General features: G+C 42.4%; 2 protein-coding genes across 3 annotated transcripts; one reads left to right on the top strand and one right to left on the bottom strand.

Moving 5' to 3' along the window:
- Positions 1-32,718: 32,718 nt before the first annotated feature.
- LOC110508319 (uncharacterized) lies at positions 32,719-38,904 on the top strand. 2 transcript variants are annotated; one of them, XM_021588753.3, is made up of 4 exons: positions 32,719-33,176; positions 35,179-35,916; positions 36,162-36,929; positions 37,235-38,904. In XM_021588753.3, the coding sequence occupies exons 1-4, from the start codon at positions 32,909-32,911 to the stop codon at positions 38,173-38,175; spliced, it is 2,715 nt and encodes a 904-aa protein (XP_021444428.3). In that variant the 5' UTR covers positions 32,719-32,908; the 3' UTR covers positions 38,176-38,904. The 2 variants fall into 2 exon arrangements, with proteins under 2 accessions (XP_021444428.3, XP_021444427.3); XM_021588752.3 differs by having other exon boundaries at positions 32,724-33,176; positions 37,232-38,904.
- A 30,480-nt stretch (positions 38,905-69,384) lies between these two features.
- On the bottom strand, positions 69,385-143,880 carry LOC110509189 (excitatory amino acid transporter 5). Its single transcript, XM_036966849.2, has 11 exons — positions 143,361-143,880; positions 135,270-135,349; positions 106,881-107,096; positions 98,062-98,104; positions 96,834-97,068; positions 96,367-96,466; positions 95,606-95,839; positions 91,201-91,395; positions 80,391-80,525; positions 79,929-80,028; positions 69,385-72,360 (listed from the first exon to the last, which is right to left on the bottom strand). The coding sequence occupies exons 1-11, from the start codon at positions 143,499-143,501 to the stop codon at positions 72,115-72,117; spliced, it is 1,725 nt and encodes a 574-aa protein (XP_036822744.1). The 5' UTR covers positions 143,502-143,880; the 3' UTR covers positions 69,385-72,114.
- Positions 143,881-144,179: the final 299 nt, after the last annotated feature.

Here is a 144,179-nt window from a genome sequence, read left to right as displayed (position 1 = left end):
AGAATGCCCACTCAGAATGCCCACTTAGATCACACCCTGACCAAACAAAACCTATAAACATAGAAAGCAAACCAAGGTCAGGGCGTGACAGTACCCCCCACCCCCCAAGGTGCGGACTTCGGCCGCAAAACCTGAACCTGTAGGGGAGGGTCTGGGTGGGCATCTGTCCGCGGTGGCGGCTCTGGCGCTGGACGTGGACCCCACTCCACCATAGTCTTAGTCCGCTTCTGTGGCCTCCTAGGAACGGCGACCCTCGCCACCGACCTTGGACTGGCAACCCTACTAAAGGGCCCCACTGGACTGAGGGGCAGCTCGGGACTGAGGGGCAGCTCGGGACTAAAGGGCAGCTCCTGGCTGGCGGGCGGCTCTGGCAGCTCCTGGCTGGCGGGCGGCTCTGGCAGCTCCTGGCTGGCGGGCGACTCTGGCAGGTCCTGGCTGGTGGGAGACTCTGGCAGGTCCTGGCTGGCGGGAGACTCTGGCAGCTCCTGGCTGGCGGGAGACTCTGGCAGCCCCTGGCTGGCGGGAGACTGGCAGCTCCGGACAGGCGGGAGACTCTGGAAGCTCCGGACAGGCGGGAGACTCTGGCAGCTCCGGACAGGCGGGAGACTCTGGCAGCTCCGGAAAGGCGGGAGACTCTGGCAGCTCCGGACAGGCGGGAGACTCTGGCAGCTCCGGAGAGGCGGGAGACTCTGGCAGCTCTGGAAAGGCGGGAGACTCTGGCAGCTCCGGACAGGCGGGAGACTCTGGCAGCGCTGGACAGGCGGGAGACTCTGGCAGAGCTGGACAGGCGGGAGACTCTGGCAGCGCTGGACAGGCGGGAGACTCTGGCAGCGCTGGACAGGCGGGAGACTCTGGCAGGGTCCGGACAGGCGGGAGACTCTGGCAGGCGCTGGACAGGCGGGAGACTCTGGCAGCGCTGGACAGGCGGGAGACTCTGGCAGCGCTGGACAGGCGGGAGACTCTGGCAGCGCTGGACAGGCGGGAGACTCTGTCCGCGGTGGCGGCTCTGGCGCTGGACGTGGACCCCACTCCACCATAGTCTTAGTCCGCTTCTGTGGCCTCCTAGGAACGGCGACCCTCGCCACCAACCTTGGACTGGCAACCCTACTAAAGGGCCCCACTGGACTGAGGGGCAGCTCGGGACTGAAGGGCAGCTCCTGGCTGGTGGGAGACTCTGGCAGCTCCTGGCTGGCGGGAGACTCTGGCAGCTCCTGGCTGGCGGGAGACTCTGGCAGCTCCTGGCTGGCGGGAGACTCTGGCAGCTCCTGGCTGGCGGGAGACTCTGGCAGCCCCTGGCTGGCGGGAGACTCTGGCAGCTCCGGACAGGCGGGAGACTCTGGAAGCTCCGGACAGGCGGGAGACTCTGGCAGCTCCGGACAGGTGGGAGACTCTGGCAGCTCCGGAAAGGCGGGAGACTCTGGCAGCTCCGGACAGGCGGGAGACTCTGGCAGCTCCGGAGAGGCGGGAGACTCTGGCAGCTCTGGAAAGGCGGGAGACTCTGGCAGCTCCGGACAGGCGGGAGACTCTGGCAGCTCCGGACAGGCGGGAGACTCTGGCAGCTCCGGACAGGCGGGAGACTCTGGCAGCTCCGGACAGGCGGGAGACTCTGGCAGCTCCGGACAGGCGGGAGAGTCTGGCAGTGCTGGACAGGCGGTAGACTCTGGCAGCGCTGGACAGGCGGGAGACTCTGGCAGCGCTGGACAGGCGGGAGACTCTAGCAGCACTTTTTTGGAAAGTATTCATACCCCTTGACTTATTCCACATTTTGTTGTGTTACAGCCTGATGTCAGAATTGATTATGTTGAAATACAGAAACATCTCATTTACGTAAGTATTCACACCACTGAGTCAATACATGTAAGAATCACCTTTGGCAGTGATTTCAGTTGTGAGTGTTTCTGGGTAAGTCTCAAAGAGCTTTGCACACCTGGATTGCACAATATTTGCACTTTTTTTTTTAACTCTTCAAGCTCTGTCAAGTTGGTTAGTGATCATTGCTGGACAGCCATTTTCAAGTTTTGCCATACATTTTTTAAGCAGATTTAAGTCCAAACATGTAACTAGGCCACTCAGGAACATTCAATGTCATCTTGGTAAGCAACTCCAGTGTGTGTTTGGCCTTGTGTTATAGGTCATTATCCTGCTGAAAGGTGAATTTGTCTCCCGGTGTCTGTTGGAATGCAGACTGAACCAGGTTTTCCTTTAGGATTTTGCCTGTGCTTAGCCCCATTCCGTAGTCCTTGCCGATGACAAGCATACCCATTACATGATGCAGCCACCACCATGCTTAAAAATATGAAGAGTGGTACTCAGTGATGTGTTGTGTTGGATTTGCTCCAAACATACCACTTTGTATTCAGGACATAAAGTTAACTTCTTTGCCAAATGTTTAAATAAAATCAAATAAAATTTTATTTGATCGGTTTTATCAGTTTACTTTAATGCCTTGTTGCAAACATGGTGTAGGTATTGGAATATTTTTTATTCTGTACAGGCTTCCTTCTTTTTACTCTATAATTTAGGTTAGTATTGTGGAGTAACTACAATGTTGTTGATCCATCCTCAGTTTTCTCCTATCACAGTCATTAAACTCTGTAACTATTTTAAAGTCACCATTGGTCTCTTGGTGAAACCCCTGAGCGGTTTCCTTCCTCTCCGACAACTGAGTTAGGAAGGATGTCTGTATCTTTGTAGTGACTGGGTGTATTGATGCACCATCCAAAGTGTAATTATTAACTTCACCATGTTCAAAGGGCTATTCAATGTCTGTTTTGTTTTACTTTTTACCCATCTACCAATAGGTGCCATTCTTTGTGAGGCATTAGAAAACCTGCTCGACTGAGGGACCTTACAGATAATTGTATGTGTGGGCTACAGAGATGAGGTAGTCATTCAAAAATCATGTTACTCCTGCACATATTTAGGCTTGCCATAACAACAGGATTGAATACATATTGACTCGAGAAATACATTTGTGTTCATTTGTAAACATTTCTAAAAATAGAATTCCATTTTGACATTATGGGGTGTTGTGTGTAGGCCAGTGATATACAATCACAGTAATCATACAGTAATTCATTTGAAATTCAGGCTGTAACACAGCAAAATGTGGAAAAAGTCAAGGGGTGTGAATACTTTCTGAAGTCGCTGTACACTTCTGCTACTGCTTATTAACTATCCTGTTGCCTAGTAATTTTACCACTACCCATATAGACATATCTACCTCAACTACCTCATACCCCTGCACATCAATTCAGTACTAGCCAAGTTATCGTTACTCATTGTGTATTTATTCCTCATGTTATTATCTTTCTATTGTTTTTCTATTTTTCTCTCTTCATTTTTGGAAAGAGCCAGTAAGTTAGTCTACACATGTTCTTTACAAATCATGTGACAAATAACATTTGATTTGATTTGGAGCGCAGGGCACCTGGGCACGTGCCCTGCATGCCCAGTCGGTATTGACAACAATTTTAGATAGCTGGGTAGACTACCTACTAAACTGAAAATTCTTAGCTGACATGGCTAAATGAGTAACTATCAGTGACTGCCATAATAAGACAACATTTTGAAATTGCAACTGGCGTATTCTATTAGTCTTACACCTGGCGTATTCTATTATTCTTACACCTGGCGTATTCTACTAATCTTACACCTGGCGTATTCTATTATTCTTACACCTGGCGTATTCTACTATTCTTACACCTGGCGTATTCTACTATTCTTACACCTGGCGTATTCTACTATTCTTACACCTGGCGTATTCTACTATTCTTACACCTGGCGTATTCTACTATTCTTACACCTGGCGTATTCTACTATTCTTACATCTGGCGTATTCTATTATTCTTACACCTGGCGTATTCTACTATTCTTACACCTGGCGTATTCTACCATTCTTACACCTGGCGTATTCTACTATTCTTACACCTGGCGTATTCTACTATTCTTATACCTGGCGTATTCTATTATTCTTACACCTGGCGTATTCTACTATTCTTACACCTGGCGTATTCTACTACTCTTACACCTGCCGTATTCTACTATTCTTACACCTGGCGTATTCTACTATTCTTACACCTGGCGTATTCTACAATTCTTACACCTGGCGTATTCTACTATTCTTACACCTGCCGTATTCTATTATTCTTACACCTGGTGTATTCTATTATTCTTACACCTGGCGTATTCTATTATTCTTACACCTGGCGTATTCTACTATTCTTACACCTGGCGTATTCTATTATTCTTACACCTGGCGTATTCTACTATTCTTACACCAGGCGTATTCTAAAATTCTTACACCTGGCGTATTCTACTATTCTTACACCTGGCGTATTCTACTATTCTTACACCTGGCATATTCTACTATTCTTACACCTGGCGTATTCTACTATTCTTACACCTGGCGTATTCTATTATTCCTACACCTGGCGTATTCTATTATTCTTACACCTAGCATATTCTACTATTCTTACATCTGGCGTATTCTATTATTCTTACACCTGGCGTATTCTACTATTCTTACACCTGGCGTATTCTACTATTCTTACACCTGGCGTATTCTACTATTCTTACACCTGGCGTATTCTACTATTCTTACACCTGGCGTAGTCTACTATTCTTACACCTGGCGTATTCTATTATTCTTACACCTGGCGTATTCTACTATTCTTACACCTGGCGTATTCTACTATTCTTACACCTGGCGTATTCTACTATTCTTACACCTGGCGTAGTCTACTATTCTTACACCTGGCGTATTCTACTATTCTTACACCTGGCATATTCTACTATTCTTACACCTGGCGTATTCTACTATTCTTACACCTGGCGTATTCTACTATTCTTAACCTGGCGTATTCTATTATTCTTACACCTGGCGTATTCTACTATTCTTACATCTGGCGTATTCTATTATTCTTACACCTGGCGTATTCTACTATTCTTACACCTGGCGTATTCTACTATTCTTACACCTGGCGTATTCTACTATTCTTACACCTGGCGTATTCTACTATTCTTACACCTGGCGTAGTCTACTATTCTTACACCTGGCGTATTCTATTATTCTTACACCTGGAGTACTCTACTATTCTTACACCTGGCGTATTCTACTATTCTTACATCTGGCATATTCTATTATTCTTACACCTGGCGTATTCTATTATTCTTACACCTGGCGTATTCTATTATTCTTACACCTGGCGTATTCTACTATTCTTACACCTGGCGTATTCTACTATTCTTACATCTGGCGTATTCTACTATTCTTACATCTGGCATATTCTACTATTCTTATACCTGGCTTATTCTACTATTCTTACACCTGGCGTATTCTACTATTCTTACACCTGGCGTATTCTACTATTCTTACACCTGGCGTATTCTATTATTCTTACACCTGGCGTATTCTATTATTCTTACACCTGGCGTATTCTATTATTCTTACACCTGGCGTATTCTATTATTCTTACACCTGGCGTATTCTACTATTCTTACACCTGGCGTATTCTACTATTCTTACATCTGGCGTATTCTATTATTCTTACACCTGGCGTATTCTACTATTCTTACACCTGGCGTATTCTACTACTCTTACACCTGGCGTATTCTACTATTCTTACACCTGGCGTATTCTACTATTCTTACACCTGGCGTATTCTACAATTCTTACACCTGGCGTATTCTACTATTCTTACACCTGCCGTATTCTACTATTCTTACACCTGGTGTATTCTATTATTCTTACACCTGGCGTATTCTATTATTCTTACACCTGGCGTATTCTACTATTCTTACACCTGGCGTATTCTATTATTCTTACACCTGGCGTATTCTACTATTCTTACACCAGGCGTATTCTAAAATTCTTACACCTGGCGTATTCTACTATTCTTACACCTGGCGTATTCTACTATTCTTACACCTGGCATATTCTACTATTCTTACACCTGGCGTATTCTACTATTCTTACACCTGGCGTATTCTATTATTCCTACACCTGGCGTATTCTATTATTCTTACACCTAGCATATTCTACTATTCTTACATCTGGCGTATTCTATTATTCTTACACCTGGCGTATTCTACTATTCTTACACCTGGCGTATTCTACTATTCTTACACCTGGCGTATTCTACTATTCTTACACCTGGCGTATTCTACTATTCTTACACCTGGCGTAGTCTACTATTCTTACACCTGGCGTATTCTATTATTCTTACACCTGGCGTATTCTACTATTCTTACACCTGGCGTATTCTACTATTCTTACACCTGGCGTATTCTACTATTCTTACACCTGGCGTAGTCTACTATTCTTACACCTGGCGTATTCTACTATTCTTACACCTGGCATATTCTACTATTCTTACACCTGGCGTATTCTACTATTCTTACACCTGGCGTATTCTACTATTCTTAACCTGGCGTATTCTATTATTCTTACACCTGGCGTATTCTACTATTCTTACACCTGGCGTATTCTATTATTCTTACACCTGGCGTATTCTACTATTCTTACACCTGGCGTATTCTACTATTCTTACACCTGGCGTATTCTACTATTCTTACACCTGGCGTATTCTACTATTCTTACACCTGGCGTATTCTACTATTCTTACACCTGGCGTAGTCTACTATTCTTACACCTGGCGTATTCTATTATTCTTACACCTGGAGTACTCTACTATTCTTACACCTGGCGTATTCTACTATTCTTACATCTGGCATATTCTATTATTCTTACACCTGGCGTATTCTATTATTCTTACACCTGGCGTATTCTATTATTCTTACACCTGGCGTATTCTACTATTCTTACACCTGGCGTATTCTACTATTCTTACATCTGGCGTATTCTACTATTCTTACATCTGGCATATTCTACTATTCTTATACCTGGCTTATTCTACTATTCTTACACCTGGCGTATTCTACTATTCTTACACCTGGCGTATTCTACTATTCTTACACCTGGCGTATTCTATTATTCTTACACCTGGCGTATTCTATTATTCTTACACCTGGCGTATTCTATTATTCTTACACCTGGCGTATTCTATTATTCTTACACCTGGCGTATTCTACTATTCTTACACCTGGCGTATTCTACTATTCTTACATCTGGCGTATTCTATTATTCTTACACCTGGCGTATTCTACTATTCTTACACCTGGCGTATTCTACTACTCTTACACCTGGCGTATTCTACTATTCTTACACCTGGCGTATTCTACTATTCTTACACCTGGCGTATTCTACAATTCTTACACCTGGCGTATTCTACTATTCTTACACCTGCCGTATTCTACTATTCTTACACCTGGTGTATTCTATTATTCTTACACCTGGCGTATTCTATTATTCTTACACCTGGCGTATTCTACTATTCTTACACCTGGCGTATTCTATTATTCTTACACCTGGCGTATTCTACTATTCTTACACCAGGCGTATTCTAAAATTCTTACACCTGGCGTATTCTACTATTCTTACACCTGGCGTATTCTACTATTCTTACACCTGGCATATTCTACTATTCTTACACCTGGCGTATTCTACTATTCTTACACCTGGCGTATTCTATTATTCCTACACCTGGCGTATTCTATTATTCTTACACCTAGCATATTCTACTATTCTTACATCTGGCGTATTCTATTATTCTTACACCTGGCGTATTCTACTATTCTTACACCTGGCGTATTCTACTATTCTTACACCTGGCGTATTCTACTATTCTTACACCTGGCGTATTCTACTATTCTTACACCTGGCGTAGTCTACTATTCTTACACCTGGCGTATTCTATTATTCTTACACCTGGCGTATTCTACTATTCTTACACCTGGCGTATTCTACTATTCTTACACCTGGCGTATTCTACTATTCTTACACCTGGCGTAGTCTACTATTCTTACACCTGGCGTATTCTACTATTCTTACACCTGGCATATTCTACTATTCTTACACCTGGCGTATTCTACTATTCTTACACCTGGCGTATTCTACTATTCTTAACCTGGCGTATTCTATTATTCTTACACCTGGCGTATTCTACTATTCTTACACCTGGCGTATTCTATTATTCTTACACCTGGCGTATTCTACTATTCTTACACCTGGCGTATTCTACTATTCTTACACCTGGCGTATTCTACTATTCTTACACCTGGCGTATTCTACTATTCTTACACCTGGCGTAGTCTACTATTCTTACACCTGGCGTATTCTATTATTCTTACACCTGGAGTACTCTACTATTCTTACACCTGGCGTATTCTACTATTCTTACATCTGGCATATTCTATTATTCTTACACCTGGCGTATTCTATTATTCTTACACCTGGCGTATTCTATTATTCTTACACCTGGCGTATTCTACTATTCTTACACCTGGCGTATTCTACTATTCTTACATCTGGCGTATTCTACTATTCTTACATCTGGCATATTCTACTATTCTTATACCTGGCTTATTCTACTATTCTTACACCTGGCGTATTCTACTATTCTTACACCTGGCGTATTCTACTATTCTTACACCTGGCGTATTCTATTATTCTTACACCTGGCGTATTCTATTATTCTTACACCTGGCGTATTCTATTATTCTTACACCTGGCGTATTCTATTATTCTTACACCTGGCGTATTCTACTATTCTTACACCTGGCGTATTCTACTATTCTTACATCTGGCGTATTCTACTATTCTTACATCTGGCATATTCTACTATTCTTACATCTGGCATATTCTACTATTCTTACACCTGGCGTATTCTACTATTCTTACACCTGGCGTATTCTACTATTCTTACACCTGGCGTATTCTATTATTCTTACACCTGGCGTATTCTACTATTCTTACACCTGGCGTATTCTACTATTCTTACACCTGGTGTATTCTATTATTCTTACACCTGGCGTATTCTATTATTCTTACACCTGGCGTATTCTACTATTCTTACACCTGGTTGAGTTGTATTTTTTTTTTTTGGGGGGGGGGGGGGGGGGGGGGGGTTGGCCCAAACTATATTTGACCACTATCTCTACTCTCCTTCTTTTCCTTCACTATCAATGCCTATTAAGGTTTAATGACGGGAACCAGGTTAACAAGATTTACCGTGATTTCCCACCTAAACTCACTCCCCTTTCCCTGGATACATACAGTGCATTTGGAAAGTGTTCAGACCCCTTGACTTTTTCCACATCTTGTTACGTTACAGCCTTATTCTAAAATGTATTAAATCGTTTTTTCTCTCATCAATCTACACACAATACCCCATAACGACAAAGCCAAAAACAGGTTTATATACATTTTTGCTCATTTATAAAAAATACAAAATAAAAATACATTGATTTACATAAGTATGTATTCAGACTCTTTACTCAGTACTTTGTTGAAGCACCTTTGGCAGGGAATACAGCATCAAGTCTTCTTGGGTATGACACTACAAGCTTGGCACACCTGTATTTGGGGAGTTTCTCCCATTCTTCTCTGCCAATCCTCTCAAGCTCTGTCAGGTTGGATGGGATGCGTCGCTTCATAGGTATTTTCAGTTCTCTCCAGAGGTATGTTCAGGTCTCTCCAGAAATGTTTGATCAGGATCCAGTCCAGGCTCTGGCTGGGCCACTCAAGGACATGTGCTTAGGGTCGAAGGTGAATCTTTGCAACAGTCCAAGTTCCTGAGTGCTCCAGTGCAGGTTTTCATCAAGGATCTCTCTGTACTTTGCTTCGTTCATCTTTCCCTCGATACTGACTTGTCTCCCAGTCCCTGCCGTTGAAAAACATCCCCACAGCATTCTTCCACCACCACGCCTCTCTGTGGGGATGGTGCCAGGTTTCCTCCAGACGTGATGCTTGGCATTCAGGCCAAAAAGTTCAATCTTGGTTTCATCAGATAAGAGAATCTTGTTTCTCATCTTTATGTGCCTTTTGGCAAACTCCAAGTGGGCTGTGATGTGCCTTTTACTGACAAGTGGCTTCCGTCTGGCCACTCTACCATAAAGGTCTGATTGGAGTGTTGCAGAGATGGTTGCACTTCTGGAAGGTTCTCCCATCTCAACAGAGGAACTCTGGAGCTCTGTCAGAGTGACCATCGGGTTCTTGGTCACCTCCCTGACCAAAGCCCTTCTCTCCCCAATTGCTCAGTTTGGCCGGGCTACCAGCTCTAGGAAGGGTCTTGTTGGTTCCAAACTTCTTCCATTTAAGAATGATGGAGGCCACTGTGTTCTTGGGAACCTTCAATGCTGCAGAAATGTTTTGGTACTCTTCCCCAGATCTGTGCCTCAACACAATCCTGTCTCGGGGCTCTACGAACAATTCCTTCGACTTCATGGCTTAGTTTTTGCTCTGACATTCCCTGTCAACTGTGGGATCTTATATAGACAGGTGTGTGCCTCATGTCCAATCAATTGAATTTACAACAGGTGGACTCCAATCAAGTTCTAGAAACATTTCAAGGATGATCCATGGAAACAGGATGCACCTGAACTCAATTTCGAGTCTCATAGCAAAGAGTCTGAATACTTATGTAAATAATAAATTTTTTCATTTTTCATAAATGTGCTAAAGTGTCTAAAAACCCGTTTTTGCTTTGTCATTATGGGGTGTTGTGTATAACGTAACAAAATGTGGAGAAAGTGAAGGCGTCTGAATACCTTTCAAATACTCTGTAAGTGTGACAAACCGGCAAATTATAAGACACTATTTCTACTGTATTAACACCATGACGTGAAATGGAACTGTTAAATTATATGCAATGTCTAAATCTGTCATTATATGGCCATTTCTGAGCTGCTATCTTTATTAGCAATAATCAATGCTCTTGTAGCCTACCATATATACTTACACAAAGTCTCCATAAATTCAAAGCTCACGCATTGTTTATGCTGAAACTATACACAACCTTGAATTGCAGTTAATAGGTAACAAAATTGGCTCCAGCTTTTGAGCGACTGTTTGGCCTAACTGCTTTTATTAACTAAAAAAGGTTGTCTGTGTGGCAAATCTTTATTCAAACTAATGCCAATGAGGCCTACTACAAAACCAACCTGTTAAAAATCCTATCTAAGGGAATTCTGCCTGATTTAAGCAACAAAAAAACAGGTTAAAAACATGCATCATCTCTTGCCAAGATCCAGGCTACCTCTATGGAGGTCAAGAGAGCCTTCTCAGTCCGTGGCCAATTTGTGGCGAATATCAGTAACCGCCTGAGTCCGGCAACAATTGATGCACATGCTTTTTGGAGCCCACTTCAGCATAAAAGAGAAAAGTTAAACAGATAGGCCTATAGCCTAAGCAAATACTTTGTTTGTTTGCTACAGGGTAGGCCTACCAGGTTATTTGATGTAGCCTATAACCTTATTTTGTGTGTAGAATGTTATTCTACATGTGTTTGGCCAGTGGTGGGAAAAGTACCAAACTATCTTACTTGAGTAAAAGTAAAGATACCTTAATAGAAAATGACTCAAGTAGAAGTAAAAGTCACCCAGTAAAATTCAACTTGAGTAAAAGTACAAAAGTATTTGGTTTAAAATACACTTAAGTATTAAAAGTAAAATTATAAGTAATTTCAAATTCCTTATATTTAGCAAACCAGACGGCACCATTTTATTTTTATTTTTTTTCCAGAAAGACACGGGCACACTCCAACATTCAGACATCTTTTACAAACAAAGCATGTGTGTTTAGTGAGTCCCCCAGATGAGAGGCAGTAGGGATGACCAGAGATGTTCGGTTGATAAGTGTGTAAATTTGACTATTTTCATGTCCTGCTAAGCATTCAAAATGTAACTACTCTTGGGTGACAAGGAATATGTATGGTGTAAAAAGTATATTTTCTTAAGGAATGTAGTGAAGTAAAAGTAGTAAAAAATATAAATAGTAAGTAAAGTACAGATACCCCAAAAAACTACTTAAGTAGTACTTTAAAGTATTTTTACTTAAGTACTGTACTTTACACCACTGTGCTTGGCTGGGTCTTAAGAATCAGTCAGCTACAATTACAGTTAGGCCTATCTAAAATTATAGTTACTGTTTCTGACTAAGACTGTTTTTCATGTTTTTCACGTTCATGTCATTTTTTAAAATATTTTAATAAACTCGAATTGAACTGCTTTATGAACATTTCGTTTTTCTGTCTTGAATAAAAGTAATAATGGAAAATGATAATTGCTGGGTCTTGACTTGTTTATTTAATTAGATTATACAGAGAGTGAACAAAACATTAGGAACACCATCCTAAAATTGAGTTGTATCCCTTTTGCCCTCAGAACTGCCTCAATTCGCAGGGGCATGGACTCTACAAGGTGTCGAAAGCTTCCCACAGTGATGCTGGCCCATATTGACTCCAATGCTTCCCACAGTTGGGTCAAGTTGGCTGGATATTTTTTTGAAGGGTGGACCATTCTTGATACACACGGGAAACTGTAGAGCGTGAAAAACCCAGCAATGTTGCAGTTCTTGACACAATCAAACCGGTGCCACTCGCACCTACTACCATACCCCATCCAAAGGCACTCGCATCTTTTGTCTTCCTCATTCACCCTCTGAATGGCACACATACGCAATCGATGTCTCAATTGTCTCAAGGCTTCACAACCCTTCTTTAAACCTGTTTTCTCCCTTTCATCTACACTGATTGAAGTGGATTTAACATCAATACGGTGACATCAATAAGGGATCATTGCTTTCACCTGGATTCACATTGTCAGTCTATGTCATGGAAAGAGCAGGAGTTCCTAATGTTTTGTACCCCCTTTGTATAGTCCACGATTGTGTAGACAGAAGGCTCACGGTTCATTTATTTTATGCTGTGACAAAATAAACATTTTGAAACAAAACCTTGAGAGATGATCATTTACTTTATTGCTAGAAATGGGCCAACCATAGATTTTTAGGCTAAAGAATGCAATAAGTAAATGTTAGCTTTTAGCACATGATTCACAGTGGGTTTAGATTTGCAGGCGATTGATCAACCCCAGCACTATCCATGGTTCTGAATAGAAAACCACAATAAGTGAAGTTAAAACAGCCACAACCTTCCCAAATTCCCCCGACGGTGTCACACCAGTCCTCTAGCTTCTGCCGAAACGAATGCTGGCAAACGCCCTTCACTCATCAACCCTGGACTTGTCTCGTCATCATTAAATCTAAATCAAATCAAATCAAATGTATTTATATAGCCCTTCGTACATCAGCTGATATCTCAAAGTGCTGTACAGAAACCCAGCCTAAAACCCCAAACAGCAAGCAATGCAGGTGTAGAAGCACGGTGGCTAGGAAAAACTCCCTAGAAAGGCCAAAACCTAGGAAGAAACCTAGAGAGGAACCAGGATATGTGGGGTGGCCAGTCCTCTTCTGGCTGTGCCGGGTGGAGATTATAACAGAACATGGCCAAGATGTTCAAATGTTCGTAAATGACCAGCATGGTCGAATAATAATAAGGCAGAACAGTTGAAACTGGAGCAGCAGCACGGCCAGGTGGACTGGGGACAGCAAGGAGTCATCATGTCAGGTAGTCCTGGGACATGGTCCTAGGGCTCAGGTCCTCCGAGAGAGAGAAAGAAAGAGAGAAGGAGAGAATTAGAGAACGCACACTTAGATTCACACAGGACACCGAATAGGACAGGAGAAGTACTCCAGATATAACAAACTGACCCTAGCCCCCCGACACATAAACTACTGCAGCATAAATACTGGAGGCTGAGACAGGAGGGGTCAGGAGACACTGTGGCCCCATCCGAGGACACCCCCGGACAGGGCCAAAAAGGAAGGATATAACCCCACCCACTTTGCCAAAGCACAGCCCCCACACCACTAGAGGGATATCATTAACACCTGGTTCCAATTCCCACTCTATCACTGTATATATACTCCCTCTGCCATTTGTCTTTGTCGGTCATTGTAAATGTTACTTGTTTCCCTGAGAGGACTCTCTCCTACTATTTCCTGAGTATATTTTGCACTTTGGGTCCGCCCTGTGCCTTTTTGTTAATGAAGATATATTTTGAGCACAGCAGTTTTGGGGGTTTTCCTGCTTTGATCTATAGTGCTTAAATAAATTCAGTAGTTCTAAACCTGCGACTGCTTACACCAGTGACAGAATGACCGACCCAAGAAAACAGGAAGCAGCAGGACATCCCGACCTCTCCGCTGTAGGAGCGAAGCTCCGCCACCACGACTCGTGCCTGGAGCGCCTCGGGACTACCATGAACGAGGTGCTCCAGGCCGTACACCAACTGCAGGCTACACCACCACCTTCCCAGCTCCCCGCGGTCATTCAAGCCACCCCACCACCATCTACATCACCCGATCTGATCAGCAACATTCACCTGCCCCTCCCGGAGTGGTTTGATGGCACCCCGGCTCAGTGTAGGAGGTTTCTCTTGCAGTGTGATCGCCACCTGGCCTGCCATGCTGGGACGGCTTCCGAGAGGGACAAGGTGGCCTTCGTGATCTAGGTGCTGACAGGCTGGGCTCTGGCTGGAAGAGGGATGGACCAGAAGTGCAGTCCTATGAGTGCTTCACCCAACCTTTCCGTGCCGTCTTCGACCACCCTAAAGAGGGTCGAGAGGGAGGTGAGCATCTCCTCCATCTACGCCAGGGGTCTAGGACAGCGTTGGAGTAAGCTCTCTAGGTTTCCGGACCGTGGCGGCGTCCACTGGCTGGAACAACCAGGCCCTGTTGACGGTTTTCTGCAGGGGTCTACAGGCGGACATCCAGACCAAGCTAGCCTGTTACAATGAGGACCTCACGCTGGACCAGCTCATCGCCATGGCCATCTGCCTGGATAATCTCCTGCGTGTCAATCCTCACCCTCTCCCAGGAACCTCCAGCGAGACTGAGCCCATGGAGGTGGGCATGACGTACCTTCTCCCCTGGAACACCTGTCCCAGAAGGAGAACCAGGCGAGGAAGCGACAGCCTGAGGAGCGCTCCTGCACCTTCCCAGGTAGGCGTGGACGTGCCTTGCTCCTCTCTGTCCACCCAGCCCATCCTCCTCCCTGTCACCTTCCCTGACTATCCTGGCACCCCACTGAGTCCTGCCCTAGTCGACTCAGGTGCTTCAGGCAATTTTCTAGACCTGTCAGTGGCTTTATCATTACGCATGCCTCTAGTCCCTTTACAGCCCCCTATCCTACTCCTTGCATTAGACAACCGTCCCCTAGGAACACGACTGGTGTGCCAGACCACGATTCCAATTTCCCTCACAGTTACTCACAACCACCATGAACGCATCACTTTCCTCATCTTAGATTCTCCTGGACACCCCGTAGTTTTATGTTTCCCCTGGCTACAGTTGCATAATCCCAGGATATCATGGACAGAGAGGAGGCTGTTGGGTTGGTCACAGGAGTGTCAAATCAAAGTTTATTTGTTACATGTGCTGAATACATCAGGTGAAATTAAATGCTTAATTACAAGCCCTAACCAACAGTGCAATTTTTAAGTAAAAAAATAGGTATTAGGTAAACAATCAATAAGTAAAGAAATACAAAATAAGAAGAAACAGTCAAATGACAGTGAAAATGACAGTAGTGAGGCTATATACTGGTGGTACTGGTACAGAGTCAATGTGAGCGGACACCGGTTAGTCGGGCTAATTGAGATATGTACATGTAAGTATAGCTAAAGTGACTATGCATAGATGATGTCAGGGGAGGTGTCTCTCTGGGTCAATCTGTGCCAACTCCGTGGAAAGTTTGAACCAGGCCACCCACGTCCCTTTCCCGGAGGAGTCCTGGGACCTACAGGTGGCCTTTTCGAAGACTCGTGCCACGTGCCTGCCCCCAATCATCGCCAATGGGACTGCACTGCCCTCCTGCGGGGGCACATCAACCCTCTCTCGCATGTAGAGAACGAAGCCATGGAGGCCTACGTCCAGGAGGCACTGGCCCAAGGATTCATCCGTCTGTCCACCTCCAGCTTCTTTTTCGTGAAGAAGGGGGAGGTCTCCCTGTATCGATAACCGGACACTGAATTTGGCTACTGTTAAAATACCCACAGTGATCTAACAGATACACGATGCTAAGTACTTTACTAAATTGGATTTACGCAGTGCCTACAACCTGCTGCGTGTTAGAGGGGGGATGAATGGAAGACCGCCTTCAACACCAGCTACACTACAAATACAGGGTAATGACCTATGGCCTGACAAATGCACCCTCTGTGTTTCAATCATTCAATAATGAGGTGTTTAGAGATATGTTGGGTCACTGTGTAGTGGTGTCCATAGATGACATCTTGGTGTACTACACGTGAGCAATATGTCTCTCATGTCAGGTCCGTTTTGAAGAGGCTGATAGGGCATCACCTGTATGCCAAGGCGGAGAAGTGCCTTTTCTTTCAGCAAGCGTTCTCCTTCCTGAGCTAGCGGATATCCACCGCGGGATGGAAGAGCAGAGGGTCAGTGCAGTATGGTTGTGGCCTGTTCCATCCAACATCAAGGCGGTGCAGCGCTTCCTTGGTTTTTCCAACTATTTCAGACATTTGATTAGGGGTTTCAGCACAGTGGTGGCCCCTCTCAAGGGAGATCCTCGACAGCTGCGCTGGACTGGGAAGACCAGTGCAGGAACATTTTACTAACGCACCTGTTCTGGCTCACCCTGACCCGTCTGTGCACTTCATCGTGGAGGTGGACGCCTCCGAGGATGGAGTAGGGACTGTTCTCTCCCAACACACTGGATCGTTGCCCAAACTCCATCCAGGCGCCTTCTGTCTCCCGCGGAGCGGAATTACGCCGTGGGGGATCATGAGTTGTTGGCCGTCAAGAAGGCGCTGAAAGCATGATGGGACATTGTCTGGACGGACCACAGGAACTCTGAGTAATTTCGAGCAGCGAAAAGGCTTAACCCACGTAGGTCTCACGGTCTTCCTCCTCTTCATCTGAAGAGGAGAGGCGAGAAGGATCGGAGGACCAATATGCGGCGTGGTAAGTGTTCATCTTGAATTTTAATAAAGAAAACACTGAACACTGAAACACACTATACAAAAACAATAAACTAAATAACGACAGTGAAGCTAATGAGAACTGTGCTGACACAAGCAAACAACATAGACAATCACCCACCAACAAACAGTGAAACCCAGGCTACCTAAGTATGATTCTCAATCAGAAACAACTAATGACACCTGCCTCTGATTGAGAGCCATACTAGGCCGAAACATACAAATCCCAAAATCCTAGATAAACAAACATAGACTGCCCACCCCAACTCACGCCCTAACCATACTAAATAATGACAAAACAACGGAAATAAAGGTCAGAACGTGACAGTACCTCCCCCCCCTAAGGTGCGGACTCCGGTCGCAAAACCTTAACCTATAGGGGAGGGTCTGGGTGGGCGTCTGTCCGTGGTGGCGGCTCTGGCGCGAGACGTGGACTCCACTTCACCACAGTCTTTCTCCACCTCACTGTCTGCCTCCGTGGCCTCCTGAACACGGCGACCCCTCTAAATGGCCCCACTGGACTGGGGGGCAGCTCGGGACAGAGGGGCGGAAGCTCTGGCGCCTCTGGACTGAGGGGCTCTGGCGCCTCTGGACTGAGGGGCTCTGGCGCCTCTGGACTGAGGGGCTCTGGCGCCTCTGGAGCGGGAGACTCCGGCAGCGCCGGACAGGCGGGAACACCTGTAGGGAGGAGGGAGGAGACAGAGAGACAGCCTGGTGCGTGGGGCTGCCACACGACCCACCAGGCTGGGGAGACCTCCAGGAGGCTTGGTGTTAGGAGGAGGCACCTGAAGGACCGGGCTGTGGGGGAGCACTGAAGCTCTGGTGCGCAGCTTTGGCACCACTCCCCCAGGCTGGATCACTACTCTAGCCCGGACCCTCCAGAGTGCAGGCACAGGTTGAACCGGGCTGTGGGTAAGCACAGGACATCTAGTGCCTACTACGCGCACCTCTCCCTTAGGCTCCACTCCCACATTTGCCCAGCACGAGCGGAGCGCAGGCATAGGACGCACTGCACCCTCCCAGCTCCCCGGAGACACAGTATGCAGTGCCGGCGTAGGATACCCTGGACCAAAACTGCGTACCGGCGACCAGACACGCTGAGCAGGCACCATACGCCCTGGCTCGATGCCCACACATCTGATGACGCTTTCGGGGGGCTGCCCTATAGCGCATCGGGCTATGGGCATGTACTGGCGACACCGTGCGCTTAACCGCATAACACGGTGCCTGACCAGTAACGCGCTGCTTATAATAAGCACGAGGAGTGAGCTCAGGTCTGCTACCTGGCTTAGCCCCACACCTCGTGTGCCCCCCCCAAAAAGTTTTTGGGGCTGCCTCTCGTACCTGTCGCGGTGCCGTGCTGCCTCCTCATATCGCCGCCGCTCAGCTTTCGCTGCCTCCAGCTCTGCTTTGGGGCGGCGATATTCCCCAGCCTGTGCCCAGGGTCCCTCTCCGTTCAATATCTCCTCCCATGTGCAGGAGTCCTGTGATGCTGGCCGTTGTCCCTACTGCCGCTCACCACGCCGCTTGGTCCTGTTGTGGTGGGTGATTCTCTCACGGTCTTCCTCCTCTTCATCTGAAGAGGAGAGGTGAGAAGGATCGGAGGACCAATATGCGGCGTGGTAAGTGTTCATCTTGAATTTTAATAAAGAAAACACTGAACACTGAAACACACTATACAGAAACAATAAAAATAAATAACGACAGTGAAGCTAATGAGAATTGTGCTGACACAAGCAATCAACATAGACAATCACCCATCAACAAACAGTGAAACCCAGGCTACCTAAGTATGATTCTCAATCAGAGTCAACTAATGACACCTGCCTCTGATTGAGAACCATACTAGGCCGAAACATAACATAACAACAAGTCCCAAAATCATAGAAAAACAAACATAGACTGCCCACCCCAACTCACACACTGACCATACTAAATAATGACAAACAACGGAAATAAAGGTCAGAACGTGACAGTAGGGGCCAGTTGGGCCCTATTCTGGCCATCAAGAAGGGGCTGAAAGCATAATGTTAATGTCTGGAGGGTGCTAAACACCCATTCATTGTCTGGACGGACCACAGGAACTCGGAGTGTATTTGAGCAGCGAAGAGGCTGAACCCGCGTCGGGCCAGGTGGGGTCTATTCTTCGCCAGGTTTGACTTTATCCTCTCCTACTGTCCGGGATCAAAGATCGTTAAGGCCGATGCATTGTCCCGGGTGCATGACACAGAGGATCAGAGGGAGAAAGTGACACCCATTATTCCCCTCTGTCGCATTGTGGCTCCTGTCGTGTGGAATGTGGACGCGAACATCCATCGAGCCCTGCGTCAGGAGCCCTCACCTGCCCACTGTCCCGAGGGTCGTATCTACATGCTCTCCGATGTTCGGAATCGTCTCTTTGCCTGGGCAAACACAGCACCTGTGTCGGGGCACCCGGGTATAGCCCATACTATCGACTTTCTCTCCGCAAAGTACTGGTGGCCCACCTTGTCCCAGGACGTCCGGGTTTAAATCTCATTCTGCTCCAACTGCGCACAGAACAAGACACCTAGACACCTCCCCTATGGCAAACTCCACCCATCTCTCCGTGGACTTTGTCACAGACCTTCACTCATCGGAGGGGCACACCACCATCCTGGTCATTGTGGACTGGTATTTTACCAAAGCCTGTCGTTTGATTCCTCTGCCTGGTCTCCCTATGGCCCTGCAGACAGCGGAGGCTCTCTTCTCTCACGTCTTCTGGCACTATGGGATCCAGGAGGACATCGTGTCGGACCGTGGTCCTCCGTTCACCACCTGTGTCTGGTAGGCCTTCATGGAACGACTGGGGGTCACGGTCCCCATTCAAATGGGAAGATGGAAAGGGTAACTCAGGAACTGGGTAGGTACCTTCGTAGTTACTGTTAGGACCGGCCAGGGGAGTGGGCTGCATTGCTGCCTTGGGCAGAATACGCACAAAAACCCCTCTGTCACTCCTCCACTAACCTCACACAATTTCATTGTGTTCTAGGCTATCAGCTGACCCTGGCACCATGGCACCTGAGTCAGATTGAGGCTCCTGCGGTGGACGATTGGTTCCAGTACGTCGAGGTGGTAGGGAACAGCGCACACCATTCTCCAGCATGTCACCCACCGGCAAAAGACGCAGGCCAATCATCACAGCAGTGTGGCCCCGGTCTTTCACCCCGTGACAGGGTCTGGCTTTCTACAAAGGACCTGCCCCTTCGCCTGAACTGCAGGAAGCTGAGCCAGTCCTGAGGAGAGTCAATGAGGTGACGTACAGATTACTGCTCCCCGTCAATTACCGTATCTCACTCTTCATTTCATGTATCTCTCCTCAGGCCAATGGCAGCTGGTCCCTTGGCTAGTGCTAGACCCCACGACGCACCTCCGCCTCCCTTGGACGTCGAAGGGGCCCCGGCGTACTCCGTCCGCAGCCTGTTGGACTCACTGCTTCATGGTGAGCTTCTCCAGTACCTGGGGGCCGTCCCCAAGATCGGTGGCGGGGTACCTAAGCGTTTGGCTCCCCCTCCCCTCGTCATCATTACACACACCTGGTTCCAATCCGCACTCTATCACTGTATATATACTCCCTCTGTCATTTGTCTTTGTCAGTCATTGTAAATGTTACTTGTTTTCCAGAAAGGAATCTCTCCTACTATTTTCTGAGTACTTTATATTTTGCACTTTGGGTTTGCCCTGTGCCTTTTGATTATGAAGATACAGTGCCTTGCGAAAGTATTCGGCCCCCTTGAACTTTGCGACCTTTTGCCACATTTCAGGCTTCAAACATAAAGATATAAAACTGTATTTTTTTGTGAAGAATCAACAACAAGTGGGACACAATCATGAAATGGAACGACATTTATTGGATATTTCAAACTTTTTTAACAAATCAAAAACTGAAAAATTGGGCGTGCAAAATTATTCAGCCCCCTTAAGGTAATACTTTGTAGCGCCACCTTTTGCTGCGATTTCAGCTGTAAGTCGCTTGGGGTATGTCTCTATCAGTTTTGCACATCGAGAGACTGAAATTTTTTCCCATTCCTCCTTGCAAAACAGCTCGAGCTCAGTGAGGTTGGATGGAGAGCATTTGTGAACAGCAGTTTTCAGTTCTTTCCACAGATTCTCGATTGGATTCAGGTCTGGACTTTGACTTGGCCATTCTAACACCTGGATATGTTTATTTTTGAACCATTCCATTGTAGATTTTGCCTTATGTTTTGGATCATTGTCTTGTTGGAAGACAAATCTCCGTCCCAGTCTCAGGTCTTTTGCAGACTCCATCAGGTTTTCTTCCAGAATGGTCCTGTATTTGGCTCCATCCATCTTCCCATCAATTTTAACCATCTTCCCTGTCCCTGCTGAAGAAAAGCAGGCCCAAACCATGATGCTGCCACCACCATGTTTGACAGTGGGGATGGTGTGTTCAGCTGTGTTGCTTTTACGCCAAACATAACGTTTTGCATTGTTGCCAAAAAGTTCCATTTTGGTTTCATCTGACCAGAGCACCTTCTTCCACATGTTTGGTGTGTCTCCCAGGTGGCTTGTGGCAAACTTTAAACAACACTTTTTATGGATATCTTTAAGAAATGGCTTTCTTCTTGCCACTCTTCCATAAAGGCCAGATTTGTGCAATATACGACTGATTGTTGTCCTATGGACAGAGTCTCCCACCTCAGCTGTAGATCTCTGCAGTTCATCCAGAGTGATCATGGGCCTCTTGGCTGCATCTCTGATCAGTCTTCTCCTTGTATGAGCTGAAAGTTTAGAGGGACGGCCAGGTCTTGGTAGATTTGCAGTGGTCTGATACTCCTTCCATTTCAATATTATCGCTTGCACAGTGCTCCTTGGGATGTTTAAAGCTTGGGAAATCTTGTTGTATCCAAATCCGGCTTTGAACTTCTTCACAACCGTATCTCGGACCTGCCTGGTGTGTTCCTTGTTCTTCATGATGCTCTCTGCGCTTTTAACAGACCTCTGAGACTATCACAGTGCGGGTGCATTTATACCTAGATTTGATTACACACAGGTGGATTGTATTTATCATCATTAGTCATTTAGGTCAACATTGGATCATTCAGAGATCCTCACTGGACTTCTGGAGAGAGTTTGCTGCACTGAAAGTAAAGGGGCTGAATAATTTTGCACGCCCAATTTTTCTGTTTTTGATTTGTTAAAAAAGTTTGAAATATCCAATAAATGTCGTTCCACTTCATGATTGTGTCCCACTTGTTGTTGATTCTTCACAAAAAAATACAGTTTTATATCTTTATGTTTGAAGCCTGAAATATGGCAAAAGGTCGCAAAGTTCAAGGGGGCCGAATACTTTCGCAAGGCACTGTATGTTTTGAGCACAACAGTGTTTGGGTTTTTTCCCGCTTTGTTCTATGGTGCTTAAATAAATTCAGTAGTTCTAAACCTGCGACTGCCTCCTGTCTACACCAGTGAATTACGGCTAGGTGCAAGGGGAAGACACCTTTCCGTAGTTCGCTGTAACTAATAGCAAATAAAGTTGTGTTGTATTGAAAAGCTCTTACTTCTTGGAAAAGCATCATAGCTTTCTCTATTTCTGGCATATGACAACCCCTCCAGAGTTGACAACCCCTCCATTACAGTTTTATTTTTTATTTTAAAGGACCCAACAGTAAAGGACAACTTTAAATTTGGGTTAGTTCTTGTTCCCTCAGCAAAACCACACTAGAGTGACTGTGACCATGTGCTATTTTTTGAATGAAGTGTTACACTGCCCTCTGGTGTGTAGCAATGAACACAATTATTTAGTTTCAGATCCAAAACAAAAGGTCAGGACTCTGGTCAAAAGTAGTGCACTAAATAGGGAATATAGGGTGCCATTTGGATAGTACCTGAGCATCGGTGCAATCTGAAAAACTGTTGAATACTGCAACAAGAGAAATTAGGAAAGTCAGTGTCTATGACTATGTCAGGGTCATTCCCTTGAATGCCAGCTGCTCCTCTAGGAGGGTTAGTGGGGCATGATTCTCCTCTTCTTCCAAGTGCTGATTATTCTCAATGGGGAGATTCTGGATGGCATTATCACTGTATCTGGTGTTTCCTGCAGAGACATCACTCAGTTATAATTGCAACGCCAAAAAAAAGACATACAGTTGAAGTCGGAAGTTTACATACACATTTAAACTCAGTTTTTCACAATTTCCGACATTTAATCCAAGTAAAAATTCCCTGTCTTAGGTCAGTTAGGATCACCACTTTATTTAAAAAATGTGAAATGTCAGAATAATATTAGAGGGAATGATTAATTTCAGCTTTTATTTCTTTCATCACATTCCCAGTGGGTCAGACGTTTACATACAGTCAATTAGCATTTGGTAACATTGCCTATAATTTTTTTTAACTTGAGTCAAACTTTAGGTAGCCTTCCACAAGCTTCCCACAATAAGTTGGGTGAATTTTGGCCCATTCCTCCTGACAGAACTGGTGTAACTGAGTCAGGTTTCTAGGCCTCCTTGCTCACACACGCTTTTTCAGTTCTGCCCATACATTTTCTATAGGATTGAGGTCAGGGCTTTGTGATGGCCACTCCAATACCTTGACTTTGTTGTCCTTAAGCCATTCTTCCACAACTTTGGAAGTATGCTTGGGGTCATTGTCCATTTGGAAGACCCATTTGCGACCAAGCTTTAACTTAACTGACTGATGTCTTGAGATGTTGCTTCAATATATCCACATAATTTTCCTACCTCATAATGCCATCTATTTTGTGAAGTGCACCAGTCCCTCCTACAGCAAAGCACCCCCACAACATGATGCTGCCACCCCCATGCTTCACAGTTGGGATGGTGTTCTTCGGTTTGCAAGCCTCCCCTTTTCCCTCCAAAAATAACAATGGTCATTATGGGCAAACAGTTCTATTTTTGTTTCATCAGACCAGAGGATATTTCTCCAAAAAGTTCAATCTTTGTCCCCATGTGCAAACCGTAGTCTGGCTTTTTTATGGCGGTCTTGGAGCAGTGGCTTCTTCCTTGCTGAGCGACCTTTCAGGTTATGTCGATATAGGACTCGCTTTACTGTGGACATAGATACTTGTGTATCTGTTTCCTCCAGCATCTTCTCAAGGTCCTTTGCTGCTGTTCTGGGATTGATTTGCACTTTTCACACCAAAGTACGTTCTCTAGGAGACAGAACGCGTCTCCTTCCTGAGTGGTAAGATGGCTGTGTGGCTCCATGATGTTCATACTTGAGCACTATTGTTTGTACAGATGAACGTGGTATCTTCAGGCGTTTGGAAATTGCTCCCAAGGATGAACCAGACTTGTGGAGGTCTACAATTTTTTTCTGAGGTCTTGGCTGATTTATTTCGATTTTCCCATAATGTCAAGCAAAGAAGCACTGAGTACACAGGTACACCTCCAATTGACTCAAATTATTTCAATTAGCCTATCAGAAGCTTCTAAAGCCATTACGTAATCCAAGCTGTTTAAAGGCACAGTCAACTTAGTGTATGTAAACTTCTGACCCACTGGATTTGTGATACAGTGAAATAAACAATTGTTGGAACATTGAATTGTGTAATGCACAAAGTAGATGTCCTTAACTATAAATGTGTGGAAAGGTTGAAAAATTGTTTTTGTCACATACACATGGTTAGCAGATGTTAATGCAAGTGTAGCAAAGTGCTTCTAGTTCCAACAGTGCAGTAATATCTAACAAGTTATCTAACAATTCCCCAACAACTACCTAATACACACAAATCTAAAGGGGTGAATGAGAATATGTACATATGGATGAGCGATGGCCGAGCAGCAAAGGCAAGGTGCAATAGAGGGTATAAAATACAGTATGTACATGTGATATGAGTAATATAAGATATGTAAACATGATTAAAGTGGCATTATTTAGAGTGCATTGTATAAAGTGACTAGCGATCCATTTATTTAAGTGGCCAGTGATTGGGTCTCAGCAGCCTCTCTGAGCAGCAGGCAGCAGCCTCTCTGAGTTAGTGATTGCTGTTTCGCAGTCTGATGGCCTTGATATAGAAGCTGTTTTTCAGTCTCTCGGTCCCAGCTTTGATGCACCTGTACTGACCTCGCCTTCTGGATGGTAGTGATGTGAACAGGCTCGGGTGGTTGATGTCCTTGATGATCTTTTTGGCCTTTCTGTTACACCGGGTGCTGTATGTGTCATGGAGGGCAGGTAGTTTGCCCCCAGTGATGAGTTGTGCAGACAGCAAAATCCTCCGGAGAGCCTTGCAGTTGAGGGCGGTGCAGTTGCCGTACCAGGCTGCGATACAGTCCGACAGGAAGCTCTCGCTTTGCATCTGTAGAAGTTTGTCAGGGTTTTAGGTGACAAGCCAAATTTCTTCAGACTCCTAAGGTTGAAGAGGTGCTGTTGCGCCTTCTTCACCACACTGTTTGTGTGAGTGGACCATTTCAGTTTGTCTGTGATGTCTATGCTGAGGAACTTAAAACTTTCCACCTTCTCCACTGCTGTCCCTTCGATGCTGATAGGGGGGTGCTCCCTCTTCTGTTTCCTGAAGTTCACAATCATCTCCTTTGTTTTGTTGATGTTGAGTGAGAGGTTGTTTTCCTGACACCACACTCCGAGTGCCCTCGCCTCCTCCCTGTAGACTGTCTCGTCATTGTTGATCATCAAGCTCACTACTGTTGTGTCGTCTGCAAACTTGATGATGGAGTTGGAGGCGTGCATGGCCACGCAGTCGTTGGTGAACAGGGAGTACAGGAGGGGGCTGAGCATACACCCTTGTGGGGCCCCAGTGTTGAGGGTCAGTGAAGTGGAGATGTTGTTTCCTACATTCACCACCTGGGGGCGGCCCATCAGAAAGTCCAGGACCCAATTGCACAGGGAGGGGTTGAGACCCAGGGCCTCCAGCTTGATGATGAGCTTGGAGGGTACTATGGTGTTGAATGCTGAGCTGTAGTCAGTGCACAGCATTCTTACATAATATTCCTTTTGTCTAGATGGGATAGGGCAGTGTGCAGTCGTCTGTGGACCTGTTGGGGAGGTATGCAAACTGAAGTGGGTCTAGGGTGGCCGGTAAGGTGGAGGCGATATGATCCTTGACTGGTCTCTCAAAGCACTTCATGATGACAGAAGTGAGTGCTACGGGGCAGTAGTCATTTAGTTAATTTATCTTTGCCTTCATGGGTACAGGAACAATTGGAACCATCTTGAAGCATGTGGAGACAACAGACTGGGATCAGCAGATATCACAAAGTGCTGTACAGAAACCCAGCCTAAAACCCCAAACAGCAAGCAATGCAGATGTAGAAGCCAGGTGGCTAGGAAAAACTCCCTAGAAAGGCAGGAACCTAGGAAGAAACCTAGAGAGGAACCAGACTCTGAGTGGTGGCCAGTCCTCTTCTGGCTGTGCCGAGTGGAGATTATAAGAGTACAGGGCCAGTAAGACCAGATGTTCAAACGTTCATAGATGACCAGCAGGGTCAAATAATAATCACAGTGGTTGTAGAGGGTGCAACAGGTCAGTACTTCAGGAGTAAATGTCAGTTGGCTTTTCATTCAGAGGTTGAGACAGCAAGTGCGGTAGAGAGAGAGTGAGTCGAAAACAGCAGGTCCGGGACAAGGTTGCACATCCGGTGAACAGACTGACCCTAGCCCCCGGCACATAGACTATTGCAGCATAGATACTGGAGGCTGAGACGGGGGGGGGGGGGTCCGGCCCCCGCCTGACGATACCCCTGGACATTACACAGGTGTACCTTGTGCTGGGGACAATAAAAGGCCACTAAAATGTGCAGTTATAAATAGCTCTCTAAGGTATGCAATGACTGACATGACGATGAAAACTGATGATGCACTACCCAATTTCGAAATTGCATCTTGTGCATTCCACTATTACAACTTTCAAGAGTAAGTTTGAAAGTCGGACTGAGTTTCCAAAAAATAATTGTGTTTGTTGTTTTTTTCAGTTTGGGAACCACTGGCCTAATAAACCGCCAGCTTTCCAGATGAGATGTAGTGGGGGGGAAACACAACATCTCATCGCATGACGTTTACTTCGATGTGATAGTTATTAGATCAATATTTGCACATAAAAGCCTTTCCACCGACATTTGTTGCAGAATTCCTTTTACCTACACAAAAAGATCCCACATTGTCTAGCGTATTTTGTTGTCAACATTTGGAAAGTTTACCAGGCCTGCCATGATATTTTTGATCTGATAATTAGGCAACTTTACTCGAGCTCGAGAACACCACCAAGATTTGTTCACAATCTAGTCCGGTTGTGGCCAAAACTACACCTTGTTTGAAATGTATCAAAAAATGTACATTGTTTAAAGCACACTTTCCACGTCTCAGTAACAAATGACAGCTCCAATAAGCCCCCTATAGTGAAAGAGAGGCTTGCAGAATCATGAGTATTTAGAGTTGAGTTCATCGTACGCCGGTAGGGGGGTCTTGTGGTTTCCAGTAGTTACCACAGCCACAAGGTCAAAATTGGCTATATCATAAAAATTAATGACAACAAAAATATGCGTTCAGATCTTAATTTAAGGTTAGGGTTAGGCATAAGTTTAGCAGTGTCATTAAGGCTAGGGTTAAGGTTTAAAATCACATTTGAAAAAGATCAATTGTAGAAATGGGCAGGGCTTATTATTGGGTGTGGTAACTAGTGACGACCGAGTCATGCGTGCCACTTATAGTGAAGTGTCCAATAGATGACACAGCCATAAAAAAAAATTAAAATCCAAATTGGTAGATACAGTCTTCTCCCATTGCTGCAACTCCAGTACGGACTCGGGAGAGGCGAAGGTTCGAGAGCCGTGCATCCTCCGAAACACAACCCCGCCAAGCCGCACTGCTTCTTGACACAATGCACGCCTAACCCAGAAGCCAGCCGCACCAATGTGTCGGAGGAAACACCGTACACCTGGCGACCTTGTCAGTGTGCATGCACCCGGCCCGCCACAGGAGTCGCTAGAGCGCGATGGCACAAGGACATCCCGGCCGGCCAAACCCTCCCCTAACCCGGACAACGCTGGGCCAATTGTGCGTCTCCTCATGGGTCTTCCGGTCACAGCCTGGTATTGAACCAGGATCTGTAGTAACGCAGCCTTAGATCGCTGCGCCACTCGGGGGGCCCACAACAACAAAGTTAACATCAAAATTAATGGGGGAGAAATAGCATTTTGGCGTGAGGTCATGTGTGTTTGCGAGGCAGAGGTCATAAGTTCGAGTCTCGGTGTGAGCTGATCGAGGGAAGAACTCATTAAGCAAGCAACGTGTTGTGCTTTACATGAACTTCCTGAACTTATCCCTATAGGCTTTAGCTAAGTGGGCTAACACAGAGCAGGTAGATACGGACAAAAATCCATGTCGTGATAAATTGCCTGAATTGAAGTGATAACGATAAATAAGATGTGTTTATAATGTTTTTTTATTATCCTTTAAACTGCTACTGCTAGTTCGATGGTTGTAGCCATTAACAATTAGCATATTCATTTTATTTTAAACTTCACATTTCTCTAGTACAGGCTACTTATCGTAATAAACCATACCAGCAAAATGCCTGCAATAAGTGTTGATAATTGACACTGAAATTGCTCCATATACAGTGGGGAGAACAAGTATTTGATACACTGCCGATTTTGCAGGTTTTCCTACTTATAAAGCATGTAGAGGTTTGTCATTTTTATCATAGGTACACTTCAACTGTGAGAGATGGAATCTAAAACAAAAATCCAGAAAATCACATTGTATGATTTTTAAGTAATCAATTTGCATTTTATTGCATGACAGAAGTATTTGATACATCAAAAAAGCAGAACTTAATATTTGGTACAGAAACCTTTGTTTGCAATTACAGAGATCATACGTTTCCTGTAGTTCTTGACCAGGTTTGCACACACTGCAGCAGGGATTTTGGGACAGTGACACATTATCTGTTGTTCTGCCTCTGTACTCCAGCAGATGCATAAATATCATACCCCACGAAAATGCTAACCTCCCCTGTTATGGTGAGAAGTTAGCATTTCTTTGGGGTATGATATTTGTGAGTCTGTTACTTTCTCACTCATCATTATTCACAATTAATTCAGGCCTATCTGTAATCATGGTAGCATCCACATTTATGTAGAAGTGTTAAGAAACATATTATAATTTTATTTATAATAAAAGTGATTCCAAAATGACAATACATTAGTTACCATTCATTTCTATTGGGCACAAAATAATCTGAAACACAACCAAAACACCAAATATATCCAACAAGTTTTTAGAGTCACAAGCTTGATGTTATCATTGCATGCTAGGAATATGAGACCAAATACTAAACTTTTGACTACTTTAATACACATAAGTGAATTTGCCCCAATGCTTTTGGTCCACTAAAATAGGGGGACTATGTCCAAAAAGTGCTGTAATTTCTAAACGGTTCACCCGATATGGATGAAAATGTGATTTGCCGCCCCCTGCTGTCATGGCGGATGCTATTGGTGCTATATCTGAGTTTACATCTTTTCTGTCCTCGGGGTTGGTAATTTTAGAGGATTTGAATCTGGATTGGCTATCCCCAGCCACAGCTCAATTTAAGAGTATATGCATTGATTTTAATCTGACTCAATTGATCTCAAAACCTGCACGGCTAAATGTGAAAAACCTTGTTATCTCTTCAATGATTGATTTGAATTCTTACTAATAACTATTTTGCGTGCATCGGCAGGACAGATGCAGTGTGTGTCTATTTGTCAATAACAGCTGTTGTGTGATGTCTAATATTAAGGAAGTCTTGAGGTATTGCTTGCCTGTGGTAGAGTACCTCATGATAAACTGTAGACCACACTATCTACCAAGAGAGTTTTCATAGATATAGCCGTCTACTTACCACCAAAAACCGATGCTGGCACTAAGACCGCACTCAACAAGTTGTATAAGTCCATAAGCAAACAAAAAAATGCTCATCCAGAAGCGGCACTCCTAATGGACAGGGGCCTTTAATGCAGGCAAACTTAAATCCAATGTACCGAATCTGTACCAGCATGTCACATGTGCAACCCAAAAAATAAAATAATAATAATAATTCGAGACCACCCTCACTCCACACAGAGACGCATACAAAACTCTCCCTCAAACTCCATTTGGCAAATCTGACCATAATTATATCCTCCTGATTCCTGCTCACAAGCAAAGACTAAAGCAGGAAGTACTACTAACTCGCTCATTACAAAAGTGGTCAGATGACGCAGATGCCACGCAACAGGACTGTTTTGCTAGCACAGATTGGAATATCTTTCGGGATTCATCAAATGGCATTGAGGATTATACCACCTCAGTCACCGGCTTCATCAATAAGTGTATCGACGACGTCGTCCCCACAGTGTACATATCCCAACCAGAAGCCATGGATTTACAGGCAACATCCGCACCGAGCTAAAGGCTAGAGCTGCCGCTTTCAAGGAGCGGGACACTAATCCTTTAAACAGGTCAACATTCACAAAGCCATGGGGCCAGACTGATTACCAGGACGTGTACTCAGAGCATGCACGGACCAACTGGCAAGTGTCTTCACTGACATTTTCAACCTATCCCTGACTGAGTCTGTAATACCTACATGTTTCAAGCAGACCACCATAGTCCCTGTGCCGAAGAAAGCGAAGGTAAGCTGTCTAAATGACTTTCGCCCTGTAGCACTCACATCAGTAGCCATGAAGTGCTTTGAAAGGCTGATCATCAACACCATCCTCCCGGAAACCCTAGACCCACTCCAATTTGCATACCGCCCCAACAGATCCACAGATGACGCAATCGCACTCCACACTCTTTCCCACCTGGACAAAAAATTAACACCTATGTAAGAATGATGTTCATTGACTATAGCTCAGGGCCTCAACACCATAGTGCCCACAAAGCTCATCACTAAGCTAAGGACCCTGGGACTAAAACACCTCCCTCTGTAACTGGATCCTGGACTTACTGACAGGCCGCCCCCCAGGTGATAAGGGTAGGCAGCAAAACATCTGCCACGCTGATCCTCAACACGGAGGCCACTCAGAGGTGCGTGCTTAGTCCCCTCCTGTACTCCCTGTTCACCCACGACTGCGTGGCCAAGCACGACTCCAACACCATCATCATTCATTTTGCTGACAACACAACAGTGTTAGGCCTGATCACCGACAACGATGAGACAGTCTATAGGAAGGAGGTCAGAGACCTGGCAGTGTGTTGTCCTGGCACCAACCGCTCCATCAACGTGAGCAAGACAAATACTATTTCTAAACTCTTTCCCAGCTAAAATGTCCTTGATTAATTCTCAGCTACGATCTTATCTTTGAAATGTATATCAATTGGGGTTTGAGTGTGCAAAGCTGTCATCAAGGTAAAGGGTGGCTACTTTGAAGAATATAAAATATTTTTGGATTTGTTTAACAGCTTGTTGGTTACTACATGATTCCATGTGTGCTATTTCATACTTTTGATGTCTTCACATATCTTTCATCTCTCGGTTTCCACATTTTCCTTCAATTCGCAAGAGGCTGAATGTATCTTACATTAGAAATCATCAGTGTAGGCCATTGCTCCAATGCTGTCTGGTCCACGAGTATGACATTGTTGCAGCCCGTAGCATTGAAGGCAAGGGAAGCCAGTGAGCATCTGGCCTCCCTTGACAAAAAAAGTATTTTTTTTAAATCCAATGAGCTAAACTGATCGAGCTCAACCGTGAACCAAAAAAAAAGTGTCAAGGGAAGCCAGCTTGGATTTGGCGTCACTCCTATCAAATCCCATTGAGAGCATACGTCACTGACAGAAAAACTAGAATTGTTACATCTAGTTGTAACTAACGTTGCCCATGAATGGAAGTTAGGCTAGTAAGCAAGCATTTTAGTCAGGTAGCCTAGGACAACAAAAAATAATGGTGTGTACTGCACTGTATGACAGAGTGATAAGACCATTTCATCAACATGAAAGAGAGGAGGGCATTGGCGTTTCTTTACAAGGGTGAGTCAACATGTTTTTCTACTTGCACAAACACGCATCCACACACACACAGAACCATGGACAGCCACATCATATTTAGCTTACATTGATTGGACTAAATTGTTTTTGGTATCTTTTAGTTGTCACTGTATTAGACTAAGCAAAGGCGATTTGATGAAGTTGAAATGGTGCTGGATTAGTGGAGGCAGCCCCTGTTTTCTTTGTGACTTGCCGTAACTCTCTGTGGTTCGAAATCAGTAGATGTTTAGTGGTCCGAAAATTTCAGAAACATTAATTTGCTTGACCAAGCTGTAGATAGGTCATGTAACTGTTACTGGACATGATATGTGCTTTGTGACCTTCACTGGACAGAGGTTGCTATCCGGTTTTGTGATAAAACAAAGGTGTGGTTGAATTTCTTCTGCCACTGTCTTCAGGCCTAAATATCATTGTTGCGAGACATATGAATGAACAAGATAAATCATAGAGCAAACAAAGCAATTATCACAACACATAGGTTGTAGTATGGCTTTTTCTCTGTGGGGGGGGGGGGGGGGGGGTTGGGGGGGGGGGGGTTGGGGGGGGGGCTTGGCTTCCCCATTGATTTTACCCACTCACTGCTACTGCTGGTCATCTGAATAAATAAGTTGATGAGTTAAGAAGCTGAGAATAAAAATGTGCTTCATCTATTGAAATAGGTATTGCCTCTCGCTAAATAGTAGAAAGCAGACTATTCAGTCAACGTTCCTATAGGTCCTAGACTATGGCGACAATATATAGAGGTGACTGACCTCACACTCCAGTACAGTAGATGGCGGTGTATGCGATTCGCAAACCCAATCTCAAAGAAGAAGAAACTAGCAGCGACACAGAACTACACGGGTAACATTGTAGCTAGCATTTTTAAACCTAATGATTAGCCCACTAGTAGCATATTAACGTTACTTTGTAACAAAGTTCCAATCGTTTGCAGGAGCACGACAGAGCTGCGTTAAGATTAATTAAACATTTGAAAATGTTGAGCAGTGTTTCTCTACGGGCGCAGATCGCTTCCATCATAGAGGTACTTTCTAAAGCTGCGGTTGCAGAAATTAGCAAAGTAGTCGACGATGGTATAGTTGTGTTACGTGTGGAAATGTGTCAACGGGAAAATGAAATCAACGTCCTGAAAAATAATGTACAACAACTTGACAGCGAGCTTCGAAGAGCTCGAACTCGTGGGATTCAGGCTCGAAGACGCATTCATCATGGTCGATCAGTCGCTGCTGAGAATCTTGGGAGAGGTGGGTAAGACGACGTACTATTAGCAGCAACTCTACTATCAATCAATAGTTAGCAATACGTAACTGTGCACGTAACATTGGTCAGCTACCAATAGCACGATTTCAGGTAAACAATGTAGGTTTATTTAATCGGCCAACTCACGTTCACATTGAACCAAAATCTGGATTTACATTATCCTTTAACCCAGGACGCAGCCATTCAACTTGCCATTCAATTTGCCATTCACCAGTTTTTCAAGATTAGTAATGTAAAAATACGAACGGTACTTAATAACGAATGTAGTTTAATGTCGTTTACAGGCGGTATGTACTTCTAAAAAAGCTCAAAATAAAAAGTTACATGCACCGAAAAAAATCGTCTTTAAAGAATTGAAGTATTGTTTTTGACCAAGTGCGCATGCACCTCCTGCAATATGTGTAATGGAATTAATATACACTAAATAAAGCCTATCTTTATGTACCATCACTGTAAAAGCGTGCACTATTGTCTACTTACAATACATATTATTGGATTCCGTGTAGCGCCGGTGAAACCGATTGATATGATCATACACTGTTGTAAGGGGATAAAGCAGAGATCTCTATATAATTACGAGATGCGCATATCTCTGCCCTAACAATGGGAGTCGTCCCAAAGGCGGGAAGGCAAGGGACGGGCTTAGGTCAACAAAAAAGCTTAGGTCAAAATAACGCATTGGGTTTATTTTGGGGTGAGTGAAACTTCTTGTTTCGCTGCTGCCTCTCTGGATAAAATCAATTACCTCTTCCTGCAGATGAGTGATAGGGGCGGAAACCTAGCGGTTAAGAGCTCTAGATAAGAGTGTCTGCTAAAATGTAAGTTATTCTGGCTTGGACAAGGCTAGTGATGGTGTGATTGTGAAGTCATGTCGTTATTACATACGTTACACCCTTCTTTGACGCAACTCCTCAGAAACTAGGGTTGATTAAATTGAATGTTGTAATATTTGACATTGACAATATATTGTAAAGTGCAATAGCCTTACATTTACAAATCCAAACTGCAGTTTTACCAATTATGCAGTATCAATATGGTGCAAATCCATTTTTTTTAATACATGTGCCGAATACAACAGGTTTGTAACGTGAAATGCTTACTTACAAGCCCTTAACCAACAATGCAGTTTTCAGAAAATATTTACTAAATAAATTAAAGTAAAAAAAGTAACACAATAAAATAACAATAACGAGGCTATATACAGGGGGTACCGGTACCGAGTCAATGTGTGGGGGTACAGGTTAGTTGAGGTAATTGAGGTAAAGTTAATATTATGTCTGGTAAGCACTGGGCAGGTCGCAGCTGAGTTTCCCTTTGTAGTCTGTAAAAGTTTGCAAGCCATGCCACATCTGACAAGCATCAGAGTCGGTGTAGAAGGATTCAATCTTTGTCCTTTATTGATGCTTTGCCTGTTTGATGGCTCGTCGGAGGGCATAGTGGGATTTCTTATAATCATTCGGGTTAGTGTCCCGAACCTTGAAAGTGGCAGCTCTTGCCTTTAGCTCGGTGCGGATGTTGCCTGTAATCCATGATTTCTGGTTGGGATATGTACGTACGGTCACTGTGGGGACGGTCAACGATGCATTTATTGATGAAGCCGGTGACTGAGGTGGTATACTACTCAATGCCATCGGACGAATCCCAGAACATATCTGTGCCAGTCTGTGCTAGCAAAACTGTCCTGTCAGTAGCATCCACGTCATCTGACCACTTCTTAATGAAAAAACGAAGCCATATTTTTCAGACATAACATTATTTAATGAGAATGCGACTAATATCGTAAACAAATAAGCAAAAAAAATTGTGCAGTCTGGAATTATCTAGTCATTAACTGCACTAAAATGACTATATCGCAATATTTGGAGTAGCATATCATAGAAGAGGTCTCTCATTGCCCAACCCTAACAGACACGGTTCCATTTGGATTATTATTAAAACAAACAATGAAGGATTTTGATGACATGCAATACTTCTTCATTTCCACAGGGCCAGGTAAAAGCGCTACTACTTGTGTAGGGAGGACCTCGCTTGAGAAACTGCAGTCTGGGGAAGATGGTAATGAAAGGGATGAAGAAGACATTCGACGTGCAAATGAGACTCAGGTGAAAACTGAGCCAGGAGTGGAGCTGGAACAAGCAAAGCAAAGTACGGGGAGAAAGGACAAAGGTCGTCTGGATGCTGAACTGTCAATGTATGACAGAGACAGCCAGCAGTGGATGTCCAGTTCACAAGCAGACAATGATATGGAGATGAGCCATTCAGAATATTTGAATAGTTCAGGGCAAAACTCCCAGTGTCTCCCTGATCACTCTTCTGTACCTCCTGGAAAGGCGGAAGCGTCATGCAGCGGTGTTTCGTTTCCAGGTAAACCATATTTTGATGTAAGAGAGGATATGATTTCACAACTCAGACAGCCACAACATTATCGGCAGTCAGACATACTCAAGAGAACAAGTGACGGCACAGTACAGTCAAACCCAGACCCTAGAAGTGTATTGGGCTTTGGCTCAAATTATAATACTGCAAGGAGAGCGAGGACCAAGCGATTTTGCCAGGTTAAGAAACACTTCATTTGCACACTGTGTGGAAAGAGTTTTGAACGTTACGGCCATCTTGAAAGACATCTGCGAATTCATACGGGTGAGAAACCATACAGCTGTGACCTATGTGGAAGATGTTTCAACCAGAAGAGTAGCCTCAAAGGGCATCTGAAGACTCACAGAGGTAAGAGATTAGAGTCACTATGTAAACAGTACATTAATTATAGATCACAGGCAATTCCATGGCTGCGTACCAAATGACACCCTATTGCCTATATCGTGTAGAGCCCATAGGGCTCTGGTCAAAAGTAGTGCATTATATAGGTAATTGGGTACAATTTGGAACACTCACAAGATAATAACACCAATATTGGTTAAGCAATTCCCTGCCTCATTATTTTATTAATCAAATGTAATATTCCCACACAGTATCGATAGACGGAGAAGCTAACAACGAGGAGATGCCTCCCCTGGATAGAAGTCAGTCTGAGGAAGAGCAATGCAACAAAAATAATGAAGTGGTCCAAACTCCTGAGATACCTGTGAAGTCGGAGCCAGAGGAGCAGAAGGATGCATCCCAGACACTGAATCATAAAGGAGAAGAACAGACTGCAGGAAATGCAGAAGAACTGGCTGCTAACTTGTCGTTGTGTGAGAGAGGGAGCCAGTCGTGGATGTCCGATTCACAAGCAGACCATGATATTGAGACAAGTAATTCAGAATATTTCAGCAGTTCTGGTCACAAGTCACAGTGTATCCCTGACCACTCAGCTTTAAATCATGTCCCAGGAAGGGTGGAAGCGTTGTGCAGCAGTGCTTCATTTCCAGGAAAACCATATGTTGATGTCAGAGAGGATATGATTTTGCAGCTCAGACAGCAACATTATGGACCTTCAGACACACTCCTGATAGCAAGTGACGGCACAGTACAGTCAGACTCACAGGGCATGGAAGGGGTTACACTGAACCATAGCCCTATCTTCTCTAGTTTTCCAAGGAAAGTGAGAACCTTCCAAGGAGTCACCAAGGACAAGAAGTGCTTCATCTGTTCATTCTGTGGAAAGGTCTTTGAGCGGGTTGGTCATCTGGAAAGGCACCAGCGAATTCATACGGGTGAGAAACCGTACAGATGTGAAATATGCGGAAGGTGTTTCAACCAGAAGAGCAGCCTTAAAGGACATCTGAAGACTCACAGAGGTAAGAGACAAAAATCATGTTGATGTTTTTCATACATGAGAAATTTAAATATTTTATTTGTTCTAAGGTTCCATCCTAAATGGCACCCTATTCCCTTTATAGTGTACTACTTTTGACCTTGGCCCATGGGGCTCTGATCAAAGTAGTGTACTACATACAGAATAAGGTGTCATTTGGGACAGATACTAAATGTTTGCCTGGTCTCTTTCAGTGGTTTAGGATGAAGTTTAACAGCTAATGTTAGATTGCTATTTTGATGTTATAATCAATGCTAAAATATTTGGTACTCTTGTTTTGTCAAGCAGATGGTGTTGAAATGCTAACGGAACAACCTCAACTTGATAAGAAGCCTGATGTCCATCCTAGACCCTCAGAGAACCCAGAGGAACAGAGGGCTCAGGCCTCACTTGCTGAAGAACAGCCTAGCTCTGGGGACAGTGAAGATGAGGAGGGGGGAAGGGGACAGGGGTTAGTAGTGAAAGCGGAGCGAGAGAAGGAGTTTAAAGCCCAGACAATCAATCTGTCTGGACATCAACACCAACAAAGCACAGAGCGACCAGGTTATCAGGATGACCCAGAGTATGTCATGGATGAGAGGGAGAGTCAGCTGTGTAGATCTTTTACAGCAGAGAGGCACAATGATAACGAGTCTGGATCTGTACATCCAGGTTGCTCCTTCGAAGGTATAAAGCAGCAGAAGTCCCATCCAGATTCGCCCAGTGTCCAATACAATCACCGTCTCTTTGATGGAATGCACCACCACCACGGGTTCTATTCGTCAGCTTCTAGAGAGGTGGAACTTGAACACTTGTCTTTTCAGGATGAGAAAAACAAGTTGGAAATGATTGAGCAAGAGCAGTATGCAGGAATGGCTCCACATGCAAGGAACCGAGAGGATGGCAATGGGACAATACTACCCAGGTTTCAGGACCGAGTATCACTACCTGTGGTGAAGGAAACGGCAATGAGAGAGTACATCACAGAACCAAACAGTAAAGAAGGCATTTTATTTGCCCTTGGTATAGATGGTTTTGACAGCACAGAGGGCAGCAGTGCCACCACAGACAACACAAGAAATAGATGTTTCATATGCTCCATTTGTGGAAAGAGTTTTGATCGCCATAGTCATTTTGAAAGACACCAGCGCACTCATACTGGTGAGAAACCCTACTGCTGTGAGATATGTGGTAAGAGTTTCACTCAGAAGAGCAGCCTGAAAGCTCATCAGAGACTTCATACAGGGTAGTTAACCAAAGGCCAGATGGGCTTAATCAAAATTCAATCAATACTAGTGTTGTAAAATGAGAATTGGACATATGGCTGCTATTGGTAATAACTCGGTGTTGCAACAATTTGGAAGTCCAACTATATTGTGTTGATAAGACTTAATATGTTTGTTTTATATGGTTGTTTCCACTACACTTGATTAAATGGAATATTTGAGTAGTGCTTAGTTTGTTGTCATCAGGTATCTCCAATAATGTGTAAAAAAAGGTTAAAGAAAAACTTTGAATAATGATTTTTTTTTCTCTTTCTACATCAAACGTATGGATAATTTATCCAATGAATAGGGTTACGTAACCATTTTTTCTGAGAAGACCTTGATGGTAAGTTTGTCTACTAAATGAATGAGTTGTTCAAATTTAGTTTTCTTTACTCAAGCTACCAAAAACAGGAAAATCAGCCTAGTTTGAGTAAAATGTGGTTATTTTTCTGCTTGTATATATTTTTTCAAGTAAATGTAAAATTGTGAATGTCTCAATCTTGTGGGTTCACTGTTTTACTTGTCAGTAAAAATAAAATGTTTTATAAGAGGTTTCCCATTCCAACTTTGGTGTTCACTTTTCTAGTATTTTCAGTTACTAAAACTTGATGCGGAAGTAGTTTATTTTGCAGACAGATTTCAATTTTGGTTGATGGGTCCATGGTTGATGTAGCTAGCTTTTAGAATTAAAATTCACATTCATAGACTTAACTTGACTCGTTTTTTTGTTTGTTTGTTTCTTAACAACTCAAATTGTCTACCTGTATCACCCTTCATACACAACTAACCTCGCTCGTGGAGGTTTTAGCCAAAGCAGTGGTGGAAGAAATTGTCAAACTTATCGTTGAAAACTGTATTACATTTTGAAATATCTCGGAACCAAAATGAAATGCTGAGGAGAAAATTGCTACTGATGGAAAATGAGCTGAAGATTGCGAGGATTCCATGACAAACTGGGGAGTACCTTACCAAATCTTGTGTGCACAACGTTAAGAGCGCCAAAGCGCACGGGTAGCTAGGCCTATTGTTCTTTGTAGATAAGGCTATTCTAAATAATACCAAAGTATTTGTGTTCATGTGTGTTAAAGGAAAACACTGCAGTTAACATGAGATATAGCGATATATACTGAACAAAAATGCAACATGCAACAATTTCAAAGATTTTACTGAGTTACAGTTCATTAAGGAAATCAGTCAATTTAAATAAATGAGGCCCTAATCTATGGATTTTACATGAATGGGAATACAGATGCATCGGTTGGTCACAGATACGTCAAAACAAAAAAAAGGTTTTGGCTTGGATCAGAAAACCAGTCGGTATCTGGTGTGACCACCATTTGCCTCATGCACGCAGCACATCTTTGCATAGAGTTGATCAGGCTGTTGATTGTGGAATGTTGTCCCACTCTTCAATGGCTGTGTGAAGTTGCTGGATATTGGCAGGAACTGGAATACGCTGTCGTACACGTCAATCCAGAGCATCCCAAACATGCTTAATGGGCGACATGTCTGAGTATGCAGGCCACTAATGACAAGGAGCAGAAACATTGCTTGGGGGGGTTCTACGAAGATATACAGTTGAAGTTTACATACGCCTTAGCCAAATACATTTAAACTCAGTTTTTCACAATTCCTGACATTTAATCCTAGTAAAACGTCCCTGTCTTAAATCAGTTAGGATCACCACTTTATTTTAAGAATGTGAAATGTCAGAATAATAGTAGAGAGAGTGATTTATTTCCCAGTGGGTCAGAAGTTTACATAATGAATTAGTATTTAGTAACATTGCCTTAAAATTGTTTAACTTGGGTCAAGTGTTTCGGGTAGCCTTCCACAAGCTTCCCACAATAAGTTGGGTGAATTTAGGCCCATTCCTCCTGACAGAGCTGGTGTAAATGAGTCAGGTTTCGAGACCTCCTTGCTCAAACACGCTTTTTCAGTTCTGCCCACACATTTTCTATAGGATTGAGGTCAAGGCTTTGTGATTACCACTCCAATACCTTGACTTCGTTGTCGTTAAGCCATTTTGCCACAACTTTGGAAGTATGCTTGGGGTCATTGTCCATTTGGAAGACCCATTTGCGACCAAGCTTTAACTTCCTGACTGATGTCTTGAGATGTTACTTCAATATATCCACATAATTTTCCTACCTCATAATGCCATCTATTTTGATGCTGCCACCCCCGTGCTTCACGGTTGGGATGGTGTTCTTCGGCTTGCAAGCCTCCCCCTTTTTCCTCCAAACATAATGATGGTCATTATGGCCAAACAGATCTATTTTTGTTTCATCAGACCAGAGGACATTTCTCCAAGAAGTACGATCTTTGTCCCCATGTGCAGTTGCAAACCATAGTCTGGCTTCTTCCTTGCTGAGCGGCCCTTCAGGTTATGTCGATACAGGACTCATTTTACTGTGGATATACAGTGGGGCAAAAAAGTATTTAGTCAGCCACCAATTGTGCAAGTTCTCCCACTTAAAAAGATGAGAGGCCTGTAATTTTCATCATACTGTAGGTACACTTCAACTATGACAGACAAAATGAGATAAAAATCCAGAAAATCACATTGTAGGATTTTTTATGAATTTATTTGCAAATTATGGTGGAAAATAAGTATTTGGTCAATAAACTTTTGTTATCTCAATACTTTGTTATATACCCTTTGTTGGCAATGACAGAGGTCAAATGTTTTCTGTAAGTCTTCACAAGGTTTTCACACACTGTTGCTGGTATTTTGGCCCATTCCTCCATGCAGATATCCTCTAGAGCAGTGATGTTTTGGGGCTGTTGCTGGGCAACACGGACTTTCAACTCCCTCCAAAGATTTTCTATGGGGTTGAGATCTGGAGACTGGCTAGGCCACTCCAGGACCTTGAAATGCTTCTTACGAAGCCACTCCTCCGTTCCCCGGGCGGTGTGTTTGGGATCATTGTCATGCTGAAAGACCAAGCCACGTTTCATCTTCAATGCCCTTGCTGATGGTAGGCTTTGTAACTTTGGTCCCAGCTCTCTGCAGGTCAGTCACTAGGTCCCCACGTGTGGTTCTGGGATTTTTGCTCACTGTTCTTGTGATCATTTTGACCCCATGGGGTGAGATCTTGCGTGGAGCCCCAGATCGAGGGAGATTATCAGTGGTCTTGTATGTCTTCCATTTCCTAATAAATGCTCCCACAGTTGATTTCGTCAAACCAAGCTGCTTACCTATTGCAGATTCAGTCTTCCCGGCTCGGTGCAGGTCTACAATTTTGTTTCTGGTGTCCTTTGACAGCTCTTTGGTCTTGGCCATAGTGGAGTTTGGAGTGTGACTGTTTGAGGTTGTGGACAGGTGTCTTTTATACTGATAACAAGTTTAAACAGGTGCCATTAATACAGGTAACGAGTGGAGGACAGAGGAGCCTCTTAAAGAAGAAGTTACAGGTCTGTGAGAGCCAGAAATCTTGCTTGTTTGTAGGTGACCAAATACTTATTTTCCACCATAATTTGCAAATAAATTCATTAAAAATCCTACAATGTGATTTTTCTGGATTTTTTTTCTCTCATTTTGTCTGTCACACTTGAAGTGTACCTATGATGAAAATTACAGGCCTCATCTTTTTAAGTGGGAGAACTTGCACAATTGGTGGCTGACTAAATATTTTTTTGCCCCACTGTAGATACTTTCGTACCTGTTGCCTCCAGCATCTTCACAAGTTCCTTTGCTGCTGTTCTGGGATTGATTTGCACTTTTCGCACCAAAGTACGTTAGTCTCTATGAGATTGAACATGTCTCCTTCCTGAGCGGTACGACGGCTGTGTGAAGCCAGAAGCCAGCCGCACCAATGTGTAGGAGGAAACACCATGCACTTAGCGACCTGGTCAGCGTGCACTGCGCCCGGTCCGCCACAGCAGTCGCTAGTGCGTGATGAGACAAGGATATCCCTACCGGCCTAACCCGGATGACGCTAGGCCAATTGTGCGTTGAACCCAGGTTGCGCAGCTAGCAGTGCGTTGCAGTGCCTTAGTCCACTGCGCCACCCGGGAGGCCCAATCAGAGACACATTTGATAGAAGTACCAAAAGCAACATAAATTCTAGTACTGAACCGTTTTTCATGTTCTAGTATTTAAAAAGTGTTGGTATACGATGCAACACTTTAAAACAGTAATTTTGCTCATAGATTGTAAGAAGTACACATTGACACACATCAATGCAACAGCAGCTGTGTGTGGTCTGCTTAGTTCATTGACTTCCATTGAACCAGAAAAAAAGGAGTGGGAGACCTCACTTCCTCTTCTGTCTCTGACACAACCACTTGCTGTGGACCCTGTAACCCCCATGACCTTTAACCTCTGACCCCCATGGGAGCAACAGGTAAACACAACCACCATCAGTTGGCCCAGTGACCTAACCCTGAGACTTTTCACCCTTGACCTACATTTTTTAGGCAACAAATTATGGTGAAAAAGCAACATTCAGGTGTACACTTTTTTTTCTCATGGAATATTTTTATTTGATTATTACAGATACATCATAATTGTCATTTATGGATATTTGCAGTTGGAAATGTTGACATTTGATGTGACTGTGTATCAGTCATGGCCACCAGAGGGAACTAGTCTCATTGGAAAGTCAGTAATTCTGACATAAACCTTGTCTATCCCTGCTTTGCTTGTAACAATCCGGCAGGCAGACAGACAAGCAGAGAGACAGGCATGGGCAGGCTGACAGGCTGTGACATTGGCAGGCTTCCCAAGGTAGTCACAGGAGGATATTAAAAGGTTGGTGTGAGATTATGGCAATTAAGCTGTTTTTCTACTTACCCAGAGTCAGATGAACTCGTGGATCACATTTTTATGCCTGCGTTGGAATTAGTTTCATATGATGCTAGCGTACCTGTAGACTTTGTCATTAGGCTAACGCTAGTTAGCATTGTCTCACAAAACTTCTTCCAACTTACTTCAAACTGTACGCAGTGACATATAATGGTATCCATAAATTAATCTAAATCTGGATAACTGCCAGAATCTCGCACTATCCATTTAAACTGGGTGCTGTTCTACTGTTGTCTCTTTCACCTCGTCCTGGTCCTCCTCCACCCCACCCGGTCAGCCCTAGTAGCAACTAGTTCTGAGTGATTCATCAAATTGTGTTTTTTCCCCTGGTTTTTAAATGACTAATTGACTGTCGGTTCAATTAATTGAATTTCATTGAGTTATTTTTTCTGTGAGCTCAGCCGCGAGAAGTAGGGGTGTTGAGTAGGGTTGAATAATTTCCAGGTATTTTACAAATGTTACATCCCAAGAGTAAATCCCTTTTCTTCCGGTTAAGCTGGTATTTCCCGCCAAAACCAGAAGTGTCATTAAAAAGCATTATAAAGCATATCATTAGGCTCATGTCTGGATTTGATTAGAGCTATGATTGAAAATTCAAGCTTGATGCTTCCTTAGCCTGATGAGCCAAAAATGTAAAAGAAAATTATGAGCCCTACATTAAAGACATTTAATGAGCCCAAGCCCCAAAAAAGTCCAAATGATTGTGCCATTATCCAATACATATGATATAGGCTACTGCACATTACGCACGACAGAAAAACATAAAAGCCTATCGATGTAGCTAGCTATATGCTCTCTTTGGTTAATAAATTAAACTAGCTTCAGTTGGCTAATCTTTTTGAGTGTGAATTGTATTACTGTACTGTAGTCAATGGACTGGAATTACGCACAGCGTTCAAACCATGATAAAGCAGGGAGCGAACATTCCATTCTGGTGCACCACATGCTGTCTACAAATTTACAAGTATGAGCTAGCGAATTTGATTTTAATTTGAAATATAATAGGGCCTATTTGTATAATTATTAGACTGACGCATATATACCTTTCATTATGTTTTCCCTAATGTTATTAGCCTACCTCCTCTCTCTCTCTCTATTGTTGCTTCATTCCTTCCTCACTCTCAACAGTTAAATTAAGTTTTGTTGTCCTCCATCTTTCTAGTGACATCCTTGAATAATATAGGACTAGAATTACATGCAGAATGCTTTCACTTCTCTACACGAAGATTGAATGGTTATGGGTCTGAATAGATAACTGCTATTGCCTACCACCATCTGAATGGTTATGTGTCTGAATTAATAACTGCTATAGCCTACCACCATCTGAATGGTTATGGGTCTTAATTAATAACTGCTATAGCCTACCACCATCTGAATGGTTATGGGTCTGAATTAATACCTGCTATAGCCTACCACCATCTGAATGGTTATGGGTCTTAATTAATAACTGCTATAGCCTACCACCATCTGAATGGTTATGGGTCTTAATTAATAACTGCTATAGCCTACCACCATCTGAATGGTTATGGGTCTGAATTAATAACTGCTATAGCCTACCACCATCTGAATGGTTATGGGTCTGAATAGATAACTGCTATAGCCTACCACCATTGTGCGTTCACTCTTCTTTCAAACTACCAGTGAATTCTATTGGCTGCTGTATTTAACATTCAGCAAACAAGAGCTTGCATCCCTCTATGAATGGTCTATTGGTATAAGAAATGCTATAAAAATATATATTTTATGTCCACCAAGCTGTTCTAGTCTAGCTTTTCTTAAATGGGACTCCAAGAACTTAGGAGCATTTTGTTATGGAGAGAGGCCAACAGAGCACAGGTATCATTGCGCAAGAGACCGGGGCTCTAAGGGGCTCTAAACCCATCATTAATTAGCTAAATATAAGGCATTGAATTTATTTCCTGAAAGAGGTAGGCTAGGACATCTATGTGCATTCGGAAAGTATTCAGACCCCTTGACCTTTTCCACATTTTGTTAGGTTACAGCCTTATTCTGAAATGTATCAAATAATCATTTTTAAACATTTCTAAAAACCTGTTTTCGCTATGTCATCATTGGGGTATTTTGTGTAGATTTAATCTATTTTAGAATAAGGCTGTAACGTAACAAAACGTGGAAAAGGTCAAGGGGTCTGAATTGTTTCTGAAGGCACTGTATAGGGCTATACATACCGGTCAAAGTTTTAGAACACCTCATACTCATTCAATGGGTTTCTTTATATTTACTATTTTCTACATTGTAGAATAATAGTGAAGACATCAAAACTAAGAAATAACACAAATGGAATCATGTAGTAACCAAAAAAGTATCAAACAAATCAAAATATATTTTATTTTTGAGATTCTTCTAATAGCCATCCTTTGCCTTGATGACAGATTTGCACACTCTCAACCAGCTCTCAACCAGCTTCACCTGGAATGCTTTTCCAACAGTCTTGAAGGAGTTCCCACATGCTGAGCACTTGCTGGCTGCTTTTTCTTCACTCTGCGGTCCTACTCATCCCAAACTATCTCAATTTGGTTGAGGTCGGGGAATTGTGGAGGCCAGGTCATCTGATGCATCACTCTCCTTCTTGTAAAATATCCTTACAAAGCCTGGTGGTGTGCTGGGTCATTGTCCTGTTGAAAAACAAATGATAGTCCCACTAAGCCCAAACCAGATGGGATGGCGTATCGCTGCAGAATGCTGTGGTAGCCATGCTGGTTAAGTGTGCCTTGAATTCTAAATAGACAGTGTCACCAGCAAAGCACCATCACACCTACTCCTCCATGCTTTACGGTGGGAAATACATCCATTCAGGCACACTTGTTAATTGATTTTTTTAAATGTAAACTTTATTTAACTAGGCAAGTCAAATTCTTATTTACAATGAAAAGCCTCCTGTGTGGACGGGGGGGGGGGGGGGGCTGGGATTAAAAATACAAAATAAATACAAAATAAATATAGGACAAAACACACATCACAACGAGAGAGACAACACAACCCTACATAAAGAGAGACCTAAGACAACAACATAGCAAGGCAGCAACACATGACAACACAGCATTTTAGCAACACAACATGGTACAAACATTGGGCACAGACAACAGCACAAAGGGCAAGAAGGTAGAGACAACAATACATCACACAAAGCAGCCACAACGGTCAGTAAGAATCAAATCAAATCAAATGTTATTTGTCACATACACATGGTTAGCAGATGTTAATGCGAGTGTAGCGAAATGCTTGTGCTTCTAGTTCCGACAATGCAGTAATAACCAACGAGTAATCTAACCTAACAATTTCACAACAACAACAACTACAAGTGTAAAGGAATGAAGAATATGTACATACAAATATATGAATGAGTGATGGTACAGAACGGCATAGGCAAGATGCAGTAGATGGTATCGGGTGCAGTATATACATATGAGATGAGTAATGTAGGGTATGTAAACATATAAAAGTGGCATTGTTGTTTAAAGGGGCTAGTGATAGAGTGTCCATGATTGAGTCTTTGAATGAAGAGATTGAGATAAAACTGTCCAGTTTGAGTGTTTATTGCAGCTTGTTCCAGTCGCTAGCTGCAGCGAACTGAAAAGAGGAGTGACCCAGGAATGTGTGTGTGCTTTGGGGACCTTTAACAGAATGTGACTGGCAGAATGGGTGTTGTATGTGGAGGATGAGGGCTGCAGTAGGTATCTCAGATAGGGGGGAGTGAGGCCTAAGAGGGTTTAATAAATAAGCTTCAACCAGTGGGTCTTGCGACGGGTATACAGAGACGACCAGTTTCCAGAGGCGTAGAGAGTGCAGTGATGTGTCCTATAAGGAGCATTGGTGGCAAATCTGATGGCCGAATGGTAAAGAACATCTAGCCGCACGAGAGCACCCTTACCTGCCAATGTATAAATTATGTCTCCGTAATCTATCATGGGTAGGATGGTCATCTGAATCAGCGTTAGTTTGCCAGATGGGATGAAAGAGGAGCGATTACGATAGAGGAAACTAAGTCTAGATTCAACTTTAGCCTGCAGCTTTGATATGTGCTGAGAGAAGGACAGTGCACCATCTAGCCATACTCCCAAGTTCTTGTATGAGGTGACTACCTCAAGCTTTAAACCCTCAGAGGTAGTAATCACACCAGTGGGGAGAGGGGCATTCTTCTTACCAAACCACATGACCTTTGTGTTGGAGGTGTTCAGAACAAGGTTAAGGGTAAAGAAAGCTTTGTTGTAGAGCTTTTAACACAAAATTCAGGGAGAGGCCAGCTGAGTATAAGACTGTATCATCTGCGTATTATTGGATGAGAGAGCTTCCTACTGCCTGAGCTATCTTGTTGATGTAAATTGAGAAACGCGTGGGGCCTAGGTTCGAGCCTTGGGGTACACCCTTGGTGACAGGCAGTGGCTGAGGCAGCAAATTTTCTGACTTTATACACTGCACTCTTTGAGAGAGGTAGTTAGTACACCAGCCCAAAGACCCTCAGAGACACCAATACTCCTTAGCCGACACACAATAATGAAATGGTCTAACATATCAAAAGCTTTAGCCAAGTCAATAAAAATAGCAGCACAATATTGCTTAGATTCAAGGGCAATGGTGACATCATTGAGGACCTATACGGTTGCAGTGACACATCCATAACCTGAGCGGAAACTAGAATGCATACCCGAGAGAATACTATAGACATCAAGAAAGCCCGTCAGTTGATTATTGACAAGTTTTTCCAACACTTTTGATAAACAGGGCAAAATAGAAATAGGCCTATAGCAGTTAGGATCAGCTTGATCTCCCCCTTTAAATAAAGGACGAACCTTGCCTGCCTTCCAAGCAATGGGAACCTCCCCAGAAAGGAGAAACAGGTTAAAAAGGTTGGAGACAGTTTTGGCGATGATAGGGGCAGCAACCTTAAAGAAGAAAGGGTCTAAACCATCTGAACCAGATGGTTTTTTGGTGTCAAGTTTCAGGAGCTCCTGTAGCACCTTGGACTCAGTGACCGCCTGCAGGAAGAAACTTTGTAGAGGGGCAGGGGAAAAAGAGGGAGGATCATCGGGGATAATCGCATTAGAAAGGGTGGGAGATGAGGAAATGTTGGACTGGCAAGGAGGCATGGCTGAGTCAAATAGGAATCCTGACTTAATGAAGTGGTGATTAAAGAGCTCAGCCATGTGCTTCTTGTCAGTAACAACCACATCATCAACATTAAGGGACATGGGCAGCTGTGAGGAGGAGGGTTTATTCTCCAGGTCTTTAACTGTTTTCCAGAACTTCTTGGGGTTAGACCCACAGAGAGAGAACTGGTCCTTAAAGTAACTAACTTTGGCCTTCCGGATAGGCTTAGTGCACGTATTTCTCATTTGCCTGAACGATAACCAGTCAGTCTGAGTATGTGTGAGCCGAGCCGTTCGCCAAATGCAATTCTTGAGGTGGAGTAACTCTGCAAGATCACAGTCGAACCAGGGGCTGTATCCGTTTTTAATTCTCATTTTCTTTATGGGGGTGTGTTTGTTAACAATAGCACTGAAAATATCAAAAAAGAAGGTGCAAGCGTCTCTGACAGAGATCAAGATGATTCTATACCATTTTACAGAGACCAGTTTATGAAGGAAAGCTTGCTCATTAAAGTTATTTAGCAAGCGTCTATGACACATAAGGACAGGTCGTTTCACTGAGCAGCCATTACGAACACAGGCTGTAAAACAGTGATCACTAAGGTCATTACAGAAAACACCAGACTGATACCTATCAGGATTATTTGTGACAAATGCATTGCAGGTGGTTGAGAGAATGCCAAGTGTGCAAATCTGTCAAAAAGGCACGTTTGAAGAATCTCAAAAATAAAATATATTTTGATTTGTTTAACACTTTTTTTGGTTGCTACATGATTCCATATGTGTTATTTCATAGTTTTGATGTCTTCACTATTATTCTACAATGTAGAAAATAGTAAAAATAATAAAAAAACACTTGAATGGGTAGGTCTTCTAAAACGTTTTACCTATAGTGTATCAAGAATATTTTAGGGACAGCTTTTTCCCCATCTTCGTAACATTGCAAAAATCAGAATACTGCCCCCTTTGGAGGAATTACGTGCCCATAGTAAACTGAAAAAAAACTGTCAAAAATTGCTAATATATGCATATAATAATTATTATTGGATAGAAAACACTCTAAAGCTTCTAAAACCGTTGGAGTTATGTCTGTAAGTATAGCAGAACTCACAGGGCAGGCATTCTTCCAAACTAGTTTTGTGGTCATGAAAGTTGGGGCAACTTTGACGTGATCGCCCCCACCCTTCCCAACCAGCTATGGATCTGGGGACACTTTCTATGTCTTCCACTAGATGTCCTCATTCAGTAGACCGTTTAATCGTTCAAATCCCGCGAGAATTGGCCCTATGGGAGTGAATTGAGTGAGTGCCGCGAGAAAGTACCTGTGCGTTAGGGCGCGAATTGGTCCCAGCCATTCCTTTGTTCCAGCACTCCGGAGGAGAACTAACAATGACCGGTTGAATTGAAAATTGTTTTGTATGTTTACAACATCCTAAAGCTTGATTCTGCACTTAGTTTGACCTGTTTAGTCGACATATAATATGTAATTTTGAAGTTTTGATGCGCAACTTTTCCTGACCAGAGGACAGTTTTGGTGCATTTCAGCTGATATTGTTAGCAGATGCTAATACAAAGACACAAGACTTGAAACCAAACGATGTTTTGGGTAAGTATGAACCCTTCCAGTACATTCTGAACGAAGACCATCAAAGGTAAGGGAATATTTATGCTGAAATTATGTGTTTCTGTTGACTCCAACATAGCGGAGAAATATTGCTTATATCTGAGCGCCGTCTCAGAATATTGAATAGTGAGCGATTTCTGTAACGTTAAAAAGAAATGTAACAAAGCGATTGCATTAAGAAGCAGTGTATCTTTCTAACTATATGTAGAACATGTATGTATATTTAGTCAAAGTTTATGATGTCTATTTACGTTATCTTGCGGCGCTACCTATATTTTCTGCTGACATTTTTGAGTATTTTCTGAACATGAATTCAATGTAAATGGACATGTATGGATATAAATGGCATATTATTGAGAAAAAAAAATGTACTGCGTAACATGTCCTATTACTGTCATCTGATGAAGATTTTCAAAAGGTTAGTGAATTATTTATTTTTTAATCCTGCTTTTATAATTTTATATTTTCTGGGACAAAATGGCTGCCTCTTGTCTTCGTTTCGGTGGTGGTCTAATATAAATATGTGGTGTGTTTTCGCCGTAAAACATTTAACAAATCTGACATGCTGGGTAGATGAACAAGGTGTTTATCTTTCATTTGAGGTATTGGACTTGTTCATGTGTGGAGGTTAAATATTTCTAAGAATATTTTTGCGTTCCATGCGCCACGTTCCAGCTGAACGTGGGAGGGGTCGTTCCCAAAAGGGAACCCAACCCGTCATCAGTTAGTTCAGTTAGTGCTAAACACGGCTGAAGAAATCCTGACTATAACCAATAATTGTGATCATATTACTCCAGTGCTAACCGCTACACCGGCTTCCTGTTAAGGCTAGGGCTGATTTTCAAGGTTTTACTGCTAACCTACAAAGCATTACATGGTCTTGCCTATCGCTCCAATTTGGTCCTGCCGTACATACCAACACGTACGCTACAGTCACAAGACGCAGGCCTCATTATTGTCCCTAGAATTTCTAAGCAAACAGCTGGAGGCAGGGCTTTCTCCTATAGAGCTACATTTTTTATGGAATGATCTGCCTATTCATGTGAGACGCAGACTCAGTCTCGACCTTTAAGTCTTTACTGAAGACTCATCTCTTCAGTAGGTCCTATGATTGAGTGTCCTGGCCCACGGGTGCGAAGGTGAAATGCAAGGCACTGGAGTGCCGAACTGCCCTTGCTGTCTCTCTCCACTAAGATTATCTGCCTCTGACCATATTACGGGGGCTGAGTCACTGGCTTACTAGTGCTCTTCCATGCTGTCCCTAGGAGTGATGCGTCACTTGAGTGGATTGAGTCACATATGTGATCTTCCTGTCCGGTTTTGTGCCCTCTCAGGCTCATGCGATGGAGGAGATCGTCGTGGGCTAAACTCAGCCTTGTCTCAGGGTAGTAAGTTGTTGGTCTGTTGATATCCCTCTAGTGGTGTGGAGACTGTGCTTTGGCAAAGTGGGTGGGGTTATATCCTGCCTGGTTGGCCCTGTCTGGGGTTATTGTCAGACGGGGCCTCAGTGTCCCCCGACCCACCCTTGTATCAGCCTCCAGTCTCGAGTATCTATGCTGCAGTAGTATATGTGCCGGGGGGCTAGGGTCAGTCTGTTATATCTGGTGTAATTCTCCTGTCTTATCTGTGTGAATTTAAGTATGCTCCCTCTAATTCTCACTCCCTCCCTCCCCTCCCGGAGGACCTGAGACCTAGGATCATGCCTGATGACTCCTGGCTGTCCCCAGTCCACCTGGTTGTGCTGCTGCTCCAGTTTCAACTGTATTGCCTGCAGCTAGGGAATCCTGACCTGTTCACCAGACGTGCTACCTTGTCCAGGACCTGCTGTTTTCGACTCTATCTCTACTGCACCTGCTGTCTCGACCTCTGAATGCTCGGCTATGAAAAGCCAACTGTCATTTACTCATTTACTGCTGTAAATGTTGCACCCTCTACAAGCACTGTGATTATTATTTGACCCTGATGGTCCTCTATGAACGTTTGAACATCTTGAAGAACAATCTGGCCTTAAATGGCCATGTACTCTTATAATCTCTACCTGGCACAGCCAGAAGAGGACTGGCCACTCCTCAGAGCCTGGTTCCTTTCTAGCTTTTCTCCTAGGTTCCTGCCTTTCTAGGCAGTTTTTCTACATCTGCATTGCTTGCTGTTTGGCGTTTTAAACTGGGTTTCTGTATGTAAAAAGGGCTTCATAAATACATTTGATTGAGATAATAGGTCGCATATAATTTAACAGTTCCATTTCACGCCATGCTGTTCATATAAATTATTTATTATAATTTTCTGGTTTCTTGCAGTAATTTATCCCGGGAAAGGGAGTGGTTTCTGGGGATTAAATCCCGCCATTCAACCCTAGTGTTGGGGGTGCTGCAGCAGCCCCATCCTCTAAAACACCCCGAAACATCTTCCCGCAGCTGTGGCTCAGCGCGCCATTTCTCTAGAGATAAATAAAAACATGTCAGCTAGCTACTACTATTCTAGCTAAATAGGATGACTCGTACAATGGGGAGCACAGAGATAACATTAGGTGATTGGCTGACTGGCTGCTAATGCCTTTGCAGAGATGAGATGATGACTTTAAGGAATTAAAAATAAAGTCATCAAATAAAACTAAGTAATATACACAACTGAAATATTTTCTAAAAGTACAGTATAAGTAATGTGAAACAATGATGGTTAATAAATTATAAGCAGTAGTGGGCATTTGCTACCATCATGTGGCTCTTTATAAAAAAAAATGTCTACAATTACATTATTATTTTTGACTATATCTCGTATCGCTTCGATCAATATCGCAATATCATTTTTCGCTACTTGGCTGTATCTGCACCAAAACTCCCGTATTTTTCCTTCATAGCTCGTTCTCCATGTTTTTTTTAAATAGGGCTCAAATTTTTATCGCTTTAATTTGCATGACTGATCAAAACTCGTTTTCTCATGACTCTCTCTTGTCCCTCTGCAGAAGACATATGGTGAGCAATATGTTTTGGAACATCAAATCGCAATAAAAGCACAGTATCGAATCGAAATACTTATAGAAACCTGAGAATCACAATGCATATCGTATCAGTACCTAAGTATCGTGATAATGTCGTATCGTGTGGTCCCTGACAATTCACAGCCCTATTATCATCTATCGACGATGACTGACAGTCATCGTCCATGGTGACGACACCATGATGTGACGATGGTTTAGCCTATTTGAACTTGACTGGCATCGCGCAGTTAAGAGCATACGAGTGACATTGAGTAATTTGTCTATTCTTATTTGCTATACCCCATTTCTGTAAATATGTTATATGTAAGAGAGGAATATATGCTGAAAAAGCGAGAGAAAAAAATCCAACCATGCAGCTCAAATTCTTTGTGGGTCTGTGTAATCTGAGGGAAATATTTGTCTCTAATACGGTCATACATTTGGCAGGAGGTTAGGAAGTGCAGTTCAGTTTCCTCCTCATTTGTGGGCCGTGTGCACATAGACCTGGCTCTCGAGAAGAGTGGATGTTTTCGGCAGCCTTTCTCAATAGCAAGGCTATGCTCACTGAGTCTGTACATAGTCAAAGATGTCCTTAAATTTGGGTCAGTCACAGCGGTCATGTATTCTGTCACTGTGTACTCTCTCTTTAGGGCCAAATATCATTCTAGTTTGCTCAGTATGTTGTCATTTCTTTCCAATATGTCAAGTAATTATCTTTTTATCTATGGTTACTGTAGATGTTGCTGTCCTGGGGCTCTGTTTGTGAACAGAGCCCCAGAACCAGCTTGCTTAGGGTGCTCTTCTCCAGGTTAATTTCTCTGTAGGTGATAGCTTTGTTATGGAAGGTTTTGGAATCGCTTCCTTTTAGGTGGTTGTGGAATTTAAAGTCTCTTTTCTGGATTTTGATAATTAGCGGGTATCTGCCTAATTCTGCTCTGCATGCATTATTTGGTGTTTTACATTGTACACTGAGGATATTTTGCCAGAATTCTGCATGCAGAATCGCAATTGGGCGTTTGTCCCATTTTGAGGAATTCTTGGTTGGTGAGCAGACCCCAGTCCTCACAAACATAAAGGGCAATGGGTTTTAAAACTGATTTAAACTATTTTTTAGCCAGATCCTAACTCTATGTCGAATGTTACAGTTGAAGTCGGAAGTTTACATAAACTTAGGTTGGAGTCATTAAAACTAGTTTTTCAACCACTCCACAAATTCCTTGTTAACAAACTATAGTTTTGGCATGTCCGTTAGGACATCTACTTTGTGAATGACACAAGTAATTTTTCCAACAATCGTTTACAGACAGATTATTTCACTTATAATTAATTCACTGTATCACAATTCCAGTGGGTCAGAAGTTTACATACACTAAGTTGACAATGCCTTTAAACAGCTTGTAAAATTACAGAAAATGATTTCATGCTTTTAGAAGCTTCTGATAGGCCAATTGACATCATTTGAGACAATTGTAGGTGTACCTGTGGATGTATTTCAAGGCCTACCTTCAAACTCAGTGCCTCTTAGTTTAACATCATGGGAAAATCAAAGGAAATCAGCCAAGACCTCAGAAAAAGAATTGTAGACCTCCACAAGTCTGGTTCATCCTTGGGAGCAATTTTCAAACGCCTGAAGGTACGACGTTCATCTATACAAACAACAGTACGCAAGTATAAAAAACATGGGACCACGCAGCCATCATACCGCTCAGGAAGGAGACTCGTTCTGTCTCCTAGAGATGAACATACTTTGGTGCAAAAAGTGCTCCCAGAACAACAGCAAATGACATTGTGAAGATGCTGGAGGAAACAGGTACAAAAGTATCTATATCCACAGTAAAACGAGTCCTATATCGACATGACCTGAAAGGCCACTCAGCAAGGAAGAAGCCACTGCTCCAAAACCCCCACATAAAAGCCAGACTACGGATTTGCAACTGCACATGGGGACAAAGATCGTACTTTTTGAAGAAATGTCCTCTGCTCTGAACAAATATAGAACTGTTTGGCAATAATGACCAATGTTGTGTTTGGAGGAAAAAGAGGGAGGCTTGCAAGTCAAAAAACACCATCTCAACCGTAAAGCACGGGGGTGGCAGCATCATGTTGTGGGGGGGCTTTGCTGCAGGAGGGACTGGTGCACTTCACAAAATAGATGGCATCATGAAGGAGGAAAATTATGTGGATATATTGAAGCTACATCTCAAGACATCAGTCAGAAAGTTAATGCTTGGTCGCAAATGGGTCTTCCAAATGGACAATGACCCCAAGCATACTTCCAAAGTTGTGGCAAAATGGCTTAATGACAACAAAGTCAAGGTATTGGAGTGGCCATCACAAAGCCTTGACCTCAATCCTATAGAAAATTTGTGGGCAGAACTGAAAAAGCATGTGCGAGCAAGGAGGCCTAGAAACCAGACTCAGTTACACCAGTTCTGTCTGGAGGAATGGGCCAAAATTCACTCAACTTATTGAGGGAAGCTTGTGGAAGTTTGACCCAAGTTAAAGAATTTAAAGGCAATGCTACCAAATACTAATTGAGTGCATGTAAACTTCTGACCCATTGGGAATGTGATGAAATAAATGAAAGCTGAAATAAATCATTCTCTCTAATTTTATTCTGACATTTCACATTCTTAAAATAAAGTGGTGATCCTAACTGACCTAAGACAGGGAATTTTTACTAGGATTAAATATCAGGAATTGTGAAAAACTGAGTTGAAATGTAGTGTGCTAAGGTGTATGTAAACTTCCGACTTCAACTGTACTGTATAGCTACATCCCAAATGGCACCCTATGGGGCCCTGTCAAAAGTAGTACACTATAAAGGGAACGCAGCCCATATCACTTGTACAGTAGTCATTTCATGCCAGAAGGAAGGTTTTGCAAGGCAAAATAATTGAAATTATTTTTTATTCAGGTAAAAAGGCGGTAAAAAGGCTGTACTATCACCATAGTAGACGAAGACTTACTGAACCTGATGAAAGGCAAGATGAATCCACAGATGGTGAGTCTCTTTAAAACAACAATGACTCAGTGTGCGTCCCAAATGACACCCTAATCTCTCTATAATGCACTACTTTTGACCAGGGGGGTACCCTTTGATATAAAGCCCAATACTATTGTCCTCTTGTTCAGTCCTCAAGAGGTATACAGGTATTACTTGACCTTTTTATAGCACATATGCACATACAAACATGTTATGTTACACTTGAGAATGAAAGGTTCTTCAATGGATTCCTGGACTTAATTCAAATTATGCTTTCAACAGGGAGCCTACTGTACATGTCAGCATCCTATATGTGACCACTTTAAGACAAACTTTAAATACAGTATAGTGGATCCCTATGGCTCTGTAGCTGCGTGACTGTCCAATGATGGAGGTCACAGTCATTTCACAATCTTTCATGTTGAGAACCTTCACTCACGTTTAGCCCAAATAATGTTCCACTGGAGAGACAGATGGTTACATAGATGAGCTTTTATGAATCTTGAAAGTAATTTTTTATTCATTTAGATTTTTCTATTATTTCGATTTTTGGTCAAAATGAGTTAGCGAAGCCTAATCGTTAGTAGGAAGCTAAATCTGATTTGATTGTCTGCTGAAAATTGGCCAGTGTAGTGGGATTAGTCCTCATCCAGACTGCATTCTGATATGTCATGGGGTGGGTCTCTCTCTCTTCTCTCTGTACTCTCTCTCTCTCTCTGTCTCTCTGTCTCTGTCTCTGTCTCTGTCTCTGTCTCTGTCTCTGTCTGTCTCTGTCTCTCTCTCTCTCTCTCTCTCCTTCTCTCTCTCTCTCTCTCTCTCTCTCTCTCTTTTTTACTCTCTACCCCCCCTTCCCCTTCTTTCTCTCTTGTAAATGAATGTCTAGTCAAGGCCTCCAGATGTACTAAGTGCATTCTCCAGCGCTTTGGTTGTTCAAGGACATTGACCCAGGCCATAATGGACACAGTCTGACATTTTTATAACGCCCAAAGAGCAAGGACGAATCACTTAACATGTAACAGACAGAGAGAAAAAGAAATGGAATGAGTTTGTTCACAAACTTCGGTAAACCTCACGCATGTCTGCGCATACACACCACACAGGCTTGCGTACACACAAAGGTAATGAAAGTTTGTTCACAAACTTTCGTAAACATCATATGCGTACGCATATACAGTGCCTTCAGATATTATTCACATTACTCTACTTTTTCCACATTGTTTTGTTATAGCCTGAATTTAAAATTGATTAAATTTAGATGTTGTCACAGCCAAAACAAATACTTTTTAAAAATCTATATATATTTGTAGGGGTTCCCCTAATGACTTAGCCTTTTTTACTCTATGGTAGCCCGCCACAGGATTCTTTAACATGGGGAATGCCCATAGCGTTACACTAGCTGGAGATTTCCATTAATTTCAAGTACTGACAACTATTTGGATTTTGAAGAATGACTGAATGACTTGCAAATACTTCTGCCCCTGAACAGGCAGTTAACCCACTGTTCCTAGGCCGTCATTGAAAATAAGAATTTGTTCTTAACTGACTTGCCTGGTTAAATAAAGGTAAAATAAATAAAATAAAATAAAAACTTCAGTTCCAACTTTCCTACTGTACTCCTTTGCAGTCAGTACATTTGTTTATTGTTGTCATGTAATGGGATGCAAATGCTTCTTGGTGTTTAGAAATGTTTACAAATGAATTTTAAAAAATAAAGTTGAAATGTCTTGAGTCAATAAGTAGTCAACCCTTTTGTTATGGCAAACCTAAAAAAAGTTCAGGAGTAAAAATGTGCTTCATAAGTTGCATGGACTCTGTGGACAATAATAGTCTTTATCATGATTTTTAAATGACTTCCCCATCTCTGTACCTCACACATACAATTATCTGTAAGGTCCCTCGATCAAGCAGTGAATTTCAAGCACAGGTTCAACCACAAAGACCTGGAAGGTTTTCCAATGCTTTGCAAAAAGGGAACCTAAGGGTAGATACAAATAACATGTTTTAAAAAAGCAGACATTCAATATCCCTTTCAGCATGGTGCAGTTATGAGTTACACTTTGGATGGTCTATCAATACACCCAGTCACTACAAAGATACAGGCGCCCTTCCTAACTCAGTTGCCGGAGAGGAAACAGTTGCAGAGTTTAATGGCTGTGAGAGGAGATATTAATGAGGATGGATCAGCAACATTGTAGTTACTCCACAATACTAACAAAAATGAAAGAGTGAAAAGGAAGCAAGCAAAACATGCATTCTGTTTTCAATAAGGCACTAAATTAAACCTGCAAAAATGTGGCAAAGAAATTAACTTTTTGTCCTGAATACAAAGCATAATGCTTGGGGCAAATCCAACACAACACATCACTGACTACCACTCTTCATATTTTCGAGCATGGTGGTGGCTGCATCATGTTATGGGTATGCTTTTCATTGGCAAGGACTAAGTTGTTTTTTAGGACAAAAGAAAACGGAAAACAGTCCTAGAGGAGAACTTGGTTCAGTCTGCTTCCAACAGACACTGGACAATTAACTAAAACACAAGTGCAAATATATGCTGAATGTACAAAACATTAGGAACACAATCCTAATATTGAGTTGCACCCCGTTTTGCCCTCAGAACAGCCTCAATTCGTCGGGGCATGGACTGGTGTCGAAAGTGTTCCACGGGGATGCTGGCCCATGTTGACTCCAATGCTTCCCACAGTTGTGTCAAGTTGGCTGGATGTCCTTTGGGTGGTGGACCATTCTTGATACAAACAGGACATTTTTGAGCGGGAAAAACGTAGCAGCGATTCAGTTCTTGACACATTCTTCAGAGAGGTGATGTCTATGCAGCCCATGACCCGTCTCCTGCTCCTATTGAACTAACCTCATCATCAGGCTGGCTGGTGGAGAAAATTAATTCCCAGGTTTTATTGTCTGACATTGTGGAGTAGAGAGAGGAAGGGAAATTAAACAGTGGGGAAATAACATCTATAACACAGAAGTTTATAACAGGTGGGTGTTTACCAATCCAACTTTTCACCATTGATACAAAAACAACAATATGAAGAGGGTAGAAATTCAACAGGGGAAAAATGTGATTAGTGATGGCGGATGTTTCTGGGCAGATACTGTAAAGTGGGCGATTTTCAGTCTAACCTTTGTACCCAGGCCAGAACTAGGCGATACTACCCCACCCACCCATGCCTGGAGGCATTGTGGAATTTAGTTATTTGGTTTAACTTCTCAGCAACACTTGACTTTGTTTTAAGTGAGTTCTGTTGTCCCCTCGATTTCCCCCGCACCGTATTAATCCTGCAACTGGGTAACCTGAACCCTTTAAACCTCTGAGCCTTGTTGAGAAATCAACCTGTCTCAAGATTCAAACTGCCTTAAGTGTCCTGTAAATTAATGGATAGTGAGATGTTTTATATTTATTTAATGTTTTCCTCATTATTATTATTTGTATTTTGTAAACCTCCCTTTGGGATGTGTCAATGTGTATGTCACACATGCATAATCTAGGAGGATAATTATGGTCTTACATCAATTAGTCACAAAATCTCTAGTTTGAAAGCCACTGTTTTCCTTACATTCCCCCCAGCCTCCTAGCAATTCGAGTTCCAGCCAAAGGGATTCAGCCCCTCGCCATTTGAGTGACAGCTAGCAAGAATCACACATAGCAGAGCGAGAGAGAGCAATAACGTGAAGCACATATCTGTGACGTGGTATGCAATTTTTCGGGGACCACTTTTGGCTAGTGCTTTCAGAACTACTGGCTAAAAACTATACAAAAGTAATGGAGAATTCCTTTTACTGTCAAGTTACAATGTTCTGACCATAGAAATAGAATGAGATATTCTATTTTATAATATTCATTCTAATTCTATGGTTCTGCTACCAGCTGGGATAAACTGGAGAAGAGATATTGTGACAGTTGTGTGAAGCAATTGAGGTCTCTTTGGACTCTTGGATGCCCAGTTTATAAACAACTTATGAAACTGTTTGTGTGTCAAGAAAAGTAAAATATCGTTAAGCACCAACTAATCTGGTTCGATCTCCAGCACTACTGTTGAGTCATTTAATACCACAGTGACCAGGAGTGTCCGTCCCAAATGGCACCCTATTCCCTACATATAGCACTATTTTTAACCAGAACCCGTGGGCACTGGTCAATAGTTGTGCATTTTTATTTTTTTATTTCACCTTTATTTAACCAGGTAGACTAGTTGAGAACAAGTTCTCATTTACAACTGCGATCTGGTCAAGATAAAGCATAGCAGTGTGAACAGACAATAACACAGAGTTACAGATGGAGTAAACAATAAACAAGTCAATAACACAGTATAAAAAATAAAAAAAATTGTCTATATACATTGTGTGCAAAAGAGATGAGGAGGTAGGCGAATAATTACAATTTTGCAGATTAACACTGGAGTGATAAATGATCAGATGGTCATGTGCAGGTAGATATACTGGTGTGCAAAAGAGCAGAAAGGTAAATACATAAAAACAGTATGGGGATGAGGTAGGTAAACTGGGTGGGCTATTTACCGATGGACTATGTACAGCTGCAGCGATCGGTTAGCTGCTCAGATAGCAGATGTTTAAAGTTGGTGAGGGAGATAAAAGTCTCCAACTTCAGTGATTTTTGCAATTCGTTCCAGTCACAGGCAGCAGAGAACTGGAAGGAAAGGCGACCAAATTAGGTGTTGGCTTTAGGGATGATCAGTGAGATACACCCGCTGGAGTGCGTGCTATGGGTGGGTGTTGCCATCGTGACCAGTGAACTGAGATAAGGCGGAGCTTTACCTAGCATGGACTTGTAGATGACCTGGAGCCAGTGGGTCTGGCGACGAATATGTAGCGAGGGCCAGCTGACTAGAGCATACAGGTCGCAGTGGTGGGTGGTATAAGGTGCTTTAATAACAAAACGGGTGGCACTGTGATAAACTGCATCCAGTTTGCTGAGTAGAGTATTGGAAGCTATTTTGTAGATGACATCGCCGAAGTCGAGGATCGGTAGGATAGTCAGTTTTACTAGGGTAAGTTTGGCGGCGTGAGTGAAGGAGGCTTTGTTGCGGAATAGAAAGCCGACTCTAGATTTGATTTTAGATTGGAGATGTTTGATATGAGTCTGGAAGGAGAGTTTACAGTCTAGCCAGACACCTAGGTACTTATAGATGTCCACATATTCTAGTTCGGAACCATCCAGGGTGGTGATGCTAGTCGGGCGTGCGGGTGCAGGCAACGAACGGTTGAAAAGCATGCATTTGGTTTTACTAGCGTTTAAGAGCAGTTGGAGTGTTGTATGGCATTGAAGCTCGTTTGGAGGTTAGATAGCACAGTGTCCAAGGAAGGGCCAGAATTATACAGAATGGTGTCGTCTGCGTAGAGGTGGATCAGGGAATCGCCCGCAGTAAGAGCAACGTCATTGATATAGACAGAGAAAAGAGTCGGCCCGAGAATTGAACCCTGTGGCACCCCCATAGAGACTGGCAGAGGACCGGACAACATGCCCTCCGATTTGACACACTGAACTCTGTCTGCAAAGTAGTTGGTGAACCAGGCAAGGCGGTCATTAGAAAAACCGAGGCTACTGAGTCTGCCGATAAGAATATGGTGATTGACAGAGTCGAAAGCCTTGGCCAGGTCGATGAAGACGGCTGCACAGTACTGTCTTTTATCGATGGCGGTTATGATATCGTTTAGTACCTTGAGCGTGGCTGAGGTGCACCCGTGATCGGCTCGGAAACCAGATTGCACAGCGGAGAAGGTACGGTGGGATTCGAGATGGTCAGTGATCTGTTTTTTGACTTGGCTTTCGAAGACCTTAGATAGGCAGGGCAGGATGGATATAGGTCTGTAACAGTTTGGGTCCAGGGTGTTTCCCCCTTTGAAGAGTGGGATGACTGCAGCAGCTTTCCAATCCTTGGGGATCTCAGACGATATGAAAGAGAGGTTGAACAGGCTGGTAATAGGGGTTGCAACAATGGCGGCAGATAGTTTCAGAAATAGAGGGTCCAGATTGTCAAGCCCAGCTGATTTGTACGGGTCTAGGTTTTGCAGCTCTTTCAGAACATCTGCTATCTGGATTTGGGTAAAGGAGAAGCTGGGGAGGCTTGGTCGAGTAGCTGCGGGGGGGGCGGAGCTGTTGACCGAGGTTGGAGGAGCCAGGAGGAAGGCATGGCCAGCCGTTGAGAAATGCTTGTTGAAGTTTTCGATTATCATGGATTTATCGGTGGTGACCGTGTTACCTAGCCTCAGTGCAGTGGGCAGCTGGGAGGAGGTGCTCTTGTTCTCCATGGACTTTACAGTGTCCCAGAACTTTTTGGAGTTAGAGCTACAGGATGCAAATTTCTGCTTGAAAAAGCTGGCCTTTGCTTTCCTGACTGACTGCGTGTATTGGTTCCTGACTTCCCTGAACAGTTGCATATCGCGGGGACCATTCGATGCTATTACAGTCCGCCACAGGATGTTTTTGTGCTGGTCGAGGGCAGTCAGGTCTGGAGTGACCCAAGGGCTATATCTGTTCTTAGTTCTGCATTTTTTGAACAGAGCATGCTTATCTAAGATGGTGAGGAATTTACTTTTAAAGAATGACCAGGCATCATCAACTGACGGAATGAGGTCAATATCCTTCCAGGATACCCGGGCCAGGTTGATTAGAAAGGCCTGCTCGCAGAAGTGGGAGCATTTGACAGTGATGAGGGGTGGTCGTTTGACTGCGGACCCGTAGCGGATACAGGCAATGAGGCAGTGATCGCTGAGATCCTGGTTGAAGACAGCGGAGGTGTATTTGGAGGGCCAGATGGTCAGGATAACGTCTATGAGGGTGCCCTTGTTTACAGATTTAGGGTTGTACCTGGTGGGTTCCTTAATGATTTGTGTGAGATTGAGGGCATCTAGCTTAAATTGTAGGACTGCCGGGGTGTTAAGCATATCCCAGCTAGGTCACCTAACAGAACAAACTCTGAAGCTAGATGGGGGGCGATCAATTCACAAATGGTGTCCAGGGCACAGCTGGGAGCTGAGGGGGGTCGGTAGTAGGCGGCAACAGTGAGAGACTTATTTCTGGAGAGAGTAATTTTTAAAATTAGTAGTTCGAACTGTTTGGGTATGGACCTGGAAAGTATGACTTTACTTTGCAGGCTATCTCTGCAGTAGACTGCAACTCCTCCCCCTTTGGCAGTTCTATTTTGACGGAAAATGTTATAGTTGGGTATGGAAATCTGAGAATTTTTGGTGGCCTGCCTAAGCCAGGATTCAGACAGGGCAAGGACATCAGGGTTGGCAGAGTGTGCTAAAGCAGTGAGTAAAACAAACCTAGGGAGGAGGCTTCTGATGTTGACATGCATGAAACCAAGGCTTTATCGATCACAGAAGTCAACAAATGAGGGTGCCTGGGGACATACATGGCCTGGGTTTACCTCCACATCACCCGCGGAACAGAGGAGGAGTAGTATGAGGGTGCGGCTAAAGGCTATCAAAACTGGTCGCCTAGAGCGTTGGGGACAAAGAATAAAAGGAGCAGATTTCTGGGCATGGTAGAATATATTCTGGGCATAATGCGCAGACGGGTATGGTGGGTTGCGGGTACAGCGGAGGTAAGCCCAGACACTGGGTTATGATAAGAGAGGTTGTATCTCTGGACATGCTGGTTGTAATGGGTGAGGTCACCGCATGTGTGGGAGGTGGGACAAAGGAGGTATCAGAGGTATGAAGAGTGGAACTAGGGGCTCCATTGTAAACTAAAACAATGATAACTAACCTGAACAACAGTATACAAGGCATATTGACATTTGAGAGAGACATACAGCGAGGCATAAAGTAATTGCAGGTGTTGATTGGGAGAGCTAGCTAAAACAGCAGGTGAGACAACAACAGCTAACAGCTAACACAACAACAGCAGGTACAATGGCGATGACTAGGCAGAGAGGGTCGGATTAACTACACACATAGCCTGAGTTCACGGCTGGGGCCGACAGATAAAAAAAAACAGAATGGAGTACCGTGATTAATGGACAGTCCAGCAGGCATCAGCTATGTAGCTAAGTGATCATAGTGTCCAGGTGGCAGCAGTAGATGGAACAGGGAAGCCGCCACTACTCTAGCGACACGCCGTTTAAAGTTAGTAGCAAGGGGCTAGTAGGAGCGCCTGCGCCGACGGAGGCCGGTTGAAGGCACAGAGGATGGAGTATTCGTCGGCAGACCAGTCGTGGTGGTGCGGCGGGGCGCCGTGTCGACAGAGAATCCAAGCCAGATGGCGAAAGAGGTATTGTAGAATTTAGTGTGCTGGCCGGGAGATTCGCCTGGCTCACGGCTAACTGGTGCTAGCTTCGTGGCAGTGGCGTTAGTCACTATAGCCAATTGGTAGCAGCGGTGATCCGGTGCCAAGGTCCAGAGTTTACAGCAAGGATCCGGTGGAGTATCGGGCTCTAGCCGTGTATGAGTGGGGTTCGGGTGAACAGCTGAGTAGGCCGGGAGGTGGGCCTCAGGGATAGCTTCAGTACTGGGTGCCACGGTGGCCGTGAAGATCAGAAGTAGTGGTCCAGGGATTACGTTGTTGTGGAGAGACAGTCCGATACTAGTAGACTGGTGAGTATTATCCAGGCTAAGAACAGGGCTGGTATCTGTGCAGAAGGTAAAAGCCGCTAGCAGTGACTGAATAGCTAATTAGCTGGTTAGCTTCTGGAGGTTCTTGAATGTGTTCTAAAATTAAAAATAATAGCGATACCGTATCACATTGGGTGATGCAGGTTACCGGAAGGTATAATAGAATTAAAAATCGAAAAGAGATTGAAAATAATTTTTTTATATATATACAAAAAATACGAAAAATACAAAAGTACACGGACAAAACACGTCTTCACTGCTATGCCATCTTGGACACGATGGCGTAGTTCCACATATTTTAATAAATCGAAACTCACCAAACAAAACAATAAAGCACAAATGAAACGTGAAGCTAATAATAGTTCTAATAATGCAACTATCCATAGACAAGATCCCACAAAGCACAATGAGGAAATGGCTGCCTAAATATGATCCCCAATCAGAGACAACGATCAACAGCTGTCTCTGATTGGGAAACATACCAGGCCAACATAAACCATGAATCACCTAGATGACCCACTCTAGTCACTATCACACCCCAACCAACAGAGAATAAACAGTTAGCTCTCTATGGTCAGGGCGTGACAATAGGGAATAGAGTGTCATTTGGGACATAGACCAGGTGTTTGCTGCTACAGCATGGCAGTGTATGACTTGCCTGCTTTCATGCCTGTGTGCCCACATCAATGTTAACACTGCTTTTGTCCCAAGTGGCACCCTATTCCCTTTGTAGTGCACTACTTTAGACCAGGACCCATAGGGCTATAAAGGGCATAGAGTGCCATTTGGGACACACAAACACTGTCATTGCTGTACATTTATACAGTATTTCCTGTTTGTGTAGTAAGTGATGTTTAATAATAATGTTACATCATGGACTATTTGATAATAATGATGTTTGAATACCAGTTTATGTGCCCTGGTGTCTTTCTCTACGAAATGGCATCTCTGATTTCAAAATGACCGTCGGATGTGACCTGATTTTCGATTATAATTATTTTGTATAGAAAGTTTATCTATAAATGACTGAACGAACACAATTGATTTTGACTAAATATATAAACACTATATTGACAAGAAGACTGAGTACATTTGATTAGTTACTTCCAAGACATGAATGAGAAGAAAACAATTATGGTTTGTCTGAGTATATTTGTCTGAGTCTGCATCCTACTCCCAAATGGCAAACTATTCCCTATTCAGTGCACGTCCTTTGACAAGAGACCTCGACGTCTAGTTTCTTTTTTGTATCTAAGGGTAATGTTGATCTCATTTTCAGGAAATTATAGTTTTTTTACAACGAGCTCTCTGAGTCCCAAATGACACCCTATTCCCTAAACTGTGCAATAATTTTGACGTGTGCAAAGAGAGAAGGTGTGTGCTTCGTGCTCAGGCCCTGAACATACATATTAGATTAGTGGTGGGAAGGTTGCAAATTACTGGCCTCTGAATATTATCTTTTGAACGTGTAGGGCTAACATTCCTGGGAGTGTGTAAACTAAAATGTTGTATTACCATATCATTTTTGTATGTTCTCTATAGTTAATTACTTAAATGTATCAATTGACCAATTCGGCACATTTGTGCAGACATACAAAATACTGTGCAGTATTGCAATGCTTCACTGGATCAATCTGAAACGCTGTACACACACTGCTGTCATCTAGTGGCCAAAATCTTTATTGCGTCTAAACTGCAATATTTTATTATGGCCCTTTCTCTAGCATTTCAAAGATGATGTACAAAAACATTTTTGGAAAATACATGTTTTTTTTGTTTGTATTATCTTTTACCAGATCTGTTGTGTTATATTCTCCGACATTAATTTCACATTTCCACAAACAAAAAAGTGTTTCCTTTCAAATGGTACCAATAATATGCATATCCTTGCTTCAAGTCCTGAGCTACTAGCAGTTAGATTTGGGTATGTCATTTTAGGCGAAAATTGAAAAAAAGGCTCTGATCCTTAAGAGGATTTATATCAAGGTTACTTTGTGCATCTGTTGTATACTTTAGCATTGATCCCGGAGGAGGTGTGGTATATAGCCAATATACCACGGCTAAGGTCTGTTCTTGAGCACGACGCAACACGGAGTGCCTTGACACGGCCCCTAGCTGTGGTATATTGGCTATATATCACAAACGCCAGATGTGCCTTATTGCTATTATAAACTGGTTACCAACCTAATTAGAGAAGTAAAAATAAATGATTTGTCATACCCGTGGTATACGATCTGATATACCACTGCTGTCAGCCAATCAGCATTCAGGGCTCGATCAGTTTACATTTGTACTTACACCATTTTGGAGGATTTTTTTTTTTCCCTGAAAAATAAAATGTTTCTCCTCTGTTTCTGGAAACCCACTATCTGTAATTGATTGAATCCCAGCCTAAGCCTTTGAGGCTTTTTGGGAAAACAAAACAAACAGAACAAAACAAAAAGCAATGTTTCCAGATGATCCAAATTATAACAAATTCTACATGCCTTCAGAAGCTTTTGTAATTGTCTTTTTGTACATTCATCTCAACATGACCTACTTTTATTTATTTTTTCTTGTGGATTTTTACATTTGACATTTTTAGCTGATCCAGACCTGTCCCTGTTGGCTCCCAGCCCCACTGGGCTGCACCACCCCCACTGGGCCAGATCCAGCCTGAGCTCTTAATCTTTTCCTACACCCCTCCTTCCATCTCTCCCTCCATCCCTCTCTACATCCAATGGTGCCAACTGGTGGCATTTAGCAGCTGCTGTGGCCGTTCGGCCGGGCTTAGTCACTGTTTAGTCCATCCTCCCAGTCTCGGGCCACCAGACTTATGGCTCCTGAACATTAACGTATAACAGATAAGGGCAACTAGTGGGATCTGATCTTGGAGCAGGGCAGGCTGATGTTAAGACTAAGGGAATCCCTTAAAAACTCCCGAGGACTCTCGTGTGGGTTTGGGCTGTATCTCAAATGGCACCCTATTCTCTATAGTGCACCAGTGATGTAAAGTACTTCAGTAAAAATACTTGAAAGTACTACTTAAGTCGTTTTTTGGGGTATCTGTACTTACCTCTTTATATTTTTGACAACTTTTAATTCACTTTTTACTCCATATGTTTTCCCTGACACCCAAAAGTACTCGTTACATTGAATGCTTAGCAGGAAATAAAATGGTCTAATTCACACGCTTACAGTGCCTTTCGAAATTATTCAGACCCCTTGACATTTTACATATTTTGTTACATTACAGACTTCTTCTAAAATGGATTAAATAAAACAATGAAAATTAAAGCTCAGCAATCTACACACAATACCCCATAATGACAAAGCAAAAACAGTTTTTTTTAAATCTTTGCAAATTTATAATTTTTTTTAAACAGAAATACCTTTTCTACTTAAGTATTCAGACCCTTTGTTATGAGATTCAAAATTGAGCTCAGGTCCATCATGTTTCCATTGATAATCCTTGAGATTGGAGTCCACCTGTGGTAAACTCAATTGATTGGACATGATTTGGAAAGGCACACACCTGTCTATATAAGGTCCCACAGCTGACAGTGCATGTCAGAGCAAAAACCAAACCATGAGGTTGAAGGAATTGTCCATAGAGCTCCGAGACAGGACTGTGTCAAGGTACAGATCTGGAGAAGGGTACCAGAACAGAGCAATCAGAGGAGAAGGGCCTTGGTCAAGTAGGTGACCAAGAACCCCTTGGTCAATCTGACAGAGCTCTAGAGTTTCTCTGTGGAGATGGGAGAACCTTGCAGAAGGACAACCATCTCTGAAGCATTCTAACTATCAGGCCTTTATGGTAGAGTGACCAGACGGAAGTAAAAGGCACATGATAGCCTGCTTGGAGTTTGCCAAAAGGCACCTAAAGACTCTCAGACCATGAGAAACAAGATTTGTTATTATGGGGTATTGTGTGTAGATTGAGGGAAAAAAGTACTTCATACATTTTAGAATACGGCTGTAACGTAACAATGTGGAAAAAGTCAAGGGGTCTGAATACTTTCCGAAGGCACTGTATCAATGGAACATCACTGGTTATCCCTACTGCTTTTTATCTGGGGGACTCACTGAACACGTTTTGTTTGTAAATTATGTCAGTGTTGGAGCGTGCTCCTGGCTATTCATAAATTATAAGGAATTTGAATTGATTTATACATTTACTTTTGACACTTAGGTATTTTTTAGGAATTACATTTACTTTTGACACTTAGGTATGTTTTAGGAATTACATTTACTTTTGATACTTAGGTATGTTTTAGGAATTGCATTTACTTTTGATACTTAGGTATGTTTTAGGAATTACATTTACTTTTGATACTTAGGTATGTTTTAGGAATTACATTTACTTTTGATACTTAGGTATGTTTTAGGAATTACATTTACTTTTGATACTTAGGTATGTTTTAGGAATTACATTTACTTTTGACACTTAGGTATGTTTTAGGAATTACATTTACTTTTGATACTTAGGTATTTTTTAGGAATTACATTTACTTTTGACACTTAGGTATGTTTTAGGAATTACAGAGACACCGCCAAAACAACCACCATGCGGGTGGCGGGCTAGCACAGATCTGATAGACTCTAGCACTAAGTTATTGAGAGATCTGAGAATGTATCCATTAGAGGACCATTTAAAAATGTTTGCAAGTTTCCTGTGTCGCTTTTGTGTTCTGGGTCTACTTTGAACCATTTACATTTCCTGTCTTTTTGTTCACCATAAGGTGCCAAATATGTTTTTTTGTGATGCCAAGAAAATTAAACTCCAAAAATCCAACTAGCTATCCAAAAATACAGGTTTCAAATAAGAAAACCAACTCATCAGACAATCAAAACATACTACACACCACAGTTCAATAAAATGTGTATTTGTGTTTCCTTCCAATATATTTTCATTTTTTGCCTTTTTTTTATACAGAAAAACAGAAAAACATCTAGTGCAATTGGAATAGATGAAACAATTAATAATTGTTCATTTCATAACAAAGATAGAATGGTGCCTGTTGAGTCATACTCTATGTTTATACAAACTGCAAAAGATTTTTCACTTTTAAAATAAATATATATACATACGAAGCAAAGTTCAGAGTATGGCCTGTGGTTGTTTTATTGCAGCTTGCTGCTTTTGCCTTGAATGTATTAGGTGTACCCCCATATGTTTTGTGGTGTACCCATACTCTATCTCCCCACATGCTTCTCCTTTGTACTTTAAGGCAAAGAGGGACTAGGGTTGGTGCAAGAACTTGACACTCCAGAAATGTTTCAACAACTGTTAACACCTCCCAGAGCAGTATGGCTCTTACACATACCTGTCTCTGTCATTGTGTTTCCCCCAAATCCTATTCCCTACTGTATATAGTGCGCTGTATAGAGAATAGGATGCTGTTTGGTACACAGAAATTGTTTCCATCATGCCAGTCACCATATATGAGGCAGGTGTGTACTACCTTGTTTAAGGGGATAAAAAGGCAAAGAAGATCATGGGAAGGACATTTTAAGGAGAAAAGGTATCAAAAGGTTGAAATCAGTGAGAGAAGCAATATGGGTCCGTTTGCTGAGGAAGAAGAGCAGAGTAGAGTGTATTTGAGCTCTGTAGATCCCTTCTCTGTTAGATGTGAACACGAATGTCTTGAAAAGCCATTCTAGATATTGATAAAAGAGGTCTTCAGAAAACTTAACAGCCAGTGTAAATGTACCGACCAGTTTCTCAATGATATAAAACGTTAGATAGCCTATGTATACCTTTGTTTCACATGTGGAGATTAAAAAAACGGATTCTAGATTTTACCTTAGCTGTAAAGTTTTACAAATAACCTCCAATGATGATTGTGAGAGTAACCTGCTTAGTATATAAGCCTAACCAATTAGCCTGAAATATCCGTAACCCCATGTGGGGGATTAGAGGGAACATTTAGTTTATAATATCTTTTTTTTTAAAGAAATGCGCACTTCCTGTTTGTCCATAGTCCACAAGCATTGTCTATGTAAGGAGAGTGTTCGTCACATTCACCTCTCAGCTCGACAGACAGACAGACGGACAGACTCACACATCCACTGTGAGGGGGGGGGGAGTTGATTAACTAAGGTGAAGATGGAAGGCCAAAGCTCAAGCTTAGATGTCCTGTCATCATCCACAGGTCCACAGATCCCCAAGCCCTCTCTGAAGTTTCCCACAGTTCTTCATTATCCCTTCTGTCTCCTGATACTTGTCATATACTAGGTACACCTGTCAGTTTATTGGGTACACCCATCTAGGACCGGGTCGGACCCCCCTTTGACTCCAGAACAGCCTGAGTTCATGGAAATGTTGGTCAATTGGTATGAAGGGACATAACGTGTGCCAGGAAAACATTCCACACTATTATACCACTGCCACCAGCTTGCACAACTGACACCAGGCAGGATGAGGCCATGGACATTGCTTGTCCATATATTTTTATATTCTTAATTCCTTTACTAGATTTGCGTGCATTGGGTATGTGTTGTGTAATTCTTAGATATTACTTGTTAGATGTTACTGCACTGTTGGAGCTAGAAGCACAAGCATTTCACTACAACCGCAATAACATCTGCTAAACACGTGTATGTGACCAATCAAATGTGATTTGATTTGATTTGGACTCATGCTGCTCAAATCCTGACTTTGCCATCAGCATTACTCAACAGGAACCGGGATTCATCAGACCAGGCACTGTTTTTCCACTCCTCAATTGTCCAGTGTTGGTGATGGCATGCCCACTGGAGACCCTTCTTGTTTTTAGCTGATATGAGTGGAACCCGGTGTGTTCGTCTGCTGCAACAGCCCATCTGTGGCAAGGACTGACGAGTTGTGCGTTCCGAGATGCTGTTCTGCACACTACTGTTGCGCTACACCGTTAGTTGCCTGTTGGTGGCCCGTCTGTTAGCTTGCACGATTCTTGCCATTCTCCTTCGACCTCTCATCAACAAGATGTTTTCGTCCATTGGACTGCCTGCCATCGACTGGATGTTTTTTTGTTTGTTGCACCATTCTGGGTAAACCCTAGACACTGTTGTGTGTGAAAAGCCTAGGAGTTCATCCATTTCTGAGATACTGGAGCCGGTGCGCCTGGCACCGACAATCATATTACGCTCAGTCGTTTAGGTCACAGTAACTGATTGCCTCGATGCCTGTCTGCCTGCTTTATATAGCAAGCCACGGCCACCTGATTTACTAGCTGTAGGAGCAAACCATTGAACGTGGTGGTGTACCTAATAAACTGTGCAAAATGTCTTCTCATTGTATGAAATGTCTCCTCATCATAGAGAATGTCTCCTCAATAAATAGAATGTTAGCACTTCATATAGAATGTCTCATCATATAGAATGTCTCAATGTACAGAATGTCTCCCACCATATCACTCTGCTGCTGGTGCATAGTATAATAAGTCTTGTAAATATATACACAAAAATATACACAATCATAGTGGGTCGTAATATACGTAATGTAGAAAATCCTATTTTCTTTACACATCCTCTGAATTGCATCCACAGTGGACCATAATGTGCCAGCTAGGGTCGGGTTGGTCATCCCGAGCTCTGGTGCAGTTAGTCAGTCCTTCCTCTCTCCCTCTCTCCCCTGTAGCTATGATACTGGCTGCATTCAGTTACTCCACACTTTTTCCAAAGTATGCATTTTCCCACTTCTCATCATGGACTTAAAAGCGTAGGATTGGTGTAGGCTAAGAATTGGCTGGAGGGAGTTGTTAGATCCACCATTCTTAGATTCATGATGGGGAGTGTGCAAATGCACTCTTTGGGAGAAGTGTGACGAATCAGGATGCAGCTCAATGATAACTATGTCTATACGTTGGTCTCCAGGCCATTCATGTCGATGGAGCAGTGGTCCTTGTCCTTGTGCTCCCTCTTGTGTTGGGGAGCGTGGGGGTTCCTCTTCCTCTGCTCAGGCCGTACCCCCTCCTCCAGCTGCATCAGACGAGCCACGTCCGGGCCCCCCGGTCCGCAGGGAGGGGGCTGGTACCCACCGTTCTTCTGGTACGTCATCTGCTGGATGCTGACCATGGGCTTGGTCTCGCAGATCAAAGGTACCTGAAGGGGGTAGAAGAAGGAATCAATCCATGAATTTGTGCTAAAGCAAAGAACTCCCTATGCAAAAAAAATGGACAGGTCCACTGCTGGTTCAAATGTCAGGACGCAATGGGAAGTAGAAAGAAAACAAAAAATGTAAGCGGCCAACACAAGCTGCACTTGAAACTTTGTTTTAATGTTCTTTTATCTCATAACAACATGTCTGAATAGCCAAAATGATCATTCCCTATGCAAAACAAATAGCTGTGGCAGTGACTACTGTACCTGATCTAATATTTGTATTGTGTCCAGAGAAATTAGGAAACTAATCAGCTTTAGTTGAGGGAGATGGAGTGAACATATAATTGAGAAGATTATAAATATTTGAGTAAGAGGGTAATTCCCTAATAAATCCAGTCTGATTGCAAAAACAGAAATTGTTAAACAAATCAAAACATATTTTATATTTAAGATTCTTCAAGGTAGCCACCCTTTGTCTTGATGACAGCGGTCTTCTGTTTACCACCCCTACCTTGTCTCAACACAACTGATTGGCTCAAATGCATTAAGAAGGAAAGAAATTCCACAAATTAACATTTAATGAGGCACACCTGTTAATTGAAATGCATTCCAGGTGAATACCTCATGAAGCTGGTTGAGATAATTCCAAGAGTGTGCAAAGCTGTCATCAAGGCAAAGGGTGGCTACTTTGAAGAATATAAAATATGTTTTGATTTGTTTAACACTTTTTTGGTTACTACGTTATTTCATAGTTTTGATGTCTTCATTATTATTCTACAATGTAGAAAATAGTAAAAATAAAGAAAACCCCTTGAAAGAGTAGGTGTGTCTAAACTTTTGACTGGTACTGTAGGTAGAGGTAATGTAACTATGCATAGATAATAAACAGCGAGTAGTAGCAGCATGAAAAAGGGGGTCAATGCAAATAGTCTGGGTAGCAATTTGATTAACTGATTAGCAGTCGTATGGCTTGGGGGTAGAAGCTGTTTAGGAGCCTTTTGGACCTAGACTTGGCTCTCCAGTACCACTTGCTGTGCGGTAGTAGAGAAAACAGTCTATTACTTAGTTGAGTTTTTAGGGCCTTCCTCTGACACCACCTGGTATAAGAGGTCCTGGATGGTAAAAAGCTTGGCCCCAATGATGTACTGGGCCATTCGCACTACCCTCTGTAGGGTTTTGCGGTTGGATGCCGAGCAGTTGCCATATTAAGTGGTGATACAACCAGTCAAGATGCTCTCAACGATGAAGCTGTATAACTTTTTGAGGATCTAAGGACCCATGCCAAATCTTTTCAGTGTCCTGAGGGGGAATAGGCATTGTCGTGCCCTCTTCATGACTATCTTGGTGTGTTTGGACCATAATAGTTTGTTAGTGACATGGACACCAAGGAAATTGAAGCTCTCGATCCACTACACTACAGCCCTGTCAATAACAATGTTTAGTCCCAGGGTTCTTAGCTTAGTGATGAGCTTTGAGGACACTATGGTGTTGAACACTGAGCTGAGTGTGGAGTGTAATAGAGATTGCATCATCTGTGGATCTGTTAGGGCGGTATGCACATTAGAGTGGGTCTAGTGTTTCTGGGAAACACGTGGGTACAGTATTACAGACTCGGTCAGGAAGAGGCTGAAAATGTCAGTGAAGACACTTGCCAGTTGGTCAGCGCATGCTCTGTGTACACGTCCTGGTAATCCGTCTGGCCTTGCGGCCTTGTGAATGTTGACCTGTTTCAAGGGCTTACTCACATCGGCTACGGAGAACATAATCACACAGTTGTGATTAACAGCTGGTGCTCTCATGCATGGTTCAGTGTTGCTTGCCTTGAAGAGAGTATAAAAGGCATTTCGCTCATCTGGTAGGCTCGTGTCACTGGGCAGCTCGTGAAACTGCTAGTGAAACTGTGCCATGGGAAGTTTCTCTGCTTCGCCTTCAGGGGAATAGTGTATGAATACACGAGGGAGCCATTGAGGTACTCCCTGGCCACTCCAGAAGTGTGGTGTTGGTTTACTTGGCTTACTTACTTGTTGGTTGTCGCCCATCAGTGGACCTGGCAATTACACACACAAAGAGACTGGGGATACAGCTCATGCATCTTGGTTTCGCATTGAATTTGGCCCCAACTCAGCCGATTGTCTACTTGGGGATCCAGTTAGACACTGCAACCATGTTGGCACGAATCTTAGACCCCAGAAGAGACGCTCTCCACTCAGCTCTCATGCGGTTCCATCTGATGCCCATAATAACGGTGTTCTCTGTGATGTCCTTGTTGGGAATCATGTCGTCAGCCCACGCAGTAGTCCCATTAGGGCTGCTACACATGTGCAGGCTAGGTGGTTCGCATAGCTGCGTCTATCCCTGTGCGTCATCATCACCGGCTGTTGGTCATTCCCAGCAACCTCTGAGCGGATCTGGACCATTGGAGAGACCATTCTCCGAGCATACTGACACATGGTGTCCTGATGGGAAGAGTCTCCTCTCACATTCCAGTCTATACAGATGCTTCACACAATACAGGGTGTGCGGGCCGGTTCCACATCTAGGACTTATGCCAGCAAATGGAATGTTTTTACACAATGGTGTGAGGAGGAGAATGTCGACCCAGTTGCCAGGTGAAAACTATTATCTTGTTCTTACAGTCCCTGTTAAATAATAAGCAACGCTCCCTGTCCACTATGAAGGTGTACGCCTCAGTGATTTCATGAGGGTTTTGGTAAATCAATGAAATCACAGGAGAGGTCAAAGCACTAAACATGATTCCTTTTGCCCATGTGAGTGAGGACAGTGTGGAGTGCAGTAGACATCTGTGGATCTTTTGGGTGTTGATGTGAGCCATGAAAAGCCTTTTAAAGCATTTCAAGACTATGGATGTTAGTGTTGCTTGCCTTGAAGTGTGCATAGAAGCTAAACTCAGCAAAAAAAGAAACATACCTTTTTCAGGGCCCTGTCTTTCAAAGATAATTCGTAAAAATCCAAATAACTTCACAGATCTTCATTGTAAAGGGTTTAAACACTGTTTCCCAGGGGGATAGGAGGGACGCCATGTGGGACTGACGTGTTTTCTGTTTGCTCCCGTGGTATTCTTAAAGTTTATGTGAATTTTGCAGCAGAACCGTATTTATTTTCAAATATTAATTTGTTGATCCCTTTCCGTAAAAACCAAGACTACTTTGCTTCCGAATGTCAGCATGTCGACCAAGAATAAGGCCAAAAGCATGACTTTGAGAAAACCCGGCCTACAAGACCCGCTCTCATCACTGCCCTCTCCTGAGTCTGAGGGCCCGGGGACGCACACTTTACCCGGGGGTGCGGCTTGGCCTGGCGGCGCTGAAATGAACATTCTCGAGGCCATCAAACTACTACGCTCTGAGGTAGTTGAAATGAAAACACAGGTGGTTGCTACGATTGAGGCCAGAATACAGGAGGTTTCTGATACTTTAAAAGCAGATTTAACCATCCTGCGGAACGAGACTGTGCCAGCAATCACATTACTCAAAACAACAACAGCGTCACACACTACAACGATTGCAGCACTGGAGACCTCCGCTACTAATGTCTCCGATTTAACTACATCCCTGGAGGCTGAAGTTAAACGCCTAGCTGCAGATTTGAAAAAGGTGAAGGAGAGCTGTGTGACTTTAGAGGGATTCTCTCGCCGCAATAATCTGAGACTTGTATCGGTCCCAGAGTCAACGGAAATGCATCGCGCCACGGATTTTGTTTCAGGGCTGCTGAAGGATGTTCTTGCCTTAGATGAAAAGCCCCTGATTGATCGAGCCCACCGGTCACTGCGCCCAAAGCCCCGGGATGGGGAGAGGCCCCGTGACATAATTCTTCGAGTGCACTTTTTTCATTAGAATATGGAGATCCTCCGACGAGCCCGCAATACCACTCTGAGCTCCGCCCTAAACCAATAAGAGCGAAGCCCCCTATGGGGCGGAGCTTTACGATGTACAGTGAACTCCAAAAGTATTGGGACCATGACAAATGTGTTGTTGTTTTGGCTCTGTACTCCAGCACTTCGGATTTGAAATAATACAATGACTGTGAGGTTAAAGTGCCGACTGTATTGTATATTTGACCAATAAAACACATTTTATTATAAAAACATTTATTTTTCATCTCTCTGTGTTTTTATCATTTTCCTTCAATTCGCTGAATCTATCTCACCAGCAAAATCATCCGAGCGAGGGAAACAGAGCCCCTCTGTCTCAGTATGTGTTTGTTATCCATTCTCTGTATCTGATGCTGTATGGACAAAAAGAGTATGACATGTTGACGTCTTAATATTTGTTGATTTATCCCAGAAAGCATTTGGCCTCCCTTAATATTTATTTTATGAAAGAATTAGACAATCCGCGTCGAGCTGAGCTCAACTGTGGGTAGTCCTGGCGCACCAACCCCCCACCACACATCAAAAGGAAAACCTCATTGTCAGAAAAACGTGTCTGTTTCTGGTCTCCGTAGCTTAGAAAATCATCCATTTTCTAAGCCATGGAGGGAGATGGGGATTTGGACTTGTGGTTTTGACTTTATTCTCTGTACAGGCCAATGATTATAACGACGATTCTGATCTAACCATAAATTCATACATTGTATTGTGCCACTGGCCTGAGATGATTGAAGTTGAATATGTAGCCTAAATGTAGTCTAGTAGGCTCACGTTAACTAACTAGCTAGCTAACTTGTTGCCCATGTGAGAAAGTTAGGCTAGCATGCAGGCTAGGAAGCATTAACTTGCTTGACCATGTTGTAAGTCTTGTAACTGTTTGTTACATGCAATATTTACTTCACCCGACAGATGTTGCTCTTTGGTTTTGTGATGAAACAAACGTACTGTATGTGTGGTTGAATTTATTCCGCTACTGGGTGACTCTCTTTCTGTTGTCAAGGCATTATTGTATATCACAGTGGCGTATAGACAAATGGGTTATAGAGCAAACAACACAAGCATCACAAAATAGATTGTAATATGTTTTTTTTTCTTCTGGTTTGTCTTCACCTGTGATTTTACCCATGCACAGCTACTGTATATGAGTAGAGCGGAGCCCTATAGGCTTTCTAGCCCTGTCCAACTTCAGAAGTCTCGCTGCAAATCATTTTGGGGGAGCCTCAATATATAGGGACACCATTGGCGGATGGTGTGTGCATAATTAATTTCTCAGGCGATACTGCTTTGCAGCAGTGTAAACCAGTAGGAATGAAGCCCCCCTATGGGGCTGAGCTCTACTCATAACTGGAGTTACAATACCCAGTCATTATCGTTCCACCTCCGACACCGCTATGCGGATGTCGGCTAAAGTGGATCTGATTGAATAGAGCCCTTTTTTATTGGAAAATGGAAATGAAACTTTCTCGAATGGAAAGTTCATAACCTTGATCCTTGTGTGTCCGGAATTGTGTTAGCATGTGTTTCTCATTTGCATATTACTGTGCTCAGAGCATGCAAATTGGAGCACGGGAGGGTCGTAGTCCAAATCAAAGTATGTGAAACGAAGCATGGAGGGCACTTCTCGAAAGTGCACTCCGTTTGTACATATTTTGAAGCTTGCATCAATGCAAGCTTCAACAGAAAGTATGCACAGAAATTTGACGCCCTACACATAAAAAAATATGAAAAACACTTAAAATCAATGGCGGACATTATTTGAGCTGAAATGAGAGAATATACACTCCGACTTCAGAATGAAGTGTTTTCTATTCACATCTCACATGTTGCCTGACTACAATATTTTATCTAGATACGTTAAGAAATACATGCCGTGTTAATTTTGGCATGTTTACCTGTGTCACACCCTGACCATAGTTTGCTTTGTATGTTTCTATGTTTTGTTTGGTCAGGGTGTGATCTGAGTGGGCATTCTATGTTGTGTGTCTAGTTTGTCTGTTTCTGTGTTTGGCCTGATATGGTTCTCAATCAGAGGCAGGTGTTAGTCATTGTCTCTGATTGGGAACCATATTTAGGTAGCCTGTTTGGTGTTGGGTTTTGTGGGTGATTGTCTCCTGTGTCAGTGTTTGTACCACATGGGACTGGTTTCGGATTTTAACATTTATTGTTTTGTAGTTTGTTCATGTATAGTTTTTCTTATTCAAAAACCATGAACTTCAACCACGCTGCGTATTGGTCCGCCTCTCCTTCGACGGAAAAATCCCGTTACAACCTGCCTATGTACCGTAGACCGCAAGCCAATAATAAGTAAATTGGGATAACTGGCTAGCTACTACTGTTAGCTAGCCAGATAGCCACAAATAATTGTTACCTAGCTACCCACAAATAATTGAGATCTACCTTGCATAACTTTAGTTTTAGGGAATTTTTGGCTGTTAAACTATCTGGTTAATTTTATTACGATTCTCATATATAGTGCCCTCGGAAAGTATTCGGACCCCTTGAATTTTCCACATTTTGTTACTTTACAGCCTTATTCTAAAATGGAATATATCGTTTTTTTTCCTCATCCATCCACCAAAAATACCCAGAATGAAAAAAAACAAGTTTAAATATTTTTTTGCAAATGTTTTTTATTTTTATTATTTAATTTAAACAAGTATTCAGACTCTTTACTCAGTACTTTGAAGCGCCTTTTGTGTCGATTACAGTCTCGACTCTTCTTAGGTAGGACGCTACAAGCTTGGCACACCTGTATTTGGGGAGTTTCTCCCATTCTTCAATGCAGATCCTCTCAAGTTCTGTTAGGTTTGATGGGGAGTGCCGCTGTTTTCAGGTCTCCCCAGAGATGTTTGATCGGATTCAAGTCCAGGCTCTGGCTGGGCCACTCAAGGACATTCAGAGACTTGTCCCCAAGCCACTCCTGCGTTGTCTTGGCTGTGTGCTTAGGGTCGTTGTCCTGTTGGAAAGTGAACCTTTGCCCCAGTCTTGGAGCAGGTTTTCATCAAGGATCTCTCTGTACTTTGCTTTGTTCATCTTTCCCTCAATCCTGAATAGTCTCCCAGTCCCTGCCACTGAAAACATCCCCACAGCACAATGCTGCCACCACCATGTTTCACCATAGGGATGGTGCCAGGTCCAATCAATTTAATTTACCACAGGTGTACTCCATTCAAGTTGTAGAAACATCTCAAGGATGCTCAATGGAAACAGGCTCCACATGAGCTCAATTTCGAGTATCACAGCAAAGGGTCTGAATACTTAGGTAAATAGATATTCCTGTTTTTTATTTGTAATAAATCTGCAAGAATTTCTAAAAACCAGTTTTTACTTTGTCATTTTGGGGTATTGTGTGAAGATTGATGAGGATTTTAAAATAAAGCTGTAATGTAACAAAATGTGGAAAAAGTCAAAGGGTCTGAATACCTTTCCAGTGCTCTGTAGATAGCTAGCTGATAGTTATGAAGTAAAACGTTTGCGTTGTGTATATCTTCTTTGGTCCAGTGAATGGGGAGGTGCAGCTTGAGGTAATACAGTAGGGGGAGTGCAAGTGCTTCTAAAATGTAATGTTTTACGCGTTCTCCACATTCTCGTCCTCACAAGAACGTACTCAAGAGAACTTCCTTGGAGAACGCACTCGGAGCACGGTGGAATGCATATTGAGGAACAGAGTTTCTCTCACCTGCTCTCCCTCCTTGACAAAATCTTTTCTACAGATGTGAGCCATGATCCCCGTGGCCAAAGCGTCTCCCATCACGTTGACCATTGTCCTGAAACGGTCTCTGGAACACAAAACGGAGGTTCAGCTGCCTTAGCGGTGGTGGGAGGCTCTGTTGGTGCACTGCACACACACTGAAGCTACAGTCTAGTAGTGTTGTGGGAGCACTAGTAACACATTACAGTATCACAGTTTTTGTGACATATTGAGATCACTTTGTTATATATTTTAAAATCAACTTTTTGTAATATCTCAGTACAATGATATTTTTTAATAACATGACTACTTTTTGATTGACTATGTAAAATACGGCAAACTTTGCTTAGGCTTAACTTTATCAACACCTCACCCTTTATCAACTTTTATTATGTCTAAACATAAAGAGAAACTGGGGGTGAAGATCAAACAGAAGCGTTGTATACTTACAACGCCCAATCCACAGCAATGATGAGTGTGATGTCATCAGTGGGCAGGCCCACTGAGGTTAGCACGATCACCATGGTGACCAGTCCTGCCTGCGGAATTCCAGCTGCACCAATACTGGCAGCTGTGGCTGTGATACTGGGATCAGGAGAGAGAGGAAATTAAACAGTGACCTTAACTGTGTTAGCACAAATCTGCACAGTGTCCAACACCTCAGAATTTTTGTATTGTTTTTTTATTTATTTAACCTTTATTTAACTAGGCAAGTCAGTTAAGAACAAAATCTTATTTACAATAACGGCCTAGCCCGGCCAAACCCAGACGATGTTGGGCCAATTGTACGCCGCCCTACGGGACTCCCAATCACGGCCAGATGTGACACAGCCTGGATTCGAACCAAATCAAATCAAACTTTATTTTTCACAAGCGCTGAATACAACAGTGTAGACCTTACCGTGAAATGCTTACTTAGAAGCCCTTAACCAACAGTGCAGTTCAAGAAAGAGTTAAGAAATTGTTTACCAAATAAACTAAAGTAAAAAATTATAAATGATAACACTAAATTAACAATAATGAGGCTGTATACAGGAGGTACCAGTACCGAGTCAATGTGCAGGGCTACAGGTTAGTCAAGGTCATTTGTACATGGAGGTAAGGGTGAAGTGACTATGCTTAGATGATAAACAGCGAGTAGCAACAGTGTACAAAACAAATGTGGGAGGGTCAATGTAAATAGTCCGGTGGCCATTTGATCAATTGTTCAGCTGTCTTATGGCTTCGGGGTAGAAGCTGTTAAAACTTGTTGGGGATAGGTATTTTCACTTTGGATGAATTGCGTGCCCACAGTGAACTGCATCCTACTCTGTCCTAGATTGCTAATATATGCATATTATTATTACTATTGGATAGAAAACACTGAAGTTTCTACAACTGTTTGAATTATGTCTGTGAGTATAACAGAACTCAATAGGGCAGGCAATCTTCCAAACAGGAAGTGAAATTCTGAATGTGGGTCAAATTTGACGTCATCGCCCCTTCCCTTCCAAATAAGATATGGATATGTTAGCACTTCCTACGCCTTCCACTAGATGTCCTCATTCAGTAGAACATGGAATGGAGCCTCTGGTGTGAACTTTGACCAAATGGGAGGGGACTTGGCAGAATGCAATTTCCCTGTGGCGCATTTCTCTGTGGGTGTCACCGTCGTTCCATTTGGCTGCAGATGAAAACGTATGATCCGGTTGGAACGTTATTGGATATATATGAAAATAACATCCTGAAGATTGATTCTCTACTTAGTTTGACCAGTTTATTCGACCTGGAATATATATTTTTGAAGTTTTCATCCGAGTTCTCCAGGACCAGCGTCAGCTTTTGGGCACGTGAGCTGAAAGTGCTAGCAAATGCAGCTAATTGGACACTAGTATTGGACATTATGGAACAAAACAACTACTTATTGTGGAACTAGGACTCCTTGCACTGCATTCTGATGAAAGATCATCAAAGGTAAGGGAATATTTATGATGTAATTTCGAATTTCTGTTGACTCCAACATGGCGCAGAAATATATTTACGTCTGAGCGCTGTCTCAGATTATTGCATCGTAGGCTTTTTTCGTAACGTTTAAAAAAAATCTGACACAGCGGTTGCATTAAGAACCAGTGTATCTTTACTTATATGTAGAACATGTATCTTTAGTCAAAGTTTATGATGAGTATTTCTGTTATCTGGCGTAGCTTTCTATAATTCCTCCGGATATTTTGGAGGCATTTCTGAACATGGCGTCAATGTAAACAGATTTGTGGATATAAGTCATCTGATGAAGATTTTCAAATGTTGGTGATTAATTTTTTTGTCTCTAATCCTGTTTTTGTGACTCTATCTTTGGCTGGGAAAAATTGCTGTTTTTTTTCAAATTTGGTAGTGGTCTAACATAAATATATGTTGTGTTTTCGCTGTAAAACATTTATAAAATCGGACATGATGGGTAGATGAACAATATGTTTATCTTTCATTTGCTGTATTGGACTTGTGTGAAAGTTAAATATTTCTAAAGAATATTTTTGAATTCCCTGCGCCACCTTTTCAGCTGAATGGGGGGGAGAGTTCCCCTAGGGGATCGCCTTGCCATAACAGGTTTTAAGGAGCCTTTTGGTCTTATACTTGGCACTCCGGTACCGCTTATCGTGTGGTAGCAGAGAAAACAGTCTATGACTTGGGTGACTGGAGTTTCTGACAATTTTTAGGGCCTTCCTCTGACACCGGCTAGTATACAGGTCCTAGATGGCATGAAGCTTGGCCCAGTGATGTACTGGGCCGTACGCACTACCCTCTGTAGCGCCTTACGACCAGATGCCGAGCAGTTGCCATACCAGGCGGTGATGCAACCGGTCAGGATGCTCTCAATGGTTTAGCTGTAGAACTTTTTGTGGATCTGAGGACCCATGCAAAGTCTCTTCAGTCTCTCGGGGAGTGGTGTGTTTGGACCATGATAGTTTGTTGGTGATGTGTACACCAAGGAACTTTTCAACTCTCGACCCGCTGCGCTACAGCCCAGTCGATGTTAAACCTGTTAAGGATATGGCAGACATATGTCCCCTTTGGAGAGATTGGGTACCCCTAGTAAACTGAAAAAAAAATCTGTCAAAAATTGCTAATATATGCAAATAAAAAATATTATTGGATAGAAAACACTCTAAAGATTCTAAAACCGTTGGAATTATGTCTGTAAGTATAGCAGAACTCACAGGGCAGGCATTCTTCCAAACTAGTTTTTGTGGCCATGAAAGTTGGAGCAACTTTGACGTCATGGCCCCCACCCTTCCCAACCAGTTATGATTCTGGGGAGACTTTCCGCTAGATGTCCTCTTTCAGTAGAGCTTTGAATCGTTCAAATCCCGCGAGAATTGACCCTATGGGAGTGAAATTAGTGCGTGCCACGAGAAAATAGGCTGTGCGTAGGGGCGCGAATTGGTCCCAGCCATTCCTTTGTTCCAGCACTCAAGAGAAGGGCAGACGATGGCCGATTGAATTGAAGTTTGTTTTGCGTGTCTAAAACATCATAAAGCTTGCTTCTGCACTTAGTTTGACCTGTTTAGTCGACATATAATATGTAATTTTGAAGTTTTGATGCGCAACTTTTCCGGACCAGAGGACGTTTTGGGTGCATTTCAGCTGATGTTATTAGCAGTAGCTAATACAAAGACGCAAGACTTGAAACCAAACAATGTATTGGGTAAGTATGAAGCCTTCCAGAACATTCTGAACGAAGACCATCGAAGGTAAGGGAATATTTATGCTTAAATCTGTGTTTCTGTTGACTCCAACATTACGTAGAAATGTAGCTTGGAACTGAGCGCCGTCTCAGCATATTGAATAGTGTGCGATTTCTGTAACTTTAAAAATAAATCTAACAAAGCGGTTGCATAAAGAAGCAGTGTATCTTTCTAACTATATGTAGAACATGTATATTTAGTCAAAGTTTATGATGTCTATTTACGTTATCTTGCCGCGCTACCTAGATTTCCTGCGGGCATTTTTGAGTAATTTCTGAACGTGAACTCACTGTAAATGGACATTTATGGATATAAATGGCATATTATTGACAAAAAAAATATGTACTGTGTAACATGTCATATTACTGTCATCTGATGAAGATTTTCAAAAGGTTAGTGAGCGATTTATTTTTTAATCCTGCGTTTGTTGATTGCATGTTTTGGCTATTCAAATGAGCTGTGTCTGGTGGTGGTTTTACATATATATGTGCTATGTTTTTGCCGTAAAACATTTTAGAAATCTGACTTGCTGGCTAGATGAACAAGGTGTTTATCTTTCATTTGAGCTATTGGACTTGTTAATGTGTGGAGGTTAAATATTTTTAAGAATATTTTTGCGTTCCATGCGCTGCCGTTTCAGCTGAACGTGGGAGGGTTGATTCCCAATTGGGAACCAATATCGTAGACAGGTTAATGGGGGCCTCTTGACACGCCTTTTCCTGTAGTCCACGATCAGCTCCTTTGTCATGCTCACATTGAGGCAGAGGTTGTTGTCTTTCCACCACACTGACCTCCCTATAGGCTGTCTCATCGTTGTCGGTGTTGTGTCGTCAGCAAACTTAATGATGGTGTTGGAGTCGTGTCTAGAAACACAGTTGTTGGTGAACAGGGAGGGTGTTCAGCCACGACTCAGTGAAACATAAGATATTACAGTTTTTAATGTTCCGTTGGTAGGATAATCTTTATTTTGCAATGATTGCAGAAGGCAGTCCGACCTCTGCCCCCTTTTTCTCTGTCTTTTCTTCACGCAAATGATGAGTATTTGGGGTTGTTCTCGAGAAAGCAGTATATAATATGCGTCGGAAAAAGCTTCTTCCAGTTCGAAGCAAGTAATCACTCTTCTGATGTCCAGAAGTTATTTTTGGTCATAAGAGACGGTAGCAGCAACATTATGTACAAAATACGTTTTTAAAAACTAGTTCCAAACAATGCAAAAAAACAAAACAAAATAGCACAGCTGTTTAGGAGCACTTAAAACATCAGCCATCCTTTCCAGCGCCATTCTACCAGGGACTGTAGTGACGCCTCTTGCACTGAGATGCAGTGCCTTAGACTGCTGCGCCACTCGGGAGCATGAATTATGTCATATAACCATAGATGCATTCCAAATTGCACCCTATTCCCTATGCCAGGGTTCCCCAAAAGGCGGCACTCAAGTCATATTCGGCCCGTGGGTGATTTTATTTGGCCCCCAAAATAATTTGCATGTTGGACATGAAGCATTGAAAAATCACCAGGAAATCAGCTCAAAGTGATTTTAATTTAGTAAATCTGTTCCCAAGTGATTCCATGCATTTAACAGAGAAGCATATGTGATTGTATCCTAATGTAATCAAGGTTTGAAATTATTCTGATTTTGTTAAGTGCTATATCTGTTTGGGATTCTTGCGGTCAATTTGCAGTCTACAAATTATTTAGAACTATGTTCCGGCCCCCCGACCATCCACTTAACAAAAATTGGATCACGGCTGAATGTAATTGGGGACCCTTACCCTATTCCCTATGCAGTGCACTACTGGGCTCTGGTCAAAATTACTGCACTGAATAAGGAATAGGGTGCCATTTGGGATGCAGCCATGTAGTACATAGGGCAAGGGTCCCCAATTACATTCAGCCGTGAGCCGATTTTTCTTAAGTGGATGGTCGAGGGGCCTGAAACATAGTTATAAATAAAACAGGAGAGCAAGAGAAAGAGAGTAGAAGAAAGACAAACTGACTAATGAAACCATTGATTCTTGGTACGTGACCTGTTGATAGAAGTTTACCAATAAATCAATTCAAAATCAAATGTATTGGTCACAATGCTTGTGTTCCTAGCCCCAAAAGTGCAGTAGTATCTAACAATTAACAACAATACACAAATCTAAAAGTAAAATAATGGTATCAAGAAATAGGACGAGCAATGTTGGAGTGGCATTGACTAAATCCAGTAGAATAGAATGCAGTATACACATATGAGATGCGTAAAACAGTATGTAAACATTATTAAAGTGACTAGTGTTCCATTTCTAAAGTGGCCAGTCATTCCATATCTATGTACAGTGTATAGGGCAGCAGCCGCTAAGGTGCAGAGTTGAGTAGCCGGGTGGTAACCGACTAGTGATGGCTATTTAACAGTCTGATGGCCTTGAGATGCGAGATGTTTATCAGTCTCTCGGTCCCCGCTTTGTCTGTGCTGACCTTGCCTTCTTGATGATAGCGGGGTGAACAGTCCGTGGCTCCGGTGGTTGATGTCCTTGATGATCTTTTTGGCCTTCATATGACAGCAGGTGATGTAGGTGTCCTGGAGGGCAGGCAGTTTGCCCCCGGTGATGTGCTGGACAGACCATACCACCCTCTGGAGAGCCCTGTGGTTGTGGGTGGTGCAGTTGCCGTAACAGGCGGTGATACAGCCCGACAGGATGCTCTCAATTGTGCATCTGTAAAAGTTTGTGAGGGTCTTGGGGGCCAAGCCAAAGGTCGATGTGGCTAGGGGGGTGCTCCCTCTGCTTTTTCCTAAAGTCCACGATCAGCTACTTCATTTTGTTGACGTTGAGGGAGAGGTTATTTTCCTGGTACCACTCCACCAGGGACCTCACCTCCTCCCTGTAGGCGGTCTTGTCATTGTTGGTAATCAGGCCTAGTACTAATCCTTGACCTGTCATCCTGTCATGCACATCAACTGCTTATCATGGTCGTCTCAAATAACTCATGTAAAAAAATTATTAAAACAGCATGCATAATCAGAAGGATAGCTAAATATTTACCAGGGAAAATCCTTCAGCAAATAACACAGGCATTGGTTGAGAGTCAAGTGAACTATTGTTCGGTGGTCTGGGGAAATGCATCATCTAGTGAAGTTAGGAGGCTGCAGAATGCACAGAATAAAGCAGCAAGGATTGTTTTAAGGCGGAGATATGGCTCTTCTGTTGCAGTCATGCGCAGTGTTCTTGGTTGGTCATCAATCGACAAGATAATTGAAAAAAACATGCTTATCTTATTTTATAATACACAGTACATCATTTAAAACGGCAAAGTTCTATTCACAATGGTATTCAGTTGGTAAGAGACAGACATTCCGTAAATACTAGGAATAGATTGTCCACCATCTATGCGTCATCCAGACAGAAAAAATAAATGGTCAAAAGAACATTTCGATTTAGAGCAATAAAGAAATGGAATAAATTAACTGAGCAAACTAGAAACCTTTCAATATATAAGTTTAAACATTATTTAAAAACAATTTAAATATAGTATATAAAATGGTGTGGGACTATAGTAGATGAAGAATCAATATTTTTTTAGATTGAGTATTTATTGGGTCATTATGCTAGTGTATTATGTATGTTTGTTATTGTGTGTTATATGTGAAAGTGTGTTTGTATTATAAATTGTATTTTAATGTTAAGGACTCTTGGAAGATTAGTCCAAATGGGGACTAAAAGAGATCCTAATAAAATAAAATAAAATCATGTACTGTATATTATGTGCACCCACACAGACACAAAAATACAGATACAGTAATTGACATTTGACACGATGGCTGAGTTTCTGTCCCGTTTAGCCTCGCTGTTTAGGAAGCCTCTGAGAACACACTGACACACATCCTGCGTTGCAAATAGTGCACTACTTTTAACAAGAGCCCTATGGAACCTGGTCAAAAGTAGTGCACTATAATGGGAACATGGTGCCATTTAGGACATACACTCTGACACACAGTCTATCTCTGGAGCCCTGGACACTACAGCCTACAGATTGACCAGTACTCCGCTAAGAACAGCCAAACGTCACAGGAAAAGACAGGACGCTACAAAATAATTTTAAAAAACCCTCCTGATAACTCTGCCGTGACAAGAGAGCTGAGTAATACAGGTCATATGGGTCTTACTGCCAGGAGATTACTGCCTGCCTGGCCACAGTCGGTCTGTGTCCAAATAGGCACCCTATTCCCAATCTAGTGCACTACTTTTGACCAAAGCCTTATGGGCCCTGGTCAAAGGTAGTGCACTATATAGGGAATATGGTTCCTTTTGGAAAGCAGCAGTTTGTGATGAGTAGAGGAGGATAGGATAGGTCTGCTAAATAATATTACAGTTTAACATGTCATTAAATTAGGGGAGAGCAAGGCCATTTTACACCGCAGATCTGCAGGTGTGATGGAGGAGGATGGGTCTGGGCTAGTCTGTCTGTCTGCCTGCCTGCCTGCATTTATCTACGTGTTTGATTCAGTATAATCTCATAATATTCATTCATTCATCCTAAAAACTGTAACACCAGATACATGTCTGTGTGGCACAAAACGCAAAGCTAGAGATTTGTTGTACCCTTGGTGCTATTTTGGACCAAATAATTCCACAAATGCTTATCATTGGTGCCTATAAAATGTAGCCACACAGGCAATACACATAACTGGATGATTAAGCAATCTATATGATAACCATGTATTTTTCACCCCATTCCATTCCAGGAAATTCCATTGCAATAATCGGATCTTCCAACATTTCTCCAGGTTTTTTACCTATTTGTTTAAATTACATGTTATAATCATAAATACTTTCTACGTATTTAAGAAGTCAGTCTGCAATTGTAATTCAGATACGCCATGCATCCATTTTCATACTAAGGCCGGTGTTCCCAATTTCGCTCGTAGACAGCATGTCTTTTAAATGCGTTCGTGGAGATCGCATTCAAGGCAAACGCTACAGATGTCGGCTCAATTACAAATGACTTTTAAAGCGGCAATCTGCAGTTGAAACAACAACAAAGCTCACTCCCTGCCCGTTTCTGTAAACTGCTATTGTGATGGGGCTGAAGAAATGTGACCACTTTCAAAATTCATAGACAGAGACATAGATGCAAGGACTGACCATTCATGATATGGATGCATATATCCAAAATGATAGTTCTAGGCCTAGATTCAATCAGATCAAGTGTTAACCAGAGACACCTGCATAGCTGATGATTTGGTGGTGTCAGAGGTGAAACTGTGTTACAGCTGTCAAATCGGTGAACAGCTGCTCTTGTGATCATTGTCACGAAGCCACACACGTCCCACTCATCTTAAAGTGTACAACGAGAAAGTGTAGGCTATATAGAAATAATGAGGTGTAATGATGAGGTATATATCAGCCTAATCGAGGTGGAGATTACTTTTCACATTCCAGTGTTCTAACTTACAAACAAGGCTGCGTGGGATTTCTCTTAATGAGACTCCGTGTAGCCAATGGCAATGTCCGCTTTAGGTACAGTGCCTTGCGAAAGTATTCGGCCCCCTTGAACTTTGCGACCTTTTGCCACATTTCAGGCTTCAAACATAAAGATATAAAACTGTATTTTTTTGTGAAGAATCAACAACAAGTGGGACACAATCATGAAGTGGAACGACATTTATTGGATATTTCAAACTTTTTTAACAAATCAAAAACTGAAAAATTGGGGGTGCAAAATTATTCAGCCCCTTTACTTTCAGTGCAGCAAACTCTCTCCAGAAGTTCAGTGAGGATCTCTGAATGATCCAATGTTGACCTAAATGACTAATGATGATAAATACAATCCACCTGTGTGTAATCAAGTCTCCGTATAAATGCACCTGCACTGTGATAGTCTCAGAGGTCCGTTAAAAGCGCAGAGAGCATCATGAAGAACAAGGAACACACCAGGCAGGTCCGAGATACCGTTGTGAAGAAGTTTAAAGCCGGATTTGGATACAAAAAGATTTCCCAAGCTTTAAACATCCCAAGGAGCACTGTGCAAGCGATAATATTGAAATGGAAGGAGTATCAGACCACTGCAAATCTACCAAGACCTGGCCGTCCCTCTAAACTTTCAGCTCATACAAGGAGAAGACTGATCAGAGATGCAGCCAAGAGGCCCATGATCACTTTGGATGAACTGCAGAGATCTACAGCTGAGGTGGGTGACTCTGTCCATAGGACAACAATCAGTCGTATATTGCACAAATCTGGCCTTTATGGAAGAGTGGCAAGAAGAAAGCCATTTCTTAAAGATATCCATAAAAAGTGTTGTTTAAAGTTTGCCACAAGCCACCTGGGAGACACACCAAACATGTGGAAGAAGGTGCTCTGGTCAGATGAAACCAAAATTGAACTTTTTGGCAACAATGCATAACGTTATGTTTGGTGTAAAAGCAACACAGCTGAACACACCATCCCCACTGTCAAACATGGTGGTGGCAGCATCATGGTTTGGGCCTGCTTTTCTTCAGCAGGGACAGGGAAGATGGTTAAAATTGATGGGAAGATGGATGGAGCCAAATACAGGACCATTCTGGAAGAAAACCTGATGGAGTCTGCAAAAGACCTGAGACTGGGACGGAGATTTGTCTTCCAACAAGACAATGATCCAAAACAAAGCAAAATCTACAATGGAATGGTTCAAAAATAAACATATCCAGGTGTTAGAATGGCCAAGTCAAAGTCCAGACCTGAATCCAATCGAGAATCTGTGGAAAGAACTGAAAACTGCTGTTCACAAATGCTCTCCATCCAACCTCACTGAGCTCGAGCTGTTTTGCTAGGAGGAATGGGAAAAAAATGTCAGTCTCTCGATGTGCAAAACTGATAGAGACATACCCCAAGCGACTTACAGCTGTAATCGCAGCAAAAGGTGGCGCTAAAAAGTATTAACTTAAGGGGGCTGAATAATTTAGCACACCCAATTTTTCAGTTTTTGATTTGTTGAAAAAAAAAAATCCAATAAAAGTCGTTCCACTTCATGATTGTGTCCCACTTGTTGTTGATTCTTCACAAAAAAATACAGTTTTATATCTTTATGTTTGAAGCCTGAAATGTGGCAAAAGGTCGCAAAGTTCAAGGGGGCCAAATACTTTCGCAAGGCACTGTATAATGCCAGAAGCCGCTGTGGATTTGACTGCTCTAACCCAGTTCCAATCCGGCACCGTCGAAACATCAGCTATGTGGATGTCGGCTAAAGCGGATCTGATTGAATCGGCCCCTTAACCATGTTTTGTGGCTATATAGAGTTTGTTTGCATTTACTTTAATTACAAACATTGGAGTAAAACAAGCTTATATTTTTGGGTTCTGATTGGGTAAGCTCATGAGGCATTATATTTTTCAAGAATCAATGAGTACATATATTTAAATAATGAGACCAAGAATGGGAATACAACTGCAGTGCCCCCTTAAAAGTAAGTGTGCTATAGTGTGATTTCTGATTGAATCCCGGCCTAAAATACTACAAACTCTCTCACAAGAATTTGTTGACTCTCCCCTCCCCCTAAAACTATAGGATACATACCTGATAGTGATGATCTGGCCAAAGTCCAACTCGTAGTTGTTAACCTGGGCGATGAAGATGGCCGCCACTGCCTCATAGAGTGCCGTCCCGTCCATGTTGATGGTGGCGCCCACGGGGAGTACGAAGCGGATGATGCGTCGGTCGATGTGGTTGTTCTCCAGGAGGCACTTGAAGGTTATAGGCAGTGTGGCAGAGCTGAGGAGACAAAGGAGCAGATTGCGTTTTAGATAAGTATTAATATTGGATTAAACTCGCTCAACTCTATTGTCTTGTAAACTGAACAGGCATTACCATTCAACTTTAGTGATGGGTGGACAGCCAGCCATATTGATTGTACCTATGTGTTTGAGTCAAATCAGCATGGTCTGAGGGGTTTTGTCCATTCTAGGGATTCTATTTCTATGATTAGATTAAGGTGAAATGGGCTGTGCTCAACTCTATTTTAGCTGCAGGCAGTCTGCGTTAACTGACAAACTCAGGTAACAGTATTTCACTGAGGAATGGTATTTGAAGATATTAGTGCTTTCCTTAATGAGTAATATAGTTGCTTGGCATAGCAGCTAACCTAGCTGCTAACAAGCTATCAAACTAGCAACGTTTCCTTGACAGCTTGAACATAGCCTGCTACACGGTTAGCCCTTGTCACTGGACCATTTATTGTCCCGGACTTGTGGCTGTCTAAATCTTTTTTGTTTGTTGTTGTTTAAATCTGACCTGCAACCTGCCCTCTGGAAATGTGTGGAGTGCCAGTATTAGCCTACGTTGCTACCGTGGCATCTAAAGCCAAAGATGGGAGTCATGGCGAGGACAGTGTTTCTCCATCACAGGTGAAGAATCTTTTAAACAAACAAAAAGGTTTCTACAAGCAGTTTTCGCAACAACGGGAAAATGGCTTAAAGAGCGTTGTCCAAATACTGATGGACTCAACTAACAAAATAATTGACAATCTGACCAGAGAGGTCCAGGACCTTAAAAACAGTTTGCAGATCTCCCAGGGAAAGGTGGATGTCCTAAAATACTTGCGTCAAGATGCCAACAAACTGTAAGCACTCTTGAGAGACATTAGCACTCTCTGTAAATCATTATTAACAATGACTGGGAAAACAGATTGTTGGCATCTTGGCCCCAGAGGATATCATGTCAAATGGTGTTGAAGTGTTGTGGTTACAAGTTCACATGCCTCATCTAAAGTCTCTTCTTTTAAGATGCTACTACAGGCCACCATGTGCTAACAGTCAGTATTTGAATAATACTGTATGTGTGCAATGCTTGACAATGTGTGCGATGTTAACAGAGGTATATTATCTGGGTGACCTGAACATTGACTGGTTAACTAGCGGATGTCAAGTTTTGGGTCCTTAAATGAAACTGGTATACTTTTTTATTTATCACAATTTTCTTTAACCAATTACTGTATGGTCTTTAATGCAAGGTCGACAGACAAGTTCCTTACTTTTTCTCCCTGAATAAAGGGAAAATTGCCTTTCTTGAATATAGGGTGAGACATTCTTACTAATTTGATAGAGAACCAGTTCGGATTTAAGTATAACTTTTTTATGACTGAAGCCTTTGGTGAGGTGACTAATGCTTTAAAATTGAATAATTTCTGCCTTACGAATTCATATTTAATGCCTTGCAATGAAGGGCACCTATTGGTAGATGGTTAAAAATAAAAGCAGAAATTGAATAGTGTATCAATACACCCAGTCACTACAAAGATACAAGCATCCGTCTAACTCAGTAGCTAGAGAGGAACGAAACAGCTCAGGGATTTCATCAGTCCAATGGTGAATTCATAACATTTACAGAGTTTAATGGCTGTGATAGGAAAAAACTGAGGATGGATCAACAACATTGTAGTTAATCCGCAATACTAACCTAAATGACAGAGTGAAAAGAAGGAATCCTGTGTAGAATAAAAATTATCCAAAACATGCATCCTGTTTGCAATAAGGCACTAACGAAAATGAAAACAAAAGGGGCGGATCCTTAAAGGTTAAAGGTCTTACTCACATTGGCTGCGGAGAGCATGATCACACAGTTTTATAGACTGAGTCACTGGTGCATCCTGCTTTCATTTTTGCTTGTAATCAGGAATCAGGAGGATAGTTATGGACAGATTTGCCAAATGGAAAGAGAGGGAGAGCTTTGTACGCCTCTCTGTGTGTGGAGTAAAGGTGGTCTAGAATTTTTTCCCCCTCTGATTGCATATTTAACATGCTGATTAGAAATGAGGTAAAACTGATTTAAGTTTCCCTGCATTAATGTCCCCAGCCACTAGGAGCGCCGCCGCTGGATGAGCGTTTTCCTGTTTGCTTATGGCGGAATACAGCTCATTGAGTGTGGTTTTAGTGCCAGCATCGGTCTGTGGTGGTATGTAGACAGCTATGAAAAATACAGATGAAAACTCTCTAGGTAGATAGTGTGGTCTACAACGTATCAAGAGATACTCTACCTCAGGTGAGCAAAACCTTAAGACTTCCTTAGATATCGTGTACCAGCTGTTGTTTACAGAAATTCATAGGCCCTCGTCCCGTGTCTTACCAGAGGCTGCTGTTCTGTCCTGCCAATAGAGTGTATAACCCACCAGCTGTATGTTCTTAATGTTGTGTCGTTCAGCCACGACTCGGTGAAACATAAGATATAACAGTTTTTAATGTCCCGTTGGCAGATTAGTCACTCATCGCCTAATCCTCACAAGGCATCCTGATCTCTTTCCGCAAAACCTACGTTTTCCTTTTCCAGCTAATCACAGGGATCTGGTTCTGGTCGGGCATCCATAGTATATCCCTTGCGTCCGACTCATTGAAGAAGAACTCCTCGTCCAACTTGAAGTGAGTAATCCCAGTTCTGATGTCCAGAAGCTCTTTTCGGTCATAAGAGACGGTAGCAGCAACATTATGTACAAAACAAGTTACGAACAACGCGAAAAGACAAACAAAATAGCATGGTTGGTTAAGAAGGCAGCCCTACCCTCCGGCGCCATCACTTTATATGTAGCGTCTATATTTTTGCTCAGTGTAAATGACAAGAAAGACACAGACAGTGATAAGGCTGATTCAAGCTAGTATTTTGTCATTTCATTTCAACCAAACTCAACACGAGACAGAGATGCTTATTTCAATGGCTATGATTCATTCAAGAGCAGAGAGATTCACTGAAAGATCCTGCTCATTATATTAACACCCTTTACTGCTGTCAATGTTTAATTGACAAACTCCCCAGTCCCTCCCGGTGACAAGAATACCCATAACATGATTTTTCCTGAAAATACAGAGGATCAACAACATTGCTTTCACTCCACATTACTGGTCTGTATAACACAGTGAAAAGAAGGAAGCCTGTATTTTTTTAAATCCACTCCAAATCATCCACTCTGTTCGTAATAAGGCCGTTAAGTAATACTGCAAGACAACACGGCAAAGGAATTAACTTTTTGTCCTAAATTAAAAACTATATATAGAGTGAAACCCTCTGTGTTTTCAAGTATTGTGGCGGCAGCATCATGTTATGGTTATGGTTGTCGCCAGCAGAGACTGGGGAGCTTGTCAGGATCAAAATAAATATGAAACCTAGCTTTTTTGTGGGACAATGACACACATTTTAATGCCAAAGACACACCAGAATTGCTTTCCAAGAGGTGTTGCGTGTTCCTTAGTGGTCCAGTCTCAGGTTTGAATATTGCTGTCCATCAACGATTCCCAGCCAAAGTTACTAAGCTTGAGCAATTTTGACAAAAACAGTGTATATATGTTGCCCAAGGAGTTGTGCAAAGTTGGTAGAATCGTGTTCAAAATTATTCACAGCTCTAAAGGCTGCCAAAGGTGCTTCGACCAAGTATTCTCTCTGGGGTGTGAAGACATACGCAAACAAGACATCTTGTTTTTCAATGTTTTATAATTAGAATCATTTTCTATAATTATCTTTCACTTCGAAAATGTGTAGTAGGTTGTGTAGATCCGTAGGGAAAATATCAAATTGCATCCCTTTTTAGATTACATTTTAAGGCAGCAAAATCTGAAAATAGTGCATAGTGAAAGTCTATACACCCATTGCACCATCTATTAATGCATTTTTCAACGGTCACCCTAGTGGATGTCTCCATGACTAGATCGGGTTGGGGCCATACAGGGGACTCAAGGGTTCCATACCAACAAATGTGATGAGATCTGAGTGAGATCAGTGCCATATTATGAGTGAGATCAGTGCCAAAAGATGTGACCACATTTATTAGGTTAGTAGGGAATGTGACTGGAGCTAGGGTTGTGGTTATAGGGTTTTGACTAGGGTTAGTGTTATGGCTAGGGTTAGTATTATGTCTAGGGTTAGGGTTACGGCTAGGATTGAGCCAGTGTGTGGATATGAAGCTAGGGTTAGGGTCAGTTTTATGGTTGTTGATGTTTACCTGGACGAGGTTGCCAGGGAGATGAGCAGGGCCTGCAGGATGCCCCTGATGTAGACGATGGGACTCTTCTTGGTGATGAAGAAGTACATGGCTGGTAGGATGAAGAGACCGTGCAGCACCAGTCCCATCACCACGGTGATAGCGTAGAACCCCAACTTCTTCCCCATGGCCGACGGGTCGTCCATCTCCAGGATCTTACCGGCAACCAGGAACACAATGCCGAAAGGGAAGTACCTGCGGTGGAACAGGAAATTAAGAGTTGTTTACATTGTAGATTCTCATTGTAGGTCCTTTTTTTTACCCAAATAGGCTAGTTTTTTAACAGAGCTGGCCTTTTGGGAGCCCTAAGCGAGATTTGGTTGGCCTTGCTCTTGACGGTGGAGAGAAACATTTTGGTTTTTAAGTTACTTTCCTGCAATTCTATACATTTGGGGTGTACAAAAAATGTAGCAGTTTTAAAGCAAGATTTCTGCAGTTCTACACATTTTTGCAATGAGGCAGAGAGACATTTTGTGAGAATACTCCTGGTAATTTTATAAAACATGTCAAGCAATTCTATTCATTTCGTTTTTATTTTTATATATATATTTTTAAAGTTGACATGGCTAACTGAGTGACTGTCAGTGACTGAAATAACAAGAGAAAAATTGCTGATCCACAACCAAATGTTGATCCTGCACCTTGTGCATTCTACTATTCTAACTCTCAACAGTAAGTTGAGACCCCAACTGAGTTCCTTGTGAGGGGCCTCTAGCTCTTACCAGATCACTATGGCGACAATCTTCAGGACAGCCTCGTTCAGACTCTGACAGAAGTTGACCAAGGCGCTGCCATTAGGCCCCATTCTTCCCAGCATGATACCTGGAGAGACCACCACCAACAACAACACATGGTGTTAGACTGAGACAACATGGACACCATACCGTGGGCCAGATTGATTTGATAATAGTTTGTGCTTTTACTATAGGGAATTGATAAACATTGAGGAAAGAACTAAAGTGTAAAGTTTAACTAGATGAAGGGCAGGGATGACAGTGATAGTATCTGATGTCACTCAAACATAATGGCACAACAAGGCAGTATGCCTTAGGGGGTTTGTGTGTGTGTCTGTGTGTTTGTGTGTGTGTGTGCATGCATGCGTCCACGTCGGTGTGTGCATTTGTTAGTGGAACTGTCCCTCACCCATAATGTCATCACAGGGTTAGAGGTCAGTGATGACGTCACTCACCCATGGTGGCGGAAAAGATGACGATCCCCAGGACGTTCATGCCATCGCTGGTCCCGGGCAGTGTGCGCATCTGGATGTCAGGCGGAGGTGTCAAGTCCAGGGAGAAGTTCTGGATGTCGGTGCCGTTGTCGTCCTGGACACCGTAGATATAGACCCTCCGGGTGGTGCTCTCCATCAGGGAGGCTGCCACCGTGGGTGGGGGGGCCTTCATGATGGGGATACTCCTGGTACGGTACTAATAAGACCAGATGTATACATGAAAATGATATTAAAATATTCAACATATACTGTATAAAGCTCTCTGTCAGGGCCACTTTGGGCAGGGGGGCTTCTTTATGGGAATACTCCTGGAACATTACTAAAGTAACAAGACCAGATATATACTTAGTGTACAAAACACCTTCCAAATATCAGAACAGCCTCAATTCATTGGGGCATGGACTCTACAAGGTGTCGAAAGCGTTCCACAGGGATGCTGGCCCATGTTGACTTCAAAGCTTCTCACAGTTGTGTCAAGTTGGCTGGATGTCCTTGGGTGATGGACCATTTTTGAAACACACGGGAAACTGCTGAGCGTGAAAAACCCAGCAGCGTTGCAGTTCTTGACACAAACTAGTGCACCTGGCACCTACTACCATACCCTTTTCAAAGGCACTTACTTAAAACTTTTGTCTTGCCCATTCACCCTCTGAATGGTACACATACACAATCAATGCCTCAATTGTCTCAAGGCTTAAAAATCCTTCTTTAACCTGTCTCCTCCCTTTCATCTACACTCATTGAAGTGGATTTAACAAGTGTCATCATTAAGGGATCATAGCTTTCACCTAAATTCACCTGGTCAGTCTATGTAATGGAAAGAGAGTTCATAATGTTTTGTACACTCAGTATATATACAGTATATATACAGTATATACATTAATGTCATACTGAAGTATCTAACATATTATGTGTAGATAGATATACAAGCTAAGCATGATGATGGTACGTGTATGAAAAAGAGTCAGAATTAGTTAAATATACTGTACTGAATGCATTTCGGTCAACGGTCACCCATAATTTGGTGAATTTGTATTTCAAATATACAGACTTCTATTTAAATTAATCTCATTCATCTCCTATTATCGGCATTTCATGCTTTGGCACTCCTCCTAAAACTCTTTAGGAAACTAAAATGGAAACGGCTACATTTCTATTATATACAGTATGATAATGTCATACTGCTCACCTGTTGGAAAGTTGCTTGGACCAAGTTGGCTGGGAACATGTTTCTGGAAGGGAAGAATAGAGAAAAGGGTTCAACTCTGTAGCCGGCTGACAGGTTTCAGAAATTAAAGTGTTGAAATAAGATGATTCACAATTTTTCAATCAAACTTTTTCATGTGAAGTTCAAATCTGTTATGTGACTAGACTTTCCAATAACAGACATGGAAGCACAGAATGTTCCAAATGAGGAGTCAGAGAACCTGACCGCATCCAAAAGCTTTACACTTTATTTTACAACCTTTTTTGGTGCACCACTTCTCTCTTTCACATCATCTTGTGGATAACCAGAAACTTTGTACACAATGTGTACAGTAGTAGCATTTTCAGTAGAACACATAGAAGTAGCAATGCCAAGGGTGTCTAAAGCGTTCATCAAGGAAAAGGGTGGCTACTTTGAAGAGTCTAAAATCTAACATTTATTTTGATTTGTTTAACACTTTTTTGGTTACTACATGATTCCATATGTATTATTTCATAGTTCTGATGTCTTCACTATTATTCTACAAAGTGTAAAATAGTACAAATGAAGAGAAACCCTTGAATGAGTAGGTGTGTCTAAACTTTTGACTGGTACTGTATACCGAAGGGTCTAGCCAGCTTGAGAGTCTGCACGTCACCACTTGGTACTGTAATTACATGTGTTCTAAGATAGCTTTATGTGATTATTAAGTGGCTTATAGGACTTATGAGTTTTTTATAGCAACCATAGTCCAAGCTTAATGTAGGTCTATCTTAGCCAGAGATGTCATGTTAGAACCTATGCATAATGCTATGTGTATATTCTAAATAACATTTACCAATAGACCTACTAAATTATGAATGTATAGTCAAAGAGTTACTCTATAAATGAGGGATGCATTTACTCAAATCAACTAATAAGATGTATTAGTCACAAATTAATTGACACTCAAATAATTACTGTGTACATAAAATACATTATACATTACAGTATAAGACAGAGTAAATGACTCTCAACTAATAAGAAATACGCGTGTCTTAATGTAGCTTTCAAAACAAGTTCTCAGTTAAACCAAAGGAGACTCTGATCTTTTGAATGTTATGACCAGACAACAGGAATGTGCCTGATAACCGGTCAACCCAACATACAATTTTGACCCGGTCTCTCTGAACATACCTAATATACAGCTCTTGAAACAATCCAAGCACAACAATTTAATTCACATAATTACATTCACAACCTCAGGTTCAGTTTTAATCACTTTCAGCCTTGGAAGGCACCAGGAGACAAATGGAATCTCCTTCACTTTGCGGGAATGTCCCTCCCAGGGCTGGAGGTGCGAGCTCAGGATGAGCGTCGCTATTTGAAATGCAAACATATGGCCAGTGCTAGAGGCATCACTACAGACCCTGGTTCAATTCCAGGCTGTATCACAACCGACCGTGATTGGGAGTCCCATAGGGCATCACACAATTGACCCAGCGTCGTCCAGGTTAGGGTTTGGCCGTGGTAGGCCGTCATTGTAAATAAGAATTTGTTCTTAACTGACTTGCCTAGTTAAAAAATGGTTCAATAAACATTTTAAAAAATATATGTATATAGTGCAATAATAAACAACCTGCTCGATAAACATTTGTAAAATTCACTGTATAAATATAATGTGATTAATTTGTTGATTGATGGTTTTAAGAAATAAAGAAAAAAATATTATTGATATACTGATATAAAGTATTGAAGTGCAGTATATTTAATCACTAGGTCATACCTGTAAACTGTGTAGGTGACAAATAAATTGGATTTGAATTTGACTTGATTTATAGTAGATTCCATTACTAAGTCATCTGGTCCTCCATGAGAGTCAAGCATGCCAATAAACCACTCTGGTAATCAAACACAGTGTGGATCAGAAGGAAACACTGACCTCAATGCCACTAATTAAACCTACACCATTACACACGTTCATACACACATCACATTAAACACACACGCAAGCTCACAGCCATAAGCACACACATACTTGGACATGCAGACGCACACATACACCTCGCACAAACATGCACAAAAAGAGGCGCACCGACATAAGCACATATATACACTGGCATGATAGATGAAGGCAGGGAGGGAGGCTCTAAAGCTTTAGGGTAAATCCTGAGCACAGCTGTCCTCTGGGATAAAACAAACCCCACACAGCAACAACAAGGACAGGCAGGATCCCTCCTCCTGGCCTCACGTACATGTGCCATAGCTGCTGCCTAGGTAGATACCAGGGTTGGGGTCAATTCCAATTCCACATGTTCCTTATTGAAAAGCTTTAAAGTCAATTGGAACTGGAATTTCAGTGTACTTCCAGAATTAACTAGAATTGAAATGGAATTGACTTCAACCCTGGTATAGATACACAGGTCATTGTCCCACACATTTTCAAAATGTCACAGGGCTTAGCACTCACTTTTCATTTTATAATTTCTCAAGATTAAAAAAAACACATCAATAATTGCGCAGTTACCCTCTGCATCAGTTCCCTATGTTTAACAGCATGCAACAGGCTAATGCACATGCTCAGCTCTAATCAAAATACACCTGAATGAGTACCACCTATACTTACACAATGACAATAAAAGATATTCAGTGTTCCTTAATCAGTTATATTTAATAGTAATAATGTAGTAATAAAGTGCCATTGTCTGTGTAGAGTCTCTCACATGAGGACTCTGTGTTGTAGGGAAGGGCCACAGAGTCTGGCTTAACATACACTTTTTCACATCATAAATCTGATTACCTGTTACCATTTTCTGATACAGGACACCACATGACAAGGTAGGTGTTCAGCTCTAACAAAAAAATATACACGTTTGTGAACAAACACGTGTGCCAACTTACTGCCTTTTTATTTATTATGTTTACTATAACATATGGTAAATGTTTGTTAATCATTAATACTAAACGATAATAAAGTCATTATAAACTGCATTTGTCTGTGTAGTAAAGCCTCCCTACGAGCGGTCCCTGTGTGTAGGTAAGGGCCATAGGCCTGTGACTGGGAGCTGTGTAGGGCCATAGGCCTGTGACTGGGTGACTAAGTGCTTGTGACAGTGGCCCACTGACCGACTGTTATGGTCATACACACTGTGATGCTCTGAGTCAGTCTAGCGTGTCCCTGTGTCTAACCCTAAACCCACACTCCATCCCTCACCTGCTTAATTAGCTTAGCTGTGACCCACTGACAGAGGAGGCATTAGGCTTTACATCCTGTGTGCGTTCGTGTCACTGAAACACACATGCACGCACACACACACACTCCGTGAGACTGAGACGGCACATGACACAGCACACATGGTTAACCACCAGGGTGGCTGGGTGAGAGACAACCAGACGCTGGAGATTTAATGCACGGTAGAACATCAGAGTATGTACAATGTTCTTTTTTTATACCACGATGCTGGATGCTAACACAGTAACAGTAACAAAAACAGTAACAAACGCACCTGGGGGCAGCCAGTGTTGCAGTTTTGCCTATCGCAAACTTTAGCTTTAAAAGAGCAGTTATATTGTCAATTAAGCAGTTCATAGCTTAATATTTTCCAAATATAGACCCTGGCCTTATATTTCCAAATATTTGTTCAAATATTACCAAAATATCTCTGGCACAGTTGAATTAAACAGTTCAAAACTCTCACTGGAGAAATGTGAAAAGGAATGGTCTGGGTTAAATGTTGTCTTGGGGAGCTACAGTACCAAATAATTCATCCTCTCTGGGGTGATGGTGAACAGAGGTTGAACCAGAGACGTATGTTTTCTATATACATGATTGGGTTGAACTGAGGCGACAGAGGTGGTCATAAAGTCTGTAGTTTACATACACCTTAGCCAATTACATTTAAACTCAGTTTTTCACAATTCCTGACATTTATTCTCAGTAAAAATTCCCTGTCTTAGGTCAGTTAGGATCACCACTTTATTTTAAGAATGTGAAATGTCAGAATTATAGTAGAGAGAATTATTTATTTCATCTTTTATTTCAGCTTTTCACATTCTCAGTGGGTCAGAAGTTTACATACACTCAATTAGCATTTGGTAGCATTGCTTTTAAATTCTTTAACTTGGGTCAAACGTTTCGGGTAGCCTTCCACAAGCTTCCCACAATAAGTTGGGTGAATTCTGGCGCATTCCTCCTGATAGAGCTGGTGTGTAGGCCTCCTTGCTCGCACACGCTTTTTCAATTCTGCCCACACATTTTCTATAGGCTTGAGGTCAGGGCTTTGTGATGGCCACTCCAATACTTTGACTTTGTTGTCCTTAAGCCATTTTGCCACAACTATGGAAATATGCTTGGGGTCATTGTCTATTTGGAAGACCCATTTGCGACCAAGCTTTAACTTCCTGACTGATGTCTTGAGATGTTGCTTCAATATATCCACATAATTTTCTTCTTCAAGATGCCATCTATTTTATGAAGTGCACCAGTCCCTCCTGCAGCAAAGCACCCCCACAACATGATGCTGCCACCCCCATGCTTCACGGTTGGGAAGTGTTGGTGTTCTTCGGCTTGCAAGCCTCCCCCTTTTTCCTTGAAACATAATGATGGTCATTATTGCCAAACTATTTTTGTTTCATCAGACCAGAGGACATTTCTCCAAAAAGTACAATCTTTGTCCCCATGTGTAGTTGCAAACCGTAGTCTGGCTTTTTTATGGCGGTTTTGGAGCAGTGGCTTCTTCCTTGCTGAGCGGCCTTTCAGGTTATTAAAAAATATATATATACAGTGCCTTGCGAAAGTATTCGGCCCCCTTGAACTTTGCGACCTTTTGCCACATTTCAGGCTTCAAACATAAAGATATAAAACTGTATTTTTTTGTGAAGAATCAACAACAAGTGGGACACAATCATGAAGTGGAACGACATTTATTGGATATTTCAAACTTTTTTAACAAATCAAAAACTGAAAAATTGGGCGTGCAAAATTATTCAGCCCCTTTACTTTCAGTGCAGCAAACTCTCCAGAAGTTCAGTGAGGATCTCTGAATGATCCAATGTTGACCTAAAAGGCTAATGATGATAAATACAATCATGAAGAACAAGGAACACACCAGGCAGGTCCGAGATACTGTTGTGAAGAAGTTTAAAGCCGGATTTGGATACAAAAAGATTTCCCAAGCTTTAAACATCCCAAGGAGCACTGTGCAAGCGATAATATTGAAATGGAAGGAGTATCAGACCACTGCAAATCTACCAAGACCTGGCCGTCCCTCTAAACTTTCAGCTCATACAAGGAGAAGACTGATCAGAGATGCAGCCAAGAGGCCCATGATCACTCTGGATGAACTGCAGAGATCTACAGCTGAGGTGGGAGACTCTGTCCATAGGACAACAATCAGTCGTATATTGCACAAATCTGGCCTTTATGGAAGAGTGGCAAGAAGAAAACCATTTCTTAAAGATATCCATAAAAGTGTCGTTTAAAGTTTGCCACAAGCCACCTGGGAGACACACCAAACATGTGGAAGAAGGTGCTCTGGTCAGATGAAACCAAAATGGAACTTTTTGGCAACAATGCAAAACGTTATGTTTGGCGTAAAAGCAACACAGCTCATCACCCTGAACACACCACCCCCACTGTCAAACATGGTGGTGGCAGCATCATGGTTTGGGCCTGCTTTTCTTCAGCAGGGACAGGGAAGATGGTTAAAATTGATGGGTAGATGGATGGAGCCAAATACAGGACCATTCTGGAAGAAAACCTGATGGAGTCTGCAAAAGACCTGAGACTGGGTCGGAGATTTGTCTTCCAACAAGACAATGATCCAAAACATAAAGCAAAATCTACAATGGAATGGTTCAAAAATAAACATATCCAGGTGTTAGAATGGCCAAGTCAAAGTCCAGACCTGAATCCAATCGAGAATCTGTGGAAAGAACTGAAAACTGCTGTTCACAAATGCTCTCCATCCAACCTCACTGAGCTCGAGCTGTTTTGCAAGGAGGAATAGGAAAAAATTTCAGTCTCTCGATGTGCAAAACTGATAGACATACCCCAAGCGACTTACAGCTGTAATCGCAGCAAAAGGTGGCGCTACAAAGTATTAACTTAAGGGGGCTGAATAATTTTGCACGCCCAATTTTTCAGTTTTTGATTTGTTAAAAAAGTTTGAAATATCCAATAAATGTCGTTCCACTTCATGATTGTGTCACTTGTTGTTGATTCTTCACAAAAAAATACAGTTTTATATCTTTATGTTTGAAGCCTGAAATGTGGCAAAAGGTCGCAAAGTTCAAGGGGGCCGAATACTTTCGCAAGGCACTGTATTTCACCTTTATTTAACCAGGTAGGCTAGTTGAGAACAAGTTTTCATTTGCAACTGCGACCTGGCCAAGATAAAGCAAAGCAGTTCGACACATACAACAACACAGGGTTACACATGGAATAAACAAACATACAATCAATAATACAGTAGAAAAGTCTATATACATCATGTGCAAATGAGGTAGGATAAGGGAGGGATAAGGCAATAAATAGGCCATGGTGTCGAAGTAATTACAACATAGCAAATAAACACTGGAATGGTAGGATGTGCAGAAGATGAATGTGCAAGTAGAGATACTGGGGTGCAAAGGAGCAAGATAAATAAATAAATACAGTATGGGGATGAGGTAGATTGGATGGGCTATTTACAGATTGGCTATGTACAGGTGCAGTGATCAGTGAGCTGCTCTGACAGCTGGTGCTTAAAGCTAGTGAGGGAGGTAAGAGTCTCCAGCTTTAGTGTTTTTTGCAGTTATGGCGATATAGGATTTGTTTTATTGTGAATATAGAGACGTTTGTACCTGTTTCCTCCAACATCTTCACAAGGTCCTTTGCTGTTGTTCTGGGATTGATTTGCACTTTCTCACCAAAGTGTGTTCATCTCTAGGAGACAGAACGCGTATCCTTCCTGAGCGGTATGACGGCTGCGTGGTCCCATGGTGTTTATACTTGCGTACTATTGTTTGTACAGATGACCCACTGGAATTGTGATACAGTGAATTATAAGTGAAATAATCGGTCTGTAAACAATTGTTGGAAAAATGACTTGTGTCATGCACAAAGTAGATGTCCTAACCAACTTGCCAAAACTATAGTTTGTCAACAAGAAATTTGCGGAGTGGTTGAAAAACGAGTTTTAATGACTCTAACCTAAGTGTATGTAAACTTCTGACTTCAACTGTATATAGGACACAATAATGATCCATTAGCTGGAGCGTTGACACGGTGGCATTGGATGGAAAAGAGAACAAAGAGAATAAAAATGCTGCTTTTTAATGATTTTTAATAATGCATCAAAGATGCACTCTCGAACTTTTGCATAATTTCAGCCAGTAGTTTTGAAAGTGGTGTTCACGAGCCAAAAGTGGTCCCCGTTTTTTGTGTACTACGTCATCAAATTGTGTACTACGTCGTCAAATTGTGTACTACGTCGTCAAATTGTGTACTACGTCATCAAATTGTGTACTACGTCGTCAAATTGTGTACTACGTCGTCAAATTGTGTACTACGTCATCAAATTGTGTACTACGTCATCAAATTGTGTACTGCGTCATCAAATTGTGTACGGCGTCATCAAATTGTGTACTACGTCATCAAATTGTGTACTACGTCGTCAAATTGTGTACTACGTCGTCAAATTGTGTACTACGTCATCAAATTGTGTACTACGTCGTCAAATTGTGTACTACGTCGTCAAATTGTGTACTACGTCATCAAATTGTGTACTACGTCATCAAATTGTGTACTACGTCATCAAATTGTGTACTGCGTCATCAAATTGTGTACGGCGTCATCAAATTGTGTACTACGTCATCAAATTGTGTACTACGTCGTCAAATTGTGTACTACGTCGTCAAATTGTGTACTACGTCATCAAATTGTGTACTACGTCGTCAAATTGTGTACTACGTCGTCAAATTGTGTACTACGTCATCAAATTGTGTACTACGTCATCAAATTGTGTACGGCGTCATCCATTTCGAATTACTTGTTACGTCCTTCAATTTTATATTAAAAAATTGGACGATATGTTACGAATCCAATTAACACTATATCTTACAAATGTCTTGTGCTTAAGATCTTGGAGTGCATAAGGCATTTTGAGGGCCATGGTTATTTGCTGGCCTACATCCCAAATGGCACCCTATTCATAGGTTACCATTTGGGACGCAACCAATGGTAATTATATTCCAAGGCTCTGCTGAGGATTGTTGTTGTTAACTGAGGAGGTGAAGCTAAGAGCTGGAAGCCCCTTAGCTGCCTGCTACAATCTCCACACGGAACGCACATGCACACATGCACGCACACACTCACGGACACACGCATGTCTTACTGGTTTTATCATTTATCATTTATCATATCAAATCATTTTTCTAAAGCCTGCCTCAAACAAATTCTGATGAAGGGGAGGTCTCTTACTGTGTGAGGTCTAGAGAGTCTTGGGAATCTGCAGTTGCCATGTTACTGTGTAAAAACCCTTGTAAGAAATGTTGCTTTTATAAAAGTCACTATGTGAATACATTTGATTTATTGAACAACAAAGCCTTTAGCATGTCAATAGTCACAGAGTACAGAGGCTTGAAGAGGAACTGACAAAGTAATAGCAATATTCCTGTCTAGAATATATTTTGCACTGGGGAACAACTGTTTATTGTAAACGTGACAAATAAAACCCCTCAACATTGCAACCCTTGAATAATTGAACCTTCACTGTAGGCTGATTTTAGAATGATTCAATTCAGTAGGACACGCAACAACATAGGTCAAAGGTCAATGTAATGATCTTCTTCCTGTCTCTTACCGAATCAGATCAAGCAGGGCGTCAGCGGAGCTCATGATTGGCTTGCCGCTGTCCTCGTTGTCCTCCTTCTGGGCGGCGCCCCCTGGGTGGATGATGGTAACCATGAGGATGCCCACCACCACCGCCACAAAGGTGGTCCACAGGTAGTAGGAGACGGTCATGATGCCCAGGCGGCTGGAACACTTGGCATCCAAGGCTGCTAGCCCCGACATCAAACTGGAGAGAGAGAGAGAAGAGAAAAATAATGGTTAGGAAGTGAAAGAGCCAGGCAGATCATCACAGGGAGAGAAGACAGAGAGAAACAGAATGGTTAGGGGGCACTTGGTAGACAAACACCCCACGTCTTACTGGACAGAGGACCACCCAGAGACCCCTACCAGACTACCAAGGAGCCCCAAGCCCCCTCAATTCCACACCAGACCCAGCACACCTCACAGGCCCTACCCACCACCAGAGCATCACCACTTCCATCGGCACAGCCAGACTGGACCAGGCCCAGCCAACTACCCCACACCAGACCACCACCTCTACCAGACCAGAGAGGCAGACCCCCCCCGGCCCAGATCTGGCCACCCTCCACGGGGCCCAACAGCAGGACCAGCGCAGCTACGCTGAGGCCCTCAGCGGAAAGGAGAACTCTGGAGGATTGAGTGAGATTAAACAGCTCCTCCAGTATACCTGCACTAAACTCCACTCAATGCACACGCATACACTGCTGTACTAAGAGTTTACTTGTTCAATAGAAAGAAGGAAAAAATAAAAAGAGAACCCGTTTGCTGTTATCCATTGTTTATCTCACTCCTAACAACTTAGTAATTACTGTATTTTTTACTGTGCTATTCTTTCTTAATTGCAACGTGAAATCACTATCAGTTAGCATGTGAAACATTCAGGGCCTAAACTTGTCAATCTTTGGACTGAAGAGTTTACCACTGAAAATATGTTGATGTCATCATTCTGCAGGAGACATGGTGTAAGGCAGACATTGTCACTCACTGTCACTCACAGGCCCAGGGAAATGTGCTGATCTGTGGAGACACACATGCGCTCACAGGCACACTATCTGACCTAACGACCACACGAGGGGACAGCTTTATTACAGTCCATACTGTTTCTGTCTTAATCTGCCCCATAGAAATAACAGTGACAGCACCATAAACAAAAACGGAAGGGATTTGTTGTAGCTCTGTCAAAGCCTGAGTCTGTACTTTGTTAATGGTAGGTTATGGGGGGGGGGACTCTTTGGGGAGATTCACCTATTACTGACCTCTTGGCCACAGCACAGTAGACTATATGATTACAGACATTGACCCTTTCTCTCTCAGCTAATTCACCATCAAGCCACTAACACCTCTGTCTGATCACAGCCAAATTACATTGTTCCTCAAAAGTACAGACTTGGAAACAACCACACATTCACACCCCAGAAAGCTGTGCAACTTCAGAAATTCATACAGATGGGCCCAAAACAGCACAGAAGGCAACCAGTAACCAAAAAATCCAAACACAATAACTTTCTAGATACCACATACACTCATAGAAAAGAAGGCATCAATCTAGCAGTAAAACATATAAACAATATTTTCAGGCAAACGGCAAAAGAAGCACAACTGAAATAGATTTTAAAAATAAATACATTAAAATACCAATGACCACTCGTTTGATACAGATTTTAAAATTATCAGGAAAAAAATTGGAAAATTGGAACACTATCAAACCAAAAGCACAAAGTGCCAAATAATGGTGAATTACGCCTTCATTACTATGAGACTTTAAAACTCTATAAACGTACAATCAGAACCAAAAAAGCACAGCACATCAGCAAGCAACTGACACTAGTCCAGTGATACCCTCTCATATCAATACCAAGCTCTGCAATGCCAAACACTGAGCAAAGAAAAAAGTCCCCTAATCCAGCTGATCCTGGGGTTGAGTTCACAGACCTGTTCTACTAACACACTGAAGCCTCAGGACCAGAACATCCAATCAATCAGAATAAACCAAATTACAACACAGTCAAAACAAAACTACATTACCTATTGGGAAACACAAGCACAAGGCAAAATGCATTGCTATCTGGCACTACATCAACAGTAAACCATGGCAAACTATTTGACCATGGTTACTGATCAAAACCTGTACAAAGTACAGGCTCAGTGAGCACAGCCTTGCCATTGAGAATGGTAGACACAGGAAACATGGCTCCCTGTAGAGGAAAGGCTGTGCAACCACTGCACCACAGCAGGACCTGAGACACAGCTGGATTTCCTGACAAAATGTTTAAAAAATATAAAACTAAAAGTGTAATTTCCCCAAATTTGAAACCCTTATTCAAGGTTTCAGAGACCTCTCTGATGATAATAGGCTACCGTCCTGTTTGGGGAAGACGCAGAGAGCTGTAGGTTGGCAGCGCACTACATTGCTGTCTGCAAAAATATGAGGGACCGTGTCTGACAGACCAACCTGCACATGTCCTCTATGCCATTGTTATTCTCCATTGTATGATTATTTTTTACCCTTGATTATTGTTGCTACTGATTGTCCATTTGACAATATTGATTATTATTATTTTAAATATGTTAATGTTGTAAATGAATCACTCAGTCTCCTAAATACGCTTTGGCAACATGTATATTGTTACGTCATGCCAATAAAGCAAATTGAATAGAATTGAGAGAGAGAGAGAGCGCGAGAAAGAGAGAGACTGGAAAATCAGACTGTAGACAGTGAGTAGAGTGAGCGAACGAGAGAAAGAGAGAGAGAGCTAACGGTTGATTAAATGGTTAGCTACCTCTTGTTCTCGTCTGTATAGTGTATTGGGACATTCATGTGAAATACACTTTTTAAAGGTTGAACGCAGTCGTTTTTATCTCAACATCAAATATGAACTAATTAACTAATTTAACTAATTTGCCGCCTGGTGATGGGACGAAACTCCATCCCACCGAAACGGGCTGAAATTTCAGTCGGCCTTTTAAAACAGCTCCTACACTAAAGGGGCATTTTTGTAATTTTCACAATTTCACGGAATAATTCCAATATACAGTGTACTGCAAAACATTAAGAAAACATTAAGAACACTTTCCATGACATAGACTGACCAGGTGAATCCAGGTGAAAGCTATGATCCCTTATTGATGTCACATGTTAAATCCACTTCAATCAGTATAGATGAAGGGGAGGAGACAGGTTAAAAAAAGGATTTTTAAGCTGTGAGACAATGGATTGTATATGTGTGTCATTCAGAGGGTGATTGGCAAGAGAAAAAATGTAAGTGCCTTTGAACGGGGTATGGTAGTAGGTTTGTGTCAAAACTGCAATACTGCTGTGTTTTTCACGCTCAACAGTTTCCTGTATGTATCAAGAATGGTTCACCACCCAAATGACATTCAGCCAACTTGACACAACTGTGGGAAGCATTGGAGTCAACATGGGCCAGCATCACTGTAGAATGCTTTCGACACCTTGTAGAGTCCATGCCTCGACAAATTGGGGCTGTTCTGAGGGAAAAGGTGTTCCTAATGTTTGGTATACTCAGTGTACGTAAAAAAACAGGGAAACAAGGCTTTAAAGAAAGATTTCAGCTAATAGCATACAGTGCTTACATTGCCTTGCAAAAGTATCCATCCCCCTTGGCATATTTTCCTATTAAGTTGCAACACAACCTGTAGTTTAAATTGATTTTTATTTGTATTTCATGTAATGGACATACACAAAATAATCCAAATTGGTGAAGTGAAATGAAAAAAATTACTTGTTTCCAAAAATTCCCAAAAATTAAAAACGGAAAAGTGGTTTATGCAGATGTTTGCTATAAAAGCCCCTAAATAAGATCTGGTGCAACCAATTATCTTCAGAAGTCACACAATTAGTTACATTGTACACAGGTGGACTTTATTTAAGTGTCACATGATCTCAGTATATATACACCTTTTCTGAAAGGCCCCAGAGTCTGCAACACCACTAAGCAAGGGACACCACCAAGCAAGTGACTACACCAAGCAAGCAGCACCATGAAGACCAAGGAGCTCTCCAAACAGCTCAGGTACAAAGTTGTGGAGAAGTACAGATCAGGGAAACTTTGAACATCCCACGGAGCACCATTAAATTCATTATTTAAAAATTGAAAGATTATGGCACCACAACAAACCTGCCAAGAGAGGGCCGCCCACCAAAACTCACAGACCAAGCAAGGAGGGCCTTATTATTATATTATTCACGTGCACAGTGTTTCCTGGTGCGGCTGGCTTCCGGGTTGGATGCACGCTGTGTTAAGAAGCAGTGCGGCTTGATTGGGTTGTGTATCGGAGGACGCATGACTTTCAACCTTCGTCTCTCCCAAGCCCGTAAGGGAATTGTAGCGATGATACAAGATAGTAGCTACTAAACAATTGGATACCACAAAATTGGGGAGAAAAAGGGGTAAAATAAAAAAAATTTAAAAAAGAGGGCAATATTCAGAGAGGCAACAAAGAGACCAAAGATAACTCTGAAGGAGCTGCAAAGCTCTACTGCGGAGATTGGAATATCTGTCCATAGGACCACTTTTAGCCGTACACTCCACAGAGCTGGGCTTTACGGAAGAGTGGCCAGAAGAAAAGCCATTGCTTAAAGAAAAAAATAAGTAAACACGTTTGGTGTTCGCCAAAAGGCATGTGGGAGATTCCCCAAACATATGGTCAGATTTAGCTTTTTGGCCATCAAAGAAAATGTCTGGCGCAAACCCAACACCTCCCATCACCCTGAGAATACCATCCCCACAGTGAAGCATGGTGGTGGAAGCATCATGCTGTGGGGATGTTTTTCATCGGCAGGGACTTTGAAACTGGTCAGAATTGAAGGAATGATGGATGGCACTAAATACAGGGAAATTCTTGAGGGAAACCTGTTTCAGTCTTCCACAGATATGAGATTGGAATGGAGGTTCACCTTCCAGCAGGACAATGACCCTAAGCATACTGCTAAAGCAACACTCGAGTGGTTTAAGGGGAAACATTTAAATGTCTTGGAATGGCCTAGTCAAAGCCCAGACCTTAATCCAATTGAGAATCTGCATTATGACTTAAAGGTTTCTTTACCCCATCGGAACCCATCCAAGTTGAAGAAGCTGGAGCAGTTTTGCCTTGAAGAATGGGCAAAAATCCCAGTGGCTAGATATGCCAAGCTAATAGAGACATACCCCAAGAGACTTGCAGCTGTAATTGTTGCAAAAGGGGTCTCTACAAATTATTGACTTTGGGGGGGTGAATAGTTATGCACGCTCAAGTTTTCTGTTTTGTTTTTCATCTTCAAAGTGGTAAGCATGCTGTGTAAATCAAATGATACAAGGCAACAAAATAGGAAAAATGCCAAGGGGGTGAATAATTTCGCAAGCCACTGTACATTTTTTCTTACTAGCGTTCCCTAAATATTTAGTCATCAGGCACATCAAATATACACAGAAATCAATAGAATCAGGTCTATGACATGAACATAAGAAATCCAACACTCAAAGCACAGGTTAAAACCCTTTAGGACATAACTTCCAACATTACTGCAACTTTCCAACTTCAAGAGAACTCCAACCATCCCACTAATGATCTCAGTTGAATAATAAGCACTGAAGTATAAAATAACTAGAGACTGTGACCAAGATGGCGGACCATTGTTTTCAACATAATCTAGTATTTACATTCGCATAGTCCAATTCATGGACCGTACCCGGGTTGCATCTGCTTTACACGGCCCAAATTCACATGCACACTAGATCTGTGTTCGAATACTAACCTCATTAACTGTATTATTTGTGATGTAAATTGAGTATGTAGTATGCTTATTGATCGTAGCATGGATGTAGTTAGTATGCCAAAAGTAACCGGATGTCGTACTAAATTTGCCAAAATATGAAGTATACAAGCAGTGGCACTATTTTCGTGCTTTTAGGGCCCATAATGCAATTCTTCAGAAAATGGGCGTGGCTGTACTATGCCTTCGGGGAGTTTCAATGCTTTTCAATGCTTCTCTCTCGGGGGGGTCACCAGTCCCATAGAGGTTAACCTGTTGAGTGTAGGGGGCAGTATTTTGATGTTTGGATGAAAAACGTACCCAAATTAAACTGCCTATTTCTCAGGCCCAGAAGCTAGAATATGCATATAATTGTCAGATTGGGATAGAAAACACTCTAACGTTTCCAAAACTGTCAAAATATTGTTTGTGACTATAACAGAACTGATATTGCAGGCAAAAACCTGAGGAAAATCCAACTAGGAAGTGCCTCTTATTTTGAAAGCTCCCTGTTCCATTGCATGCCTTCCCTCCATTTAAAGGGATATCAACCAGATTTCCTATGGCTTCCACATGGTGTGAACAGTCTTTAGACATAGTTTCAGCCTTTTATTCTGAAAAATGAGCGAGAACTATCACATCGCGTCAGTGGATGGCTGGGTGCCAGCAGAGTTTTGGATGTCAGCTTGGAGCAGACATTTTCTCTCTCTCTCCTATTGAAAAAGCTACGGTCCGATTGAAATATTATCGATTATTTATTGTAAAAACAACCTGAGGATTGATTATAAAAAATGTTTGACATGTTTCTACGAACTTTACGGATACTATTTGGAATGTTCGTCTGCCCCGTCGTGACCGCTCGAGCCTTTGGATTTCTGAACAAAACGTGCCAACCAAATGGAGATATTTTGGATATAAAAATTAATTTTATGGAACATAAGCAACATTTTTTATGTAACTGGTTCATTTTATTGCTTTTCTGACTTTCGTGGCCAATCTACTTTGCTGATAGCTGTTTGTAATGTTTTGTCTGCTGAGAGAGGTGTCCTTACATAAACGCTTGGTTTGCTTTAGCTGTAAAGCTTTTTTGAAATCTGACACGCCAGGTGGATTAACAACAAGCTAAGCTGTGTTTTGCTATATTGCACTTGTGATTTCATGAAAATTAAATATCTTTAGTAATGTTGACGAAAATGATCCCGCTAACAGGAAGGGTGCGCCAAGATTTAAAGGTAAATTCCGATTGAGCCGACATATGCAGCATTTACCTAGAATCAGTCTCAGCGAACATGGGAACATTACCTCTACATTTCAATCGTGCTATAGCGCTTAACTTCTGTGAAAGGGATTATATTTAGCCCTTTAATATAAATATTTTCTCTCAGTTAGATTCTCATTCATATTCATATTCAAATTTGATTCATGTAGCCCTTGCCATGAATGTAATGTACAACTAATTGTTGTACTGGTAGTACAAAACGAAGGCTATGTGACATCACTCTCAGTAATGAAAAGGCAAAGAAATCACACTGTATCAGTGGGACCACTTGTTGCAGATTTACTACCATTTAGTACCAGAGAGCATTTATATTGACACAGAAATGGAGGGGACATCGATCTCTGGGACTCTCTGATCCCCAGAGCTGGACAGACAAGGGATGCTTCCCAAATGGCACCATATTCCTTACATAGTTCATTTCTTTTGACCAAAGCCTTATGGGCCCTGTTCAAAAGTTGTGCACTATATAGGGAATAGGGTACCATTTGGGATGCAGGCAAGATGTTGACCGAGCTGCCTAAAATCTAATCCTGTATTGTTTGGCCGGCGGGTTAGAGTGGTCAATTAATGTTTCCTCTGCCATTTTGTGCTGTGAGTCTGTCCTCCGCAGATACCCCTCTGAGATACGATCTACATCCCAAATGGCACCCCATTCCTTGCACAACGTTTGAACAGGACCAATTGGGGAATGGGAAATAGGGTGCCATTTGGGACGTAGATGCAGTGAACCATCCCGACCTTGAGACTGAGATCCCGTGCTGAGGCTGAGATAGCTTTCTGGATGTCCTTGATCGTCACACAGTCTCTTACCAGCAGGAGATGGGCACAGGAGGCAGTGAGTGAAGGGGGAGGGTATTTGTGTACAGTATGTATATAACTGTTTCATATATCACTAAGATATAGCCGCTCATAGCCTCAGAAGGCTTCTAATGCACGAGACTAAGTCTCTCATGACAAGGCCGTGACACTCATTTGGGTCTGGGTGCCGAGATTAGTGTGTGTGTGTGTGTGTGTGTGTGTGTGTGTGTGTGTGTGTGTGTGTGTGGGTGTGTGTGTGTGTGTGTGTGTGTGCCCTAGTCAAAAGTAGTGCACTACAAAGGGAATAGGGTGCCATTTGGGACGCACAAGATTCATTCAGTCTACACAAGAGACTGTGTAGTCATCAAGAAACTGATGAACACTCTTGCTAATTTTCACACAGGGACAATCCGTCCTTGTCATCACAAATAAAAGCAAATACATTAAATAGAAATCAATGATTTCTTCAAATATGGTTTATCAGAGGTGTTGGGATGCAGCAAGGATAGAAAAATACACAGCCAGATCAAAAGAGAAGAATCATGAAGTATCAGCCATCTCCCAATTAACAGTAAAGTCTGCTACAGAACTCAAACATCATTCTGTGGTCACAAATTCAATGAAAACAAATACATTCATTAGATGTTAATTCATTATTCAACTATGGTTTATTAAAGATGTTTGGATGCTGCAAAATTAGAAAATCAGAACTCTAGGCATCAGACATGCATCAGTTGGTGCCAGAAGGGCTTGGAGGTATGCATGTGACTGATAAATCAATAGTTTTTTTCCTGGAACCAAATTCTTCATCACTTTTAAAAGAGATTTAGAATTCGCTGTCATTGTTTTTTATGTTAATCACACTTTGCGGTTGTTTACTTGCAATTGTATATCACTGGAATCTTGTGATAATTGTGACTGACTGAATATATTTCCATTGCCGATGTAGTAGATAGGTAGTTTACAATCGCTACCTCACTCACTTCCTCCCTTTGCTTACACAAAGTACAACAATACTGTTGTGTATTGTATTGTGTTTCTGTGATGTATCGGATTGTGTGTTGATTTTCATGTTGTATGTAACAGAGAGTGTGAAAACAATCTTGCTCTATGAGAACAATAGAATGTATCTGTCTAAAGACAACTTGGCTGTCAAGGACCATATCACCTCCACCCCAGACCCACTCCAATTTGCTTACCGCCAAAATAGGTCCACAGACGACGCAATCGCAACCACACTGCACAATGCCCTAACCCATCTGGACAAGAGGAATACCTATGTGAGAATGCTGTTCATCGACTACAGCTCAGCATTGAACACCATAGTACCCTCCAAACTCGTCATCAAGCTCGAGACCCTGGGTCTCGACCCTGCCGCGTGCAACTGGGTACTGGACTTCCTGACGGGCCACCCCCAGGTGGTGAGGGTAGGTAACAACATCTCCACCCCGCTGATCCTCAACACTGGGGCCCCACAAGGGTGCGTTTTGAGCCCTCTCCTGTACTCCCTGTTCCCTCCCATACCCTACATTACTCATCTCATATGTATATACTGTACTCGATACCATCTGCATCTTGCCAATGCCGTTCTGTACCATCACTCATTCATATATGTTTATGTACATATTCTTTATCCCTTTACACTTGTGTGTATAAAGTAGTAGTTTTGGAATTGTTAGGTTAGATTAGATTACTCGTTGCAATGTCGGAACTAGAAGCACAAGCATTTCGCTACCGTCGCATTAACATGTTAATGTGACAAATAAAATTTGATTTGATTTGATGTTCCGCAGTCACTCAGTCAAAATGGAACAGAGTCAAACATGCGGTTTCCATATGTGTGATGTTTGATACCATTCCATTTATTCCATACCAGCCATTACAATGAGCCTATCCTCCTATAGCTCCTCCCATCCGCCTCCACTGCTGTTGTGAGGGGTCGAAGAGGAAACTCCCTCTCAAAAGGTCAAGCCTGGAAATCCTAAAGGGATTGATCCCATCGCCATGACGACTGACTGACAACAATTTTCTTAGAAATGAGAGCAAAGAGCAGCGGAGATGGTTTTTGCTCTGCTCCATTTAATCAATTTGCTTTAGATCTGTCAGAATGTCAGTCTGCTTAGAAATGAGAGCATGTATTTTTCTTAGAAATGAAAAATACAGTGCATCCTGAAAGTATTCATAACCTTGACTGTTTCTAAATTTTGTTGCGTTACAGCCTTATTCTACAATGGATTACATAGTTTTATCTTTTTCATCAATCTACACAAAATACCCCATAATGACAAAGCAAAAACAGGCTTTTAGAAATGTTTGCAAATGTATAATAAAAAAAATATATATACATCACATCAGCCACTCCTGCATCAGCCACTCCTGCATTGTCTTGGCTGTGTGCTTAGAGTCATTGTCCTGTTGGAAGGTGAACCTTCACCCCAGTCGGAGGTTCTGAGCACTCTGGAGCAGGTGTTTATCAAGGATCTCTCAATACTTTGCTCCGTTCATCTTTTCCTCCATCTTGACTAGACTCCCAGTCCCTGCCGCTGAAAAACATCCTCACAGCATAATGCCACCACCATGTTTCACCTTAGGGATGGTGCCAGGTTTCCTCCAGGTGTGAGGCTTTGCATTCAGGCCAAATAGTTCAATCTTGGTTTCATCAAACCAGAAAATCTTGTTTCTCATTGTCTAAGAATCCTTTAGGTGCTTTTTGGCAAACTCCAAGCGGGCTGTCATATCTTTTACTGAGGAATGGCTTCCGTCTGGCCACTCTACCATAAATGTCTGATTGGAGGAGTGCAGCAGAGATGGTTGTCCTTCTGGAAGGTCCTCCCATCTCCACAGAGGATGTCACGACTTCCGCCAAAGTTGGCCCCTCTCATTCGGGCGGTGTTCGGCAGTCGACGTCACCGACCTTCTAGCCATCACTGATCCATTTCATTTCCATTGGTTTTGTCTTGTCTTCCATCACACCGGGTTCCAATCCCATGAATTACCTGTTGTGTATTTACCCTCTGTTTCCCCTCATGTCCTTGTCGGTGATTGTTTGTTGTATGTATTGGTGCTAGTTATGTTCTGGTGTGCGACGGGTTTTGCACCCTCTTATTTCATTTTGTATATGTTGGTTTCCGGAGTTTTTGAATTTTTATTTAACTACTCAGTTTATACCAAGTTCACTCTCCTGCGCCTGACTTCCCTGCCACCAGCACGCACCCATTACAGAATCACCGACCTCAACTATGGAGTCAGCAGGAGAAGGTGCCCCAGCCATTGAGGTGGAGGAGCGCTTCCAGGAGCATAAGGTTATGCTTCCCCATCTTGGCACCGCCATGGATCGCGTTGTCCAGACAATGGACCGCTGGGAGAGACAGGGAGTTCTTCCAATGCCTCCACCAGCACAACCGGGGTCTCTCCTGAGCGCCCCTTTCCCGCCTGAACCCAGTGGGATCCGTCTCTCCTTGCCCCAGGAGTACGATGGGAGGGCTGCGAACTGCCAGGGGTTCTTATTACAATTAGACCTCTATCTGGAAAGCCGTCCACCCGGCTCCATCGGGCCATGAGAGGGTGTCCGCCCTCGTCTTGTGCCTCACCGGGAAAGCTCTGGAGTGGGCCAACTCCGTGTGGAGAGAGGGAGATGCGGCATTGGACCAGTTTGAGGAGTTCACCCGCCGTTTCCGGGCAGTCTTTGACCACCCTCCCGAGGGTAGAGCGGCTGGTGAGTGCCTCTACCATCTGAGGCAGGAGACGAGGAGCGCCCAGGAGTTCGCCCTGGAGTTTAGGACCCTGGCTGCCGGCGCAGGATGGAACAACAGGGCCCTGATCGACCATTACCGCTGCAGTCTGAGCGAGGACGTCCATCGGGAGCTGACCTGCAGAGACACCACCCTCACGTTTGACCAGCTGGTGGACCAATCCATCCGGCTGGACAACCTGCTGGCTACTCGCGGACGTTCAGATCGGGGTCTGGTGTTTCCATCCTCCCGCACCCCCTCTCCGATACCCATGGAGCTGGGAGGGGTGGTGTGCAGGGAGACCGGAGGGAGTTCCTGCTCGTGCACCATCTGTGGCAGCAGAGGTCACACTGCCGGTCGGTGCTGGGTTGGTTCCTCTGGGAATTGAGGCAGCAGGCAGGGCACTCTGGCGTCACCACAGGTGAGCCGGTACTAATCTCACCCAGAGCCCTCTGTTGCACAAATGTTTGTGTTTGTCACGTTCCCCGAGTTTTCCCCGCATTCCCAGCATGTTATTGATAGGGCTTTAGCCCATAGTATAGGGATCCCCATCGTTCTCGTGGATGTGCCATTCCCCGTTCATGCCTTAGCTAGTCAACCATTACGGTCAGGGTTAATTAGGGAGGTCACCGCGCCTTTGGGCATGGTGACGCAGGGGGGTCATACAGAGAGAATTAGTCTCTTCCTTATTGACTCTCCTGCGTTTCCTGTGGTGCTGGGCCTACCCTGGTTAGCTTGTCATTACCCCACTGTTTCTTGGCCACAGAGGGCTCTCACGGGGTGGTCGCGAGAGTGCTCAGGTAGGTGTTTAGGGGTTTCCGTCGTTGCTACTACGGTGGAGAGTCCAGACCAGGTCTCCACCGTGGGTATTCCCACAGAATATGCCGATTTAGCTCTCGCCTTCTCCAAAAAGAAGTCAAATCAATTACCACCTCATTGACGGGGCGATTTTGCAATAGATCTCCTGGTAGACGCTGCACTTCCCAGGAGTCACATGTATCCCCTCTCACAGACGGAGACGGAGGCTATGGAAACATATGTCTCTGAATCTCTGGGGCAGGGGTACATTCGGCCCTCCACTTCACCTGCCTCCTCAAGTTGATTTTTTGTGAAGAAGAAGAATGGAGGTCTGCGCCCATGTATTGACTATCGAGGTATCAACTAAATCACTGTGAGGTACAGTTACCTGCTACCTCTCATAGCCATCTGGACTGACCACCGCAATCTGGAGTACATCTGGGCGGCGAGGAGACCGAATCATCGCCAGGCAAGGTGGGCCATGTTTTTTACACATTTTGCTTTCACCCTATCCTACAGACCAGGTTACTAGAACGCGAAGGCAGACGCACTGTCCCGGATGCATGACACAGAGGAGCGGCCCACTCCCATACTCCCGGCCTTTTGCCTGGTGGCACCGGTAGTGTGGGAGCTGGACGCGGACATTGATCAGGTTTTGCGTACAGAGTCCACACCCCTTCAGTGTCCCACTGGGTGTCTGTACGTTCCGCCAGCAGTCCGCGACTGCTGAGCCTTACCTCAGGTTTTCACCCCGGGAGTAACGGGCAGGTGTAGAGAGTTAACCAGGATGTGGGTAGGTTTCTGAGGTCTTATTGCCAGGACCGCCCGGGGGGTCGGCAGCGTTCATGCCCTGGGCAGAGATCGCCCAGAACATGCTCCGCCACTCCTCCATGAACCACTCTCACTTCCAGTGTGTATTGGGGTATCAGCCGGTTCTGGCTGCTTGGCATCAGAGTCAGACCGAGGCTCCTGCGGTGGACGACTGGTTCCGGCGCGCGGAGGAAAAATGGGATGCCGCCCATGTCCACCTTCAGCGCGCCGTGCTGCGCCAGTGAGGCCCCGGTGTTCTCACCGACTCTGGCTCTCAACCCGAAACCTGCCCCTCCGCCTGCCCTGTCGGAAGCTGGGTCCGTGGTTTGTGGGGCCATTTAAAGTCCTGAGGAGAGTGAACGAGGTATGTTACAGGTTACAGCTTCCCCCCGATTACCGCATTAACCCCTCGTTCCATGGGTCTCTACTCAGGCCGGTGATGGCTGGCCCGCTCCAGGAGTCTGAGGTGCGGGAGGTTCCTCCGCCCCCTCGATGTCATCGAGGGGGCCCCGGCGTACTCCGTTCGTTCCATACTGGATTCAAGACGTCGGGCGAAGGGCCTTCAATGCTGCGAGAGTTCCACCGTCTCCATCCGGATCACCCTGCGCCTCGCCCTCCGGGTCGTCCCCGAGGTCGGTGTCGACGCGCGGCTGGAGCGTGCTGTTTGCGACTTCCGCCGAAGTCGGTCCCTCTCCTTGTTCGGGCAGTGCTCAGCGGTCGACGTCACCGACCTTCTAGCCATCAGTGATCCAATTTTCATTTTCCATTAGTTTTGTCTTGTCTTCCATCACACCTGGTTCCAATCCCATCAATTACCTGTTGTGTATTTACCCTCTGTTTCCCCACATGTCCTTGTCGGTGATTGTTTGTTGTATGTATTGGTGCTAGTTATGTTCTGGTGTGCGACGGGTTTTGCACCCTCTTATTTTATTTTATTTTGTTCATGTTGGTTTCCGGAGTTTTTGAATTATTATTAAACTGCTCCGTTTATACCAAGTTCACTCTCCTGCGCCTGACTTCCCTGCCACCAGCACGCACCCATTACAGAGGAATTCTGGAGCTCTTGTCAGAGTGACCATCGGGTTCTTGGTCACCTCCCTGACCAAGGCCCTTCTCCCCCGATCACTAATTTTGACCAGGTGGCCAGCTCTAGGAAGAGTCTTGGTGGTTCCAAACTTCTTCCATGTAAGAATGATGGAGGCCACTGTGTTCTTGGGGACCTTCAATGCTGCAGAATTTTTTTGGTACCCTTCCCCAGATCTGTGCCTCGTATCAATCCTGTCTCGGAGCTCTACGGACAATTCCTTCGACCTCCTGGCTTGGTTGTTGCTCCGACATGTACTGTCAACTGTGGGACCTTACATAGACAGGTGTGTGCCTTTCCAAATTATGTCCAATCAATTGAATTTACCACAGGTGGACTCCGTACATTTGCAAAAAAAATCTAAAAACCTTTTTTCGCTTTGTCATGTTGGGGTATTGTGTGTAGATTGATGAGAAAAAAAATAGTTTAATCAATTTTCGAAGAAGGCTCTAATGTAATAGTAGGTGTCTTTTCTGCATATGCATTCATTCTTTTGGTGCCAAACTCACCACTGGTGTGAGTGGCCAAAGAGCTCTATTTTCGTGTCATCTGACCATAACACGGATTCCATTTCAAGCACCAATGCCGTTTAGCAAACTCCAGGTGTTTACATTTGGTTGTTTTTTTATTCTAAAAAAGTGGGAAACTTGCCTGCTAGAGGACCCAAGTGTATATTGTACCCACGCAGAGTGAGCAAGATGGTTCGGAAGGCAAATGAAAGTCCAAGGGCCACAGTGGGAGAGCCAAATCTCAAAATCTATAATTAGACATCACCTCCTTGCCAATAGGCTTTTTGGAAGGGTTGCCAGAAAAAAATCCTATCAGTGGCCTTGGACTTTCATTTGCCTTCCGAATCATCTTCCTCACTCTGCGTGAGGACCAGGTACACTTGGATCCCTCACCAGGCAAGTTTACCACTGTTCCAGTGGTTTTAAATGTATTAATTGTTGCCCTACTAGTGGTAAGTGATTTATTTGTTTTTTTCAGTACTTTTTTTGTACCCATGGCCTAATTATGAAAGTCAACAACCTTAGTCTCTTTTGTGAGTTCTCACACACACACACACACACACACACACACAGTGAAATATACAAAGACACTGGCGTGCGTATCAGGATGGTTGTTCAGAGTTTGTCGGTAATAATTATAATGAATGATCAATTCTCACAACTGAAAAACAATGCTATTAAGATAGTAGTACACTTAATAGTACAGCTCTCTTTGAAGTAAAAACCCTTCATAAAAGCTTTATAAAACCCTTATAACCCCCTATGTAGCTTTAGCCTCATGTAAGTAGAAGTCAAAGAGTGTATATATCCAGCCAGTTCTGTCTGTCTCACCCATCCACTCATAGAGACACAACATACAGGAAAGATAATACATGAAAGACTATATAATCTCCGAAGCAATTCTCCAGCATTTACAACAATTCCAACATCATCATGATCTAATCTGCTACATAACGCCACTTTAATGCTTTTCACTGTTCCGTTCCGTTTTTCCTTCATTTTTTTCAGGGTAAAAGATTAATCAGTCAGACTAGGAGTATGGAGGGTGATTATATCAGATGCATGTACACGTGTGAGCAAACATGCACGCATGCACACATACACACACACAAACATGCATGCACACATGCATAGTGACAAATGCACACACAAATACGCACGTAAGCATGCACACACACGTACACACTCTGGGACTCTGTCTACTGTACTGCAGACCCATGATCTGGTCTGGTTTTTGTGTCACTGGACATCTCTCTCTCTGTGTGTCTGTCTGCATCTGTTGTCTGCATTTTGTATGTGTTTGAGTGTCTGCATCTGTGTGTGTGTGTTTGTGTCTGCATATGTGTCTGTGAGTGTGTGTGTGTGTGTGTGTGTGTGTGTGTGTGTGTGTGTTTGTGTCTGCATATGTGTCTGTGTGTGTGTGTGTGTGTGTGTGTGTGTGTGTGTGTGTGTGGGGGGGGGGGGGGGGGGGGGGGGGGGGGGGGGGGGTTATTACTGCATTACCAATTAAGACTGTAATCTCTGACCTCTGCGTACATCCCTGAGTGGACCCGTCAACCTCTGGGCTCATTGTGGTATGGCATCAACTCCGTACACTATATATGTGGCCCAAATGGCACCCTATTCCATATACTGTATAGTACACAACTTTTGACCAGAGCCGAATTGGGCTATAGGGAATAGGGCGCCATTTGGTATGCAGCCCAGTAGTAGACCTACATGCCCTTGTTAAGTCCTTGACCCCTACCTTGTAGACTAGATTATGCATATGTATGTTAATGATGTTCTCCAGAGGGGACATTCTTATACATTTAGAATAAATCCTTATTCCAGCTGTGTTGTATCAACCATTCTGACAAACATTCTAAAATATACATACCGGTAGGGAGAAACCGGTATGTATAGAGTGCATTCGGAAAGTACTCAGACCCCTTCACTTTTTCCCACATTTTGTAAAATATGGTGCTGGATTTTTTTATGTTATGAGGCTGTTTTGCTTCCGCTGGTCCTGTGGCCCTTGTTAAGGTCAACCACATTATGAGCTCTACCAAGTACCAGGACATTTTAGCCAATAACCTGATTGCCTCTGCCAGGAAGCTGAAACTTGGCCGCAAGTTGATCTTCCAGCAAGACAATAACCCAAGCACACATCAAAATTCACAAAGAAATGGTTAATTGACCACACAATCAACATTTTGCAATGACTCCGGACTCCGCACAGACCGAACGACAGCAAGGATCTTAAAACATTCTGAATGGCGGAATGGTCTAAGATCCGTCCCACTTTGTATCTTCAGTCTCATAAAACATTACAGAAAAAGGCTAATAAGTGCTGTTAACCTCGCAAGGGAAGGGTGCCGAAAGTATTGCAAACGGTGATGCCAATAATAATGACACCTATATTTCAGAGGTTTTTTTGTATTACTTGTTAAACTAAATATTCTTCCTCTGAACAATTGTATTAATACCAAAGAAGATCATCAATAAAAACACTATAGCTCAGTATTGATTGACAGTATTTTCTGCTCATCTTTATCAATGGTGCCAATAATTTCACATATGACTATCTGCCATGTGAGGCTTACTGCACTGTACTCTACCTTCCCTTCTTTGGACAAGAGACTTATACTAATCCACCCCTCCTCCTCCTCGAGTAGAAACAGTGGAGCAGACTGAGTGCTCCTTTCCTTTACTGTATCCATATCTAAACACACACGCACACGCACACGCAAGGCTGAAATAGTCTCAGGAAGTAACATAGCTTGGCCAACAGTTCCTGATCTTATGTGTGCAGCAGGGTACAGCCTCAAAGAAATGACCTGCCTGCCTGCACTCATGTGACTTGCATGAAAATGTGGAGGCACAGTGGAGGCACAATCAAAGGATCAGATAATTAACACACAGAGGCATCATCAATAATACGGATTTATCTCTTTTATGTAAAAACAATGACATTCTAGCCCTCACATCCTTCATCCAATATGGTCAGCAAACAAACATAAAAACAGTAGGATTCAATTATAGCATAATAAATAATTATACATGAATACTATTTTCAGACATGTTGCAGTACAAGACCACTATATTACTGTACATACAGAAGATGACAGCTGGCCATCCAGACTATTACCAATACCCCATTAGTGCTATTAAAGCTTACAGTGACATAACAAATGAGACAATAATTGTCATGAGGTAATACTACTATTATGGACAAACAAAAAACAAACAGACACTAGTCTACAGTATTCCCAAATCCTCCTTGCCCTTTGCTGCGCAGCTAGTGTATCTTCCTACAGGAACACCATACACGTAGTTTCCAAAGCTCAGTCCTGTCAGTCACGATTAAGAAGCCAGAAAAACAATTCACTCTAAAGCTCGTATTTCATCTGACTTGAATACAATGTTTAACCTGCTCTGCTGAACTAATAATCAGTTGGGATTTTCTTCCATAAGGGGTTTATCAGAGGGCTGAGGCCTTTTATTACTAGTAGAGTCAGACAGATGGGCGGACGGGGGGCGGGTGGACGGGCAGACAGAGGACGACAGGGATTGAATCAGTTGGAAAATAAATGCTCTGGGAATGAATCACTGTCGAATCACTGGGCATTCAGCTCCCAAAACTGACAGACATGACGTTTACCACAGACATTTGCATTACATTTTACATTAAGATATGAAGATACCAGACAGCCCCAGACAATGCCATTTCCAACTATGTTGAAAGTTATGAACATTAGGTGTTAAACTGATGTGTCAGGATTATTAAATTGGCCAATCAACATAATCAGAACCATAGAGCTGTAGAGAATATGCAATCCATACTGATTAGTACAGAAATATATGGCAACAAACAACAGCTATATTGTAGCCTGGAGTTGGCTTGTTTACCCATGCGGATACCTGTAACAAAATAACTATAAAGGGAACCACTGATCAATTCAGAACGTATTTTGTTGTTTGAAGCCTGTTCCATATGTTTATGGGGATCTCTGGTAGAGGCTGGTGGGTGGATGTATTTGGGCGGATGATGGGCTTCAGGTGGGTGGGAGGATGGGCGGATGAGTAGGTTGGTGGGTGGGAATTGTACATAGTTCCCCAGACATCTAACTTCAACCCTACCCACAAGAAAAAATACTAGAGTTTACTATAACTATAGTACTTACTATAGAATTATATAGTATACTATAGAATACTACACTCCACACTGTAGTATCCCTCAATCATGTGTAGAACTGTGACGATTGTACTATACTGTATGTCCTCAATCATACAATCTAAAGTATTTCAGGATTATAATAACCAGACACTGTTTACAAAACGCACATGAATTGATTTTATATTATGTGGGGTTAGCACATTTATTGAGATGTGTGCTGGTATAAATCTCTATGTATGACTGTGATCTTAATATGTCATGATTGTAATTTGTGCATTGTAATGTTAATTGAATATCCTGATGTGAAACTGATTCTCATTGGCTGTTGCATGATGGGGAGTCCTATTTAAACCCTGTAATTCTTTGTTTTTTATAGGGAGACAGACAGGGAACAGGTTGGCATGCTGCCAGGTTTTTCAGGCATGATTGAAGAATGGGTTTTCTTTAGAATGAGCTCATATTTGATTCAGTTTATGTTCTTTGTTGCTCTTTGACCGGTTTGTTATTTTTGTAAATATTGTAAGTATTAGCCACCTGTTTATTCCTCACCGCTACTAAAACAACTGCTGCTGAACCATTCCATTTATTGATTTATCACATTATTCTGGTGAGCAAAGGTTTATCCAGTATTCTAGGGCAACAAGTAACGACAAAAGACAATTATAGACAAGTTGACTAACAAATAGCCTACCAAAATGTCTGAATTTATAAGCAGAAACATGGGCCTATCTAAAAAGGTCTGTACTAGTCATGTATGCAAAAACACTAGAGTAAATACTAAAGTATAGTTTCAACTTTCAACTTGTATTTGCACAGGATACAACAGGTTTGAAAAGTACAATGAAATGCTTATTTGTGAGCTCTTTCCTAAAAATTCACTATTCAAGGAAATAATATAAGGGAAATTATGTAAAGTAATAATAAAAAGTATGAAATACACACAAGAACACAAGAAATACAGATAGGAAAAAAGTCACAATAATGCAAGTTATATACAGGCTCAGTGCCATAATTACAGTGTGCAAGGGTACTGGAGTAGTTGAGGTAGATATGTACAGGACATGTAAACAGGATAAATAATGATAATAATAATAGTCAATAATAATCAATATAGCAGCGAGGTGAGAGGGTGGGTGCATGGTGGTAAATGTGTGTGGGTGTAAGTGTGTGACGTCAGTAAGTGAGTGTGTGTGTGCATGTGTATATATGTGTATGCGTGTGTGTGCAGGGTGTCAGTCTAGGTGTGTGAATGTGTGGGTAGAGACCAGTGAGTGAGCATAGAGTCTGTACAGACAGTCACTTCAGATAGTCCATGAGAGTAGGGTAGGCAGCCGTTGTTGAACTGTTCACCACTCTTCCCAGCAAACCAGGGAAATTTGGTCCTGAGTGGCTCAGTTAGTAGAGCATGGTGCTTACAACACCAGGGTTGTGGGTTCAATTCCCATTGGAGAACAGTACAAAAATGTATGTTCTCACTACTCAATGTAAGTCTCTCTGGATAAGGGTGTCTGCTAAAATGTAAACATTAGCTAAGCTTCCCATTTAGTTCTCGTTATCTAACATTACAAGATGTTTTTTTTTTAAAGATCTTTGTAATGTTCTCATAACATTCACTAAAATGTTGTGCTCAGCATCTGTAACAACCACCACAAAACATTCCCCAAACGTTCTCATTAGGTTCCAGGCAATGTAATAACACAAACAGACAAAATGTGTTCTGGGAATCAGGCAAATGTTCTATACAAATCACCAGGACAACCGGACTGTTTTTTTGTTATGAGAACAACCTAACAAATGTTCTGGGAACTTTCACAGAACCAATTTTGGTTTGCTGGGTTATTGCTTGGGGAAAGAAGCTGTCTCGGAGCCTGTTGTTTCGAGACCCGATTCTCCGGTACCGCCAACTGGACGGAAGCAGAGAGAACAGTCCATGGCTGGGGTGACTGGTGTTGTTTGCGATTTTTTGGGGCTTTCCTCAGACACCGCCTGGTATGAGTGTCTTGAATATCTGGGAGCTTGCCCTGTGGTTGAAGGCGTTGCAGGTGCAATACCAGCTGGTGATGCAACCAGTCAAGATGCTGTCGATGGTGCATCTGTAAAGGTTCTTGAGGGGCCATGACAAATATTTTCAGCCTCTTGAGAGAGAAGAGGAGCTGTGACGCCTTCTTCACAACTGTGCTGGTGTAAGAGGACCATGTTAAGTCCTTAGTGATGTGGACACCAAGGAACAGAGCCCATATCCAGGCACATTACGTTAATTACAACTTTTCTACAGTCATGTCCGCAAAAACACTACAGTGAATACTACTGTAAAGTCTGCAAAAACACTACAATGAAGAGTATAGTATGTAAATATAGTAATACTACAGTCTTTATACAATAATATAGAGTATCAGATAAGTTGTAATTAACTTAATTAACCATCATGTGCCTCTGGCAGGAAACCTAGTGTGAACTAAAGTTATCTCCTGCTGTGCGTGTGACTGGGGGACTAGAACACTGACTGGCCTGGCCCTTCTGCTTAGAGGTGAGGAGGGAGGGAGGGAGGGAGGGAGGGGGGGGGATCAACTTCTCATCCAGTCTTTGCCATAGCAAGGATTGTAAGTAGCTTATTCCTCCGCAAAGCGTCCTGCATGTGATCAGTCCGTTTTCATAATTTGTTATTTCATTTTTTGCCGGTCAACATCGCTGCAGCCTCATGTAGCCAGGGAACAGAAGATCTGGTTCCAAAATAGAGTCGGAGAGAATATGTCCTGCTCACCATTAGCAAGAACTTATCAAACCCCATAAAACGGCATCGTTTTAAAAACATTTTAAAAAACATAAATATTATTCCCTGCTTTTTCTCTGTGAGGAGAAATCAGGTGAAAACGCTTTTGACGTAGAAATGATATAATAATCACTTATAGAACTGCACTGACATTCTGTTGCATGAAAGCCTTGCATAATCACCAACATTGCAACAAGGAGGAAAGGCAACTCACAGGACTTAGTTAGGCCAGGGGTTTTCAAACCTCTCCTCTGGGACCCCCAGCGGTTCCGTGTATTTGACCTATTCCTAAACTAACATACCTGATTCAACTTGTCAACTAATCATTAATCCATTGAATGGGTGAATCAGGAGAGATAGTTGAGGGCTACAACAACATTGTGAAACGTCGATTGCAACACACAGGTAGAAGGTACAGTGCCTTGCGAAAGTATTCGGCCCCCTTGAACTTTGCGACCTTTTGCCACATTTCAGGCTTCAAACATAAAGATATAAAACTGTATTTTTTTGTGAAGAATCAACAACAAGTGACACAATCATGAAGTGGAACGACATTTATTGGATATTTCAAACTTTTTTAACAAATCAAAAACTGAAAAATTGGGCGTGCAAAATTATTCAGCCCCTTTACTTTCAGTGCAGCAAACTCTCTCCACAAGTTCAGTGAGGATCTCTGAATGATCCAATGTTGACCTAAATGACTAATGATGATAAATACAATCCACCTGTGTGTAATCAAGTCTCCGTATAAATGCACCTGCACTGTGATAGTCTCAGAGGTCCGTTAAAAGCGCAGAGAGTATCATGAAGAACAAGGAACACACCAGGCAGGTCCGAGATACTGTTGTGAAGAAGTTTAAAGCCGGATTTGGATACAAAAAGATTTCCCAAGCTTTAAACATCCCAAGGAGCACTAAGCAAGCGATAATATTGAAATGGAAGGAGTATCAGACTACTGCAAATCTACCAAGACCTGGCCGTCCCTCTAAACTTTCAGCTCATACAAGGAGAAGACTGATCAGAGATGCAGCCAAGAGGCCCATGATCACTCTGGATGAACTGCAGAGATCTACAGCTGAGGTGGGAGACTCTGTCCATAGGACAACAATCAGTCGTATATTGCACAAATCTGGCCTTTATGGAAGAGTGGCAAGAAGAAAGACATTTCTTAAAGATATCCATAAAAAGTGTTGTTTAAAGTTTGCCACAGGCCACCTGGGATACACACCAAACATGTGGAAGAAGGTGCTCTGGTCAGATGAAACCAAAATTGAACTTTTTGGCAACAATGCAAAACGTTATGTTTGGCGTAAAAGCAACACAGCTCATCACACTGAACACACCATCCCCACTGTCAAACATGGTGGTGGCAGCATCATGGTTTGGGCCTGCTTTTCTTCAGCAGGGACAGGGAAGATGGTTAAAATTGATGGGAAGATGGATGGAGCCAAATACAGGACCATTCTGGAAGAAAACCTGATGGAGTCTGCAAAAGACCTGAGACTGGGACGGAGATTTGTCTTCCAACAAGACAATGATCCAAAACATAAAGCAAAATCAACAATGGAATGGTTCAAAAATAAACATATCCAGGTGTTAGAATGGCCAAGTCAAAGTCCAGACCTGAATCCAATCGAGAATCTGTGGAAAGAACTGAAAACTGCTGTTCACAAATGCTCTCCATCCAACCTCACTGAGCTCGAGCTGTTTTGCAAAGAGGAATGGGAAAAAATGTCAGTCTCTCGATGTGCAATACTGATAGAGACATACCCCAAGTGACTTATAGCTGTAATCGCAGCAAATGGTGGCGCTACAAAGTATTAACTTAAGGGGGCTGAATAATTTTGCACGCCCAATTTTTCAGTTTTTGAGTTGTTAAAAAAGTTTGAAATATCCAATAAATGTCGTTCCACTTCATGATTGTGTCCCAATTGTTGTTGATTCTTCACAAAAAAATACAGTTTTATATCTTTATGTTTGAAGCCTGAAATGTGGCAAAAGGTCGCAAAGTTCAAGGGGGCCGAATACTTTCGCAAGGCACTGTAAATGTGCTCCTGCAGGTTACCGCTGGATGTCTTAAAATCAAAAAATCAAATGTTATTTGTCGCATGCGATGAATACAACCTTCCCGTGAAATGTTTCCTCACAAACCATTAAACAACAATTCAGTTTTAAAATAAGAAAAATAAGAGTTGATAAAAATGTTTATTAAATAAACTATAGTAAAAAATGAATGGTGTTCTTGGGCACAGGGACTATGGTGGTCTGCTTGAAACATGTAGTTATTACAGACTCGGCCAGTGACAAGTTGAAAATGTCAGTGACGACACTTGCAAGTTGGTCAAATCAAATCAAATTTTATTTGTCACATACACATGGTTAGCAGATGTTAATGCGAGTGTAGCGAAATGCTTGTGCTTCTAGTTCCGATAATGCAGTAATAACAAGTAATCTAACTAACAATTCCAAAACTACTGTCTTGTACACAGTGTAAGGGGATAAAGAATATGTACATAAGGATATATGAATGAGTGATGGTACAGAGCAGCATAGGCAAGATACAGTAGATGGTATCGAGTACAGTATGTACAAATGAGATGAGTATGTAAACAAAGTGACATAGTTTAAAGTGGCTAGTGATACATGTATTACATAAGGATACAGTCGATGATATAGAGTACAGTATATACGTATGCATATGAGATGAATAATGTAGGGTAAGTAACATTATATAAGGTAGCATTGTTTAAAGTGGCTAGTGATATATTTACATAATTTCCCATCAATTCCCATTATTAAAGTGGCTGGAGTTGAGTCAGTGTCAGTGTGTTGGCAGCAGCCACTCAGTGTTAGTGGTGGCTGTTTAACAGTCTGACGGCCTTGAGATAGAAGCTGTTTTTCAGTCTCTCGGTCCCAGCTTTGATGCACCTGTACTGACCTCGCCTTCTGGATGATAGCGGGGTGAACAGGCATTGGCTCGGGTGGTTGATGTCCTTGATGATCTTTATGCCCTTCCTGTGACATCGGGTGGTGTAGGTGTCCTGGAGCACAATTAGGGCGGCGCAAAATTGGCCCAGCGTTGTTTGGGTTAGCGTTTGGCTGTGGTAGGCTGTCATTGTAATTAATTTGTTCTTAACTGACTTGCCTAGTTAAATAAAGGTTAAATAACATTGGCTACAACAAGCGTGATCACACAGTTGTCCGGAACAGCTGGTGCTCTCATGCATGCTTTAGTTTTGCTGCCTTGAAGCGCGCATAGAACTCATTTAGCTTGTCTGGTAGGCTTGTGTCACTGTGCAAACTTGCACCTTTGTAGTCCGTAATAGTTTGCAAGCCTTCAATTTTAGTCCTGTATTTACACTTTGCCTGTTTGATGGTTCGTCTGAGGGAATTGCAGGATTTCTTATTAGCGTACGGATTAGAGTCCCGCTCCTTGAAAGCAGCAGCTCTAGCCTTTAGCTCAGTGCGGATGTTACCTGTTATCCATGGCTTCTGTTTGAGGTATGTAAAAGTATTTGGTTTTAAATATACTTAAGTATCGAAAGTAAATGTAATTGCTAAAATATACTTAAGTATTATATACTTAATATCCTTAAGTATTGAAATTCAAATTATTTATATTGAGCAAACCAGACTGCACCATTTTCTTGTTTTTTTTAACAGATAGCCAGAGGCACACTCCAACAGTCAGACATAAATTAAGCATTTGTGTTGAGTGAGTCTGCCAGATCAAGGCAATAGGATAACCAGGGATGTTGTCTTGATACAGTAAGTGCATGAATTTGACTATTTTCCTGTCCTGCTAGCCATTCAAAATGTAATGACTACTTTTGGTTGTTAGGAAAAATGTATGGAGTAAAAAGTATATTATTTTCTTTAGGAATGTAGTGAAGTAAAAGTAAAAGTTGTCAAAAATATAAATAGTAAAGTAAAGAACAGGTACCCCAAAAAACTACTTAAAAGTACTTACTTTAGTACTTTAGAGTATTTTTACTTCAGTACTTTACACCACTGACTTCCTTAATATTAGATTTTTCGCACCAACTGTTATTGTCAAATAGACACAGACCACCAACCCTTGTCTTACTCCAGCTGTTCTGTCTTGCTGATGCATGGAAAAAACAGCCAACTGTATATTAAACCATGAAGCTGATTAATAAAAAAAAAAGTATTTGAAGATAAGAATATAGAAGCAGTAGGCCTATATTTCATTCAAACGTTTCACCTTATCTATCGGGTTCTACTAAGATTGCATATGGATCATTTAGCTATTTGATTTTGAATTTTAGGTCACCTTTATGTATACATTTTTTTTATACAAAATAATTTGATAAAATATTGAATTTGGCCTTTAGTGGTAAAGTCCAAATTCAATATTTTATCAAATTATTTTGTATAAAAAAAAATGTATACATATAGCCCATAAAAATTAATGGCAAAAAAAGACAGTCAAAAATAAATCATAAGGAATAAGGTTTTGAATTGTCTGTCTTATATCTAGGAGATAAAAGAAAGCTCCGGAAATATATACAGTGTATTCGGAAAGTTTTCATACCTCTTGACTTTTTCCACATTTTGTTATGTTACAGCCTTATGCAAAAATTGATTGAGCTTTTGCCCTCATCAATCTACACACATTACCCCATAATGACGAAGCAAAATCATTTTTTAAAAACATTTTTTGACATTTAAAATAAAATGGAATTGTGACATTTACATAAGTATTCACACCCTTTACAACTACTTTGTTGAAGCACCTTTGGCAGTGATTACAGCCTTGAATCTTCTTGGGTATGACGCTACAAGCTTGGCACACCTGTATTTGGGGAGTTTCTCCCATTCTTCTATGCAGATCCTTTCAAGCTCTGTCAGGTTGGATAGGGAGCGTCACTGTACAGCTATTTTCAGGTCTCTCCAGAGATGTTTGGTTCATAACCTTTTAGAAGGTTCTCCCATCTCCACAGAGGAACTCTGGAGCTCTGTCAGTGTGACCATCGGGTTCTTGGTCACCTCCCTGACCAAGGCCCTTCTCCCCGATTGCTCAATTTGGCCGGGCGGCCAGCTCTAGGAAGAGTCTTGGTGGTTCCAAACTTCTTCCATGTAAGAACGATGGAGGCCACTGTGTTCTTGGGGACCTTCAATGCTGCAGAAATGTTTTGCAACGCTTCTCCAGATCTGTGCCTTGACCCAATCCTGTCTCGGAGCGATATGGACAATTCCTTCGACCTCATGGCTTGCTTTTTGCTCTGACATATACTGTCAACTGTGGGACCTTATATATACAGGTGTGTGCCTTTCCAAATCATGTCCAATCAATTGAATTTGCTACATGATGATCAACGGAAACAGGATGCACCGGAGTTCAATTTCAAGTCTCAGAGCAAAGGGTCTGAATACTTCTGTAAATAAGGTCTTTTTTTCGTGAGGATTTTTTTTATTTAATCCATTTTCGAAGAAGGCAGTCAAAACAGGCAGACGAAAAATCCGAAAAGTATCAGTAAAGTTCGTAGAAACATGTCAATCTGTAATGGTTTTCCTCCTCTTCGTCTGAAGAGAAGGATCAGAAGGATCAGAGGACCAATATGCGGCGTGGTAAGTGTCCATGGTATTTATTTAAACATATAAACTGAACACTCCATACAAAAACAATAAACGTAACGTGAATAACCGAAACCGAAAACAGTACCGTGTGGTGTAAAACACAGACACGGAAACAATCACCCACAAAAACACAGTGAAACCCAGGCTACCTAAGTATGATTCTCAATCAGAGACAACTAACAACACCTGCCTCTGATTGAGAACCATACTAGGCCGAACACAGAAAAACAACCTAGACACACAAAACATAGAATGCCCACCCAGCTCACGTCCTGACCAACACTAAAACAAGGAAAACACAAAAGAACTATGGTCAGAACATAACACAAACAATGTTTCTAATCAATCTTCAGGTTGTTTTTAGTCATAATAATCAATAATATTTCAACTGGACAAAAGCTTTGTCAATATAAAAGGAAAACAAGGAGGGCGCACTCTCGGTCGTGCACATGAAAAACCTCTGGGACACTGCAGTGTCCACTCATTTAGAGTGGACTTACTCCCTCATTTTTCAGAATACAAGCCTGAAACAATTTCTAAAGACCGATGACATCTAGTGCAAGCCATAGGACTCAAATTGCACTTCCTAAGACAATGGAATCTGTAGTCAATGGAAAACTTCAAACATTTAAAAAATCCCACTTCCTGGATGGATTTTTCTCAGGTTTTCGCCTGCCATATCAGTTCTGTTATACTCACAGATATTATTTTAACAGTTTTCTTCAGAGTGTTTTCTATCCAAATCTACCAATTATATGGATATCCTAGCTTCTGGGCCTGAGTAACAGGTAGTTTACTTTGGGCACACTTTTCATCCGGAGATGAAAATAACACTCACAGTTCTGCAAACAACAGCAGATCTGCATAACCTGAAAATGTAATCTTGTAAATAAACAACAGCAAATTGTAAGACATACTGCAGCTAGTTTCCAAGTCAGAAGGACAGGGCATGGAAGTAGATGTTGTTGTTTTTTGTCAGCGAATATCAGTACAAGCACAAATATTTTCCAAGTACTGTGTATGTGTGTGTTGGGAGGAGGGTGGGGGTTGTGTGAACTACCCAGCATGCCCTCTGTTGTGTTCCTACCTGGAGACGACGAGGGGCAGAATGAGCATCTTCAACATCCTCATCAGGAGCTCTCCAGGAAACTGGAAGTACTTCACCTCCTACATAAACACAGAGAGGACAAACAGAGCAGAGCAGGTTGTTAGTTAGGGTCGATAGGTAGATAGACCTACTGTAAATATTGGGTAGGCTTACTGTAGATAGGCATTTTGAATTTACCACACTGTAAAAATCCAACTTAACCAATTCCTAATCAACGTTATAATTTGAAGTAATGTGTTCAAGTTTGTTTACTCAACAAACTCTTCTCGATGTAAACTGAATTTAAAAAGGCTTGTTGAGTAAAATTTAAAATCCATGTTGCCTTTGGAAGGCAACACTGTCAAAAAGCCAACTCAACCAATCGTTTAATCAGCGTTATTACACGAGTTGAGCAGACTTCAAAAGGACAAGAATTTGAGCTAATGTGTTAGTGTGTTTACTCAACAAACTCTGCTCAAATTCAACTGAATTTGAACAAGCTTGTTTGATCAAAACAACTCAAAACCATGCTCATCATTATCATATTTCCCAGCATGCTCTCTTACAGGTAGATTTTTCAGAATTGTTTATTTCAATACCTGTGTTTTTGCATGTACTTTGTTTGGTTGGTTAATATTATGCTACACAAACATAAATAATATACGCTTTTTTAAACTAATCAAATCAGTTTGTAGTTGGACTTATTGCACCTGTTACTGAGATGGCTGTTCCAGTTTATATGATTTAGGTAGTCTCAATAATACATTTTCCCAACCCTGGCAGTCATTCTGAATGCAAGTATGGGGTAATTAAAATTTTCAATTGTTGGATTCCATTATAAATTACACATCACTTTGCAAACCAGCATAACGTAACTTGCAGGCTTGATGTGGCCTGCAAGAGTTTCAGACCAACTTAAAAGCTTAATGCCAAGAATAAATGCAGTAATGTACACAAAAGGTAAAAACACACTTAATGGGACCACCATCAGACCAACTCCTTGAATGGCCTACTCCTTAAAGTTTGCATTTGTGTAAAAAAAAAAAACACTACGTTGCTCAAAACATATGTTTTTACCCTTAAGTGTGTGTACATTACTGTATTTATATTTCAGATATTGTTTTTCAACAGGAAAAGTTTCGTTTTTTTTTTAATTGCTGGAGGGCTTATTGAAGCATTTTAGAGTGGTGTTTCAAATGAGCACATTGTGGTTCTAAATTTACTCACCAACATAAAATGATCCCCTTTAAAATTCAGTGGCAAGTTACAAACAGCATGTGATATGAATGGGAATATTCAATCCAGATAAATAATGAAACAGGCATCTGTTAGTAAATACCTGAGAGGTTGATGTTCTATCATCTGTTCTACTGTATTTACCAAGATGGGAGGTGTTTACCCTTCCTTAGGATGTGGATGCGAGGAGGATAGAGAGAGGGATGGTTGGGGGGATGGAGAGTAGTGGGAGAAACAAAGATATTGGGAACAGAGAGGTGTGGAGAGATAGAGAGAAGGTTTTGAGAGAGAGAGAGAGAGAGAGAGAGAGAGAGAGAGAGAGAGAGATGAATTCAAACACAATACATCTGAGAGATGATAACAGCTTGACAAAGAGCTTTAGCTGTTGTTTAATATTAGAAAGGAAGAGGGGGCGGAAAGACAGGAGGAGAGGGAGATTAGATCAGGATCACTGCAGTCAAATGGCGGGCTGGTTAGTAGTGAGTGTATGTGTGTCATGGGTGAGAGAGACACACACACAGCTGGTATCAGGCCCTGGCATCTGCCGAACACAAGGCTGACATGTGGCACATGCACACACTGCCCCAATTATAACCACCTAATCCCAATAAATGAAACACCCAGTGACATTTTGGGAGGTTGATCATATCATAACCAATAAAGTATCGATATACAACACCTGATGGTTCATCTTGTATTTAATATCATGCAATACATCTGTTGCATGATAGCAGGACAGCAAAATGGGAGGGAAAAGGGACCGGGGTTAGGGTTCAGAGGGTTTTAAAATAATTGTGTGGAGATCTAGATTTGGGAAGATTAGTTTGAGTCAGTTGCTCTGAAGCCTTGTTTACACTGCAGGCGTTAATGCTCAAATCAGTTTTGTTTTTCAAATGCGTTTTGGAAACTGACTGTCCAAACAACAAGTTACAAGTGACCAATCCAGATTTATGTGTGCTCAGACAGCAGTCATTTGCTGACACGGCTACGCTAGTTGACATAGTATGGGTGTGTTCAAAACAAGTCCTTTTTTGGCTGGCCACAGCAGTCAACTAGCTATCTGTTTAGCATTTAAGCACATTCACAAATTTGTTTGTAAACAATTAGCAAGCTAGTTAGCTACCACATGTTCTTGTCAAACTGTCAACAGAGTAGCTAGCAAGCAACAAGATATGTCAAATAACAGTCTCCCATTTGAGGGCAAATAAATCAGATTTGACCATTCAGGCACGAGGGTGGCAGGTATCCTAGTCGTTAAGAGTGTAGGGCCAGTAACTGAAAGGTTGCTAGTTTGAATCCCCGAGCCGACTAAGTGAAAATCTGTCAATGTGCCCTTGAGAAAGTCACTTAAAACTTATTATGGGCCAGACGGTAGCGTCCCACCTGGCCAACATCCTGTGAAATTGCAGAGTGTGGAATTCAAACGACAGTATATAAATATTTCACTTTCATAAAATCACAAGTGTAATACATCAAAATAAAGCTTAACTTCTTGTTAATCCAGCCACCGTGTCAGATTTCAAAAAGGCTTTACGGCGAAAGCAAACCATGCGATTATCTGCGGACAGCGCCCCGCATACAAACACATGAAAAACATATTTCAACCAGGCAGGTGCAACACGAAAGTCAGAAATAGCGATATAAAAAGTGCCTTACCTTTCATGATCTTCTTCTGTTGGCACTCCAAGGTCCCAGTTACATTACAACTGGTCCTTTTGTTCGATAATGTCCTTCTTTAGATCCATAATAACTCAGTTTAGCTGGCGAGCTTCAGTCAATAATCCACCCACTTTCCCTCCATCAAAATGCATACAAAATGAATCCCAAACGATACTAATAAACTTTTCCAAACAAGTTAAACAACATTTATAATCAAACCTTAGGTACCCTAATACGTAAATAAACGATACAATTTAAGACAGAGAATCGCTATTGTCTTTACCAGAGAAAAATACCAAAGAATGCGCTCTCTTCCACGCGCTTGGAAACACTACAGCCAAAATGGGAGCCATCTAGAAAAACTATCATTTCTGGCAAATTTTTTCAAAAACCAGCCTGAAACTCTTTCTAAAGACTGTTGACATCTAGTGGACGCCCTAGGAACTGCAATCTGGGAGGACTTGGCCTTATCATAAAAGTGATAGCCATTGAAAATAGGGGTAGGCCGATTTTAATTTGGGGGGGATGGTTTGTCCTCAGTGTTTCGCCTGCCATATCAGTTCTGTTATACTCACATACATAATTTTTACGGTTTTAGAAACCTCCATGTGTTTTCTATCCAAATATACTAATATATGCATATTCTATCTTCTGAGCCTGAGTAACAGGCAGTTTACTTTGGGCACGCTTTTCATCCGGACATCAAAATACTGCCCCCTACCCAAGAGAGGTTAATCCTAACTGCTCCTGTAAATCGCTCTGGATATGAGTGTCTGCTAAATGACATAAATGGGAAGTTGTATGGCCAGGAATCAGATTAGTATCTGCTTTCAAACAACATATGAAGATGGTTTGAAATATCCGATTCAATGTGATTTTGGGCTGTTCAGACTACAGGAAAAAGAACCGACTCAAATATGCATAAAAATGTGATTTTAGTGACTTCAAACTACCAGAGTGAACAAGGCTTAAAAGCTTAAAAGCAGTGACGTCACAGTCTCTCAAATGAAGCAAATTATTAATCTGGTTAATTATATTAGACAATCCTTTTTGCTTTAGGCTAGTTTTAGGTGGTGGGAAAAAAAGGTATATAAACCATTCCCATCTCTCAGTGTGAGAAGCAAACAGGAGAAATACAACGCAAACAAACATTAAATTGTTCCTCCCTCTACCTCAACTATGTGTATACTTTGTATGGTTTGTTTTTTTTGCGTTAGTGCAGAACAAACCATTGTCGGTTTGAGAAATAACCTTCAAGATAGTGGAGGGGGAGAGTAGAGTCCCATTCCCTATGACGACATGGATACACCCCCAGGACCTCCTCCACCTCCAGTACTCTATTTTCTCCTACCCACTCTACCTCACAGCAGAAAGAGGGGATAGGAACTAACTCATAACAAATAATAGTATAATTTTGGTTACCCCTCAAACATTTCCTTTGCTTCCCCTCCATAGTACAACATTAGTCTAATCCATGTAAAATAGCTACTGGATTCACTGTGACTCTATAGCTGTGTTTAGACAAGTAGCCCAATTCTAAAAATAAAAAAAACACAAATTGTTTTTTTCACCAATCAGATAAGCTCTGAAAAATATCTGATGTGATTAGTCAAAAGACCAATTGGTAAAAGAAAGATCAGAATTGGGCTGCCTGTCTAAACGCAGCCTTGTGTCTGTGTTTGAAGAGGCCTTGGAAGGGTTTTGGTTTTTCTGTTGAAGTTGTTCCTGAATAGCTACTCTTCTGTCTAAGAATTTTGACCAAGACGTGCCTGTTCAAGGGTGCTGTATTTCTGCTCGACCTGGTGGAGCTCTATCTGCATTACTACAAGTGTCTTCAAAGTATCCAGCATTTATTTTGTTTATATGACTGACCAAGTGGGAAGTTGCTTCCCACTGTGTTCTCCTAGGCTGCGTTTATACGGGCAGCCTAATTCGGATCTTTGGCACTAAATGATCTTTTTGACCAATCAGATCAGATCTTTTACCAATCATTTGGCAAACGATCAGAATTTTGCTGCATGTGTAAACTCTGTGAGTAGCAATTGTGTTCAAGAGAACACAGTGAGTAGCAACTAGCCAGAAGGTAGGAAGGGAGCACAAAGCGCAGTAAAAACAACCAACAACATCCCACTTGGTCAGTCATGTAAATTAAGGAAGTGCTGGATATTTTGGAAGGCCATCTCGAGAAAACATGTGGTAATGCAGATAGAGCTCCAACACGAGTAGAAATACAGCACCTTTGAACAGGCACGTTTTTGATAAATATTGAGACAGAAGAGTAGCTATTGAGGAACTACTTCAACAGAAAACCAAAACCCTCCCAAGGCACCATTAGATGCCTCTTGAATTCCCCTTTGTTGATTTTTCCATTATATTCTCCTAAATTTCCTTTCCCACTTATATGACAGCACCAGAGATTACTTTTTCTTGGGGGGGGGGGTCTTTTTGGGACTAATGTTTAGAACATATGGAATGTTCAAAGAAAACCAACTAGGATGTTTTATGTCAATAATGAGTAGCTCTTATCACCATCACCACTACTGTAAACCGAAGCCATTTCCTTCTCCTTGTTCTCTTATGCACCAGTCTAATGGACCTTTAAACGGTTGCAATTTTGTGGAATTATCAGAGCTTCAGACTCTTATCAAATATACTACTTTGACAAAATCCACTGGGTCTCGTGGGCTACCTACAGACGGTATCTGCTGGAAGAGATATCCATGTTTTGTAACTTCATGTTATTTTGTCCCCAGGAAACCCTTCTTTTCCAATTTGAGATATTATTTTCTGCAAAGTTTGTCATCTCCATAGATGTATACATTTGTTTTTTCTTCGTGAATTATACACTGAGTATATCAAACATTAGGAACACCTTCCTAATATTGAGTTGACCCCAACTTTTGCCCCCAGAACAGCCTCAATTCGCCGGTGCATGGAGTCTACAAGGTGTCGAAAGTGTTCCACAGGGATGCTGACCCATGCTGACTCCAATGCTTCTCACAGTTGTGTCAAATTGGCTGGATGTCCTTTGGGTGGTGGAACATTCTTGATACACACAGGAAGCTGTTGAGCATTAAAAACCCAGCAGCGTTGCAGTTCTTGAAACAAACCGGTGCACCTGGCTCCTGTTCAAAGGCACTTAAATCTTTTGTCACATACATCAATTGCCTCAAGGCTTAGAAATCCTTCTTAACCTGTCTCCTCTCCTTCATCTACACTGACTGAAGTAGATTTAACAAGTGACATCAATAAGGGATCATAGCTTTCACCTGGATTCACCTTGTCAGTCTGTCATATTTTGTGCACTCGGTGTACATTCTCAATAATGTATAATGTCACATAACCAATTATTCATACAGTCCTGTTTTATTACGTCAATCATTGAAATTACATGATGCCAGTACACCGGTACACAATGTAATAAGACAGTAGCTAAGAACAAACAGTCAATGTTCATTTTCATAACCCACAGGGCTGGTGGATTGTCACTCCCCCCATGTGTAAAATTAGCACAGCCGATTGTGTACATTGTGTGGCGTAATTACCTTTGTATATTTAATTTGAACAGAATGCCCTGAAATGAATGAGTCCAATTTCAATGTATTCTGTTATTTATCTAATAAACAGCGAATGCCATTCTTGAAGCTGGTCTAGCGGGTAACTCTGCATCTCCCCCCTCTCTGTATCCCCTGTCTTGTTCAAATACACTTCCATCCTGGATAAGCTGCACTACCTGAGCCACTTGGGTGGGTTGTAGACTCCGTCTCATGCCACCACTAGAGTGAAAGCACCGCCAGCATTCAAAAGTGACCAAAACATCAGCCAGGAAGCATAGGAACTGAGAAGTGGTCTGTGGTCACCACCTGCAGAACCACTCCTTTATTGGGGGTGTCTTGCTAATTGCCTATAATTTCCACCTGTTGTCTATTCCATTCGCACAACAACATGTGAAATGTATTGTCAATCAGTGTTGCTTCCTAAGTGGACAGTTTGATTTCACAGAAGTGTGATTGACTTGGAGTTACATTGTATTGTTTAAGTGTTCCCTTTATTTTTTTGAGCAGTGTATATCTCTGTCCAAATAAAGTGAATATACCTTTTCAACAAATATTGAAAGAAAAACAAACAGGGAATGACAGCAGTGTGCTGCTCTATCGCGCATCGAAGTGATTCACAGCTAAGCCTCCACAGCCACAGCAACAGCCACTAACAATCCTTCATCTCATGAATATGGAGCGCGACTGATGAGAAGATGTTTGTTTTGGAAACAAACACAGACAGGACAAATCAATAAGGACAGGATCGGATAGCATTACCCAACAGCATGAATCACAGGATGAGTTGTGTTTGGAAGTGTTTGAACTTTAAAATCATTTTTAAACTGAGTATACCAGCTATTTTGTAAACAGAAAATGTACCTCTTTCCATAAGTCAGTCTGATCAGTGTCATCCTAGAGACAGAACAGTGATCTAGCCTCAGGTCTAGCCACTACGACATTAAAGAGCAGAGAGGCTTTGTTGGATCGTCTGTATTCAGCAACAGCTTATAGAGCGATCTCCCTCTTTCTCAATCCCCTCAGCTCTCTGCACCCACACACCTACAACATAAGTGTGTGTGGTAATTCACAATTCAATCACAGTGTTATTAAGGTTGGTATTGTCACTTGGTAGGACAAGATGGGGGGTTTTTTTCACATGGTAGGACAACAGCTGTGTTTGACGAAAGGTTGGTGTTAAGAAAGAGGGGAATGTTTGGGAGGACACCGTTCTTATGTAAGGTGTTTTTCAAGGATAGGAGGACAGGGGGACCAGTGGACAGGGAGAACAGGGTGCAGCAGAGTAGTGGGTCAAGGACTTTAGAGGCACCACATTTGTAAGGAGCAGGGATTTTAATTGTTTTATTTAACTGGGCAAGTCAGTTAAGAACTCGTTCTTATTTACAACAACAGCCTAGGAACAGTGGGTTAACCGCCTTGTTCAGGAGGTGAACGACAGATTTCTACCTAGTCAGCTCGGGGAATTGATCTAGCAACCTTGCGGTTACTGTCCCAATGCTCTAACCACTAAGCTACCTGCCGTGGGTGGGGGGTTGGGGGCTAAGGGAACAGGAGACCCAGGGTGTTTCAGGTCAACAAGGGAGGGTGTTGGTTGGTTGAAGGAACAGGACACCCTGCAGGTGTTAGTTTTGACACTGACCTGGTCGGAGAGCTGCTTGCCCCGCAGGTGGAACCCCATCATACAGCCAATGACCACAGCCAACACAGACAGGATGAGGAGCCCGTTCTGCGCACACACATTCTTCACCCGACCCCGCACCTCCGCAAAGTTCACCGCCATCCTGACTCTCCCGGAAAGTCCTCCACAGTCCCGGACACGGACACTCACTCCACTGGTCCCAGAGTCCCTGGTCGGTCACTCAGTCAACCATATAGAGCCAGTAGAGAGGTAACAGACTGGACGGCAGGAGAGGGTTGGGTGAAAGACGGAAACAAAGAGACGGGCAGAGAAGGGAGGGACTGAAAAGTGATTCAAGAGAGAAAAATAACTAAGAAGAGGAAGATAGAGATAGAAAGAGGAGTGAGTGGAATAGATATAGGTTTGCAGAAAAAGTAGTAGGGAGAAAGGCAGTTGGATAAAGCACTTTAGGGGGTTTTCTGCGACTCCATGAGCTGCTCTCTCTGTCATTCCACACAGGACTAAGAACATCACACTTTCCAGGCATACACACGTTCTCTCTGTCTCTCTCTCTCTCTCTCTCTCTCTCTCTCTCTCTCCACACCCTCCCTTCTCCCTCTTTACGTCCCTCTCTCTACGGCCAGTAGGGGGCTCTTGTCTGCGACAGCTGGCAATATTGTCCTGAGGGTTAATACACTAGATCCTATTAGGAGCGGGCCGGGCCACGCTACACTGCACTGTGCTGCATTACTGGGATCTGGCAGGATTAAAGACCTACCAACAATTAGACAGAGGATTGTTCCAGCCAGGCAACCGCAAAAAAGATTCCCTATGTAGTGC

This window comes from Oncorhynchus mykiss, chromosome 28 (assembly GCF_057628025.1).
Source record: "Oncorhynchus mykiss isolate SJ-2025 chromosome 28, ASM5762802v1, whole genome shotgun sequence".
Lineage (NCBI taxonomy): Eukaryota > Metazoa > Chordata > Actinopteri > Salmoniformes > Salmonidae > Oncorhynchus > Oncorhynchus mykiss.
Note: the sequence above shows the minus strand (reverse complement) of the source record. Positions and strands in the feature narration are given on the sequence as shown.

Excerpts from the sequence above, each read along its gene's own strand:
- LOC110508319 (XM_021588752.3), top strand. The coding sequence starts at position 32,909 with ATGTTGAGCAGTGTTTCTCTACGGGCGCAGATCGCTTCCATCATAGAG. Across the intron at positions 33,177-35,178 it reads TGCTGAGAATCTTGGGAGAG|GGCCAGGTAAAAGCGCTACT; the intron begins GTGGGTAAGACG and ends TCATTTCCACAG. Across the intron at positions 36,930-37,231 it reads ACATCTGAAGACTCACAGAG|CAGATGGTGTTGAAATGCTA; the intron begins GTAAGAGACAAA and ends TGTTTTGTCAAG.
- LOC110509189 (XM_036966849.2), bottom strand. The coding sequence starts at position 143,501 with ATGGCGGTGAACTTTGCGGAGGTGCGGGGTCGGGTGAAGAATGTGTGT. Across the intron at positions 135,350-143,360 it reads GCAAGCAGCTCTCCGACCAG|GAGGTGAAGTACTTCCAGTT; the intron begins GTCAGTGTCAAA and ends GTGTTTATGTAG. Across the intron at positions 96,467-96,833 it reads CATCTTTTCCGCCACCATGG|GTATCATGCTGGGAAGAATG; the intron begins GTGAGTGACGTC and ends TGGTCTCTCCAG.